Raw genomic sequence first — 144,179 nt, forward strand, 5'->3', positions numbered from 1 at the left:
TGTAGTGGTGGGGGAAAAATGTAGACAACTGTACTTGAACAACAATAAAAAAAGTCTTTGCAAAATTAAAATTATATGTCACTAACCTGCTTATTAAGCCATCAAATGAAAGCTCTTTCCAAATTAATTACATTGCCTGTCCACGTGTGAACTCCACACTGGTAGGGGAAAATGTGTATATCTTTTATTTAGTCTGCTTAGCCATAGAAACTAATTATCCACACAGAATAATTAATGAGAATATAATGTTGTATTTACAGGATCACTTCATACTTGTGATTTTTTTCTCCCTCATGCTTAAATTGTAACTCCATCCTGGAAAATTAAAACAAATACATACATCATTTCATATTGAGCTTTCTATTTAGTTTGTGTAACCAAAGATTTATCTAAGAAACAAATTTATGTGCAATTAATTGATTTACATTTAGGTTTTTACAACATCTCTTTATGTTCATGGGTATATGTGTATTCGTTTAAACCTGAGATTTACATAGTAATCTGGCAATACATATGGCTAAAAGAAACAATTGCCTGCTACTAAATATTCCATTAATTTCTATTGTCCTTTCCCTTCCCTGGAATAGTTCAGCCCTTGTACCAGAAAGATATGACGTGGACTCTTACTGTCACCAAGAACTTCACTTCCAAGAGCCTGCTTCCAGAGAGAAAGTGGCTTTACAACCTCCCATGACCCTAAGGCTTTTTAAATGTCGGCTTCAGGGAAATAAAGAGCATGGCAGAAGTCAAGCTCCTGTGTTTTCTGGGGTGTGGCAGCGGCAGCGGTGGGCGGGGCCTATAGAGTGGGCGGGGTGAGCAGCCTTGACCCCCACTGCTCCCGCCCTGCCCCACCTGGCTCCCCAGCCCTCGAGCAGGGGCAGGTACACCACCAACGGTCCTCGCTGTGGGGAGGCCCACCTGCCGCGCAATGCTCTTTTTCTTTTTGATTCTCTCAGGTCTGGGCCAGGTGACATCCGCAGGACCTTGTAAGTTGGGGACACTGGAGGGCTAGCAGGGACAGAGTTTCACCCTCCTTGCTCCAGAACCTGGACCAGGCAGGAGAACGCCCAGGTTGCTGTCACAGCCCGCCTAGTTTCACGGTCCAGCAGCGCCCAAGGGTCAGAGGACTTAGAGCGGGCCTGGGACAATTGTCCCGCACTTAGCTGATGCTGCACTGGCAGGAGAGAGTGCCCTGCTTCTGGGGTGGTGGGGACAGAGAGAGCCTGGATGGGGTCCAGGTCCAGCATTTCTTCACCTACGTGGGCTAGAGGTCAGAGAGTCCCAAGTGTCCTTTAACATGGAGAGGAGCCTCTTCCAGGAATCACAGAAAGTGTGTGTGTGTGTGTGTGTGTGTGTGTGTGTGTGTGTTAGGAATTCTCACCCATGTTTTCCTTCCTGCAGACTCTGAAATGTCACATGTGCAAGTTATAGTGCCACAGAAGCTTGGGACCAAGACCAATGAAGGCGATGCTCCAGAAACACATGTAATTAAGAAATCACTTTTTTAAAAAAATGAGTGTTTTATTTTTACTGGACTACATAACCCAAGTTAATTCATGAATATCCCTTTGTGAAATTTTGTGTTCTAGTAACTGTGTTTAAGAGTCATTTTTTCTTCTGAATGAGAGCAAGTATTTTCTTTTCATTTCTCATGTGATACATGCTCATTATGAAATTATAAAGATACTCAGTGATCTGAAAGCATTCCAAGGATTGGAACTCAGTAGCAGTGTCGCGAAGGAACAGCGAATGGCCAACCGGAAAGCTGTCCGACACTGAGGCAGGTTTTGTAGACTGCACGATCCATCTGACTGTCTCACATTATGGCACCAAACAAATCCAGTACTTATGCAGTTATAGAAGCCATTATGTGAAGACATAAATATCCACAAGTTAAAGTATTTAAGATAGTAACACATATCCTAGGAAGATATGAATGAAAAAAAACGTGGGTCCTCATAGTAATAGCAGAAAAAACCAGGAAGGATTTAGCTCCCTCTAACACACTCAACACACACAACATTGTGAGGGGCAAGCATTATTTCTTAAAATATTCAGTTCACTAGGAACATATGACAATTCTAAATTTGCATGAATTTCATGAAATGCCCTCAGCACATGTAAAATAAAAACCGACAGCACTAAAGGGAGAAATTTCAAATCCATTTTCATAGTGAATCTATGAAATGTTTTCTTCTTAGCATAGTACCCGCTAGGTCCATCCATGTGGTCACAAATGGTAAGATTTCATTCTCTTTTATGGCCAAGTAATATTCCATTGTATACACAGGGGTGGGCAAAAGTAGGCTGATTCTTATGAACTCATTATTATCAACTCAGAAGGATGTAACAGTGACACAGTGCTCTTAGGTACAATCTTCTAAGTGCTGAAATTGCTGGCCTTCATGGTTTACAAATTCTTGCAGTCTCCTGCCTATACTGAAGCACCTTCTGGCATGAGGTCTTTATAAACCCACTCTTGCTCATCCCTATAGTACCACATCATCTTTCTCCATTCCTCTATTAATGGAAACTTACATTGCTTTCATATCTCAGCTATTGTAAATAATGCTGCACGGATAAATACCACATGATTTCACTTACATGTGGAGTCTAAAGAGCAAAATCAATGAAGAAACAAATGAAGAAATGAATGAGGAAACAAAATAAGTGAAAACACAAAGAGACTCACAGATTCAGAGAATATGCTGATGGTTGCCAGATATGAGGAAGGCTGGAGGGAGGCTGGGTAAAACAGGTGAAGGGATTAAGAAGTACAAATTGGTAGTTACGACAAAGTCACAGGTATACAAAGACATAATCAACAGTATGGTGGTAACCAGAGGGAAGAGAAGTACAAGGGGTATAAGGGACAAAGGGGGGCAAATACATGGTGAGAGAAGATGGTTTGGCATTGGCTGGTGGGCACACAATGCAACATGAAGATCATGTATCATAGAAATGCTACATTTGAAACCTGTGTAGTCTTTTAATCCAATGTCAACCCAATACGTTTTTAAAAAGAAAGAAAACTGTTTATGATTATATCAGAATATACAAATGTGAAATTTTTTGTACTTCTAAACTCCCGTGTACCCTCACCCAGGTCAGAAAGTTCCCTTGTGCCTGTTTTGGCCATCATCTCCTACTTCACTATTTCGTAGCCTTGAACTTCACATAAAAGGAATCATCAGTAGTGTTTTTGTGTGTGCCTGGGATCTTTGCTTCAACATTCTGTCTTTGAGATTCATCCATGTAGATTCATATGTGATTTAGTTCCTAATTTTTAAAGCTATCTAGTATACTAAAAATTAAAATTTTAAACTGGTAGTGAGCATTGTTTCCAGTAACCATTATGAATAAATCTGCTCTAAAGAAAAAACATGTTTTGTTGACATATGCTTTCATGTGCATATTTTTAGGGGTGGAATGCTGATTTATATAGTAAGTGCTCATTTAAACTTATAGAAATCTGGTCAAGTGTTTACTTAAGTGGTTACAATATTTTTTATTTCCTCTAGCAGTGTATGAGAGTTGCAGTCGTTCCATATCCTCATCAACATTTGGCATCCTCCATCTTTGTTGTTGGCAGTTTTGTTCATTGTATTCCCCTTTCTCTATTTTGGTTTATTCGGCATCCCGTGAATAGTGATGATGAGTGACTTGTAGAATGTTGATAGGCCAATTGGATATGAATTGCAGATATCATTCTTTAGTCTGGCTTGCCCATTAACATTCTTAATAATGGCTTTAGATGAACACCAGTTTTTAGTTTTGATGGTGTCAAATTAATGAACTATTTATTTTATCACTATTCTTTCAATCTTCTATTTAATAATCATTGGCCAACACCAGGTCATAGGAATATACTCCTATGTTTTCATCCAGAAACTTCATAATATCAATTTTCATACTTATATCTGTGATCATTTGTAATTTTTTTATGATGTGCTAGGGCAGGGGTGTCAAACTCATTTTCACCAGGGGCCACCTCAGCCTAGCAGTTGCCTTCAAGGGCCGAATTATTCATGGTTTCTTTCTTTCTTTTTCTTTTCTTTTCTTTTTCTTTTCTTTTCTTTTCTCTTTTCTTTTCTTTTCTTTTCTTTTCTTTTCTTTTCTTTTCTTTTCTTTTCTTTATCTCTTCTTTTCTCTCCTTCCTTCCCTCCCTCCTTCCTTCCTTCCTTCCTTCCTTCCTCTCTTTTTTAAATCCTTCTTTTATTCAAGCAATTATTATTTATTTTTATTTATTTATATATATTTTTATGACACAACACTAACCAAGCAAATAAGGACTGTAGCAAAGGAATTATTTTGTTAGATAATTCCCATAGTCTTGTCAAATTACTTCTAGTTCCTTTTATAGTCCATCTGTGTATTTTGTTTCAAAAAGCATACTTTTGAATTTGAACAGAAGTTGCTCATTGTATTAAAAGTGGAGTTTCTACAATAAGCCTGAAGCCTACCATGTTTTAATACCACCTTTTACAGCTCTATCTGCAAAATTATTGCCTTTAGAACATTTGTTCCTCTGCGCTGTGTGAGCTCGATAATGAATTATTGATATCTGAGCAAGTGATTCTAAAGTGTTTAAGAGCAGCTATACATTTTTCATGAGCTCTTTTAATTATTTTCTAGTAGAATTTCCTATTTTTTTTGAAAGTGGGGAAGGGAGGTGAAAAAGAGGGACAGAACATCAATGAGAGAGAGAAGGATCAGTTGGTTGCCTGTCTGACCTGTCCCAAACTGGGACAGAACCCACGACCCAGGCAGGGTGTCCTGACTGGGATTTGAACCAAAGACCTCTCCCTTTGTGGGTAGATGCCCAATCAACTGAGACACACCAGTCAGGGTGAAACGCTCTATTTCAGCGGTCCCCAACCTTTTTTGGCACCAGGGACTGGTTTTGTGGAAGACAGTTTTTCCACGGATGGGTCAGGGGCATGGCAGGGGAAGGGAGGGGAGGGGAGAAAGGAGACAGGAGGCAGAGCTCAGGCGGAAATGCTACCCAAGATTTGCTCCCTAGCTGCTCCCCTCCTGCTGGGCTGCCAGGTTCCTAACAGGCCACAGACAGTTACCTTCTGCTGTCCCCCGGGTTGGGGATCCCTGTTCTATTTTAAAAACTTTTCTCTGTGGCATGACAGACAGTGAAGAGGCATCATATTTACACAATTGCAATATATATATACGTATATTAATATTACTGCAAAGTAGGAAAGTAGAAAAAAGGAAATAAAATTCAAGTTTATTCAGCATTTATAAATGTAATCATTTTAAATTAAAATTTAAATTAATGATGAAACTTAATAAATGCTAATGACTAACGCTCTTAATCTGAAATAGATTTAGACTGCTTGATTTTCTGTCATACATCCTGCAGTTAAAGAAACACTGCAATATACTTCCATATGTACATATAATTTTGAGATGTGTGATATAATCTGTTTATGAAAAAATACATTGAAAAAATTATGGCTTTTGACTTTTAAACATTTAAAATTTCCAATGATTACTTTGTCTCTGAATACTTTGTTGTAGGTCACCTATGCTATCACAATTGGTGGAGAAACATACACTCTTCATCTTGAAAAACAGTAAGTGGCCATTTTTTCCATACAGCTTTTAGTTTCTTAAATTGGTACAGTCACTACCCTATATTGAGACTAAGCAAAAGCATGAGTATTACGTGTATTTAACACGTTATATCCTCTTTGTGATTCATGTCAGACTGCAATTTCTGTCTTCATCTTGAGATTTGAAATCTAATGTTTAAGCCAAATTTTAATTTAATGATGTAAATATTAAGGTATGCTAGATAAAAGTTACTCTGTATGTCCTTAATGTAACCACAATTGCAACAACTACAGGGATAATTTTATTTGTCCATGTTTAGCTTTGTCTTCATCTTATTTCACATATTTATGTGATTTTAAGCATATTACTTGATATTCTACAATAATTTTTTCTCATTGTGCTATGGTAGTATTTTTAATGTCTTAAATATTCTGTTTTCTATCTTACTCTAGAAAAATCAATATTAATAACTTTGTGTCTATTTTTCTAATTTTCTATTAAAATTTTATATTTCCCTTAAATAAAACCTACGAAAATTTTTGCTTCTACAAAAATGGAAATAAGGTATTGCAATTGACAGATCATATTAACTAATGGTTCTTTTTTCTTGCTGTATATGTGTATTATAGCTCATTCTTTAATAGATAACATTGCATAGTATATAATAGTGGCAGGGAATGAGATTATTTCCAGGGATTGTCACTATTAAGTCCTACAATACACATTCTTGTATGTATAGTCTTATACAGTATAGATTTTGTTTAGTAACCTTGATATGAAGAAATAGGTTTCTGGATCAAGAAGTGTGAATACTAATGATAAATTGAAAATAATAATGAAACAATTAAAGTAACTAACATTTATTGAACACATACCATTTGCTGGGCATATTTCTAAGCAATTTCCATGTAATGACTAGTGTAATTGTCACAGAAACCTCTAAAGTACTCAGTCTTCATTACTCACATTTTATAGTATATGAAGTTTTTGAGAGACATTGCCGCTGTCTTTCTGAAAAGATGATTGCAATTTAGATTTCCAAAGTCTGCGTGATGTGTTGAAATATTCTATTGCATCTCAACATCAGTTTGTATTTCCCCCAAAATTACTCTAAACATTTATTGGCTATTTGCATTTACCTGAATAAGGCTTGCCTATTCATATAGTTTCTTTATTACTATTTTAATATTCTTTATTTTGTAGAGCAATTTTAGGTTTACAGCAAAATCAACTGGATGTACAGAGGTTTCCCATGTGCTTCCTACCTCACATATGCAGAGCCTCCCCTGTTATCTACATCCCCCATCAAAATGATAGTTGTTATAATTGTTTATCCCAAATTGATATATCATTATCATCCAAAGCCCATAGTTTGTATTAGTGCAATGTTTCTATACTGGCTTTTTCTTTTGAACGATATAAAATAAAATGGATAATTGTGAGAATAATTTAAACAATTAGTGACATACATGTGAGCATTGTGTCTACACTATGTTAAAAGAAGTGTGCATGGCCGATGCAGTGAAATCTGTTATTCCCGTACCCAGACCTATTCATTTCTCTCAATCCCCAGTGCTCATCTCGGTTATGATATTGACACATATTGTTTTGTCACATTTTTATCTTCATTCATCTATGTGCCCAGAGATGAATAACAATGTTTTGACTATTGGTTTATAGATGTAAAGACTCAATACTGTATATTCCATCATACCATTTATTTATCATAATATGGTGGAACGCAAAAGTGACCTCAATTCTTTACCTTTCCCTGTACCTTCATTCTTTGCCATCCTGGGGTGGGTACCAAAAAAACCCTGAATTTATAAAAAATTGTGTATTTATTTGTACATGTTTAACCTTTAATCACTTTTTTTTTAATTTTAAGATTTTATTTATTTTTAGAGGGGAAGGGAAGGAGAAACAGAGGGAGGGAAACATCAGTGTGTGGTTGCCTCACATGCACCCCCTAATGGGGATGTGGCCAGAAACCCAGGCATGTACTCTGACTGGGAATAGAGCCAGCAACTCTTTGATTTCTAGGCCCATGCTCAGTCCACTGAGCTATGCCAGCCAGGGCTAAAGTCCAAACTTTTTAATAACATGAGTCAGGACCCCCTTGTCTGGTTCCTTCATGCTTTTATAGCCTCTTCCCTTAACCCACTTTGACACTCAACACTGCATGTTCCAACCTCCTGAACTTGTAAGATTTTGTTTAAGGTACCATGCTTATTTTCTTTGGATTCTTTTTTAAAAAAAATAATTAATTTATTTTTATTCAGTTACAATTGTCTGCATTTTCTCCCCATCCCTCCACCCCACCCCAGCCAGTCCCACCTCCCTCTCCCACCTCTACCCTCCCCCTTGATTTTATCCTTGTGTCCTTTATAGTAGCTCCTATAGACCCCTCTCCCCACTGTCCCCTCCCCACTCCCCTCTGGCTATTGTTACAATGTTCTTAATTTCAATGTCTCTGGTTATATTTTGTTTGCTTTTTTCTTTTGTTGATTATGTTCCAGTTAAAGGTGAGATCATATGGTATTTGTCCCTCACTGCCTGGCTTATTTCACTTAGCATAATGCTCTCCAGTTCCATCCATGCCATGGCAAAGGAGCCATAAGCTCCTTCTTTCTCTCTGCTGCGTAGAATTCCATTGTGTAAATGTACCATAATTTTTTGATCCATTCATTTGCTGATGGGCACTTAGGTTGCTTCCAGTACTTGGCTATTATAAATTCTGCTTCTATGAACATTGGGGTGCATAGGTTCTTTTGGATGGGTGTTTCAGGGTTCTTAGGGTGTAATCCCAGCAGCGGAATTGATGGGTCAAAGGGCAGTTCCATTTTTAGTTTTCTGAGGAAATTCCATACTGTTTTCCACAGTGGCCTCACCAGTCTGCATTCCCACCAACAATGTACTAGGGTTCCCTTTTCTCCACATGCTCTCCAACATTTCTTTGTTGATTTGTTTATTTTGGCCACTCTGACTGGTGTGAGATGGTACCTCATTGTGGTTTTAATTTGCATCTCTCTGATGGCTAGTGATGCTAAGCATCTTTTCTGATGTCTCTGGGCCCTCTGTATGTCTTCCTTGGAGAAGTGTCTGTTCAAGTCCTTTGCCCATTGTTTAATCGGGTTGTTTGTCTTTCTGGAGTAGAGTCGTGTGAGTTCTTTATATATTTTGGAGATCCGGCCCTTGTCTGAGGTATCACTAGCAAATATGTTTTCCCATACTGTTGGTTCTCTTTGTAATTTGGTGCTGTTTTCTTTAGCCATGCAGAAGCTTTTTATTTTGATGAGGTCCCATTTGTTTATTCTTTCCTTTATGTCCCTTGCTTTAGGGGATGTGTCTGTGAGGATGTTGCTGCGTGGAATGTCTGAGACTTTCCTGCCAATGTTTTCCTCTAGGACTTTTATGGTGTTACAACTTATATTTAAGTCTTTTACCCATCTTGAATTTATTTTTGTGTATGGTGTAAGTTGGTGATCGAGTTTCATTTTTTTGCCCATAGCTGTCCAGATCTCCCAACACCATTTGTTGAAGAGGCTATTTTTGCTCCATTTTATGGTCCTGCCTCCTTTGTCAAATATTAATTGACCATAAAGACTTGGGTTTATTTCTGAGCTCTCTGTTCTGTTCCATTGGTCTATGTGCCTGTTTTTATGCCAGTACCAGGCTGTTTTGATTACAGGGGCCTTGTAATACAGTTTGATATCAGGTATTGTTATCCCTCCTGCTTTGTTCTTCTTTCTCAAAATTGCTGCAGCTATTCGGGGTCGTTTATGTTTCCATATAAATTTCTGAAATGTTTGTTCTATTTCTGTGAAATATGTCATAGGTACTTTAATAGGGATTGCATTGAATGTATAAATTGCTTTGGGTAGTATGGCCATTTTGATGATGTTAATTCTTCCAATCTATGAGCATGGTACATGCTTCCATTTGTTTGTGTCTTCCTTAATTTCTTTCTTCAGTGTTGTGTAGTTTTCTGCGTACAGGTCTTTGACCTCCTTGGTTAGGTTTATTCCTAGGTACTTTATTTTTCTTGTTGCTGTATCAAGTGGGATTTTTTTTCCTGATTTCTGTTTCTGATGTTTCATTGTTGGTGTACAGGAATACGTTTGATTTCTTAGTATTGACTTTGTATCCAGCTGTTTTGCCAAATTCATTTATTAGGTCAAGTGGTTTTTTGGTGGAGTCTATAGGATTTTCCATGTACACTATCATGTCATCTGCAAACAGTGACAGTTTCATTTCCTCCTTTCCAATTTGGATGCCTTTTATTGCTTTTTCTTGTCTGATTGCTGTGGCTAGGACTTCCAGTACTATGTAAACTTTAATCACTCTGAAAGTACTCTCCATTTGATGCAATAACTTATGGAGTCTTTTTTTCACTCCTCAAATCAGTTTTTGAACTTGTCAATTTTGATGCCTTTTAGTGCTTCTGCCATTTTGTGTTTCACCTCTTCCACAATGGCATTTTCCCTTCAGGACATTTTTCATCTGGGGAAACAAAAAAAAGTTCCCGGGGGTTAGATTGTGTGACTAGGGAGGGTGGGTAACAGGGGTCGTGCCCTCGAGACAATGAAATTGAAGGGGTGAAGGGCAGAGGGGGGATAAAGGGGGAAAAATTGGGACAACTGTAATAGCATATTCAATAAAGTATACTTAATAAAAGAAAAAACAAAAAAAAAGACAAAAAAAAATCTATAAAAAAACAAAAAAACCAAACAAACAGAAGAAAGGCTGTTTTTACCACAGCTTCACTTCATGAAAAGTAACAATAAAAGCACATATATTGTTGTCTTTATCAGTCAATGGCTACTTGTTAACAAGTATTAAGTAGCATACTTATGCTATTAAACTTATTGATGGCTACATCTAGAAGAAAACTTTGTTGTGGGGATTTGAAAGCTCTATTTTTTCCTACAGCTAAGGCGGCGTCATTACAGCTTCCATACTGGTATCTGGTTGCACTGGTTATTATTATTTCTTATCTACACAATATGCTCTGAGAAAGCAAGTTAAACAATGGAGAGACGAACCCATTTAATTCTTGGACATTTGAGCTTGTATAATTGAAAGTAAATTTTGTTTAATTTCATGATTCTGTAAATTACTTTCATTAATGAAATTATTACAATGAAGTGTCATTATCTTGGTTGAATCAGGTCATTTTTAGACCCTCGTTTCCTGGTATATTCATACAACAAATCAGGAACATTGTATCCAGATTCTTCATTTGTAAAGGTAAGTTTTTCTTTGTGTAGATTATATTTTTTATGTCGTCAAGGTACCATTGATGGGAAAAAAAGAATGTTTTGTATTGCACAGAATTATTGGGCAAACAGATCACAAATCCAAAAATAATGTGGCAATTATAATTAAATCATCTTCAATAGAATACATACTTTTCTTTTAATCCTGACCTGAGGATGTTTATTGATATTTGAGAGAGAGAGAATTGATCAGTTGCCTCCTGTATGACCCCTGACTGAGGATTGAACCTACAACCTTTTGGTGTATGGGATGATGCTCCAACTGAGCCACCTGGCCAGAGCCGGAAAAACTACTTTTTAAATTCAAAATTCAGGAATCACTTATCCAAGAAGGTCATTTAGACTACCTAGATGTGTTAGTAGGACTTTGACAGGAAACAAAACCAAAATGTGTGAAGGAGCTAAAAAGTCCTAAGCACACTGAGCAGTATAAACTGATGTATCATAGGATCTGAGTGGTGGAGGTAAAGGTGCCAATTGTAGAATGACCACTGACTGGGAATCTGAAGACACAAAAGCATACTGGGTACAGAAACTGAATGTGTTTACATGTGAAACACAGAAATTTGAACTGTATTCTAAAAAGCAAGGGAACAGCAGAAACAGGAAGGTCACCCTACTTTCCTGAAAGCAGGAGATAAATCTCCCATGTGGAAGGTACCTTCTTTACCAGAAGGAAGAGAGACATGCTTATACCAGAGAAGGATGGGAGGGGGAGAATTTAAGTAAACCTTGTTATTTCTCCACCTTTTAGTACCCATGGTCCAAACCTCTATGTCTTGTCAGTTCTTCACATAATTATTGTTCCTTTTTCTAAAAGACATTAAAGCTTGCTGCTCTGGTCACTCCTTGGGGTCTTCATTCTCTTGTGAAGGCCCTTATGTACATGAAAAAATTCAATAAAGTTCATATGCTTTTCTCCTGTTAAAAACATAAAATAAAACACAGGCAGGAGTCAATAAGTTTTTCAAAGTATGTGAGAAACTTAGCTTTAGTCTGTATGATTCTTATTTTCTCAGAACATATGATTTGGAAGAAACTAATGTTTGACAGGTGATTGGTGGATTCTATTTCTTTATTGCCATTGGGAGATTACAAATATGGTAACTGACACAGCATCTGTCCTACTCACCATCTATAAGTAGAAAGCACAACAAAATGTTGTACATGAGGTACCTGTTTTTAGATATTTGATGACAGGCAGATGAGGAATTTTCTGTTTGAGAGAGGATGCATAGAAGGTGAGTCTCACATTCAACTTGGCTCTCTGACTGGGAATAATATCTTAAGTATAGTGTTGCTGTTGGGTGATGAAGAACCCCTGAGATGGAGAGCACTTTCTGTGGCTGCTCTCCAGCCCCTGGATGTCAGAGTGCTTCTCATTTGATCTCTGCTGGTGTCTCTTTGTTAAGAAAGATCCTCACTGGGCCACTTTCCACTGCTTAGTGTTAGAGATGTTGGAAAATGTCTCATGAGGATAATTTCCTCTGACTGCATGCAAGGCGAGGACAGTTGAATTGCTGCCTGCTGCTGTGTAGGATTCAAGAAACCTAGTTTGTGAAGGGCTTGTGGCTACAATGGCTCTTGCCACTACTGCAAGTGGAGGTAGCTGTAGCTGTTGTTTGGTATGGAGCAGAGTGTGTTCCGCTTCTGTGGTTAAGCCTAGTATTGAGAAAATGCAAGTGGTTACTGATGGAGATGTATCTCTGGGAAATTAAAATGCATGAGCAAATTCATAGGAGAGAGTGTGATTATACTGAAGTTTCAATGGCACAGGGCTAAGAAAGGAACAGGACTGATTCTAGAAATCACTAGATTTTTAAGGGAATAGAAGGAAAGATTGACTGAAAGAGGATATCAGGGGAGAATCTGGGAAGATGTGTGATGAAAGTCCATGGGGATGAGAGTTTGAACTAAGGATGATCAATATGGTGAACTATGAAAGAGGAAAAACATGAGGAAATACCAATTAAGATATTTTTGAGTAACAGAAAAAACAAGTGAGATGTTCACAGTTGAAGTATAATTACTGTTAATTACATCAAGTTAGCAGTTATGGACCATCCATTCCAGAAATGCAGCTGAGAATGGAAAGATAAAAGAGCTTCTGTCAATATTATATGTATGTATGTATGTATGTATGTAGACTACTATTGCTATAAAGATTTGTGTGCATATTTTTGTTACAAAACCTGCTTTTAATTTTTGGATATGTGCTTAGAAATGAAATTTCTGAATCATATGGTAGTTCTCTGTTCAACTTTACGAGGAACCTCCAAACTGTTCTCCAAGCTGGTTGCAATATTTAACATTCCCATCAGCAGTGTACAGGAGTTCCAGTTGCTTCACATCCTCACTAATGCTTACTATTTTTGTATTTTTAACTGTTCATTCTTGTGCATGTGAAGTGGTAACTCACTTTGGCATTTCTTTGCATTTCCCTAATGACTGATGCTTAGCATGTTTTCAAGTGTTTTGGCCATTTGTATATATACTGTGGAGAAATGTCTACTTTGGTCTTTTGCATATTTTAATTATGTTATTTGGCTTTTTGATGTTGAGTTGTACACTAGAGCCTTATGAGTTAAATGATTTGCAAATATTTCCTCCATTTCATGAGTTGTCTCTTTCCAGATAATGTCCTTTGATATACAAATTTTTTTTTTAATTTTAAGGAACTCCAGCTTGTCTATTTTTCCCTTTGTTGCTTGTGCTTTAGGTGTCAGATCTAGAAACCATTGCCCATTGCCATATCCAAATTTATGAAGATTTTTCCCTATAATTTCTTGTAAGAGCTTTATAATTTCAGCTCTTATATTTGATTGTTTGATCCACTTGGGCTTAATGTTTATATATGCTGTAAAGTAATGATCTAATATTATCTTTTTCATGTGGGTACTCTGTTTTCCTGGCACAATTTGTTGAAGAGACTATGCTTTCCCCATTGAATAATCTTGGAAGTTTTTTAAAAAAAGTTTATTAACTATACATGTAAAAGTTTATTTCTAAACTTTGAATTCTATTGCATTTGTCTATATGTTTGTTATATTACAGCAACACCCTGTTCAGTTATTGTAGCCTTATAGTAAGCTTTTATTATCAAAAAGTCTTAGTCACTTTTAATTGGGTTAATATATCTTTTTATCACTGAGTTATAGCAGCTCTTTTTACATATTGGGCACAAGTTCTTTTTAAAAAAATGTAATGTACATAGATACAGAACAGACTGATGGTTGCCAGAGGAAGGGGTTTTGAGGACTGGATGGAAAAGGTGAAAGGATTAAAAAGTCGAAATTGCTAGTTACAATATAATCACAGGAATGTAGAATACAGCATAGAAAGTATAGTCCGTAATATTGTAAGAACTATGTATGGTGCCAGGTGGGTACTGAAAATATCAAAAAAACCACATTACAAATATAACTACTATTCTGTATACCTGATACTAATGTAAAATAATACTATTGTAAAATGTAATTAAAAAATAAAATTTTCAAATCAAAATCAAATGAGAATCCTTCCAGCCCAGATGGTAGCATAAGTAAATATGGCTCGCCTCCTCACACAAAACACATCAAAATTACAAGTAAACTATAGAACAGCCATCATTCAGATCATCAGATTGAGCTGAATAGAAGTCCTATAGCTACAGAATTACAGAAGAAGCCACATTGAGACTGGTAGAAGGGACAGAGATGCGGAATGGGCTGGTCCCACACCCAAGTGTGGCAGATTAAAATCAGGAAGGATATCTCAAGGGCTTGGGGTCCAAGCCCCACACCAGACTCCCCAACCCAGGGTTCCAGTGCCAAGTAGTTAAGTCTCCATAGCCTAGGGCTGTAAAACCCAGCTGGGATTGAAGCTGTAGAAGACAGAAATGTCTGGAATCCCAGGCAGTTCCTTTAAAAGGCCTGCACACAGATTTACTTGGAGTCACTCCTTCTGAGCTCCAGTGCTGGGGCAGCAAACTGAAAGGGATGAGAGACAAACAGGGAGAAACTGAATTGTCGGGCATCAGGATGAGAGCGTGGGTCAGATTTCTCTCAGACAGAAGTGCTGGCAGAGGTCCTTGTTCCCTTTCTGAGCCCTATCTTCACATAGCCAGTAGTCAGGTGCCATTTCTGAGATTCTGTCAACCTGGCTCACATGGTTTGCCCCACCTTGGTGATTCCCTTATGCCCTGACCCATCCAACTTTCAGGCCTACCCAAGCTGTTTCTAGTGGCTTTTCCATATGAATGGCTTGTCTTGGCTTATGCTTCAGATTTTTCTAAATTCTGTCAAACAAGCAACATCTGGCTTCAGCAGGCTCTATACTTCCATGTTGCCCCAGGTCCAGCTGTAGCAGCAACTGGCCTTGGTTCATAGCTTTGCCCCCTGGGGGTACCTCCCAGCCCAGCAGAAGTAGCAGCCATCTGTAGATTGCGTTGTAGCTAATGCTGTGTGACCCAGGCATAACACTGGTGGTGGCTGACCTTGGACGTGGCAATAGCAATCAAGGCTCAACTACAAGGTGAGGGTGTACATAGCCCCACACAGTGGGCACACCTTAAGTACCCAGCTAAGGTAATAGGGGAGGCTGTACCACTAGACTCTTCAGGACACCTACTATATTGAGCCACTCTGTCAAGACTGAGAGACATAGTAGCTCTATCTAATCCATAAAAGCAAACACAGGGAGGCTTCCAAAATGAGGAGACAAAGAAACATGGCCTAAATGAAAGAATAGAAGAAAGCTCCATAAAAAGAACTAAACAAAATGGAGAAAAGCAATCTATCACATGCAGAGTTCAAAACAATGGTTATAAGGATGCTCAAGGAACTTAGTGAGGACCTCAACAGCATAAGAAACAACAGGTCAGAAATGAAGGATACACTAATGGAAACAAAGAATAATTTATAGAGAATCAACAGTAGAGTGGATGGAGGCAAGAACCAGTCAGCCATGTTGGAACATGAGGAAACAGAAAACAACCAATTGGAACAAGAAGAAGAAAAAGGAATCCAAAAAATGAGGATAGCATAAAGAGCCTCTGGGACAACTTCAAGCATACCAACATTCATACCATGGAGTTTCCAGAAGGAAAAAGAGAAAGAGCAAGAAATTGGAAACCTCTTTGAAAGAATAATGAAAGAGAGCTTCCCTAACATGGTGAAGGAAATAGACATAGAAGTCCAGGAAGCACAGAGAGTCCCAAACATGGTGAACCCAAAGACGCCCACTCCAAGATGCATCATAATTAAAACACCAAATGTTAAATACAAAAAGAGAATCAATTTTTAAAAGCAGATCCATTTTTATTCTAGTTTTAAAAAAGATTTTATTTATTTTTAGAGAGAGGGGAAGGGAGGGAGAGGGAGAGAAACTTCAATGTGTGATGTCCTCTTGCACACCCCCTACTGAGGACCTGGCCTGAAACCCAGGCATGTGCCCTGATTGAGAATTAAACCATCTACCCTTTGGTTCACAGGCTGGCACTCAATCTACTACTGAGCTGCACCAGCCAGGGCCAAAGAGAGAATCTTAAAAGCAGCAAGAGAAACACAGTTACCTGCCTACAAGGGAGCCACCATAAGACTGTCAGTTGATTTCTCAAAAGAAACTTTGCAGGCCAGAAGGTATTGGCAAGACATACTCAAAGTGCTGAAAAGCAAGGGCCTACAACCAAGATCTCTCTGCCCAGCAAAGCAATCATTTAGAGTATGCAAACAGATGAAGAGCTTCCCAAACAAGAAAAAGCTTAAGGATTCATCATCACCAAACCAGTATTACAGGAAATGTGAAAAGACCTTCTTTAAGAAGAATAAGAAGAAGATCAAAACTATGAACAATAAAATGGCAATAAATACACGTCTGTCAATGACTGAACCTAAAAAATAAATAAACAAACAAGCAGAACAGAAACAGAATCAGATAAAAGAATATTTTGATGGTTGCTAGATGGGAAGCGGTTGGGGGGATAGATGATAAAGGTCAAGGGATTGAGAAGTACAAACTGGTACTTAAAAAAGAGTCATGGGGCTGTAAGTACAGCATGGGAAATAGAGTAGCCAAAGAACATAAACACAGGACCCATGGACATGGACAGTGGTGTGGGGATTGCCCGACAGAGTGGGAGGGTTGGGTGGAGAGGGCCAAAGGGGGAACATTTGGGACAACTGTAATAGTATAAACAAGAAAATATAATTAAAAAAGAGAAACAAAATTTAAATTAAAAAATAAATAAATGCAATAAAATATATGTACTCTATATTATTTCATATAATACATGGCTTGACTTTTTGCTTCCTCAATAATATCTTTAAAAAAATTAACAGACCTTATTTTTTTCAGGAGTTTGTCTTTAAGAACGATGAAGTGGAAAGTACAAAAAAGTTCCCCTACACCCTCCCAACCTCTTAGGTACTCTGTTATTAACATCTTGTATTAGTACGGTGTTTGGGTTATAATTTATGAGCCCATATTGATATATTACTATTAATTAAATCTTATAGCTTACACTAAGGTTTTTTCTTTTGTTTCTGTTTGCTTGTTCATTTGTTTTGCTTTTTAGCTTAAATTATTGATAGATATGTATTTATTGCCATTTTATTGTTTTATTTTTTATCATTTTTTTCTCCTTTAGTAGGACCCTACGTTTCATGTAATACTGGTTTTGGGGATACAAACTCTTTCAGCTTTTTCTTGTTTGGGAAACTATATGTCCTTTGATTATAACAGCTTCTGTCAAAATTATAGAAGTTAGAATTATAGCAAGGATTTTTTGGGGGGATTCATAGACAGAAGAGTGTTAAGAGGAAGACATTGTAGGTAGATAAAAAGGGAATGGAATAGCTGGTGAATAATAATCTGCACATTTCGTGTCTAGGAAGTGAGGATACAACTTTATTTACAAATCATTCTGGAACATGACTTTATTTATTCCCATTCAGGGCCATTGCTATTATCAAGGATATGCCGCAGAGATTCCAAAATCAGTCGTGACACTTAGCACCTGTTCTGGACTCAGGTAATGGCATATTCCAGAGATGTGCATGATGAACTATCTCGTGTAACCCTTTAATTTTTAGAAATCCCTTGAATAGCAGAGTGAATGCAAAGGAAATATAGGCTTTGATTGTGTTTCTTCTCACATATACATATTTTTCCTTGTCCTCCTCTCATCATTTTTCAATATATTTTTGTCTCTATCCTAGCTAGAGTGATAAAGTTTATTTACCAAAAGCCCACTAGTATACAGAATATTCACATTTATTAACCACCTAGAACCACAGTGACTCATAAATGCCACATAGACAGAAGGTGTAAGACTGGATTGAAGTTAATTTGGGTAAGATGGGACTATTCTCAGATTAAATTAGACCGTAAAGACCACTATAAAGTTTCTATAAAATGTTTTTCCTTATTTTTGATTTACAGTGGTCAGTGGAAATGTGTATTAATTACTAACATTTGTTTTTATTTGTTTAAATATTCAGAGGATTATTGCAGTTGAAGAATGTCAGTTATGGAATTGAACCATTGGAATCTGCAGCTATGTATGAGCACATACTTTATCAAATAAAGAATAATGAAATTGATATTTTTTCTTTGCAAGAAAATCATCCTACAATCCAAACCGCAAATCAGCCCTATAAGATTCTTGTGAAGTCAGAGGTAAGCAACCATTTTCTGAAATCTTCATTTTGCTGATTTTGATAAACTTACTCACAATGAAGTGTGTTATGTTTGGAAAACAAATTTAAACTGATACTGATTATGTTAAAACCTCTTGTAAGATATTTATTTTAAATATTATATGAATATATAAATAAAAATGTTTATTCCTATAAAATTTAGAGAATGTAATAGAAATAAACACACATACTTCAATGTGAACATTCTTCCATTTCCCTAATTGCATTTTTCTGCGTATGTACATAGTTGCATTGTTACTGAATTTGCATCCTACTAATAGAATGCTACCAAATTTGCTGATTATTGTTTTGTCAGTATTTTTTTGCCAATACATATTTTTTCTTTGTAAAAGAGTACTATTTTGTTGGAAAATTTGAAAGTAGAAAAACGTCAAGAAATTGTCCCAAATATCACTGTTCAGAGACAGTGCTCTTAGAATTTTGGAATGTCTGGTGCAATTCTTTTAATATATCTACTTATAAATGTGGATTTATGAATGTATAGATTTTTTAACAAAAAATAATTTAAACATGTTGAGAATGAACCATAATGCCATTGCCTAGAGGTAACTGCTGTTGTGCCATCCACTGCCATTGTTTTGAAGTATTCTCTTATATTTTCCACATATATTTATGCATAAACTTAAAGTTTATATATATATATTATAAAATGATGTAATATTTTACATAGCTATGATTTTACTTTAATTGAGAAATTAACTTCCTGAATATACCAACTTTTTGAGCAATCACTTTGGTTTAAATACATTCATCTAAGAGTAGGCATATATTCGAAGGTTTTTTGACTTAACTTACTTATCTTCCTCCTTAAGAATATTTATACAACTTTACATTTTACCATTAGTGGTTAAATAAATAAATCCCTGTCCATCTGTTCTTCTCAAGTTGGATATGCAATTAAAGAGAAGCCAAACAAATAGCAATGACTACAACTAGAATTTAGTGTATGATAAACTCTATCTCACTGTTGCTCTGATTTGCTTTTATTTATTTTGGCTACGAAGTTGGTTCCAATACAAATTCAAAAACTGCCTTTTCAGAAACCATAAAAATGGTAAAACATACTTGTATGTAGAGACAAAAATTTCATTTTTTGATGAAACTACAACAGGACCCCAACCTTCATGCCAGCTCTGGAAACCACCAACCTTTATAGCAATCCAGCAATGGCAATGGACACGATTGAAGACAATTTCTGCAAGTGAAGTAGATAGAACTCTATCGCATAAAGTAGATTGAAAATCTTTATGGGATTCCACGAATACTGTTCTGTGGCAGAGGGGAAACCTGAAGAGGGAACATGCTTTGGGAAAGACAAATAATACTGTCCTTGCAGCCAACCCCCTCCAAATAGTTAGCAATAAGAGAGGGAGTGGAAGAGAAAGAGATAACATACAGTGTGTGCTGCCTCAGTTTGAAATTCAAGTCTGTCAGTCTATAGCTACAAGAACTTGGGCGAGTAACAAAACCTTCCCATGTTTACATTGTCTCATCTGGAAAAAGTCAATAGTAAAAATAATACCCTACTATTACAATTATTTCGCAGGTCAAATATTTATAAATAAAAATTACGTAGTGATCAATAAATATCGCTCCTACTACTATTAGTATTTGTTCACCATGTTTTCCAATGTAGTGGAGCAATGTAATTGGAAGTAATTAGAAAATTTCAGATATAAAACCAAGTGCAATAATAAAATAAAATAGAAACAAAAGTTTTAGAACCTAGAAGAAACCAGGGTTATCACTGCAGGAATGGAGATAAGTGGATGTTGGTATGTGTTTTTGAATTCTTGACTTTCACAGGGAATGCGACAGTTGCTTTTCTCGATAGGCTTAAATCTATAGGTTTGATTAAGCATATTTTCACATGCACTAGTGTTTTAACTAGTACAAATATAGTGAACAAAGAAAAACAAAGCACATAAAATCTATAATTTAGGCACATGTCACATTTATGAAAGAGGACACAAACTTATAATCTGGGTGAACACCTTCATTGTAATCAGAATTGAAAAATAGAATATAAATCAAACAATATACAAGGAAGGTCTTATCTGTTAAAAACATATTGTACCCCTGCCCTTTCCTTAAACCCTGCCAAAGTAAAAAGGGATTGTTTGAAATGGCATAAACATATAAGCACAAACAGGAGAGAAGTAACAACACTGGGAATTAAAGAGCAGGCGTGGCTAGCTAATTCAGCCCCTAGAAAGTGGAATCCCAAACTGGCGACGGGGATAAGCGCTAGGACGCCTGGTAGGTGCAGCAGCACTACTCAGACCTTTCTGGAATTACACGTCCCAATACGCAAGGAAGTGATTTTAAAAGTGGACCAATGAAGAGAATTGGTTGAAAATGTGTTCTCTAAGTATTCAGAAATCCTGATGTCCTTCCCTGATAGATTGTCAATGTTGTAGACAGATAATTGAAGACTGTTTCCTCTGGTCTGTGAAATGGGACACCAGGAACAAATGTTCTACTGTGTGTCACAAATGTTCTATCACATGTGACAAATGTTCTATCACATGTCACAATAGAGGAGAAAAACCATACTGAAACTAATGTGACTAAGATAAACTTAGCACACTGGGACTTGGGACCCAGGCTGACACATTCTAACAAGTGTATCAAAGATGCCTTTCCAGGAGGGAATGACATCAGCCAAAATAATCTAAATTGACCACAGTGACAGCAGGTGTTTCCTAATAAACAACCCAGAGAAATTATTTTCTGTGAAGACAACAGCTCCTAAACTCCACATGTGGTCACAGATATTAAAATAAGCTGTTAAATGCCCAGTTCTTAGTTCAAAGGGGCAACAGATATAAGATGAAACAATGTGATATAAAATATAGATGTGTTAAAAAAATAAAAATTTTAAAGGTTAAGACACAAAAATGTAAAAGGTAAAGAAAACAAAATGACAATGTTTTTAGAGAGGTAAGAAAAGTATTTCACCTACAAAATAAGAGCAGAATGCTACTTGAAAAAATAACATTCAACAAATAACAGATAACAAATTACAAATACCAAATAATTCTTGGAAATTAAAAGCATAATAATAAAAATGTAAAAACACAACATAAAATTCACAAGATAAAATTCCAGAAGCACACAAAAAGTCGAAAGACAAATAAATAATGGGGACATTTGATAGATAGGAAATGAAATTAAAATATAAATATGGATGATACAATGGTAGTTCCAGTTATACTGGAGAAAATTGAGTTGAATAAGTCGGAGAAAATTCAGTTGAATAAATGTGAGAGCAATCCAAGAAAAACTCTAAACATTACTTGAGTTTCTTGACTTACATTTAAAAGGTCTGGTTTTTATACATATGGAAGACACAGGATGGCATAAAATTTCCCAGCAGCCACACTAAAAGCTGAAGGGCAATACCTACCCAATTCCTTAAAATGAGGCACAGTAATTGCCAGTCTACAATTCTGTACCCAGCCAGAACTACATAATTGAAATCTTTTGATTGAGACAATTCTTTTATTGCTAATGTGAACTGTCCTTCCTAATGTAGAAAACAAAGAAGCCACAGTTAAACAGAAACTAGAGACGCTAATCTGATCAGTAGCCAGCCACAATGACAACATATTCACGAGGAACACTTGTCAAATAGAGAGAAATTTCAACCAAGTGAGAAGATAGAACAACTGTGTAAACAGCTGTCCTCAGACTGTATTGTTCATGAGAATCATTGAAGGTCAAATGCCATTAAGTTTTTTAAATTTTTATTTTTATTGTTGACACTCTTACAGATATTCCCATTTTCCTCCCCTTTGCCCACCTGCACCCAGCCCCTGCACCCCCTTCCCTCTGGCCAGCACTACACTGTGGTCTGTGTCTATGAGTTATGCATACATGTTCTTTGGCTCATTCAATCACCATCTTTCATCTGGTTCCTCCCTTCCCCCCCACCCCCAGCATGGCAGCTATCAGTCTGTTCCATGTGTCCATGCCTCTGTTTCTGTTTTGCTTGTCAGTTTATTTTGTTCATTATATTCCACATATAAGTGAGATCATATGGTATTTGTCTTTCCACAACTAGCTTATTTCACTTAGCATAATGATCCATCCATGCCGTTGCAAAAGGGAAGAGTTCCTTCTTTTTTGTAGCCACATAGTATTGCATTGTGTAAATGTACCACTGCTTTTTCATCCACTCATGTACTGCATCTGCCGATGGGTATCTGGGCTGTTTCCAAATCTTGGCTATTGTAAACAACTCTGCCATAAGAATAAGGCGGCTATATGTTCTTTTGAATTGGTGTTTCAGGATTCTTAAGATGTATTCCCAGAAGTGGGAATCATTGGGTCAAAAGGCAGTTCCCCTTTTAAATTTTTTGAGGAAATACTTTTGTTTTCCACAGTGATTGCACCAGTCTGCAATCCCACCAAGAGTGCACTAGGGTCTCCTTTTATCCACATCCCAGTCAGCACTTGTTGTTTATGGATTTATTGATGGTAGCCATTCTGGTAGGTGGGAGGCAATGTCTCACTGTGGTTTTAATTTGCTCCCTATGATGATTAGTGACATTGAACTTTTTTTTTAATATATCTGTTGGCCATTGGTATGTCCTCTTTGGAGAAGTGTCTATTCAGTTCCTTTGCCTGTTTTTTTAATGGGATTGTCTTCTTGGTATTGAGCTGTATAAATTTTTTATATATTTTGAAATTAACCCCTTATCAGATGTATCATTGGCAAATATGTTATCCCATACACTAGGTTCCCTTTTTATTCTGATGAGGTTTTCCTTTGTTGTATGGAAGGTTTTTGTTTCCATTTATTTATGTTTTCTTTTGTTTTCCTTGCCCTAGGAGGCATACTGACAAAAGTATTATTTTGAGAGTTGTCTGAGATTTTACTGACTATGTTTTCTTCAAGAGGTTATGTGGTTTTGCAACTTACATTTAAGTCTTTTATCCATTTTGAGTTTATTCTTGTGTATGGAGTTAAGTTGGTGGTACTTTCACATATTTGCATGTGCCTGTTCAATATTCCCAACACCATTTATTAAAGAGACTGTCTACTCCATGTATGCTGTTGTGTTCTTTGTCAAATGTTAATTGATCATAAAGGTGTGGGTTGATTTCTGTGTTGTTCCATTGATCTATATGCCTGTTCTTTTTTTAAAAAAAATTTTATGGTTATTCAGTTACGGTTGTATGCCTTTTCTCCTCATCCCTCCACCCCACCCCAAGAGAAGAAACAAGCAAACAAAATATATGCCTGTTCTTATGCCATTACCAGGCTGTTTTGATTACAATGGTCTTGTAGTATGGTTTGATATCAGGTACTGTGATCTCTCCAACTTTGTTCTTCTTTCTCAAGTTTGCTGAGGCTATTCTGGGTCTTTTTTGGTTCCACATAAATTTCTAGGATATTTGTTCTATGTCGGTGAGATATGACATTTGTGTTATAATAAGAATTGCATTGGATATGTAGCTTGCCTTGGGTAGTGTGGGCATTTTAATGATGTTAATTCTTCAAATGCGCAAATGCAGTAAATTCTTCTACTTGTTTGTACTTTCCTCACTTTCTTTCTTCAATGTCTTATAATTTTCCAAGTACAGGTGTTTACCTCCTTGGTTAAATTTATTCCTAGGTACCTTATTTTGTTGTTGTTGTACAGTAAATGAGATTGTTTTCTTAGAATCTATTTCTGATAGTTTGTTATTATTGTATAGAAATACCATTAATTTCTGAATATTAATTTTGTACCTGCTACTGAATTAATTTAGTAGATCTAGTAGCTTTTTGGTGTAGTCTTTATGGTTTTCTATGTACAATCTCATGTCATCTGCAAACGATGACAGTTTTATTTCTTCCTTTCCAATTTGAATGCATTTTATTTTTTCTTCTTGTCTGATTGCTGTGGCTACGACTTCAGTCTTATTTTAACTAGGAGTAGTGAAAGCAGACATCCCTGTCTTTTTCCTCATCTTAAGGGAAATGTTTTTGCTTTTGCCCATTGAGTGTGACTGTTGGCTGGGGTTTGTCCTATATGGCCTTTATTACACTGAGGTATGTTCCCTGTATTCCCCCTTTGCTGAGAGTTTTTATCATATCTGGGTGCTGGATTTTGTCAAAGCTTTTTTGTATCTGCTGATTTGATTGTGTGGTTTTTTCCCTTCATTTTGTTTATGTGGTGTGTCATGTTTATTGATTTGTGGATATTGTACCAACCTTGCATCTCTGGAAAAAATTCTAGTCGATCATGCTTATGACAAATACCATTAAATTCTAAAGCAACAAAGGTAGCTCTCAGTGATATAACATAAGTCTTATGCAGAGTCTAAGGTGGGTGAAATTTTGGTTGATTCCCTTCCTGGCTTTGACTCAAGGTCCCTAAGAGTCCCTCCTTAGACTACATAAATGCAGTCAAGAGTAAAGGGAAAATGGTATGTCTCCCCATTGGTACAGGTGAGCTTGGACAGCTGCTTTTCATTGGTATCTCTTCTCTTGGAGAGGGGGCAATATCATTTTTGGATAATTGGCCTTTTCTTATACTATAACCCAAAGTATAATATGTCACTAATCTCCTCTTAGACTTGCAGGAACTGCATGTATTCTAAAATAAAAACAATGATCAGAAAGAAATAAACATGACCCATATGAATGAATATAAATATAGACAAGATAGGAAAATACAAAACTCAAAGTGAATGAAAAACAATATTGACATTATTGTATATTCATGTACAACCTTGGAAGGGGGTGATGGGAACATTCTTTGTCTTACTTATAGAAATGGTTACATGGCTGTATACATTAATACTAATGCATATTACTGTATATTTAAAATGGATACATTTTATTGAGTGTAAGCCACGATGAAGTCAACTAAATAATCTGAGGTATAAATAATGAGAAAATAAGAGGCAGTGTTTGGGGGAAGGTTAATGGGAGTTTGTTAGCCTGAAGGTTGGGGGAGGATCATAGAGGAAGGTTTTTAGAGGAAGGAAATATGGTTTCCCCAGCACTGCAGTAACTTTTTTCTAAGAGTATAAAGTAAAAGCTTCTGATTTGAATTTCTAAAATGTTTATTTGGAATCTCTCCTGTTCATTTATTCAGTCAACAGCCATCCTTTTATTTTCCTATACTCTGTATAACTTTATGTATCTATAGTGATCTATTCCTCTACCTATGCCTCTCTGTGTGTACACATATTACGTAGATAATTACAAACAACATAAGAATTTTAGATACATTTTATTTAATTCACCTTTTCTACTTCACAGAAAAAATCAGATGTTGTGCTATTGAAAAAAGCTCTGAAAATACAAATCATTATGGATAAAGCCTTGGTATGCATTATTATTATTACTTTTTGAAGTTCTGAAGGTCAGGTTTGTCTTTTTTTAAAAATATATTTATTGATTATGCTATTACAGTTGTCCCATTTCACCCCCAACTCCACTCCATCCTGCCCACCCCCTCCCTCCCACATCCCCCCCTATAGTTCATGTCCATGGGTCATACTTATAAGTTCTTTGGCTTCTACATTTCCTACACTATTTTTACCCTCCCGCTGTCTATTTTCCACCTATCATCTATGCTACTTATTCTCTGTACCTTTACCCCCCTCTCCCCCTCCCACTCCCCTATTGACAACCCTCATGTGATCTCCATCTCTATGGTTCTGTTCCTGTTCTAGTTGTTTGCCTAGTTTGCTTTTGTTTTTGTTTTGTGTGGTTGTTAATAACTGAGTTTGCTGTCATTTTTACTGTTCCTATTTTTGATCTTCTTTTTCTTAGGTAACTCCCTTTAACATTTCATATAATAAGGGCTTGGTGATGATGAACTTCTTTAACTTGACTTTATCTGAGAAGCACTTTATCTTCCCTTCCATTCTAAGTGATAGCTTTGCTGGATACAGTAATCTTGGATGTAGGTCCTTGCATTTAATCTTGGGTAATGTAATTATGATGTGCCTTGGTGTGTTCCTCCTTGGGTCCAGCTTCTTTGGGACTCTCTGAGCTTCCTGGACTTCTGGGAAGTCTATTTCCTTTGCTAGATTAGGGAAGTTCTCCTTCATTATTTGTTCAAATAAGTTTTCAATTTTTTGTTCTTCCTCTTCTCCTTCTGGCACCCCTATAATTTGGATGTTGGAACATTTCAAGATGTCCTGGAGGTTCCTAAGCCTCTCCTCATTTTTCTGAATTCTTGTTTCTTCATTCTTTTCTGGTTGGATGTTTCTTTGTTCCTTCTGGTCCACAGCGTTAATTTGAGTCCCAGTTTCCTTCTCATCACTATTGGTTTCCTGTACATTTTCCTTTGTTTCTCTTAGCATAGGCTTTATTTTTTCATCTGTTTTTTGAACGGATTCAACCAATTCTGTGAGCATCTTGATAACCAGTGTTTTGAACTGTGCGTCGGATAGGTTGGCTATCTCTTCCTCACTTAGTTGTATTTTTTCTGGAGCTTTGAAGTGTTCTGTCATTTGGGCCTTTTTTTTTTTTTTTTTGGGGGGCTGGGCGCGTCTGTTACTTTAAGGGGCGGAGCCTTAGGTGTTGGGGGGTAATGCTGGTGGCTGCACTGTGACGCTGTATGTGGGGGAGGGGCCAAGAGGGAGCAATGAAGCCCGCCTCACTCTCCTCCGGCTCAATCCTTCACTCCGCTACCCACAATCAAACTGGGCCCCTCTGGTGCTGGTTCCCGAGTGGGTGGGCCTGTGCACACTCTAGGCCCCTGTGGGTCTCTCCAACGACCTCTCCTGTGAGACTGGGAGTCTCTCCTGCTGCCGCCCCAACCCCCACGGGCGTTTTCAATCAGAGGTTTGAGGCTTTATTTCCCCGCGCTGGAGCCTTGGGTTGCGTGGTCTGCTTTGCTCCCCGCCATTCGTCAGGTTTATCTATGCACAAATGTGGTGCTGAGGGGTGCTACCCGCCACTCTGCCTGCCCCGTTCTCCGCCAGTCTGAGTCCAGCCCTCTGGGTTTATCTGTGCGAATGTGGGGCCGAAGGGTCTGCTAGTGCTCGGACTGCCTGCGTCGTTTGTCCCACACTCTGCCAGTCTCAGTCCCGCCACAGCCACTCGAGTCCTCTCCACCCCGGTGCCCGTCTCTGCCCCTCCTACCGGTCTGGATGAATGTTTATTTTTTATTTCTTTGGTGTCGGACCCCCTTGCTGTTCTGGTTGTGCGAGGAGGCGCAGTGTGTCTACCTACGCCGCCATCTTGGTTCCTCCGGTATGCATTATTGATGCATTTCATTATGTATTTATTTTGTGTTTAAATACAAAGGAATAAGAAAAGGAAACATACCTTTTTGTAATACAGATATAGATAGCTTTAAGCTTTTTTATATTAATGTAACTCATATTCATGTAGCTGTCACAATATATGATATCTGCTCTTTTTGTCTAGTAATGTCTTGATAAGTATTTTCATGCTATGGCTCTTAATATTTCTGTCCTCCTAGCGTAGGGGTTTTAAAATTTTCATTTGCATATAGTGGCTTTATTTAAACAGTCTTTGTCACTTGGGCTACTGATAATTAGTGATTATTGACACGTGAGCTCATTTCCATAACCATATTTTTTCTTTCTATTGTCTTACTTTTCCAAAGTTTAGGCTTACAATGGATCACCTTCACTCATACCACATATACGCTGCACTGTGTGAATATACAATGTGGTTTATTGGAAAAGGTCACATATAGAAAACTCTCAAAGTCTAAACAGTTTCTAAAGAACTAGGAAAATAGCATCTCTTTTGTCTGAATCAGAGAACTCTGTCCATTGCATTTCCTGTCAGTAATCTTCTGCAGACTTGCTGGAGATGGTTGAAAATCCCAAGATGCCACTTTGTATGCTTTCCACAGACAGAAATGTATGTGAACACACAACTAGAATCATTTCACAGAAAATTATGATTTTTGTTCCCAAATAAGAACATATTGTTTTTTCTTTATCCTCAGCTGAAGACACTTTTTTCCCCTTGCTTTTAGAGAGAAAGGGAGTTGGATCAGTGAGAGGGGCAGACTATACACACACACACACATACACACACACAGACATTGATTGGTTGCCTTCTCATCATGCCCCCACCAGGAATTGAACCTGCAACCCGGGTGTGTGCCCTGACCTGGAATTGAACCTGTGACCTTTGAGTCTGTGGGACAATGTTCCAACCAGTTGAGCCACACCAGCCAGGGCAGGACATATTCTAAAAATTGTTCACTGTTATGGTACTCAGACCTCTCTGTTAGACCAAAAGACTTGTTAGTTTAGTTACGGATTTGTGTTCTGGTTTTTACCCTTAGTATTTATACAATCTTGAAAACTTAACATTTAACCCTAATTTCTATATATGTAAACAGAAAGATAATCATAACCCTATCATTTCAATATGATTGATTAATACGTAAAGACCCTGGGCTTATGTCTAAAACATTAAAATTTGATAAATTTGAATTCTGCTTTTGTCTTTTCACCTAAGTTTTTATTGTAACATTTTTTATCTATTTAAAATGTGGTAATACATTCATTTTCACTGGTGATTAAGAAACAGAATTTGCCTTTCAGTATGATTATATGGGCTCTGAAGTGGCAGTGGCAGTGGAGAAAGTTTTCCATATCTTTGGTCTCATCAACACTGTAAGTGGTTGTGATTCATATTTTAAATAAGAAACATTCTTATTAATGCAATAACATTTCTATAAAAAGTATAGTCCTACCAATCAGCTTTATTCACCAATGGATGTTATCTCCAAATAACAGTAAATTGAATAGATTAGCATTATGTATAGAGATGTAATGTTATATGTGTGATTACCTAAACTATATATCATGTATCTCGCTTTTCAGATGTTTTCCCAGCTAAAAGTGACCTTTATGTTAACATCTTTAGAGCTGTGGTCAGATCAAAATAAGATTTTATCTGATGGGGATGCTAGTGAAGTACTGCAAAGATTTGTGTCATGGAAAGAAAAAGTTTTGTTTCAAAGGTCCCGTGATATGGCATTTTTATTAATGTAAGTACCTTATTTGCATTAATATGTGATTTATCGAATTATTTGATGTTAACTATCACAATTACATATAAAGTCTAATATGTATGATGACAAAAATAGTGTATGAGTACAGTGTTTGTAAAGTGCAAAATTAAAAAAATAAGATAACAAGGAAACATGATAAATCATTGTAGGCCATTATTCTCAGAGTGGACTATTTACCTATGAAAACTGAATGAACTGGAAAATGTAGAACGCCTTGGGATGAACCAAGGCCTCTGTGGTTTTAAAGATTTTCTTAGATGCAAATAATTTATACCATCATTTTAACATTAAAGAAAATACAAATAAGTACGTTTTTACTACTTCACAGGTTTGTCATGTGCAAATCATGGCAGTAAGCTGTGCTGACTTTTATGTCTTAGAATTGTGTCCATCCAGCATTCACAGTAGTGTTGATTAATGTATTTTTTAATACTCACCCAAAGACAGTTTTTCAATGCTTTTAGAGAGAGAGGAAGGGAAAGAAAGAGGGAGAGAGAAACATTGATGTGAGACAGAAGCATGAATTGGTTGCCTTCTTGTGTGCACCCTGACTGGGAACGAAACTTGAAACCTGGGCATGTGCCCTGACCAGGAATGGAACCTGTGACCTTTCAGTCTACAGGATGACACTCCAACCAACTGGGCCACACTGTCCAGGGCTGATTAATTTTCTGGATGGATTAGGTGCTGCTGGGTTCTGGGATATGTGTCAAGTATCCTTTAAAACCTAACTCTGTAGGATTTATGGGAGATTACCCAAACACAGAGTGATTAACTGCATTGGACAGGATATGCAATATTTACATTTTAAAGAAAACATAGCTCTATTGAAGTATCCAAGTCTTAAAAGGTCATTAACGTTAATAATTAAGAATGCATTCATCAGCACGGGCCAGTGTGGCCCAGTTGTTTGGAGCATTGTCCCACACACCAAAAGGCTGGGCATTCAGTTCATGGTCAGGGCACATACCTAGGTTGTTCCCTGTCTGGGGCTCATGTAGGAGGCAACCAATCGAGGTTTTTCTCTCACGTTGATGTTTCTCACTCTTTCTCTCCATTCCTCTCTCTCTAAAGTCAATACACATATTTTTAATAAATAAATAAGTAAATAAATAAAATAAGTAATTAATTTGATGCACAAGAGAGATTTTATTATTTAGTTACAGGAATTATTCTAACTATGTGGGAGCAACATATCATGGAATGGCATGCGATCCAAAACTTGCTGCAGGAATTGCTCTGGTATGCGTTTTATTCCCATGTCTTCAGTAGTTAGATACGATTTGAAAGCTAAAACCACTTCAAGGAAAGAAAGTTCGTATAAGTGTATCTACCATACTGTTTTGACAGATTTTTAGAAAATGCTTTTTTATAGAGTTTTAAACTGAAATGATACACTTTTAAAAGGATTTTTATTATGGTAGAATACATAAACGGGAATGGAGATATCACTTCAAAGTCAATTATTTGGCATATGTACTCACAAGTAGGTTCACTGTATCATATGGTTCTATTTTCAATATTCTGAGAAGTCATAATACTGCTTACATCATTTTATAATCCCCAAGTTCATATTGTATTCATGAAAACATCACCAATTCTTTTTTTCTGTGTTCTTTTTGAAATAGCTGTCATCCTAATTGGTATGAAGTGATATCTCATTGTGGTTTTAATTTGCATTCCCATGATTATTAGTGATACGAGCATATTCTCATGCACGTTGGCTTTTTGTATATCATTTCTGGAGAAATAGCTGCTCAAATTCTTAGTCCATATTTTATTTTATTTTTTAATTTATTTTTATCATTTTTAATTTTCAATCACTGTTGAAATACATTATTATATTAGTTTCACATGTACAGCCCAGTGATTAGACATTACATAGCTTAATATATGACCATCCCAATAAATCTCATCACCTGACACAATGCATAGTAATTGGACTATTACTGACTGTATTCCCTATGCTGTAGTTTATGTCCCTGTGACTATTCTGAAGCAACCAATTAGTACTTCTTAATCCCTTTACCTTTTGCACCCATCCACCTGACCCCTCTCCTCTCTGGTGACTGAGAAAACATGTTCTGTATCTACTTTTCTGTTTCTTTTATGCTGGATCTTTTGTGTTTTCTACAATCAAGATCATGGTGGCTGTGAACAGAGAGAATTTTACTTCTTCCTTTCCAGTTTAGAAGTCATTTATTGATTTCATTGCTTGATTGCTCTGGCTAGATCTTCCAACATTATGTTAAATAGAACTGGCGAGAGAAGGAACATCCTGTCTTATTTTTGATCTTAGAGGAAAATCTTTCAGGAATTCACTAGTGGGTATGTTAGTTGTGAGCTTTACATATGTTATTTTTTGTATTGAGGTAGTTTCCTCATATTCCCATTTTGTTGAGTGGTGTTTATTAAGACATGTGTTGAGTGTTGTAAAATGCATTTTCTGCATTAACTGAGATGATCATGTGGATTTTGCCCTTCATTCTGTAAAAATGGTATATTACACTGACATATGTTCCTATGTTCATTAATCTTTGTGTCCCAGGAAAAAAATCTCGGTTTTGGTGTATAATACTTTTAATGTGCTACTGAATTTGGTTTGCTTGTATTTTGTTGAGGATTTTATATTAATGTTCATCAGGTATATTAGTCTGTAATTTTTTGTTGTTGAGTGTTTTGGTATCAGGGTAATGCTGGCCTCATAGAATAATTTTGTGAGCATCCCCTCTTCAATTCTGTGGAAGAGTTTGAGGAGAATTGTCATTAAATCTTAGCTAAATATTTGGTAGAATTTGCCAGTGATTCAGATCCACCAAAGCCTGAATCACTAGTAAATTCTGATTTAAAAGCCTGATTCAAAGCCATCAGGTCCTGGGTTTTTGTTGCTGTTTTGTTGTTGCTGTTCTTGGAAGGTGTTTGATTACTGCTTCAATCTCCTTACTAGTTATTTGTCTCTTCAGATTTTCTTTTTCTTCATTATTCAGTCTTGGTGGGTTATATGTATCCTTTTTTTCTAGCTTATTAATAACCTGAATGTAGTAAGACGTTGAATCTTTGTCTCAAGTGTAATGAGTACAATCATGTACCATATAATGTTATTTAGGGCAACAATGGACCAGATCTTTGATGGGGGGGTCCTAGAAGATTATAATGGATCTGAAAAATTACTATCACCTAGTAAGGTTGTAGCCATCATAACTTCATAGTGCAACACATTGCTCATGTGATTCTGGGGATGTTGGTGTCAACACACCTGTTGCACTGCCAGTTATATAGAAGTAGTAATACAATCACACACAGTACGTAATACTTAATAATGCTAGCAAATGACTATGTTACTGGTTTATGCATTTACTATACTATACTATTTTTATTTCTTAATTATTTGTTATTGTTGTTCAGTTATAGTTGTACCACTCTTTTCCCCATTGCTCTCCCATGCACACTGTCCACCCCTCATCCATCCCCACAATCCACCCCCACCCTGTTGTCCAAGGGTACTTTATACATGTTCCTTAGCTTGCCCCTTCCTCTTCTTTCCATCAGTATCGCCCTCCCCAATTCCCTTTTGTCAGTGTCAATTTGTTCTTTATTTCCATGTCTCAAGTTCTATTTTGCTTGTTTGTTCTGTTGATTAAGCTCCACTAATAGGTGAGATCATATGGTATTTCTTGTTCACCACCTGGCTTTTTTCACTTATCATAATGCTCTCCAGTTCTGTCCATGCTGTGGCAAAGGGTAGGAGTTCCTTTCTTTTGGCTGCCTAATACTCCATTCTGTAAATGTACCACTGTTTTTGATCCACTTATTTACTGATGGGTACTTAAGCAGTTTCCAGCACGTGGCTATTGTGAATAATGCTGCTGTTAACATTGGGGTGTATAGCTTCTTTTGAATTGGTGTTTCAGGATTCTTAGGGTATAATCCCAGCAGTGGAATCACTGGATCAAAATGTAGTTCCATTTTAGGTTTTTAGAAAGTTCCATACTGTTTTCCACAGTGGCTGCACCAGTCTGCGTTCCCACCAACACTGTACTAGAGTTTCCTTCTCTCCACAACCTCATAAGCACTTGTTGTTTGTTGATTTGTTAATGATGGTCATACTTTTTACCATTATTTTAGAGTTTACTGTTTGACTAAGTACTAAAAGGAGGAAAGTCAGTGCATGCTTGCCAGCCAGGCATATTTTAATTCACCATGGCCATGATATCTCCCTCTCCCTCCCTCTCTCTCCATATATATATACACACACACACACACACACACACACACACATACATATGAGATATATCATATATATATGAGATATATATGAGATATATATCAGATTGTTATTCAAATTAGTTGTTTATCTAGAGTGACTGAAATAAAAAAGTTAATTGAGTCCCATCATAATCATGGAAATGGCTTTAAAGGAAAAGTGGTCAGATGAATATTATTGCTTCTTATTTTCAAGCAGTAAATAGCTGCCATTGATAAATAGATGGCCAACAGTCTGTCCAGAATGCTCAAGATATGGTACATAATGCAACATGCCTGTTCACATTGGAGGTCAAGGGGAGGGAAGACTAGGAAATAATTTATGTGAACTTCTTGACTCCATCATACAAGACAAGCACAAAAGCACCACCCATCCCTCTGACAACATGGGACCATGCACCCTTGAAAAGGCTTTGCCTACTTGATCACCAGCAATATTCCAGCAGTCGAGCGAGCCTGTGTACATGATATCAGTTCCTTTGTGCCCTGACTGCATCAGCACGCACTCACAAACAGTGTCAAATGGATAGTAAGCCAACCCAGGTGATGAAGATGTGAGCATTCTTGGGATCTGGAAGCATTCCATTTGCAGTGTCTCAGATATTGAAGTAGGCAGCTCGGTAGATGATAATACCCTGCACAGACACATTAAAGCCTTGGTACGGACCTCTAATCCAACCAGATCTGTAGATCTCAATGAAGCAGTCATTGAGGTCTTTGAATTCCCTTTCAGATGCAGCTTTGCCAATATCAGCGGCTAGACGAGTATGGGAAAAATCCAGAGTGTATATAAAAGAGAGTGAGGTGGCCCCAGTGGCACCACCTGATGCCAGATTCCCTGCAAAGAAGCACCAAAACTGTGTTCTCTCATGCACAGCACCCAGGAAGATCTGCTTGTATTTATCTTTAAAGGCAAAGTTGATAGCCTGGGAGGGGATGTAGCTGATGACATTGGCCAGGTTACCATACCAGAAGGACAGGATTCCCTTCTCCTTGGGGGTACACACCACATAGTCTGTAATGCTTGTATTGCTTATCTATGGTGATTTGCTTGCTGGCATGCTACACGTGCAGCAGCAGCTTGACCCACTTGATTGGCACGACCACTGTCTTGGTGATGGCCATGGCCAATCCACCTGCCAGGAAGTCCTTGGGGAAAGACCCCAAGACAGCAGCATCTGCCATGTTGAAAGGAAAGAAGGGGTGGGGTGACAGGGGACTGGGCTCATAACCAGCTGGAGCTCCAGAGCTATAGACAGCCACAGTCTTAAAGATCAAGAACAAAGTGTTGGAAGGACTGTTGAAGGACCTCTTCATTGAATGGAACAAAAGTAACAAATTCCAGAAGGGCCTATATTATACATGGAGAAGATTCTGATGACCTGCAATGAAGACCAGACAGAGGAGTGTATCTCCCTGCATCACAGTGATGATGGGCAAAGCAACACGTTTGTTTGTGATACTGAACAAAACTGGACCCAACCACAATGTTGAATTTACTGCCAGCTCTAGGTGGCTTAAACAATTCAAGAATCAGTGACCAGAGGGCAGAGGGGAGGGATTTTAGGGGAAAAGGGTGAAGGGTTTGCAGGAGCAATTATGGAGGACACATGGACAATAATGGGGGGGGGTGTTGGAAATGGGAGGGAGGTGGAGAGTGCTGGGGTGTTGGGCTGCGGTGGGGAGAAAAGGCAGAAAACTGTACTTGAACAACAACAACAACAATAATAATTTTAAAAAGCATATCATGAAACAAATTTCAACTCAAATTATAAAATTATAGAAGAAAAAAAACATATAAAAGGGGTTGCAAGATGGTCCTGGCATAGGAGGATCTTTTTCGTACTTCCTCCCAGAAACAAACTGGAAATAAAACTGAATTGGGGAACAGTCACCCTGAATTACCAAGTGAAGGCTATCTGCAAAGTAGACTTTTAACCTAGGATAGAGGGAAACCACCTTGAGACCAGTAGGAGGGATGAGGTGGCAAAACAGGGTGGCCCAGCTCCCACAGGTGGCAGCTGAAGTTGCGGAACAATAGCATTATGCAGAAGCTTCCTGCTGAGAGGAGAGATTCCTGGACCTCAGACTGGGCTTCCCAGCTGGGAGTGCCAAAGCTGGGATCAGCTGCCCATGTAGCATTCATTAGTGAAAGACGGTGGAGTTTCTATCCACTGGGAGAGATGGAACCCACTGAAGACAAAGCCATTTATTTAAAGGTCCAAAGCACCCTGGGTTCTGGCAAAGGGAGGGTGGTGCACACTGGAATCGCCTGAGGAGAGTGTGAAGTGGGGGGCATTGGGAAGAGACGTGGGGGAATGGTTGCTGGGATCCCTGTGCTGGGTCATCATGCAATATTGCAGCAGCCATTTTTTCTTGAGAAAAGCAAGGCCCTCCCAGGGAATCAGCCTGGGGAAAAACAATTATCCCACCCTTTGGGATACCTGCTCACCCTACCTGTTGAAATCTCACTCACTCCATCCTCTGGAATTTGATTTGCCCCAGCCTGCTTCTTAACTCCTGCTGTGGAGACAGCAGCATAGGCAGGCTCAGAGGGTGTCAGAGACTGGCTTTGGGTTGCAGCTTTCCCTACACTTCCATGGGAACTGGACTGGCACTTTCCCATCATGGGAGAGCTGATAGACACACCTCCTGGTTTTTGGCAGACCCAAACTCTGGGTTCTGCAGGCCATACCCACATGCCCGCTAGGGGCTCCACCCTGCAGAGTTCAGGGAAATAATCCAGGATAGACTCAGATGTGTGGCTCTGGACCAAGTAGGACTCCCACCATCTTCCCTGAAGTCTGAATGGCACCTCCCCTTCCTGGGAGATTCAGGGGCCCCACCTGCCACATTCTTCCAGAAGCCAGTTCAGAAACAGCTGTTTCAGGGACTGATTGACAGCCAGCTGGCAGGCAGAGACAGGTAGAAATGGATCTTGTGGTGCCTTGGGACTTTTGTTTACCCACCCCTGGACCCAGTGCTGATAAAAAGCCAGCTTTGTAGAGCAACTTGGCCCATCCTGGCTGTGGCCAAGCCAGGAGGAATCAGCCACAAACTCTGGATCACTTGTAGCATCACTTGTAGCCATGCAGAGGGCCAGATATGAACAGCATCTGACATTGTCTTACATCAGCTTCAGACAACATTGGAGCATTATCGAAAGGGAGATTGCAGCAGGCAGGTGCCACTTTGGTTTTTTCCCATTATTTTCTTGTTCATAGCTTTATTAATTTTTCCATGTTTGCTATTTTTCTTTTATATTTGCCATTTCATATTTCTTTCATATTATTTTCTTTAGTAATTTTACTCTCTCCTTTTCTTATTCTTTTTTTGTTATTTTAGTTTTTTTTAACGTTTTTCTTTCTTATTTTTTCTATTCCTTTTTTCCTCTGATATTCTTTTTATTTTCTTTTGTCTTCTCATATTCTTTTTTCTTTTAATATTCCTTTTTCCCTTATTCTTTTCTCTTTTGTTGTTATAATTGGGATTTTGCTTGTTTTTGTTTTGTTTTCATTTGATTTAACCAAATAGCATATGATTCCAAATACATGATATTATGGAAAAGGAGAAGCTATGCAGATAGTGAAAAGCTCATTGGTTGTCAGGGGTTTACGTCTTCCTGACATTACTACTTCTCAAATTTTATTTTTTAAGACAAAAGAAATGTTACTTTCAAGGTTTTATAGTATTCTGCCTTTAGAAAAAAATTAATTTCACTTACTATCCTAAACTATTTCTTAATTTTGTTAATTTTTGTTGTTGAAGTACAGTTGTCTCCATTTTATCCTGACTACTCTCCCCTGCCCCACCCACCCTCACCTCCCATATTCAGTCTTCACCCCAGTTGGCTTTGTCCATGGATCCTTCATACATGTTCCTTGGCTTGCCCCTTCCCCTTCTTTCCCCTGTTATCCCCCTCCCCACTTCCCTCTGTTAGTTTTTTCTTTATTTCCATGTCTCTGGTTCTATTTTACTCATTTGTTTGTTTTGTTGATTAGGTTCCACTAATAGGTGAGATCATATGGTATTTGTCTTTCACTGCCTGGCTTATTTCACTTAGCATAATGCTCCCCAGGTCCATCCATGCTCTTGTGAGGGTAGGATCCCCTTCTTTCTTTCTGGAGCATGGTATTCCATTGTGTAAATGTACCATAGTTTTCTGATCCACTCATTTACTGATGGGCACTTAGGCTGTTTCCATCACTTGGCTATTATAAATTGTGCTGCTATGAACATTGGGGTGCATAGGTTCCTATGAATCAGTGTTTCAGGGTCCTTAGGGTATAGTCCCAATAATAGAATTACTGGGTCAAAAGGCAGTTCCATTTTTAATTCTTTGAGGAAATTCCATACTGTTTTCCACAGTGGCTGCACCAGGCTGCACTCCCACAAACAGTACGCTAGGGTTCCCTTTGCTCCACATCCTTGCCAGCACCTATTATTTGTTGATTTATTGATGGCAGCTGTTTTGGTAGGTGTGAAGTGATATGTCCTTGTGGTTTTAATTTGTGTCTTTCTGATGGTTAGTGATGCTGAGCATCCTTTAACATGTATATGGCCCTCTGAATGTCCTCCTTGGAGAAGTGTCTGTTTAGGTCCTTTGTGGATTTTTAACTGCATTGTTTGTCTTCCTGGAGTGGAGTCATGTTAGTTCTTTACAAATTTTGGAGATCAAAGCCTTGTCCAAAGTATGGTTGGCAAATATGTTTTCCTATACAGTTGGTTCCCTTTCCACTTTGCTGATATTTTCTTTAGCGAATCAGAGGTTTTTAATTTGATGAAGTCCCATATGTATAATCTTTCCTTTGTGCCTTTTGCTCTAGAGGGTATATTGATGAAAATATTGCTGCGTGGAGTATCTGAATTTTCCTGCCTATGTTTCCCTCTAGGACTGTTATGGTGTTGTGACTTCATTTAAATTTTTGATCCATCCTGAGTTTATTTTGGTGTATGGTGTAAGTTTGTGGTTGAGTATCATTGTTTTGCATGTACTTATCTAGATCTCCCAACACCATTTGTTGAAAAGGCTATTTTTACTCCCTTTGATGCTCCTGCCCCCTTTGTTGAGTATTAATTGACCATAGAGACAGAAAAAAAATCCAAGAAGAGGGAAGACTCCTAAAAGTATTTCTGAAGTCAAAATTGATTTTCCATTCAAACCTTAAGAATTTGTATATTTTTTCCTACAGTTCACTGGGAAAAAAAATACAGTTACTAAAACAAAGCCTATTCTTCTAAAAATTTAAAGTTATTTGAATTTAAATCAGTAATATAATGAAAACATAAAATAGCATTATTTTATCTGTTAAATGCCAATGCCATTTAGATTTAAAATACCAGTTTTCAAAATTTACCCTTTTTTGTTTTTCATATTTCTAAGAAAATACTGGGCTTTGGAATACTATTTTCTTGCTCTTGTATTTGCATTTAGGTAGTATGCCCACAAATTACTTGTGTAAAGATCAAAGGGGTGAAGAAATAACTTAGGCTACATTTTTTTGTGCGTTCAGTACCCAAACAGGATAACTTCAGAGGCGTTTTCAGTTGTTATGGCACAGTTGCTTGGGATTAATCTGGGATTCACATACGACGACATCTATAATTGTTACTGCCCAGGAACTACATGCATTATGAACCCTCAAGCAATGTAAGGTGGTGTTGTGATTAAATCTGTGTCTTTTGGGGGGGAAATGTTTGTAGTAGTATTTGATGTATAAGCCTTTGCAATATAATTTGAGTAAGATGACTTTTTATTAAAAATATATATGCTAATTTAAAGCTTATGAAATAAATTGAGTATTGGCTATTGCAGAAAATGTGCCTAATATTTCCATATTCAATATTATAGTCTACAGAGAAAGTGTTTGTTGATAATGAGCTTTCTGGGGTTTACTAGAGTCTTGAGGCTAAATTTATTTATCATTATAAACATATGTCCCAAACACTGACTGTATGCAGGAAAGTGTGTGTCTGTCCCATGAACAGTTAACAAGATAGGTAAGTCCTACCTGTCTTATACTAGTGCATTAGAGACAGAAAAGTAAAAAGTGGCCATAGAATAAACAAAATATAAATATCTTATGATAGCTTTTTAAGAAGGAGATAAATAGGGCATAGATTGGGAGAGGAAACTTTCTAATAAAGTGGTCTAAGAAATAATTATGTTGGGACTTGGAAGTGAAAGAATGAATCTGGTCATGTAAAGAACCTGTTGAACCCTGGCTGGTGTGGCTCAGGGGACTGAGTGCCAGTCTCTGAACCAACGTGTTGCCGGTTTGATTCCCAGTCAGGGCACACGCCTGGGTTGCAAGCCAGGTCCCCAGATGGGGGTGTACGAGAGGCAACCACACATTGATGTTTTCTCTCTTTCTCTCGTTCTCCCTCCCTTCCCTCTAAAAATAAATAAATAACATCCTAAAAAAAACTTGTTGAATATTTTTCAGGGTAAGCAAGGGAGTGATGAGTCGATAGCAGGAAACTTGAGGAGTTCAAGTGACAGGAATAAGGAGACTGCAGGGGGAGAGGGATAAAAATGCCAAACAAAAGAAACAGCTGTGACTGTTAGGAAATATATAAAAGGCATAAGGGAAAGACAGTAGAGTACAATAAGGAAACAGAACAATGAGTGAGGGAAGGAAGTCCAGGAGGTGACTAATACAGGGTATGTAGGAAAGAGTCTGACCACATAATGATGACATGAGAGTTGGAACTTGATGGTCAAAGTAACAAAGTACATTTTAAATTGATTTATGCAGGATGGAGAATAAAAATGAACTTCAAATGAATGAATAATACATCGGAGGGAACAACAACATAGGAATATTTGGGAGATGAGTCTCATAATAATTACAGCAGTTTATTAAGACCAAGAGAAATGGAAATGGCTGGAATTATTTGTAGAGTTTTGAACATCACAGCTTTTAGCAGATATTGAAAGAGGCAAATATTTTTTTCTTGCAAAAGGAGAAGATGGGAAATATTGAGGTAGTTAGTATTTGTTATACTGGGGGCTCTGAGTCCTTCTTTAGCATTAAGTGCACAGTTACATAGGTCAGGATCTCCGAGGACAAGGGATCTAAAGTGTGCGAGCCATCAGCATATTGATGGGAATTAAAACCATGAACTGATGATTTAGAAGGAAGTTGAAAAGAGTGAAAGGAGGTGCCTTAAGTTGGAACTTTGCATACTTGTCATACAGAGGAAGAAGATATTAAAATAAGAACCAAGATAAGATGTATCCTTACCTAGGGAGGACTATGTTTTAAGAATAAGGGAGAGGCCCTGCTGGGGTGACTCAGTTGGTTGAACAGGGTCCTCTACACCAAAAGGTTGCAGGTTGCCTTCTGTGTCAGGGCACATGCCCAGGTTTTGGGTGCGACACAGGTTTCAGGTGCAGTCCTGGGCCAGGGCATGTACCGGAGGCAACTGATCCATGTTTCTCTTTCAGGTAGACATCTCTCTCTCCCTTTCTCTCTCTTCCCCACTTCCTCTCTTTCTAAAGTCAATAAACATATCCTCAGGTATGGATTAAAAAAAAGAATAAGGGAAATGATGAAAGTAAAATGGTAAAAGAATCAGTACGGTGTTTTAGTCCCCTCCAATTTTGTGATGAAATAACTAGTTAAAACTAGGAAAACAAACAAAGGAAAAGCATCTTCTCCACTTCCAGAACTGGAATGCACCAAAGATAGCAGCAGGTGGGGCCAATCTACTGACAAAATAACATCTACATGAGGTAAATAACTGTGTAGGAGGAAATGACATTAACACAGTGAGACCTTAAAACACCTGACAGACCTGGGAGCTCAGAAATCATTGAGTAATTCATATGCCAAAAAGTTGTTCCCCCCTGAGGCTGAAATATCAGTAAACTTGTGCCATTATAGGAGCCCAAATTTGTGGGGATATTGCAAATTGCAGGTGATAGCAAAGGGACTGACCATTTCTCAAGATGCTGGTGTGGCCGTTGTCTCTGTGCTTTATAAATCTAATCACTAACAGCTGCCAGAGGGGAGGGGGTGGAGTGGATGAAAGAAGATGAAGGAATTCACCAAAAACATATTTGCATAACCCATAGACTCAGACAACAATGTGGTGATGGCCAGAGGGAGGGGCATGGTGGGGACAGAGTAGAGGTGGGAAGGGGTTCGGGGGAATGGGGACATTTGTAAGTGTCAACAATAACAATAAAGAAAAAAAGAATTGGTCAGATATAATAATAATTGACTCTGAGTTTTACCATTTATTCCAAATGACATATCTAAAATATTTACAAGTAACATAGTATTTCTAGAAAAGTATGAATATTTTCAAGTGAAAGTTTTATTAAACAAATGTAATGTTTAAAAAAATCTAACAACAACGAGGACGTGTAGCACCCAGGTAATATCTTAAAATACTATTCTCCACTAGAACAACCTGGGGCACCGTGGAGAAATGATAGATTACAGGGCTAAGGCAGAGAAAGTACAAATGAGCCTTGAACAACTTGTGTGAATACAAGGTGCTGTGCAAAGAACTATGGAGATTTGTCAGGGGCTCAAAAGCCAGTTGGAAGGGGCTCCCTATAGTCAAGTATGTGACCATTTGAATGTCATAGATAATAAGGATAGTAATGTATTATAACCCATTTAATATAGTACTGTAGGAAAACATGATTCCACAATTATGTAAATACATGAATGAATAAATTGGAAAGTTAGAAATGGGATATTTACTTAAAACCAAAGTACCTCCCTACAAATAATTTTTACGTTTTTTAAGGAAAAAACGTAATTTTAGAATGAAGACTGGCAGACATACCTTTAATCAGCTAATCAAAGTAATTTCTGTCAGTACTATTACAAACCAAAATCACGTGCCTTTGTTAGGATGCTGTGAAATGAACTCAGCAACACTTGTGATAATGTTGCATCACCTCAGTCTAATCATGAGGAAGCATTTCATAAACCGAAATTGAGGGATATTTTACCAAAAAATTGACTGGTAATAATGAAACTGTTTTGGTCATGAAATCTAATAAAAAAGTAAGTAACTAGACTAAGGAGACAAGAGAACTAAAGGTGATGGTTGATTCCGAGCTTTATCCTTTTGCTATAAAAGTTACAATATTGTGCTGAAGGGAAATTCTGAATGAAATATTAGGATTAGGAATTAATGTGTCATTATAATGTGTCATTATTTCCTGGATTTAAAGTATCTGTTTTAGGAGAATTCATTTTCTATGTAAAAATTATACTTTAAAATATTTAGAGTTATCAAAATATTTTGATGACAACTTACAGTTAACTGTTTCAGGAAAAAAAATTATCTTTAGGGCTCTATTTGTATCATTTTTCTAAGTTTGAGATGGCTACAAAATTAAACAAAAATGCATTCAACTGCAATTTAAAAATATGCATTCATGCAATTTAAAAATAAACAATAATTTAAGGCATATACATTATACATACTTAATGTTGAGATATTTTAATTGATTGTTACCATGGAACAAATATTTCTGATTATTTCCCTAACACAGTCAACTACCTTTTATTCCTTTAGTTTGCCATGTAAATTTGCTAGTATATTTCATATTGTTAATGATGTCTGAGAGGGTGTTCCAACAAACTGGGTCACCTGACCAGGGCTTCAAATTCTTAATGATAATTAGTACTCTATAATAATGATTATAATTATGATGACAATAATAACAAAAATAATGAATAATGGGACATACTTAAATAGACCTTTTGTGTGGCAAGCACTGTTGTGTTTTAATATATTGTGACTCATGTCACCTTAAACTTCCTCTGCTTGCTAGATTTCCATGATATTAAATTACAGTATAAATGAGCCCATTCCTTCCATTTATGACTTGTATTAACAATAAAAGCTCTGTCTCATTCTTGGCTTTCCTGTAATTGAAGTTGTATGGAATGAACAGTGTTATATGGAACAGTGTTAATTTGATAGTGACTTTGCCCCACTTATCTGAAGAATATAATTTAATTTTAGACGCTCCAATGGTGTAAAGTTGTTTAGCAGTTGCAGTGTGGATGCATTTATACATAAAGTTGTACAACCAGAATTAAAATGTCTTCAGAATCAAACTGTTTCAAAACTGGTTGTCCAAGGAAGGCAATCAACGTGTGGCAATGGAATTATAGAAACCGGAGAGCAGTGTGATTGTGGCTTTCCTGAGGTGAGTGACAAACTTTGATAGTTTACATAAAGATTTGTTTTATTGTTTCTCATATTGTGCTATAAATATAGATGTGGTACTAAAGGGGGAGCTTTTTCTCAAATGCTGCACCGTTTTGTCAAATATCTAAGGTGCAGAGATAAGGGACATGGGAGGACTGACTCATCCTGAATTTGAAGCATTTGAAGGATTTAAGTATGGAGTAAGTGTAGCATGGGTTCAATGTGATTTTCTCCATTGTGTAACCATTGACAGTAATGCTCATCTTTTTGTATCATAAATATCTGTACCATTAATAAGGTGATCATCACTTAAGTTGTCTCCTGAATTGTCCCCAAGCGACTAGATTAGTTCCCTAAGTTATAAAATGTGTTGCTAACCTCTTCATCTCTTGATTTCAGTTCTGGCATTTGGGGAACTTCACTCACTTTAACATGGTTGCACTGAATTGAGTTAATCATAATCCATATTTTATTCTTGTTATATTTAGTTTTCTGCTATTATCATTTTTCAGTTGTGCTTGGCAAGATAACTAATCACTGAATTTTGTTGTGCCTGCTTTCCTATACTTGTGTATGGTGTTTTTTTGAATGATATGTATTTTCTAGAAAACATAAAATGCCTCTAATTATTAGGAACAAAATTCTTTATAACTTGATTGCATTATAATTGTGAGTGAATGACACAAATCCTCTGTATTTCTATTAATTTTGATAGACATCTCAGCACTTGAGAAATTATTTTTTAAAATTTTATTTAAATAGTTTTGACTTTTATCGTTGTTCAAGTACAGTTTTCTGTCTTTTCCCCCCACCACTCTCCACCACCCCAGCCTTCCCCTCCTTCCTCCCTTGTTTCTATCCCCACTTCTTATTGTGCATGTGTCCTTTATATTTGTTCCTGTAAAGCCCTCACCCTTTTCCCCTATTGTCCCCTCCCCTCTCCCTTCTGGTTACTGCCAGGTTGTTCCCAGTTTCAATGTCTTTGGTTATATTTTGTCTACTTGTTGGTTTTGTTGATTAGGTTCTAGTTAAACGTGAGATCATATGGTATTTGTCTTTCACAGTCTGGCTTATTTCACTTAGCACAATGCTCTCCAGTTCCATCCATGCTGTTGCAAAGGGTAGGAGCTCCTTCTTTCTCTCTGTTGCATAGTATTCCATTGTGTAAATGTATCATAGTGTTTTGATCCATTCATTTACTGATGGGCACTTAGGTTGCTTCCAGCACTTGGCTATTGTGAATTGTGCTGCTATGAACATTGGGGTGCATAGGTTCTTTTGGATTGGTGTTTCAGGGTTTTTAGGGTATAATCCTAGCAGTGAACTTGCTGGGTCAAAAGGCAGTTCCATTTTTAGTTTTCTGTGTAAATTCCATACTGTTTTCCATAGTGTCTGCACCAGTCTGCATTCCCACCAACAGTGCACTAGGGTTCCCTTTTCTCTACAGCTTCTCCAGCACTTGTTGTTTGTTGCTTTGTCTATGATGGCCATTCTGACTGGTGTGAAGTGATATCTCATTGTGGTTCTAATTTGCATCTCTCTGATGGCTAGCAATACTGATCATCTTTCCATATGTCTCTGTACCCTTTGTATATCCTCCTTGGAGGAGTGTCCTTTGAAATCCTTTGCCCATATTTTAATTGGGTTGCTTGTCTTCTCAGAGTGGAGTTGTTTGAGTTCTTTGTATATTTTGGAGATCAAACCCTTGTCTGAGGTAGCATTGGCAAATATGTTTTCCCACATATTTGGTTCTCTTTTCATTTTAATGCTGTTATTTTTAGCCATGCTGAAGTTTTTCCTTTTGACGAGATCCCATTTATTTATTCTTTCCTTTATGTCCCTTGCTCTAGGGGATATATCAGTGAAAGTATTGCTGTGTGGAATATCTGAGATTTTCCTGCCCATGTTCTCGTGAAGGACTTTTATGGTGTCGTGACTTATGAGAAATAATATTGATGCCTCCAAATCCAGCTGGATTTGACTAAGTCTCATTATAACTTACTCAATTCTTTCTTTATATTTTGAATCTGCTTTATATGGTACAAACTTATTTACAATTGTTATACCTGTCTAGAAATTTAACTTTTTACCTTCAAATAGTGAATCTTTTTATCTCTAATGTTGCTTTCTGTTTTAAAGTCTATTTAGTCTGATGTACCTACCTCTGTCTCCATCTCCCTCTCCCTCAATCTCTATCTTTGTCTCCACAGGTATCTCTACCTCTATCCCATTTCTATCTCCATCTCCATCTCATTTTCTGTGTACATCTCTATCTCTATCTATCTCTATCTCAATTCAATCTCCACCTCCATCTCCATGTCCATCTTCAGCCCTGTCTACATCTCTATCTCTATCCCATTTCTATCTCCATCTCCATCTCCATCTCCATCTCCATCCCTGTCTACATCTCTATCTCTACCTATCTCTATCTCTCCTATCTCTATCTCTATCCCATCTCTAACTCTATCCCCATCTCTATCTCTACCTCCATCCCTGTCTACATCTCTATCTCTAGCTCATCTCTATCTCTGTGCACACTCTAACCTTCTTTCATTTAGCATTTCACTGCAATTTCTCTATTTTCATTTATTTTTTCTATACTATTAAGTTCAATATCTACAATGTTTTAATTTATTATAATCTTTATTTGATTTATAATCTGTCATCTTAGACATTATTGTGATTAATATATTTGCATACTTTAAAATGAACTAAAGTCCCTAGTTTATTCAGATTTTCTCGGTTTTTACCTAATGGCTTCTTTCCAAGATACCTTATTATATTTAGTTGTTATGACTCCTTGCACTGCTCCTCAATAAACTTTTTATAAGTTTAATTATCCCAAATTTTTTATATTTTCTATGTTCATTTTGTGACACTTGTTTTCTAGTTGAATCTTAGCTTATTTCTTTTGACCTGTTTTGTTTTTCTCTTTTCCCTACTATTTCTTTCAGGGATTTAGTAGATTTGTATATTTTTCCCTTTACTGATTATCTTTTCATTTTTACCATGCTTATTTAAGGTTTAATTATGTCCGAGCTACCTTCTCCAAAATAACAGAGTCTGCCACTCAATTAGCTTACATACAACTTTTGTTCATATTTTATTTTTGTCACCTTTACATTTTACAGTAAAAAGTACATGAAGACTTTATTCAAGAAATACATGCTTTTTTGCCTACTATTTCCTTTGTGCTCTAGGATTTTTTGCATGTCAAAGATTGCTTCTAAAATAATTTACTTTTGAATTATATTTTTTTCTTAAAATATGTTTTAGGACAACAGTTTTCTTGATAAGACAGTCTTCTACCTATGCTTGTTTAGCAATAAGCATTTGTGATTCTCATCATTTCTTTCTAATATGTAATTCATGTGAAGTATATACATGAAACATGGATGAGGAGTGTAATACATAAGAAGCACCTGAGTAATTGTACTCAAGACAAAACAAATTTTACTTATGCCAAGAAAATTCTTTGTATGTCTTCTCTCAATAACATGCCCCTTCCTTCCAACCATCATTTAGAATTTAATGGTAATCACATTAGTGCTTTGCTATTCATCATAGTTTTACATCCCATTTTTTTGCATCCCTGTGCAATGTGATCTGGTTGATTGTTTTCTACCTTTGTATAACTTACAATCATATGGTTTAAATCATTTTGTAAACAGGTCTTTTAATCAATATGGTAATCGTAAAGTTCATCAGTTTTCAAGTGCAGATCTAGTCCAATTGTTTTTAGTATTACTTTTATAAATATTATAATTTATCCATTCTGTGTCAATGAAAATTTAAATTTAAATTTAACCATTAAAACTCATGCAGTTTTGACTCTTCTTGCACATTTCGGCCCCTGCACATGTTCCTGCCATAAGCGACTGTGCTCTGTCAAGAGTCATATATGCATATTAAACTTGGAATTGCAGATATCTTAGTGATTTAGGGGGTTTTATGCCTGAATGATCTTTTCATATCTTTTACACATTTTCATCAGTATTCACTGCTATGAAGTATCAGCAGCTTTTCATCAATATAGTAGAAGGCTAAGAGTTATGCTGTTTCTCCAGGAAACTAAGTTTTCTGGCATCAGACAAGTCTTGTAGGGAGGATCCCCAATGATCTTGTAGTTTAGGTAAGGCTGAAAGTGGGCTACTTCTGTTTCTTTTTTTAACAGATGCATAGCATCCTGAGTGTGGTGTTTACCAGTGTCAGAGGCCATTCTGTTTACACGAAACTTTTGAAGGGTTTCCCCATCCAATTTATTTGCATTGTTTTTTAAAGGACTTAACAGAACGGGAATATTGAAATCATAGCTTTTCTTCACTTAATCATGGGATAAAGTTTTTGGTTCAAAGTCCAAGCACAAGTGAATATTAACAGAAATTCAGGGCCAATGGATGATATCAGCGATGTAAGTGGACAGAGATGCCTGCAATTGCATGAGGTCCTAATCAGATACGGGGCCCAATGGTAGGGCCCCTTATCCTAGACCACTTTTAATGCTTTTTGATGTTGAACTCCACCAACTGTCATTGAAACTTAGCTAGTATTTTGGTAACAGTATAGTAGCACATGAAAATATTATAGCACAATATTATTGGGATGATAGAGTCTGTCTTTAGTTATATATGCTTAAAAGGCATGCAATAAGGTAATCAATGTTCTCAGCGCAGGCCATCATAGAAATATTGACTGTAGCACACCATCTGTACATTCAATAGTATTTTGCTTTTACAAGAATTCATATAGTTCAGAGATGACACATCACTGTGGGAGGCCAGGAGAAGAACAGTGGTGCTCTAAACCATGCCTGATGAACTTAAAATGAATTTTGTCAACTTCCCATAATTGTATAAGAAGGTACTAGCAGTACCTTGCATTATGTATCAAAGGCTATTAGGATGAATATTATTTTAATTATTTTTAGTTTGTCAGTCACTGTGGACAAATGGTTTAACTTCTTGTTTAAATATCAGTAGTATAATGCCAGACAGTAATCATTATTTTCTGGTATGCAACATTTTACAAACTCAAAATGCTTTGGGAGTGTAGTCAGTTCTTAGTGTATTCAATTATTGAAGGAACCACCAACACACATCATCTCTTAGAACAAGAACAAAGTTATCAGATGATGAAGAATAAGAGAACATATGAAAGGCATGAAAAACAAACTAATGGCTATATTAATACCAGTGTTTAATAAGCTTAAACATACACCTTTGCAGAACATATCACTGGGCCATAAAATCCCAAGACCTAAACAGAAGACCTGAAACAATAAATTACATAGAAGAAAACATAAGTACTAAACCTATGATCCTTGGTCTTAGAGAGGATTTTATAAATTTGACCCCAAGATAAGGAACGTAAAGGCCAAAATAAATGAATTGGACTATATCACAGGTGGCAAACACAAGGCCTGTGTGCCGAATCCAGTCCTCCACCTTGTGTTATCTGGCTCAGCACCTCGTTTCTACCCGGCAGCAGCACCAAGCTCTCGCTTAAATGTTAAGGACTAGTTACATTTTTACAGTCTTAAAATTACATTCAGCCCTTTGAAGGCAACCACGAGGCTGAAGTTCTGCAAATCAAAGAGTTCTGCACAGCAAAAGAGACCACCAGCAAAACAAAAAGGCAACCAATCAAATGGGAGAAGATACTTGCAAACAATAGCTCTGACAGGGGTGTAATATCCAAAATATATAAAGAACTCATACAACTCAACATCAGACAAACAATCCATTTAAAAATTTGGCAGCGGACCTGAACAGACATTTCTCCCAGTGAGGCATACAAATAGCCAACCTGACACCAGGGGTCAAGTGTGTCAAACTCTTGAGGCTATGGGGTTCGGGGAGCAGGGATTCCTGGCTTTGTTTCTCTGTCTGAAATGCCAGCTGCCCCACCACTGTGGACATAGTCCCCGGCTGTGTCCTTGCCCAGTTCCCTGGGCTCAGCCACAGCTCATACTGCTCACTCCTGCAGTAACACCCACCATATCTTTTTATTTCTTTAACTCTTAGATTTGTTTGTATTAGTGTAATGATTAGGCAGATCTGTGGAAAACAGGCACTTTGCAATTTCTTAATTATCTAAACATGTTTTTTTATTGTTCAATTGCAGTTGTCCCCATTTCCTCCCATTACTCTCCCCTACCTTACCCACCCCACCTCCCACATTCAATCCCCCCCCACAACCCTAGTGTCTTTGTCCATGGGTCCTTTCTACATGTTCCTTGATGACCCTTCCCTTTCCCATGTTTGCTTCTCCTGGCTGAGGTGAGGACTGGCCACAACTTGTTTCCTCCCTTCTCTGGCTGAGTCCCCAGTGAGCTCCCCACCACTGGGCTGTGTCCTCTCAGCCCTTCTCTTTTCTCGCCTCTCTTGTTTGCTTTCACTTGCCCACCTTTAGATGTTTCAATGTGCAGATCTCTGAGTCATGTTTGTGCGTTGAGCAGAGAATCCTTTGTTGAGTCCTTGCTATTTAAATTGGTGAAACTTCAAGGGCTGAGACCAAGGGGAACTGTCATGCCACCATTCCTCTAATGTCATTCCTTCATGTAAGTTATTTTTGTATATGCTAGAAGGATATCAACTTAAACAATCACAATTTATTTAAAGACTGGCCTTCCCTCACTGCTATGAATCAGTGTTGGTCATCGATCAAGTAAACATTTATGAGTTTTTCTGTTTTTTCTACTCTAATGCCACTATCTTCATTACTATAGATTTCTATTAACTCATGGAATATGATATTATATATCCTCCAGCATTATTGTGCCAGTCCATGATTATCTTGGGCAATTTTGGCCCTTTGCATTTTAGTAAGAACATCTGATCTGTTTTTTCAGTTTCTGTGAACAAAAAGAAAGAAGACATTGCATTGAATTTTTAGATAAAACTTGAGTTTAGATAAAATGGAGGTATTTGCTTCCATTTTGTATCTCTGTTAATTTCTCCCAAAAGTATTTCCTAGTGTTCAGCATAAAGGCCTCTCACTGGTAAACTTTTAAATTTTTATTGCTTTAAAAAAAAATTCTTTATGGTAGTTAAATCTTATACTTAAAAATTTGGTTTTATTACTCAGACTTTAAAATGCACTCGATATTTTTATTTTGACTTTTTTATAGCAATGTTGCTGAATTCAGTTATCAATTCCATTAGTGTTTCTTTAGATCAATGTTACCTATTAGAAATATAATATGAATCACATGCATACTTTATATTTTTAAGTAGCTACATTTGTAAAATAAGAAGAAAGAGGTGAGATTAATTTATACATTTTGAGATAATATATCCAATATAGTATTATTTCAACATGTAATCTATATAAAATTATTATTGAGTACTTTTATTTTTTATATTTATGTGTTTACATATGTATACACACATCTGTATTTATATTATATGAATAAGGTTAGAAAGGGAGAGACATCACAGGAATTGGTTCACACAGTAATGGAGTCTCTGTCATGGAGCTGAGCACACTCTCAGCAAACCCAGGAGTCAGGAAAACTGAAGGAAGATGCAGGATGAAGGAAGAGCAATTGCAGACCCTCTCCTCCTTCATTCCATTGAGACGAGTCAGGAGGTTGGCAACTTTAAGTTAATGCTGCGATGGGTTATGATTTTATGGATGTTGGGATGGAGTGCATGTACTTTGCTTAGGCGATGAATGTGATGAATCTTTGGCAATCAGGTGGTGAAATGTGCTAGAATAACCCCAAAGGTTCCCATGTCCTAATACTCATAACTTGTGAATATGTTACTTCACATGGCAAAAAGGACTTTGAAGATATGACCAATTTAAGGATCTTGAGAGGGTGAGATATCCTATAGTATCTGAGTGGGCCCAATGCAATCACAAGGGTCCTTAGAGGGAGGCAGGCAGGTTAGAGTCAAAGGCCATGTGACAGTGATATTTGAAGATGTCATTCTGTGGGTTTTGAAGATGGAGAAAGAATCCATGAGCTAAGGGATGCAGATGGTCTCTAGAAGCTGGAAAGTCAGGGATATGGACTTTCTTTGGAGCTTCCAGGAGAAATGAAGAACTTCCAAAATCTTCACTTTAGTCCAGTGCTCCCTGTCTGGGACTTTTGAGCACCAGAACTGTAAAATAATACAAGCCACTAAGTTTATGTTAATTTTTATAAGAAATAGATGAACTAATATAATACTGAATCAATTCTGAGTTCCTTGTGATGAACAAATTTCTTGAATAGATTTAAAGATTCCCTGCCAAAGAGACTGCAATTTTTCTGAAGAGAGCAATTTTGCCATCACAGCACATGTAGGTCCAATACATTGGCCATTTGGGCAAAATAATTTCCATGAAGACATTTGTAGCAACCTCAGCAGCATTTGGCTGACATGAGGTCAAGATCCAAGACTTAAAAGACTGAAAGTAGGGATTGTTAGTGTGAGAGAGACCAAGTACAGAACGGAACACTGTAGGAGAGAATCAATGTTCTGAAGGAATGTTCAGAGGAGCTAATGATTTTGAGCCAGTGAGTCAGTGATATGATAGATGTAGCAATCAGTAGAAACTATGAGCCTGAGGGAAGTTGGAAGCATATGATTGTTCAAAAGTTTATCTTGGGCCAAAGGTGTCTACCACCTCTAAAGCCAACAAGCCTCAGAGTAAGGTCTCCTGAGAGAATGAGTATCCAGTCCTTAGACTAAGGGGAGTGGTGATAATCTGGACCAAGTCACCAAAGCATTCTGAGTTATATTCATATATATTGTTTTTCCTCTGGAAAGCTGAGTTTTTGAATTGCATATTATTAACATACAAGTGCTTACAAATAAAGGGAATTGACAGAAGAATACCTCAACCAAAATATACATATGGACATATAAAATAAACCAGAATGTGCATACATGTTAAAATTTCAACTCATTATTAATAAAAATAATAAATTGAAATAGACATAAATGCTTGAGACTTGATAATATGGAAAAGTACTTGTGATGTAGTCAATGAAATATATAAGAATTCATTGTGCATGTTTGCAAAACCAAATAGGAAACAAATAAAGAAATTGCATTAAATTATTAACAGTTCAATTTCTTGAGCATGAAATCAGGAATGATTTATTACCATTGTTTTCTATACTGAAAATAAATTAAATTTAAATGAAGCCGTGTTACAAACAAATACAGATGTAAAAATTATGCTGTAATTGTAATTAACTGAGAGACGAACTTTAGTATATTTTGACAATTATTTATTTGATTAAAAATTCCTATTATTAACTTGATTGTATTTGCTTCTAGACATGCACCTTTAAAAAGTGCTGTGATCCTAGTACTTGTACACTGATTGGATTTGCAGAATGCGGCAGTGGACCATGCTGTGATAAAAAATCTTGTCTGGTAAACTTTCAAAATATACCATTATTTTGCAACATGGATTTCTTTGTGTTCTTATGCATTCATTGCATTCTAATTTTTAAAAAACTTGCTTTTACACATCTTTCAAATGTTTTATATGTACTCAATGCATACACAGTTGGTTTAGAATTTAGATGATGTCCTTAGGTCTTTTACTGCCTATTTTTCAACTCCATCAATCACTGTATCATTTCAATTTCTACTCAAGACCCATCCAGTTATTGCATCTAATACCAATTCCAGATTATTTGGGTACTATCAATTCTTGTTCAGGCCTGAATGAAGCTCTTCATCATGAAACTTGACAAAATTATAAATGAGCCACCAACACACATGTGACATGCAATGCTCAAATAAATGACAGCAATTTTTAAAAATCACATTTTGAAAATAACAGAAAAGGAATTCATGTGGAATAGTCAGCAATATGTAGCATGCAAAATAATGAAGTGTAGTTTGTCAAGCACTTCTAGCCTAGAAATGGATTGAATCTTTGACATTCCTTAGGGAGGTTTTTTTTTAAAATTATTTTATTGTTGTTCAATTACAGTTATCTGCATTTTCCTTCCACCCCTCCCTCCCACCCCAGCCAAACCCACCTCCCTCCCTTGCTTCCATCCTCCCCCTTGGCTTTGTCCATGTGTCCTTTAGAGTAGTTCCTGAAAACCCTTCCCCCCCACTGACTCCACCCCCCCTGTGGTTATTGTTAGATTGTTCTTAATTTCAATGTCTCTGGTTATATTTTGTTTGCTTTTTGGTTTTGTTGTTTATATTCCAGTTAAAGGTGAGATTATATGGTATTTGTCCCTCACAGCCTGGCTTATTTCACTTAGCATAAAGCATTAGGTAAGGTACAGCACCCATTTATGATAAAAAACACTTAGCACAGTGGGAATAGAAGGAGCATTCCCCAACATAATACAGGCCATGTATGAGACCTGCAACCAACAACTCAATGGGCAAAAACTTAGAGCTTTCCTACTAAGATCAGGAACAAGACAAGGATGCCTGCTTTCACCAATCTATTCAACATAGTATTGGATGTCATAGACACAGCAATGAGACAAAAAAAAAGAAAGAAAAAACATTCAAAAATAAACTAAGACGGATAAAAGACTTAAATATAAGTTGTAACACCATAAAAGTCCTAGAGGAAAACATTGGCAGGAAAGTCTCAGACATTCCACACAGCAACATCCTCACAGACATGTCCCCTAAAGCAAGGGACATAAAGGAAAGAATAAACAAATGGGACCCCATCAAAATAAAAAGCTTCTGCATGGCTAAAGAAAACAGCACTAACATAAAAAGAGAACCAACAGTATGGGAAAACATATTTGCCAATGATACCTCAGACAAGGGCCTGATCTCCAAAATATATAAAGAACTCACACGACTCCACTCCAGGAAGACAAACAACCCAATTAAAAAATGGGCAAAGGACTTGAACAGACACTTCTCCAAGGAAGACATACAGAGGGCCCAGAGACATATGAAAAGATGCTCAGCATCACTAGCCATCAGAGAGACGCAAATTAAAACCACAATGAGGTACCATCTCACACTGGTTAGAGTGGCCAAAATAAACAAATCAACAAACAAATGTTGGAGAGGATGTGGAGAAAAGGGAACCCTCGTGCACTGTTGGTGGGAATGCAGACTGGTGAGGCCACTGTGGAAAACAATATGGAATTTCCTCAGAAAACTAAAAATGGAACTGCCCTTTGACCCAGCAATTCCGCTGCTGGGATTATACCCTAAGAACCCTGAAACACCAATCCAAAAGAACCTGTGCACCCCAATGTTCATAGCAGTACAATTTACAATAGCCAAGTACTGGAAGCAACCTAAGTGCCCATCAGCAAATGAGTGGATCCAAAAACTATGGTATATTTACACAATGGAATTCTACACAGCAGGGAGAAAGAAGGAGCTCCTACCCTTTGCAACAGCATGGATGGAACTGGAGAGCATTATGGTAAGTGAAATAAGCCAGGCGGTGAGGGATAAATACCATATGATCTCACCTTTAACTGGAACATAATAAATAGATGAAAAAAGCAAACAAAATATACCAGAGACTTTGAAGTTAAGAAGAATCTAACAATGGTCAGGGGGGAGTGAGGAGGGGACAGTGAGGATAGGGGATTACAGGAACTACTATAAAGGACACATGGACAAAATCAAGGGGGAGGGTGGAGGTGGAGGAGGGAGGGGGGTTCAGGTGGGGTGGGATGGAGGCATGGGGAGAAAAAGCACACAACTGTAACTGAATAACAATAAAAATTAAAATTAAAAAAAAAGAAATAAAAATCATTCATATTGGAAAGGAGGCAAAACTGTCATTGTGTGCAGATGACATGATAGTGTACATAGAAAATTCTATAGACTCCACCAAAAAACTACTGGACCTAATAACTGAATTTGGCAAAACAGTGGGATACAAAGTCAATGTCCTTGGGGAGTTTTTCATTCAGTTTTCCCTATAGCCACACTTGAGAAGAGATTAGTTAGAATTTGTCTTCTGGGGATTGCATTATTATAGCACCTCATTTTGTGTCACTTTCAGAAGTCTATGACAAATGTAAAAGCTAATTAATGGGGCTGAGAACCAAGATGGTGGCGTAGGTAGACACACTGCGCTTCCTCTCACAACCAGAACTGACAGAAAATTGATGGCAAGGAAGTCCGACACCAAGGAAATAAAAAATAAACATTAATACAGACAGGTAGGAGGAGCAGAGATGGGCAGCCAGGAGGGATAGGACTCGCATGGCCACAGCAGGACCGAGACTGGCAGAGTGTGGGATGAGCGGGGCAGGCCGTCTGACCGCTAGCAGACCCTGTGTCCCCACATTCCCGCACAGATAAACCGGACAAACGGCGGGGATCGAAGCAGATTGTGTAACCCAGGGCTCCAGCGTGGGGAAGTAAAGCCTCAAACCTCTGATTGAAAATGCCCCTGGGGATTGGGGCGGCAGCAGGAGAGACTCCCAGCCTCACAGGACAGGTCGTTGGAGAGACCCACAGGGGCCTGGAGTGTCCACAAGCCCACCCACTCAGGAACCAGCACCAGAGGGGCCCAGTTTGATTGTGGGTAGCGGAGTGAAAGATTGAAATCCGGTGGAGAGTGGAGTGGGTGCCATTGCTCCCTCTGGGCCCCTCCCCCATGTACAGCATCACAGCGCAGCCACCAGTGTTGCCCCGCCCCAGTGAACATCTAAGGCTCCGCCCCTTAAAGTAACAGACATGCCAAGACAAAGAAAAACAAATGGCCCAAATGACAGAACACTTCAAAGCTCCAGAAAAAATACAACTAAGCGAGGAAGAGATAGCCAACTTAATGGATGCACAGTTCAAAACACTGGTTATTAAGACGCTCACAGAATTGGTTGAATCTCTTCGAAAACTAGATGAAAAAATGAAGCCTATGCTAAGAGAAACAAAGGAAAATGTACGGGGAACCAATAGTGATGTGAAGGAAACTGGGACTCAAATCAACGGTGTGGACCAGAAGGAAGAAATAAACATCCAACCAGAAAAGAATGAAGAAACAAGAATTCAGAAAAATGAGGAGAGGCTTAGGAACCTCCAGGACATCTTGAAACGTTGCAACATCCAAATTATAGGGGTGCCAGAAGGAGAAGAGGAAGAACAAAAAATTGAAAACTTATTTGAACAAATAATGAAGGAGAACTTCCCCAGTCTGGCAAAGGAAATAGACTTCCCAGAAGTCCAGGAAGCTCAGAGAGTCCCAAAGAAGCTGGACCCAAGGAGGAACACACCAAGGCACATCATAATTACATTACCCAAGATTAAACGCAAGGACCTACATCCAAGATTATTGTATCCAGCAAAGCTATCATTTAGAATGGAAGGGAAGATAAAGTGCTTCTCAGATAAGGTCAAGTTAAAGAAGCTCATCATCACCAAACCATTATTATATAAAATGTTAAAGGGAGTTACCTAAGAAAAAGAAGATCAAAAATAGGAACAGTAAAAATGACAGCAAACTCATAGTTATTAACAACCACTCCTAAAACAAAAACAAGAGCAATCTAGGGAAACAACTAGAACAGGAACAGAACCATAGAGATGGCGATCACATGGAGGGTTATAAATAGGGGAGTGGGAGGGGGAGAGGGGGGGAAAGGTACAGAGAATAAGTAGCATAGATGATAGGTGGAAAATAGACAGGGGGAGTGTAAGAATAGTGTAGGAAATGTAGAAGCCAAAGAACTTATAAGTATGACCCATGGACATGAACTATAGGGGGGGAATGTGGGAGGGAGTGGGTGGGCAGGATGGAGTGCAGTGGGGGGGGATGGGACAACTGTAATAGCATAATCAATAAATATATTTAAAAAAAGAAAAAAAAAGCTAATAAATGAGAGATTTTGCTTGTCAGATTTTTTTTTCTCTGTGTCAATGAACTCTCTCCCAACATTATTCTACTTTGTCCTGCATGTGTTCTTTATTACCTTATGGATTAGTAATTAGAGCCAATGGCCATTTGTCTTCAAGGCACATGAATGTAGAGGCCAGTGTAGTATTTCTACTTCTTAGCAATTAATCTCCTTGTGTTTTCCTTCTTCAGAGCCCTCATCTTAACCTTTGCCTCCAAATCAGTGGCATTGAGCAGTAAGACATTTGTAAACAGTACATTGTCCTTTATCTATATCCCAAAGGATAGTTTTTTAAACTGGTTCTTTAAAGTGATTATGTAATCACTGCATTTGGTTGACTGAACATTCACAGTAAAAGTTGCGAAGGAGGGCTTCTGGGCAACACCTAAGTGTACAATGTTAGTTCACATTAATTTTATTATGTGCTATAGCATAGAATTTGGCTTTTGATGTCATTTTGGACTGACAAGTGTCTTATACTCTGCTTTCTTTCATTATTGGCCATAAGCATAAAAGGCTTCCTGTTTTCTTCTCTGTCACTTCTAATTAGGCTAGTTTCCACTAATGCTTTTCCAAAGTTTAACAATTTGATCCAATATTTGAAAAATAACATTTCTATTTAGCAGATACAAATCCAAGTGCAAAGATATGGAAGACAATAGTTTAACCAGTGTTTTGCTGAAACAGAACTGAATAACTTGTTTCGAACTAGTATTCAGACATTCTACATGCACTTTAAGAAATTGTAATGGGGCCCTGGCTGGTGACTCAGTGGGCTGAGCACCTCCCTGTGAGCCAAGAGTTTGCTGATTCAATTCCCAGTCAAGGCACATGCCTGGGTTTCAGGCCATGACCCAATTGGGGGATGTGTGAGAGGCAACCCATCCATGTTTCTCCTGCTCATTGGTGTTTCTCTTTCTCCCTCCTTTCCCCTCTCTCTGAAAATAAATAAATAAATAAATAATTTAAAATATTGTAATTGGTACTGTATAATACAAATTCTGTATTGCTCAGTTGTGTCTTTTCTTGAGTTTGTGGAAAAATGATGTTTATTATGAATTTTTCATGCATATACTTTACTTATATGTAAAATATACGTAAAGATATGACAGTTCCCACTATATGTAGATTTTAGACTGAAGCCTACTAAAAATTTGAAGTAAAGCTAGTTCCCAATATTATTTTTATTTCACACCCTAGATACGCTATAATTTTAAAGTCATAGTGGAACAACAAAGGAGACAACTTCTACATATATAGCTTTTGTTATTAAAATGCCAAGTGACTGAAATATCATTTGACATTACATGACTTCACTTTTTAGAAGAATAAGTGGAAGTGTTCTTTTTTCTAAATAGTAGTTAAAAATTAAAATATCAAAACAGTCTGGAGTTGGCTGTATTAAGAAAATAAACCATAGGTCATACTTACCCCTTCAGTCTTTATTTTATTTGTATTACTTTTCTCAGCCACAGTTTACATCAGTACTATTCCACCCTACTTTCAGATGTACAGGAAGCAGCCAGACAACCATCCATTCTAATGAGTGTTCACCCTGCTGCCGCAAGCACCCATCTGGCTCCATACCCAGTTATCTTGACACTGTTGACTATATTCCCCATGCCGCAAACCGCTTTTCTGTGGCTATTCTGCAACTACCAATTTGCACTGCTTAATCCCTTCACCTTTTTCACCCTATGCTCTAGACCCTCTCCTGACAGCTGTCAATCTGTTCTCTGTATTCATGAGTCTCTTTCTATCTTCCCTTTTACAATTTGTTTATTAGATTCAATGCAGAAGTGAAATCATACAGTATTTGTCTTTCTCTGACTGGCTTATTTTACTTAGCATAATACTCTCTAGGGTCATTTGTGATGTTGTAAGACATTGTATCTTGATAATGGCCAAGTAACGGGAGATAAACACTTATGAAGCTCAAGTAAAACATGAGTCTAACTTCATGCTCAGGTGAATCTACATTTAAAAAAGAAAAAAAGAGAATTCTTATTCTATACATCTACTGAGTATCCTTGCATTTTTGTTGACAGGTCTTATACAACCTTCCTCTATTGTAATACAGATAGCTCATTGCACTTCCTGGCTTTTCTGGTCCATAGAACAATACTTCAAAAGAGTAGAGAGATCATTTCTTTCCCAGCAGCTGCCTCAATGCTCAGTGCTGCAGGAAGCCATGACTGATCTGGCTAAGTTAAATTCCCCACCACTGTTCCAGTCACTGTGTCTAGGGAGAAGTGTTCTGATGGTCATCCTGAGTCAGAAGCAGATTCCTGATTTATAACCCCGTCATGGTGGAGGTGGAGTAGGCCCTGAAAGAAAAGTTACTTGAAATGAAAAAGATGTGCATTAAGCAATATTTTACAAATATGATAAATACTAGCACCTGAGTTAGTACTGTGTTTCAGGAGTGCAATTTGTCCCCAAGAAATGACAGTTGAAAAAGAAATATGCATTGCTTGATGTAGATGTTTTGTTTTTATCTTGAAATGAGTATGTGATATAACCATAGCATAACAACGAGAGCTTTCATGAGAGCCTTTTTTAAAAAATGAGGTAAAAATCACATAAGGTAAAATGAACTATTTTTAAGTGAACAATTCAGTGACATCTAGCACATTCACAATGCTGTGCAGCTCCCACCTCTATCTAGTTCCAGAACAAGCTCATCGTCCAAACAGAAAACCCCTAACCCAGTAAGCATTTGCTATCCTTTCCTCCTTCCTGTCAGTCTCTGGCAACCACCAACCTGCATTCTGTCTTTATGGGTTTACTTATTCTGGATATTTCATATAAGTAGAACCATGCGATATGTGACATTTGGTGTCAGGCTTTATTTAATGTAGCATTTTCAAAGTTTATTCACCTTTAGCATGTATCAGTCTTGCATTCCTATATATGGATGGAAATATTTCATTGCATGCATATACCACAGTTTATCTATTCATTCATTGATGGACATTTGGGTTCTTTCCAATCTACTTCTCTAGAACTTTTAAGTAAATTTAAAATTATCTTTAAGTAGTTAAAATGTAATAGAATCCAAATGATGATTACCAACACAATGCTCTTATGTAATCATTTTACATTTTTGGTTTACTTCTTTAAAAAATATTTGTTTCAGAAAGATCAAAAAGGAAATCAATAGTGTCCTTTGTCTCAAACAGTTAGGTGCAATCATGAAATCGGAGCAACAGCCTTTTGAAAAGGCTTCATCCTAGAACCTCTACCTGGGTAACAGTGCCCACTTACTCTATCAATGCAAACCAATTTGTTTCCTATTGTTCTCACATTGGAAGTTCCTAGAACAATGAGAGAGCTCAACAGTATTTTAAAGGCACTGCAACATTTTCTGATAAAGAAAAGATGGGGGCAGTGAGGCTAGGGCATTACAGGAACTACTATAAAGGACACATGGACAAAATCAAGGGGGAGGGTGGAGGTGAGGGAGGGAGGAGGGTTCAGCTGGGGTGGGGTAGAGGGATGGGGAGAAAAGGCATACAACTGTAATTGAATAACAATAAAAATTTTAAAAAAGAAAAGAAAAGATGCTAAGTTATGTGTTTAACATTTCCCCATCTTTCAGAACATTACATACACACTTGCTTGTGAATTTCATGTTGGGTATGAGTCCATGATCTGATGCCATTTTGTTCATGTCCACTTAAATTTCATAATAGGTCAGCATAAAGTAAATTATTTCAAAAGAAGGGTGCTATGCTCAGTGGATAACATGCACAGTGGCTCTGCTTAATGTTAATGGCATCAGCCAGGAATTTGAGTTATACCACTCCTGTACTGAACTAATATGTGATCTTTGACTAGTCATTTAATATCTCATCACTCTTACCTCCAATGACAGTTTATCTAAATTATAACAGCAGATAATAATATGTTGCTTGGAGTAGTGTGCTAAGACTTCATTGTAGTGTGAAGCACTTTAAGGTCTTTGGATAAAATGTCTTACAAAAATATATATTTGTCGCTCCTTTTCTCACAGATTACTGCGAGAGGAAAAATATGTCGGATGAGCACAGATCCATGTGATTTTACAGAATATTGCAGTGGATTATCTGAGTTTTGTGCGCCAGATATGAAAGCTGCTGACTTAGAACCATGTAGTAATAAGACCACCTATTGCTTTGAGGGAAAATGCCAAGATCCAGACAGACAGTGTATGGAGTTATTTGGAAAATGTAATAGCTGTATGTTTTTCCTGGGGCTTGTTTTTAAACTGTATTTCTAAAGTCAGTAATCCACCCTGTAAGCCACAATGAAAGGCATTATTTATTCAAATCCAAATTTGAAAATAAAATTGCAAATGAAAGCCTTTGAATTATGTTGAGGCAAAATAGGCTTAATAATTATAGGATAAAGAGAATAGAACATTAGTAAAATTTCAGGTGATAGGTGTAAAAGAAATAGATTATTAGAATTGTAGATAAAAGAGCAAATGACTTTGATTTCTTTACCATTCTACAGAATACCAATTTTTCTCTTCTGAAGTTGGTAGTTTTTAAGGAGTGTTTCTCCTTCTCAAATGGACATTAGATGACATCAAAAATTTGTAGTCGATGGTACTGACTGGGCAATGCTGCTGTCTAGATATCTCTGTATTAATTTACCACACTTTTAGTTTTAAGTTTTTTTTAAGATGAGTAATTGGAACTATATTTTCAGTTGCTAAAGGTGCTGATTATCTATGTTTACAAGAAGTGAATGTTCATGGAGATTCGTTTGGAAACTGTCGAGGGCGATGTGCATATAGGTATGTATTTAGAAAAGTATCCATTTTCTGGATGCTTGTCTATTTTTTGTGTCTGTGTTTTCTGCAATGAGTCACTAAATTCAAATGAGAGGTGAATATAATACATACAGATGAATTTATATGTTGCACCTCATGAAATGGTGTATGTTCTGAATAGCTTTACTGTTATGGTCTGAGTAACATTTTGAGTTATCCTCATATTTTGAATTGTTATTTACCTAATACATTGTGTCCTGAATTGACATATGGGAAATTTTCTCTGCTTTACATTGCCAGAAATACCCTTTGTGGAAAGCTAGTTTGTCACTGGATGCATACACGTATAGCAGTACCATTGGAAGCTTACGATGTGCAATATACTTACTTTGGAGGCCATGTATGTATATCAGCAAATATGAGAGATCCTACTCCTGAAAAGAGAACCTATGTAGGTGATGGCACTGCATGTGGTTTTCAAAGGGTAAATATAAATTTTACTTGATTCTATTTAGTTTGTGTGTCTGTGTGTGTGCGTGAGAGAGTCAAAAGTCAAGATTTCTGTTAGTCAAAGGAACACTTGCTTTCCTATCAGTTTTATTATAAACTTTGCTATAGATATTTAAATTTGGTTCCTCACACTTGAGAATCTAAGCCTCTTCATTAGGCTAGGATTTGGTCTGCTATGATTTGTGTAAAGAAAAAAAGAAAAAAATCAAATAGCACACTGAAAAAGTAGAATAGAACAACCTGAATAGTAAGAACAACAACAACACATGAACAAAAACAAAACCCCCAAATCCCCAAGTGTTGAGTTTTGTAGTAATTGATGAGAACTAATCAGCCTATTCTCATTCTTTCTCCAAAAGCATGATATAGTTGTTAAAAGTTTGACCCTCTTACAAAGAATTATAATAAAACAGAGTTTAAGTTTTGCTTAATTTCTTTTTATAAATTTGAGTAATTTGTACAAATGATTTTTTTAAATTTTAATTATATTTTATTGATTATGCTATTAAAGTTTTCCCAATTTTCCCACTTTGCCAACCCCCCCCAAGCAACCCCACTTCCTCAGGCATTCCCCTCCCCTTTGCTCATGTCCATGGGTCATGTGTATAAGTTCCTGTACTGAACTTTACATCCCCATGGCTATTCTGAGACTACCAATTTGTACTTTAAAAAAAAAAATTGTTGTTCAATTACAGTTGTCTGCATTTTCTCCCCGCCTCTCCACTCCACCCCAGTCAAGCCCACCACCCTCCCCCATCTCCACCCTCCCCCTTGGTTTTGTCCACGTGTCCTTTATAGTACTTCCTGAAAACCCTTCTCCCCACTATCCCCATTCCAATCCCCTCTGGCTATTGTTAGAGTGCTCTTAACTTCAATGTCTCTGGTTATATTTTGTTTGCTTTTTTCTTTTGTTGATTATGTTCCAGTTAAAGGTGAAATCATACGGTAATTGTCCCTCACTGCCTGGCTTATTTCACTTAACATAATGCTCTCCAGTTCCATCCATGCTGTTGCAAAGGGTATAAGCTCCTTCTTTCTCTCTGCTGCATAGAATTCCATTGTGTAAATATACCATAGTTTTTGGATCCACTCATTTGCTGATGGACACTTAGGTTGTTTCCAGTTCTTGGCTATTGTAAATTGTGTTGCTATGAACATTGGGGGCACAGGTTCTTTTGGATTGGTGTTTCAGGGTTCTTAGGGTATAATCCCAGTAATGGAATTGCTGGGTCAAAGGGCAGTTCCATTTTTAGTTTTCTGAGGAAGTTCCATACTGTTTTCAACAGTGGCCGCACCAGTTTGCATTCCCACCAACAATGTACTAGGGTTCTCTTTTCTCCACATCCTCTCCAACATTTGTTTGTTGATTTGTTTATGTTGGCCACTCTGACTGGTGTGAGATGGTACCTCATTGTGGTTTTAATTTGCATCTCTCTGATGGCTAGTGATGCTGAGCATCTTTTCATATGTCTCTGGGCCCTCTGTATGTCTTCCTTGGAGAAGTGTCTGTTCAAGTCCTTTGCCCATTTTTTAATTGGGTTGTTTGTCTTCCTGGAGTGGAGTCGTGTGAGTTCTTTATATATTTTGGAGATCAGGCCCTTGTCTGAGGTATCATTGGCAAATATGTTTTCCCATACTGTTGGTTCTCTTTGTATGTTAGTGCTGTTTTCTTTAGCCATGCAGAAGCTTTTTATTTTGATGAGGTCCCATTTGTTTATTCTTTCCTTTATGTCCCTTGCTTTAGGGGACATGTCTGTGAGGATGTTGCTGCATGGAATATCTGAGACTTTCCTGCCAATGTTTTCCTCTAGGACTTTTATGGTGTTATGACTTATATTTAAGTCTTTTATCCACCTTGAGTTTATTTTTGTGTATGGCGTAAGTTGGTGATCGAGTTTCATTTTTTTGCACGTAGCTGTCCAGATCTCCCAACACCATCTGTTAAAGAGGCTATTTTTGCTCCATTTTATCCTCCTGCCTCCTTTGTCAAATATTAATTGACCGTATAGACTTGAGTTTATTTCTGGGCTCTCTGTTCTGTTCCATTGGTCTATGTGCCTGTTTTTATGCCAGTACCAGGCTGTTTTGATTGCAGTGGCCTTGTAATACAGTTTGATATCGGGTATTATGGTCTCTCCTACCTTGTTCTTCTTTCTCAAAATTGCTGCAGCTATTTAGGTTCATTTATGTTTCTATATAAATTTCCAAAGTTTTTGTTCTATAGCTGTGAAATATGTTATAGGTACTTTAATAGGGATTGCATTGAATGTATAAATCGCTTTGGGTAGTATGGCCATTTTGTTGGTGAAAATTCTTCCAATCCATGAGCATGGTACATGCTTCCATTTGTTTGTGTCTTCCTTAGTTTCCTTCTTCAGTGTTCTGTAGTTTTCTGAGTACGCATCTTTTATCTACTTGGTTAGGTTTATTCCTAGGTACTCTATTTTTCTTGTTGCTATATCAAATGGGATTTTTTTCCCTGATTTCTGTTTCTGATGTTTCATTGTTGGTGTACAAGAATGCCTTTGATTTCTGAGTATTGAGTTTGTACTGAGTATTGATTTAGCTGTTTTGCCAAATTCACTTATTAGGTCGAGTAGTTTTTTGGTGGATTCTATAGGATTTTCCATGTACACTATCATGTCATCTGCAAACAATGACAGTTTTTATTCCTCCTCTCCAATTCAGATGCCTTTAATTTCTTTTTTTGTCTGATTGCTGTGGCTAGGACTTCCAGTACTATGTTGAATAGGAGTGGAGAGAGAGGGCATCCTTGTCTTGTTCCTGATCTTAGTGGGAAAGCTCTAAGTTTTTGTCCATTGAGTCTGATGTTGGCTTTAGGTCTCTCATTATGGCCTTTATTATATTGAGGAATGCTCCCTCTATTCCCACTTTGCTGAGTGTTTTTATCATAAATGGGTGCTGTATCTTATAAATGCTTTTTCCACATCTGTTGATATGATCATGTGATTTTTGTCTTTGTTCTTGTTTATGTTATGTGTTATGTTTATGATTTGTAGATGTTGTACCATCCTTGTATCCCTAGGATGAATCCCTCTTGATCATGGTGTATGATCTTTATAATGTATTCCTGGATGTGGTTTGCCAATATTTTGTTGAGGATTTTAGCATCTATGTTCTTCAGCAATAGTGGCCTGAAGTTTTCTTTCTTTGTTATGTCTTCATCTGGTTTTGGGATTAGGATGATGTTGACTTCATAAAATGAGTTGGGAGTCTTCCATCATCCTGAATGTTTTGAAATAATCTGTGGAGCATGGGGGTTATCTCTCCCGTAAATGCTCTGTAGAATTCTCCTGTGAAACCATCTGGTCCAGGGCTTTTGTTTGTCAGTAGCTTTTTGATTACTGTTTCAATTTTATCACATGTTATTGGTCTGTTCAGGCTTTCTGCTTCTTCTTCTTTGAGTTTTGGAAGGTTATATTTTTCTAGAAATTTGGCCATTTCATCTAGGTTTTCACATTTCTTGTCATATAGTTCTTCATAGTAATTTCTTACAATCCTTTGTATGTTGGTGGTATCAGTTGTAGTCTCTCCTCTTTCATTTCTGATTGTGCTTATTTGGGTCCTCTCTCTTTTTTTCTTGATGAGCCTACTTAAAGCTTGTCAATTTTGTTTATCTTTTCAAAGAACCAGCTCCTGGGTTCTTTGATCCTTACAATTGTGCTTTTAGTCTCTAGTCATTTAATTCTGCACTGATCTTGGTTATTTCCTTCCTTGTACTTGCTCTGGGTTGTCTTTGTTGTTGTTACTTGAGTTCTTGTAGGTGTACGGTTAGGTTGTTTATTTGAAATGTTTCTATTCTTTTTATGTAGGCCTGTGTTGCTATGAATTTCCATCTCAGGACTGCCTTTGCTGTTTCCATAGGTTTTGGATTGTTGTGAGTTCATTTTCATTTGTCTCCATAATGTTTTTGATTTCTTCCCTAATGTCATTCTTCACCCATTCATTGTTTAATAGCATGGTATTCAATCTCCATGTTTTTTAGTGTTTTGGGTTTTTTCCTTTGGGGTTGGTTTCTAGTTTCAGTCCCTTGTGGTCAGAGAAAATGCTTGATATGATTTCAATTTTCTTGTCTTGTTGAGGCTTGTTTTGTGTCCTGTCATGTGGTCTACCTTTGAAAAAGTTCCATGTGCATTTGAAAAGAATGTGTATTTTGCTTCTTTGGGATGAAAGGCTCTATGTATATCAGTGAAGACCATTTCATCTAGGGCATTGTTCAATGCCACAATATCTTTGTTGATATTTTGTTTGGAAGATCTGTCCATCTTTGGCAGTGGGGTGTTAGAATCCCCTACTATAATTGAGTTGCTGTCAATGTCTTTCTTGAAGTCCTCCAAGATTTTCTTTATGTATTTGGGTGCTTCTGTGTTGGGAGAATTTGTGTTTACAATGTTTATGTGTTCTTGTTGTATTCTTCCTTTGAGTATTATGAAGTGATGTTCTGGTTCTCTCTTTATGGCCCTTTTTTGAAGTCTATTTTTCTGATATGAGTATTGCTACCCCTGTTTTTTTTTCCTGTCCATTTGCTTGGAAAATTTGTTCCCAGCCCTTCACTTTTAAGTCTGTGTAGGTCTTCTGTCCTGAGGTGGGTCTCTTGTAGGCAGCATATGTGTGGGTCATGCTTTCTTATCCATTCAGCTATGTAGGTCTTCTGTCCTGAGGTGCGTCTCTTGTAGGCAGCATATGTGTGGGTCATGCTTTCTTATCCATTCAGCTATTCTATGTCTTTTTTTTTCATTTTTATTGTTATTCAGTTACAGTTGTATGCCTTTTCTCCCCATTCCTCCACCCCACCCCAGCCGAACTACCCTCTCTCCCCCACCTCCACCCTCCCCCTTGATTTTGTCCATGTGTCCTTTATAGTAGTTCCTGTAACCTCCTCTCATAACTATCCCCTCCTGACTCCCCCCAGGCTATTGTTAGATTATCGTATGTCTTTTGATTGGAGCATTTAATCCATTTGCATTGAAGGTTATTACTGATAGGTACTTATTCATTGCTGATTTTTCATGCATGTGTTCCTCTCTCTCTCTCTCTCTCTTATCCTTCGTTTCCTTATACCAATCCCTTTAGCATCTCTTACAGAGCTGGTTTAGTGGAGGTGTATTCTTGTAGACTTCTTTTTTTCTGTGAAACTCCTTATTTGGCCTTCTATCTTGATTGAGAGCCTTGCTGGGTAAAGAAGTCTTGGTCGCAGACCTCTGGTTCTCATTACTTGGAATATTTTTTGCCATTCTCTTCTGGCTTAGAGTGTTCCATGGAGAAGTCAGCTGCTAGCCTTATCAGGGCTCCCTTGTATGTTACTTCTTGTTTGTCCCTTGCTGCCTTTAAGATTCTCTCTTTGTCTTGGAATTTTGCCATATTAATTATGATGTGTCTTGCAGTGGGCCTCTTTGGGTTCCTCTTGCTTGGGACTCTCTGTGATTCCTGGATTTGTGTGACTTTTTCACTAATCAATTTAGGGAAATGTTCTATGATTACTTTTTCAAACGGGTTTTCTATCCCTTTCTCTTCCTCATCTCCTTCTGGTATTCCTATTATAAGGATATTATTACGTTTCATGTTGTCCTGCATTTCCCTTAACCCCTCTTCATTCTTTCTGAGCCTCCTTTCCTTTTCTTCCTCATTCTGGGCGATTTTTCTACCTTGTCCTCCAGTTCACTGATCGGATACTCTGCTTTATCGAGCCTGCTTTTGATTCCTTCTACTGTGTTCTTCAGTTCAGAAATTGCATTCTTCATTTCCTCTTGACCCTTGTTGATAGTTTCTATTTCCTTTTTCATGTTGATACAGTTTGCAGTGAGTTCATTATAGTTTCCATGTAGTTTTTGGTAGTTCTGTGTGAGCTCATTAAGCTTCCTTGTAACCAATTCTTTGAACTAAATATCTGATAGTTGACTTGCCTCTTTTTCATTTAGCATTGTTGCTGAGAGTTCCTCCTTTCATTTAGGGATTATTTCTTTGTCTTCCCATTGTTTGCGAGACTCTTCCTGTTAGCCTCTGCTTCTTATGTTGCTCTGTTCTGATCCCCTGGGTTTATGGTGTAAACTTCTGTGGTAGAATACCTGTGAGATTCAGTGGTACAGTCTTCTTGATCTCCCGATCTTACTGATCTTGAGCTGTGGTTTATGTTGGCTCTGTGTATGTCTTTGTCTTTTTGTTCTAGTTGGGTCTTTCTTTGGTGGGTCTTTCCCACCAGCTGGTTGTCTGAGGGTCAGTCTGTCCCCCACCTCTTGTTTTCTGTTGTGCAGGTGTGGGCAGGTTGTGTTGGAGCTGGTTCTTCTGTGTGTACAAGGTTTTGAGGCTTTTCTCTTGCTCTTGTTCAGTTCTTATGCACTATTTAGTTGTATTTCCAGATAGGTCCTGGGTTGAGTTAATGTGACTTCCACTCCCTCCTTCACCGTCTTCTGTTCTTAGCTGTTGGTGTTTCCTGTGTTGGTGGTTTTCCTCTTTCCAGAGGTATCCTGGTGTTCACAGCTTCTACCTACTCTTTATTATGGTAGGTTGTAGGGGGAAGGTGAAATGGCTTAAGAGAGCAGGAGTGTATTATATGATATTTAAAGTACCAGCCCTTAGAGAAGAGATAGGAGATCCTTTGGATATATATAGTGTTAACCGTGATAATTCACCCACCTAGCCACTTTTTAGAAAGATTGAAAAGAATATAAGACTCTTATTGTGGGGGGGAAGGATTGTGAGTTGGATCTAGAAAACTGAGCTTGCGGGACATCAGATTATGAGGTAAAGTGAGAGTAAAGCATAGAAAATAAGTGTAACATGTGACAGAATAGATTTAACCACATCAGTAATAAAGTTCAGGAAACAGTGAAGTGGGCTGAGATCTGGGAGGGATTCTGTGTAGTATTTACAAATGTATGGAACAGCTATTATTTACAATAGTAATGGAGCAACACTCATATGACAGAATTTGTGTGATCTGGATAACGAGAAGCAGAGTATAGGTCCTAGAGTAGTGTGCTAATGGAACACAAGTGAAGTGAAAGGCAGTTAATTAACAATACATGTGAAAGAGAGAACAAGGGGAAACCAGTCAAACAATGCAAATTAACCAGTCAAGTGAAGAAGACTAAACAGAAAGAAGAGAGATACAAAAATACTAATAAAATGAGTGATGTAAGAATAATGAAAAAAATAATACAAATATACAATATCTTGCAAGTTCTCTGGAGTAGCAAAGTGAAATTTGTTTCACTGTCTCAGCTATTGGGAAGCCCCCTCATTGGGTCCAACTTTGGTCTTTTCACAGTTCCAGGTTTTATTGTCTCATTTGTGGGGATTAATATATATATAAAAAAAAGACGGAAGGAAGAAGAGATATAAGGGAAGAAAGAAGGAGTAGAACAAGAAAGAAGGAAAGAGGAAGAATGTGTTAAAAGAAAGAAAAAATAATGAAAAAATAATAAAGAAATAATAATAAAGAATTACTTTAGAAAAAAATTAAGCAAACATACAAACAAATGAAAAAACCAAGGCTGCTGGCTTCAAATTGGCCAAGCCAGTTTTGCTGGTCTTTTATCTTCAGCCAACTCAGGCAGTCTATCCCAGGTCTTCTCTGTCCCAACCAGCACTGGAGCAGCCTCCAGCCCAGCTCTCCAGTGGTCCCCAGACCCACAGGTTCAGGCACTCACCCTTCTCTGGGCTATGGGTGTGCGAGCAGGGCCTTCCTTGATTCGCAGTCTCCCTGGTGCCTCTGGTCTTAGGTCCTTCCGAGGTGAGGCAGGCACACTCCACTGTCGATGCCTGTAGTCTCACCCCCACCCCCACCGCCCAGGTGTGTACTCTCCCCCTGGTGCTTCAGATTTGGGCTCCATACCCGCCACAGCCCCGCAGGAACACCAAGCAGCTGGGTGGAGAGGAGACTGGAGCTGTTGCTGCAGGAGAGTTCCTCAAACTGCCCTGGAGGGTCTTTTTGTTTTTGAGAAAATCCTCCTGTTCAATCCTGCTGCTCCATACATGGAAGCGCCTGTCCTCTCGCTCAGCCCATCTCTCCTGCTAGACCAGGAATGTCCGGGTCAGGGCCCCACATGGCCCAGCTCTCAACTCTCCCCCACCGGTGTTCTGCGTCAGTGGTCTTCGTGGGTTAACCACTTGTCCTTATTCCCCTCACTGCGACTTCAAGCAACCAGGTCTCTCTCTGGATGCTGCTCAACCCCTGTTTGGCAGGGGAGGGGACTGTTACCTCCACTCTCCCAGGAGTCCTGCTGCAGGCCCTGCGGCATGGGCTTGGGGCTACAGTTGCCGCGGGCCCCACACTGGTCTCCACACTGGTCTCCGTACTGGTCCCAGGAACTTTTTGTCCTGAAGCAATCCCATTACCGTCTGTTTTTCCAGTGTCCTCTATACTTTTTGGTCTCCTATCTTCTTAAGCGCTGGGGCACTGTTGGCTGTTCCTCTCCAAGTTTATAACACCCACTGTACAGACTTTCCCTGAGCTTGTCAGGTTTAGTGTGTGGCCCCCCCATTTTTTGCCCTCAGCATTATAAAGTAACATATCTTCCCTTCCAAAATCATTTAAAACAAAGTGAAAGTTGTTTACAACAAATATGGCAGAGTAAGGACAAAAAATTATTAACTAATTTAATTGTTCATTAATTAGAGAAAAGCAGTAAAATGGTATATAAACACATATATACATGTACATACATCTATTTGTATACATACATATATGTACAGACATATATGAAAGAGCATATATGTGTATATGCACATATATATATTTTGGTAATATAATAGTTATCATATATATTATGATTATGTTTGGTATTATACTCTCTCTATATAGTATACTACCAAAAATAATTTGGGCTTCGTCTGTTGTTCTGGCATAGAGCTCCCAAAGCCCTTGGAATTTCCTGAGTCATAACAGTATTTTTTGTTATTCATCCCCTCCCAACCAAACCAATGAAATGGTATTTCATCAGGCCTCTACTTAGTTTCAGGGTAGGGCTGGTCATCAGAGAGACCAAATGATTAGAGGATTGGAACTTTTAACCCCACCTTCCAAGCCTCACAGAACAGAACTCCATGGTGGAGAGTGGTATGGCTGAAGAGTGAACTCTACAGAGACTTGCAAACAGTGAGATTCAGAGAGTTTCTAAGTTGATGTACTCATTGACTTGCTGTGCTGATAATGTACCTGGAAAGGACATGGGAGCTAATGCCTTCACCCCCCCCCCAATACCTTGCCTTATACATTTCTTCCATTTGGATGTGCCTGAGTTGTACTCTTTGTAATAATCTAATAACCATAACTAAAGTATTTTCTAGAGTTGTGTGAGAAAATGAACAAATGTGAGAAGTCAAATATCATACTTTTTATGCATTTCTAATGTACTAATGTGAAATTAATTTTCAGCTATTCAGAAATATACATTGGTATAGGAGAATTATGATGTAAGTTATAACAGGAAAACATCAAGACCTGTGAAATGATGATAATAGGTTGGTCAGATAAATTACAGTATATCCAACTCTACATCTCTTTCTCAAATAATATTTGTAAATAATTTTAATGACATGGAAGTATATTTGCAAAATTATGGCAGTGAGACATCAGGGCAAAACATGCATTTCTGATATTTGGATCGCACATAGAAATTCTTTGGGATGCGTTTTTTACAAAAGCACAAATCATATCTTTGGCTTAAGATCTTGCTGGTCATCTCTAAGTCAAGATTGTGGCAACCCTGTGACTTTATGTCTTAGTTATTATAGCTTTATAATAGGTAAAAAAAGTAAAGGTTTTAGAAGAAGCTCTAGCATCCAGGCAGCATTCAAAGGCATTTGAAGCCGAGGATGATCTAATAAAAAATATGCAAGATAACCTCTACACCGAAAACTGCAAAACATTATTAGAGAACCAAAGAAGGTCTACATTAACCAATGAATATTTATGCTGTCAAACATCCTAAAAATATCCTAAAATATAAGTGAATATTTATGCTATCAAACATCCAAATCCCAGAAGGTATCCTTTTTTTGGAGGGGGAGGCAATGTGTTGCTGGGGGAAATTGAAAGACTGATTTAAAGGTTTATATGGAAATGCAAAAGGCTACAGATACAAAATAGCAAATGTCATTGTAAAGAAGGAAATGGAAAGTGGACATTTACACTAGTAAATATAAAACTAAAGTAATTAAGACAATGCAGTATTGGTACAAGGATGTATGAACTGACCTATAGACTAAAATAGAGAATATTATTTTGGAGGAATTGGAAATTAAAATGTTTTAATAAAGTCCTCAGAGAAAAATGAGGTGTTGTGTCTGGCACAATTAATGGTTTCTTAAATGAAATACATGAATAATATATAAAGGAAAACATAAGTGTATTACATTATGCTTAAAAACTACTAAATAGAGATTTAAGGTTATAGAAGGACAGACTAGATATGCTTTTCCCTTTTCCTTCTACTATATATAGTTTAAAAACCTGAATGTTATCTTAAAAGCAACCTAAGAATACTTTGAAAGCTGGAAAGAGAAAGGCAGACCAGCTAGGGACCTCATATATCCTAAACTGGGTGCTAGAGAAGTCTGAATCTCAGAAATACCGACTGGCATAGACAAAAGGAAGCCCTCAGGGTAAGCCTGACTTCTTTAGCCAAAAGAATAACCTAGCAAAGCAGTACACTCCTAGACAATAAGTACTCTATTTCTGCCAAACAACACAGAACAAAACGTGACCACACTTCTACTCTCACCAGAATGGTATGAGCAGAAGGTTGGTAGACAGGCTGTTCCCTCCTGATCCTTACAGTAACTGGGAACCTTTGCATTGCAGGTGTGAGTGGATCCTGTATTTCTAACCTTACCTGGAAATAGTAAGGCAGTGTCCCTTTCCCCTGCTCCAGAGCTCTGAGGAGAACTGGTAAAAGTCAAAGCTTAAGCAGGATTCAAAGTCTCATAACATAATATTCAAAATATACAGGTATTAATAAAAGTCACTCTTAATCCCAAGGACCAGCAAAGATCTCAACTTAAAAGAGAAAAAAAAATCAACTAACACTAAAACCAAGATGACACTGATGTTCAAAACACCCCTCCAAGAATCTAAAGCGGCCACAACTCTGTAAACATGCCTACTTGTGCCCCACCCGGTATATAAAACTCAGTGAAGGTCCCAGGAGCAGAATGATGGGGACAAGAGAAGAAATTAGTGAAGCTGAAGACAGAACCCCCCAAAATACTCAATTGAGCAATAGAATGAAAATTAAATAGAGCTTCAAGGACATGTGGAGTTATAAGAAAACATATAATATCCTTGGTATTGCTATCCTAGGTAACAGAAGAAAGAATTTAAGGATGGAAAAGGATTTGAGGAAATAATGCCTGAAGAGTTTGCAAATTTGTCAAAAGGAATGAACCTACAGATGAAAGAAGTTGAAAGAACATCATATAGGATGAACCTGGTGAAATCCATAGTAGGATACAGCATAATAAAATTTTTGAAAATTAAAGACAAAGAAAAAGGATCTTAAAAGTAGTGAGAGTGAAATTATACATTGTGTACAAGAGAAACAGTTACAATAATGGAAATAAAACCATATGGGAACTAGACTACAAAAGATTGCCATGCTAGTTAACAAGTCTTCTATCACCTTACATAATAATGGGATTCACCTAATGTTCTGTGGGAAATGAGCCATGCATTTGAAAGTCCCCTGGTGTGTCATGCCAGCCCTGTATGGCTTTACATACTACTCATTTATCCAGCAGTGATTCTCTACCTGGGAAAGTCTTGATCATTAGCCCATGCTCAACTGGGTAATGTCCCCATGGAGGGAAAAGAAGGAAAGAGAGAGAAACGGAAACATAAAGGAAGGGAAGGGAAGGAAGGGAGAAAGAGAGAGAGGGAGGAAGACTGACTTTTCCTGCTTAGTTCAGTAGGAGCTTTAAGCTGCCATGATTTTCCACTCCCACACCATTTTTAATTAAACATACCTAATTGGAAGCTTTCCCTGTGTGACTGGGGTGTGTCACATGACAGTCTTCATTCTGGAAGCTGAATTTTAGGCTGTGGTACTTACGATACTTTAGTTGGATAGTTCCTATTCTATGGCAGATCACTTGAGAAGCCCAAATTCTGTAGGTACCTTTATTTCAATTGCCTCAGAAAACAAAATATCTTTCTAAATTTTGTCTCAGGGGATAAAAATGTTGTGCTGACTACATTCTGTCATTGAGAGAAAGAAGTGAATATTGAAAGTGAACTAATTCTGTGGTTTTGTGGATAGACTTCCATTGATAATTGCACATTTTCCCCACCCTCTCCAATCCTGCCTTTTCAGCTCTTCTTCCTCTATTTTCTTTATGATGCTGAGGCTGCAGCTCCTCTACAGCACTGTGAGGCTGATGAACTAGGCTCTCTTCTTTGCCATTGTACTGGATGTTGTTGCTTTCTCCATTTTATCCATCAATGGTCTTCATTCCATTTCTTAAATCTCTCATCTTCTAATTGCCTCTTTCTGATTCCCCTTTACCCTCATTTATTGGGGGAAAGGAGGCTATTGTGTGTATCAAATCTGTCAACCTAAATTGGAATTATACTGAGGATATTTTAAATCAAGATTATATTCCATTTGTTTTCCTGAATTATTCAGTTGATTTTGGAGAGGATGGAAGTTAATGCTTCTTTACCTCACTCTCATTTAATGTGGGTCCTTTGTAAAAGTTATCAGTCTACTGATCTATTAATTGATGTATCTGTGTATCTGGATCAAAAAGAGAGAGAAGTTACTTCTTATTTATAAATATGAAGAAATGTCTATCTTCCTATTACATGATAATAATTCTAAAAAACTCTTATAAATTTCATATTTTGATACTAAGTGAACAATATACTACATGAAGATAGGCATTATTCCAACAATGCAAGTTTGCTAGATGTTGTTTGTGATAGAGTCTTTGAATTTTTTATTTATAGGGCTTAGAACAGGAGAATAGTTTATCAAAAACATACAAATATATGGAGATGAATAACATGTTTTTAAATAATGAATGGGTCTACAATGAGGTCAAGGAAAAAATCAAAAAGTATGTAAAAAAATGAAAATAAACAACAAACCAAAACCTATAGGACACAGCAAAAGGCAGTACAGAGAGAGAAGTTCAGAGGAATATAGGTCTATCTAAAGGAAATAGAAAAATCTCAAATAAACAACCTAATCCTACTTCTACATGAACTAAAGGAACAAGAAACAATGCCCAGAGTGAGTAGAAGGAAGGAAATGGGCAAGATCAGAGAAGAATTAAATGACATAGAGACTAAAAGAACAATTCAAAGAATTGAAAAGTCTGGGAGCTGGTTCTTTGAATTGACAAATCTTTAACCAGACTCATCAAGAAAAAAAGAGGGAGGATGCCCATAAATAAAATCAGAAATGAAAGAGGAGAAGTTACAACTGAAACCATAGATATACAAACGATTGTAAGAAATTACTATGAACAACTATATGTCAAGAAATTGCACAACCTGGTTGAAATTAACACATTTCTAGAAACATGCGATCTGCCAAAACTGAATTAAGAAGAAGCAAAATGCCTGAATAGACCAATAACAACTAGTGAAATTGAAACAATAATCAAAAAACTCCTGGCACACAAAAGCCCTGGACCACATGGATTCACAGGTGAATTTTACCAAATATTTAAGGAACAACTAACTCCTATCCTTGTCAAACCATTCCAAAAATTTCCAGAAGAGGAAAGACTCCCCAACTGTCTGTATGAGGCCAGAATCATTCTAATCCCCAAACCAGACAAAGACACAAGAGAGAAGAAAACTATAGGGCAATAAGACTGATGAATATAGATATTAAAATTATCAATAAAATACAGTCAGGATTCAGAAACACATTAAAAAGACGATACACCATGATCAAGTGGGATTCATCCCAGGGATACAAGGATGATACAATATTTGCAAATCAATAAATGTTATACATCACATAAACAAAAGGAAAGACAAAAACTACATGATCATATAAGTAGATGTGGAAAAAGCATTTGATAAGGCATAGCACCCATTTATGATCAAAACACTCAGCAAAGTGGGAGTAGAGGGAGCATTTCTCAACGTAATAAAGGCCATATATGAGAGACCTACAGCCAACCTCATACTCAATACGCAAAAACTGAAAGCTTTCCTACTAAGATCAGGGATATGACAAGGGTGTCCACTTTCATCACTTCTATTCAACATAGTATTGGAAGTTTTAACCACAGTGATCAGACAGGAAAAATAAATAAATGGCATCCAAATTGGAAAGGAGGAAGTAAATCTGTCATTGTTTGCAGATGATAGGGTAGTGTACATAGGAAACCCAGTAGAGTCCACCAAAAATCAACTTGACCTGATAAGTGAATTTGGAAAAGCAGCAGTATACAGAGTCGATATTCAGAAATAGAAGGCGTTTTTGTACACCAACAATGAAATATCAGAAACATAATAAATTAGGGAGTCAGTGCCATTTACTATAGCAAGAGGAAAAAGAAAATTCCTAGGAATAAACCTGAGCAAGGAAGTAAAAGACCTGTACTCAGAAACTACACAACACTGAAGAAAGAAATTAAGGAAGACACAAATAAATGGAAGCATATAGCATGTCAATGGATTGGTAGAATTAACATCATTAAAACGTCCATCCTACCCAAAGCAATTTATAGCTTTAATGCAATCCCTACTAAAATACAGTGACATATTTCACAGATAGAGAACAAACACTTCAAAAATTTATGTGGAACCATAAATGACCCTTAATTTCCTGGCCATTTTTATGTCATTTTATTTTATTTTATTATTTTTTATTTTTTAAAAGATTTTATTTATTTATTTTTCAGACAGAGGGGAAGGGAGGGAGAGAGGGAAATGTCAATGTGTGGTTGCTTCTTGCACACCATCTACTGGGGACCTGGCTCACAACCTAGGCATGTGTCCTAGATTGGAAATCAAACTAGTGACCCTTTGGTTCACAGGGTGACACTAAATACGCTGAGCCACAGCAGTGAGGGCTCCTAGCCATTTTTAGAAAGAAGAACAATGTAGGAGGTATCACAATACCTGGTATCAAACTATATTACAAGGCCACTGTAATCAAAAGCGTCTGGTACTGGCATAAAGAGACACATAAATCAAAGGACAGAATAGAGAGCCCAGAAATAATCCCATGTCTCTCCGGTCAATTAATATTTGACAGAGGGGACAGGAGCATAAAATGGATCTCTTCAACAAATGGTGTTGGGAGATCTTGACAGCTACATGCAAAAATATGAAACTGGATCACCAACTTACAACATACAACAAAGTAAACTTATAAAAGACTTAAATATAAGTCATGACACCATAAAAGTCCTAGAGGAAAACATAGGCAGGAAAATTTCAGTTATCCCCTGCAGCAATATTTTCAGTGATCCATCCCCTAGAGCAAGGAATATAAAGGAAAGAATAAACAAATGGGACTTCATCAAATTAAAACGCTACTGCATGGCTAAAGAAAACATCAGGAAAATGAAAAGGGAACCAACGGTATGGAAAAATATATCTCCCAATGATACTTTGGACAAGGGTTTGATCTTCAAAATATATAAGGAACTCACATGACTCCACAGCAGGAAGACAAACAATCCAATTGAAAAATGGGCAAAGGACCTGAACAGACACTTCTCCAAGGAGAACATACAGAGGGCCCAGAGACATATGAAAGGATGCTGTGCATCAGTAGGCATCAGAGAGATGCAAATTAAAACCGGAATGGGATACCACTTCACACTGGTCAGAGTGGATATTGTGAATAAATCAACAAACAATAAGTGCTGGTGAGGCTGTGGAGAAAAGGGACCCTAGGACACTGTTGGTGGGAATGCAGACTGGTGTGGCCACTGTGGAAAACAGTATGGAATTTCCTCAGAAAACTAAAAATGGAACTGCCTTTTGACCCAGCGATTCTACTGCTGGGACTATATCTTAATAAACCTGAATCACCAATTCAAAAGAACCTATGCACCCCAATTTTTAGAGCAGTACAATTTACAATAGCCAAGTGGTGTAAGCATCCTAAGTGCCCATCAGTAAGAGAGTGGATCAAAAAAGAGTGTTACATGTACACTATGGAGTACTATGCAGCATAAAGAAAGAAGGAATTTCTATCTTTTCTGACATCATGGATGGCACTGGAGAGCATTATGCTAAGTGAAATAAGCCAGGCCGTTTAAGACAAATACCATATGATCTCACATATAAGAGGAATCTAATGAACAAAATAAGCTAATGAACAAGATAGAACCACAGGCAAGGAAACATGGAAGAGAGTGAAAGTGACCAGAGGGGAGTTAGGGGTAAGGGGACTAATGGGGAAAAGAAGGGGAAGGGACTAGACTTGGAACATTTATGAATGGACAACAGTGTGGCCATTGACTGTGGGAGGGGGCTTGAGTGTGAGATGGGCAGGGGAGGGCAAAGGGGGAAAATTGGGACAATTGTAATAGAATAGCAATCAAAATGATTTAATAAGAAAGAAAATTAGGTTAAACGAATAAATAAAGTAAATCTTGTATTTAGTGAGCACTTAGTCTGCATCAAACATTGCTTTTGTTTCTTCATGTGTAACAAGTTATTTCATCCTTATAAAATACATGTATCCTTTTTAATCATGTGTGTGTGATTACTATTTCAAATTCCAAGATGGATAAACTGAGGAATGGGGGAATAAATAACTTGCTCAAAGTCACATTGCTGAAGTAAAACATTGGAGGTATTGTTACTAAAGTTTGAAAAAATGTAAAAATTACAGAAATGCTAGAATTTAGTGTTGATTGTTAGGTTCTGTGAGCAAAATAGCTCTTGCACTGAATATGGGCCCGGTTAATAAGTCATTGTGTGGCTTTAGGTGCATAAAGTTAATTCTTAAGAAATATACATAAGGATAAAAACATCTCTTTCACAGGGTCATTATGAATATACAAGTATATTGTAAAATGTATAGAAAGTGTAAGATACATCGTAGCAAATGATCAGTACAGGTTGTCTGTTTTTGTTTTAATGCCAGTTAGTATCAATTAAGCCACAGTCTGCTCCCTCAAAGAAAAAATAGTATCTGATTTTTCAGTATTTCATAGTTGGTAATGTAAGTTGTTTTCTTGATTGAATAGATGTCATAAAATCCAGATTCATCTGTTTTATATACACAGGGGTAGGCAAAAGTAAGTTTACAGTTGTGAGTAAGGGAAACAGAGTAAACTACAAGAATGTAAATCATGTAAATAATCCCAACCTGCAGGTCTTTTTCCATACAAACTTCTGTAAACCTACTTTTGCCAACCCCCTGTACCTACAAAGTGTGAACCTCTGTTTTGTACTAAGAACAATTGCTCACTCTTCATATTTCATGTGTTTTGTTGTTGCTTGTTTTTAAAATTATAGTTTTGTCATGGAACAAGTTGCAAACTCACCAGTGAATACAACAATCCAGTAACCTGTAATTCAACAGAGAAATGCCTTGGACATGGCGTATGTAATGGTTACTCTATTTTTGTGTATAGTTTTAAAAAGAATTCACTTCAGTAACATTTCCAAGATAATAAGGGTCAGAATTATTTATTCGTTTCTTAAAATTTATTTATTTGCTTTTATTCAGTTACAATTATCGGCATTTTCTCCCCATCCCTCCACCCCACCCCAGCCAGTCCCACCTCCCTCCCCCGCCTCTACCCTCCCCCTTGATTTTGTCCTTGTGTCCTTTATAGTAGCTCCTATAGACCCCTCTCCCCACTATCCCCTCCCCACTCCCCTCTGGCTATTGTTACAATGTTCTTAATTTCAATGTCTCTGGTTATATTTTGTTTGCTTTTTTCTTTTGTTGATTATGTTCCAGTTAACGGTGAGATCATATGGTATTTGTCCCTCACCACCTGGCTTATTTCAACTTAGCATAATGCTCTCCAGTTCCATCCAAGAAACACCAATCCAAAAGAACCTATGCACCCCAATGTTCATAGCAGCACAATTTACAATAGCCAAGTACGGAAGCAACCTAAGTGCCCATCAGCCAATGAGTGGATCAAAAAATTATGGTACATTTACACAATGGAATTCTATGCAGCAGAGAGAAAGAAGGAGCTTATACCCTTTGCAGTGTCATGGGTCAGAATTATTTAATGTGGAAATTTCTTATGGAAAGTTGCTGTCAAATAAGGAAAGCAGTTCCCATTATTTTTACACATGCACATGAATTATGTGTTCAACAGGATCATTATAGGCCCTATTAGTTATGAGCTTTGAACTTTGTGCAAAATGCCATATAAAAACTTTGTATAAAATGCAATACAAATTGTTATAACATTAGATCAAGATTGTGAAATTTTGGGAATAGATTTATTAAAGATTATACATATACACTTTTACATAAATATAAACATTATGATTGAGTATATGTTTACTGTCATGTATTTGAATATGCAGAATATATTTAATTACTTATATTACTTATAGTGTACTATTCTGTGAGCACAGACTTTCTTGTCTATTCTGATCTGTTTCACCGTTCAGTGGCTTCAGTTTGTAGCCTGTATGTCTGTTCCACACAGTATTTGAAGTCATTCACTAATGGACTATGGTATAATATTAATTTTTACTTACCTATTATACATAGTGGTGCAATGGACATTGTTGTGAACTCATCTTTTCATATTTATCTGATTTCTTAATTTGTTAGCTATTAAATCTGTTGGACCAAATGTATGCACCCTTAAAATATTTGGTTATGTTATGTTGTCAAGAAACAATATACCAGATTTTACTTCCACTTATCATGCATGAAAAGGAGCATTTCTTCAAACTCTGGCCTGACTAGTTTGTCAGTTTTTTAATCTCTTCTAATGTGCTAAATCCATTTTTAATTTGCATTGATTGAATAATTAATGATACACTTCTTCGATATGTATGTATGGTAATATTTGCCATTTGCACTTCTATTTGTCCATCCATTGTGAAATTATCTATGAGGTTATGGAAATGTTGTAAACTTGGAAGATTTTCAAGCATGCCTTTGGCTTTAAATTTGTAGCTGGTGTCTTCTGCCATATTGATGCTTCATATACTATATTGTGATCCAGGAAAAGAGTGATGTGTCTTTATGTCTTGATTCAAAATTTTCTCCCACATCACTAAAATGTTCTATTATTTACAGTTACTTTCTGTTTCTTTCCTTCTTTTTTAATTTCTTATTGCATGAACCTATTTCTAGGTTCTCTATTCTGCTTCTGATCCTTCTTTTAATTCACCTACCATATCACATTTTTAAGTACTTTTTAAAATTATTATTATTTCTTCAACCTCACAGGAGGAATTTTTTTTGTCATTTCTTATAGAGAGAGAGGAAGGGATCTAGAGAAACCTTGCTGTGAGAGAGAAATTTTGATTGGCTGATATCCATTTATGCTCTGACTGGGGATTGAACCCTCAACCTAAGAATGTGACCTGACTAGGAATCAAACCCACAACCTTTTGGTTATGGGATGATGCTCCAACCCACTGAGCCACACCAGCCAGGGAACATATGTAGTTATTTTATAGGCTTCTTATTTTCCACCAAAATATATTTTGCTATCTGTGTCTGTTTTAGCAAGTCCTTCCTTTAGTTGCTCACCCACATTTTTTTTGTAAAGGTTGACTCTTGTCATAGCTAGCTTTTTTTATCTAGCACAACTCATAATAAATTTGAACTCCCACAGTTTTATAATTTCTGGCCTCATAATTCCTATGCCTTTCTAGAATAAGGTATTTCAATTGTATCAACAATGTTATCTACTATTATTTAACAATACAAGAGACAACAGGAAATCCCTGTGACATTTGAAGAGATATTGCATGGACATGTATTCTATCAAATTTTATTTTAAGAATTATATTCTGCATTAACGTAAAGACTACCTATAACATACTAAATTCTAATACTTTAATAATGTGCATTGACTAACAATGACAAATAGTGCATTTGATTTTTATATTGCATATATAATGTTCTCATTTTCCATTTGGTTTTGGTTTAAGATTTGTAACAGTAGAGGCAATTGTCAGTGTGATGTTGGATATGCCCCTCCTTCTTGTGAAGAATCACTGTCATCCCCAGGAGGAAGTGTTGATGATGGGTTTTGGATTTTGGCTGAAGGTTAGTATCTAGATCAGTGCACTCCATTAGGACTTTCCACTTCTAGAAATATTCTACATCTCCACTTTTTTTTTTTTTAAGAGACTATACATTTATTGGATTCAGTGTTTTCCAGTTAGTATTACATACTCTTTTTTCCCTTTTTTTGGATATATTTATTGATTATGCTATTACAGTTGTCCCATTTCCCCCCTCCCCACTCCACTCCATCCTGCACACCCCCTCCCTCCCACATTCCCCCCCTGTAGTTCATGTCCATGGGTCATACATATAAGTTCTTTGGCTTCTACATTTCCTATACTATTCTTTCCCTCCCCCTGTCTATTTTCCACCTATCATTTATGCTACTTATTCTCTGTACCTTTCCCCCCACTCTCCCCCTTTTTCTCCCCTATTGATAACCCTCCATGTGATGTCCATTTCTCTGGTTCTGTTCCTGTTCTAGTTCTTTGCTTTGCTTGCTTTTGTTTTTGTTTTAGGAGTGGTTGTTAATAACTGTGAGTTTGCTGTCATTTTTACTGTTCATATTTTTTATCTTCTTTTTCTTAGGTAACTAACTCCCTTTAACATTTCATATAATAAGGGCTTGGTGATGATGAGCTTCTTTAACTTGACCTTATCTGAGAAGCACTTTATCTTCCCTTCCATTCTAAATGATAGCTTTGCTGGATAGAGCAATCGTGGGTGTAGGTCTTTGCCTTTCATGACTTGGAATACTCCTTGCCAGCCCCTTCTTGTGTGTAAGGTCTCTTTGGAGAAATCAGCTGACAGTCTTATGGGAACTCCTTTGTTGGTAACTGTGTTCTTTTCTCCTTCTGGTTCTAAGATTCTCTCCTTCTGTGTAATCTTGGCTAATGTAATTATGATGTGCCTTGGTGTGTTCCTCCTTGGGTCCAGCTTCTTTGGGACTCTCTGAGCTTCCTGGACTTCCTGGAAGTCTATTTCCTTTGCCAGACTGGGGAAGTGGTCCTTCATTATTTGTTCAAATAAGTTTTCAATTTTTTGTTCTTCCTCTTCTCCTTCTGGCACCCCTATAATTCGGATGTTGGAACGTTTCAAGATGTCCTGAAGGTTCCTAAGCCTCTCCTCATTTTTCTGAATTCTTGTTTCTTCATTCTTTTCTGGTTGGATGTTTCTTTCTTCCTTCTGGTCCACACCGTTGATTTGAGTCCCAGTTTCCTTCGCATCACTATTGGTTCCCTGTACATTTTCCTTTGTTTCTCTTAGCATAGACTTCATTTTTTCATCTAGTTTTTGAACAAATTCAACCCATTCTGTGAGCGTCCTTATTACCAGCATTTTGAACTGTGCATCCGATAGGTTGGCTATCTGCTCGCTGCTTAGTTGAATTATTTCTGGAGCTTTGAAGTGTTCTGTCATTTGGGCCATTTTTTTTTCTTGGGGAGTCTGTTACGTGACGGGGCGGAGCCTTAGGTGTTCCTTGGGGCAGAGTAATGCTGGTAGCTGTGCTGTGATGCTGTAGTGGGAGAGGGGCTGAGAAGGAGCAATGGCGCCTGCTCCACTCTCCACGGGATTTCAGTCATCCCCTTCGCTACCCACAATCAAATTGGGCCCCTCTGGTGCTGGTTTCCAAGTGTGTGGGCTTGTGCACGCCCTAGGCCCCTGTGGGTCTCTCCAACGACCTCTCCCGTGAGGCTGGGAGTTTCTCCTGCTGTCACTCCAACCCCCACGGTTGTTCTCAATCAGAGGTTTGAGGCTTCATTTCCCCGGCGCTGAGCCCCTGGATTACGTGGTCTGCTTTGCTCCCCGCTGTTCGTCCTGGTTTATCTGTGCACGAATGTGGGTCTGCTCTGCCTGCCCCGTTCTCCGCCACTCAGAGTCCAGCCCTCTCAGTTTATCTGTGTGTGAATGTAGGGCCGCGTGGTCTGCTATTGGTCAGACTGCCTGCCCTGTTCGTCCCACACTCCTCCAGTCTTGGTCCCGCCACGGCAACCTGAGTCCTCTCCGCCCCGGCTGCCCGTCTCCGCCCCTCCTACCAGTCTGGATGTATGTTTCTTTTTTATCTACTTGGTGTTGGACTTCCCTGCCCTTCGATTTTCTGTCAGTTCTGGTTGCGCGAGGAGGCTCAGTGTGTCTACCTACGCCGCCATCTTGGTTCTCCATAAATTTCTGATATATGTGTTCTACATCTATGAAATGTGTCATTGGTGTTTTGGTAGGGATTGCTTTGAATCCATAGATTGCTTTGGGTAGTGTGGACGTTTTGATGATGTTCATTCTCCCAATCCACGAACATGGCATGTGCTCCCATTTATTTGTGTCTTCCTTAATTTCTTCCTTCAGTGTTATGTAGTTTCTGAGTACAAGACATTTACCTCCTTGGTTAAGTTTATTCCTAAGTATTTAATTTTTCTTGTTGCTGTATTAAATGGGACCATTTCCTAATTTCTGTTTCTGATATTTCATTGTTGGTGTACAAAACTGCCTTCGATTTCTGAATGTTGAATTTGTATCCCACTGTCTTGCCAAATTCATTTATTAGGTCAAGTAGTGTTTTGGTGGAGTCTATAGTGTTTTCTATGTACACTATCATGTAATCTGCAACAGTGACTGCTTTACTTCCTTCTTTCCAATAAAAATGAGCAGTTTAAATAAATACACTGACACACAAATATAAAAATAGCTCATAAGCCCATGAGATTGTGCTCAACATTTTAAGAGAATGTTAATCAAAACAACATGAGATACTAGTTCAGTGTTTGTAGGTTGATTTTAATAAAAAAATTTACAGGCAACATGTGATTACTGATGATGTAGGGAAACTGGGATCTTATTGGTGCTCTTTTTCCAGCACTGCTCAAACTATTGTATCTCCTTTTGTTCTCTTTCTTAAGTATATTTTATTGTTTATGCTGTCCCAATTTTCCCCTCTTTATGCCCCCTCCGCCCTACACCCCCCAACCCTCCAGCATTACCCCACCCCCTTAATTTATGTCCATGTGTTGTACATATTTGTTCTTTGAGTTCTCTGTTTGCTATACCATTTTTGACCTCTCCCGTCTATGTTATGCCTACCAATTATGCTTCTTCTTCCCTGTACATTTCTCCCCCTATTTTCCCTCCATCCTCCCCACTGATAACCCTCCATGTGATGTCCATTTCTCTGATTCTGTTCCTGTTCTAGTTGTTTGCTGAGTTTTTGTGTTTGTTGTTTTTCTTTCTTTCTTTTTAGGTTCATTTTTTGATAGTCGTGAGTTCGTTGTCATTTTACTGTTCATATTTTTGATCTTATTTTTCTTAGATAATCCCTTTAACATTTCATATAATAAGGGCTTGGTGATGATGAACTCCTTTAACTTGACCTTATCTGAGAAGCACATTATCTGCCCTTCCATTCTAAATGATAGCTTTGCTGGATACAGTAATCTTGGATGTAGGTCCTTGCCTTTCATGACTTGGAATAGTTCTTTCCAGCCCCTTCTTGCCTGCAAGGTTTCTTTTGAGTAATCAGCTGATAGTCTTATGCGCACTCCTTTGTAGGTAACTGTGTTCTTTTCTCTTGCTGCTTGTAAGATTCTCTCCTTCTGTGTAATCTTGGGTAACTTAATGATGATGGCCTTGTTGTGTTCCTCTTTGGGTCCAGCCTCTTTGGGACTTTCTGGACCTCCTGGACTTCTGGGAAATCTATTTCCTTCACCAGATTGGGGAAGTTTTCCTTCATTATTTGTTCAAATAAGTTTTCAATTTCTTACTTTTTTTCTTCTCCTTCTAGCACCCCTATAATTTGGATGTTGGAATGTTTCAAGTTGTTCCAGATGTTTCTAAGCCTCTCTTCATTTTGAATTCTTGTTTCCGCATTCTGTGCTGTTTGGATGTTTATTTCTTCTTTTTGTTCCAAGTCATTGATTTGAGTCCTGGTTTCCTTCCTGTTAATGTTGGTTCTGTGAGTATTTTGCTTTATTTCATTTTGGGTATCTTTCATTTGTTCTTTCATTTTTTGACCAAGCTCAGTCAGTCCTGTGAGCATTCTGATTATCAGGGCTTTAAATTCTCCATCAGACAGGTTGGCTATCTCCTCATCACTTAGCTCTCTGTCTGAAGTTTTGCTCTGTTCTTTCATTTTAGCCATATTTCTTTCTCTCCGGGCACCTGTTAAGTTGTAAGGGGGCAGGTCCTTAGGGTATTCACAGGAAGGACAACTCTTTTTGCTGCATCGCGGGGCCGCCTTTTGGGGAGCAGCCAGAGAGGGAACAATGCAGCTTACCTGCTTGAGTGTAGCCCCACTTTCCACGAACCTTCATGTGAGACTGGGAGTTTCTCCCACCGCAGCAACCGCAGTAGTCCACAGTGAGTTCTGAGTCTCAGTTTACCATTGTGTCAACCCTGCCTGCACATTCTGGTGCCTAATGCAACCAGCCCCACCCACACCATGCACTTCCTCACCAGACAAGAGTTATGTTGGTGGTAATTCTGATTGCTTAATTTAGTTTTTTGTATTTTGGTTGTCTGGATTATTTCTTTCATTTAATTAGACCAAGCTTCCATAGATTTTTAAATTTTTCTGTACTATCTTCAAACACATGGAAGAATATATATTATTCTAATTAATATAATCAAAATTAGGACAATGTCACTTTATAAAGATAATTGGAAACTTAACCTATTTTGCTATCATCAATGGTGCTTTACAATTAACCTTCCAATATGTCAATAATTTTTCATTAAATAATTTTTTGAAACAGTTCTTTTGTTTGCTCTATATTTTAAATGGAAGAACTTATTAGATAGTAATATCAATTTAATCTGTTGTAAGCAGCAATTAACAGATGGGAATATGATAAAATACATTAGAATATAGCACATAAAGATTACACATAAAATGATTTAAAATAAAGTATGACAATGATATTGATATATATTGAGTGACAGAAATAAATAATACACTTTGTGGCATAGTCACAGAATATTGGAAACACAAATTTAATTTTATTCATTCGATGATCATACTATCTGAAGCCCATATTTTTATAAATCAAAATTCTAATATACTTCGAATGTCATTTTTGAAAAAATAATGAAAGGTACTCTCATGTTTTCAGTAAAACTTGGAAACTTGCCAAAAAGAAGGACACGTGCTACTCCTCAAAACAATGGCTTCTTGATCAGTTTTTGCATTTTTCTATCTTTCCTTATTTTAATTGCCTTCATTGCTCTTAAACGGAATCAGAAAAAATCTTGGGTAAGAGACGAAACAAGTGAAGGGTAAGTAAACTTGTTATTTCTTATATTTATATTAAAATGCATTATGGGAAGAATCCAAACGTAATTCTGTATATTACAAGTAGGAATTCTCAGATGGATTGGGTTAGTGTATAAAAATATTGAGTCTTCGTATATGATTTTTTTTCTAGATTTCAAGCAGCTAGGTATCCTTCATGTGCATATAGGCCCACGAAAATGTGAAGCTAAATTGTTGCCACCAAATGTAACTAAATGTAGCTGACAGACATAGAAGCTTCACTGGGAACTCATTAATGAAAGTGAAACAGTTACTTACATAGTTTTTGATAGAAATATCATAACTGTACAGATGATAATTTAAGAATTTGACTATTTTCATGTAAACTACCTTTTCAACTTTGCAGGAGCATTATCATAGATATATTAATATACATCTGGTTTTCCTTGTAGAGAAGATAGGAGAAAAATAATAAATTGGTTTTTAGTTTGAAATTTATGTATGATTAATATACTTAGTAGAGGGACCAAATATTCAATATAGGATCACTGAGTGGAATATAGGAAGCAAAGTGGATCTTGATATATATTATTTGAGTAATGAGTACAGGTACAGCTTTATTAGTTTTCTTGATTTTGCTTAAGATTACAATGTTTCCCAAACCTAAAACTAATGTTATTTCTTTGATACAGATCCGTATCAGATGAAAGCAGTAGTGACAGCAAGTCATACACAGAGTTAAAGGTAAATCGAAGGGATTAAACTATTGACAAAATATCGTTTCCGAAATATATTTATTTATTTAAATATACTTTATTGATTATGGTATTACAGTTGTCCCATTTCCCCCCCTACACTCCACTCCATCCTGCACACCCCCTCCCTCCCACATTCTCCCCCTATAGTTCATGTCCATGGGTCATACATATAAGTTCTCTGGCTTCTACATTTCCTATATTATTCCTACCCTCCCCCTGTCTATTTTCTACCTACCATTTATGCTACTTATTCTCTGTACCTTTCCCCCCTCTCTCCCCTTCCCACTCCCCTGTTGATAACCCTCCATGTGATCTCCATTTCTGTGGTTCTGTTCCTGTTCTAGTTGTTTGCTTAGCTTGCTTTTGTTTTTGTTTTACGTGTGGTTGTTAATAACTGAGTTTGCTGTCATTTTTACTGTTCACATTTTTTATCTTCTTTTTCTTAGATAAGTCCCTTTAACATTTCATATATTAAGGGCTTGGTGATGATGAACTCCTTGAACTTGACCTTATCTGGGAAGCACTTTATCTGCCCTTCCATTCTAAATGATAGCTTTGCTGGATATAGTAATCTTGGTTGTAGGTGCTTGCCTTTCATGACTTGCAACACTTCTTGCCAGCCCCTTCTTGTCTGTAAGGTCTCTTTGGAGAAATCAGCTGACAGTCTTATGGGAACTCCTTTGTAGGTAACTGTGTCCTTTTCTCTTGCTCCTTCTAAGATTCTCTCCTTCTGTGTAATCTTGGCTAATGTAATGATGATGTGCCTTGGTGTGTTCCTCCTCGGGTCCAGCTTTTTGGGACTCTCTGAGCTTCCTGAACTTCCTGGAAGTCTATTTCCTTTGCCAGACTGGGGAAGTGGTCCTTCATTATTTGTTCAAATAAGTTTTCAATTTTTTGTTCTTCCTCTTCTCCTTCTGGCACCCCTATAATTCGGATGTTGGAATGTTTCAAGATGTCCTGGAGGTTCCCAAGCCTCTCTTCATTTTTTTGAATTCTTGTTTCTTCATTCTTTTCTGGTTGGATGTTTCTCTCTTCCTTCTGGTCCACACCATTGATTTGATTCCCAGTTTCCTTCCCATTACTATTGGTTCCCTGTGCATTTTTCTTTGTTTCTCTTAGCATAGGCTTCATTTTTTCATCTAATTTGTGACCAAATTCAACCAATTGTGTGAGCTTCCTGATTACCAGTGTTTTGAACTGTGCATCTGATAGGTTGGCTATCTCTTCGTTGCTTAGTTGTATTTTTTCTGGAGCTTTGATCTGTTCTTTCATTTGGGTCATGTTTTTTTTTTTTTGTCTTGGTGCAACAGTTACATAGAGGGGTGGAGCCTTAGGTGTCCACCAGGGTGGGGCAACGCTGGTAGCTGCACTGTGATGCTGTATGTGGGGGAGTGGTCCAATAAGGAGCAAGGAGGCTTGCTCCACTCTCTGTCAATCACTCCGCTACCCACAATCAAATTGTGCCCCTGTGGTGCTGATTTCTAAGTGGGTGGGCTTGTGCATGCTCTAGGCACCTGTGGGCCTCTCAATGAACTCTCCTGTGAGGCTGGGAGTTTCTCCTGCTGCTGCCTCAAACCTCCTCCCCCGGGTGTTTTCAATCAGAGGTTTCAGGCTTTATTTCCTCGTGCTAGAGCCCTGGGTTGTGGGGTCTGCTTCACTCCCCCACCATTCCTCCTGGTTTGTCTATGCGCGAATGTGGGGCAGTAGGGTCTGCCAGCCACCACCTTGTGCGTTCTGCCAGCTGCAGCCTGGCCTGCCCTGTTCCACAATACTACACCTCGCTGGGTCCCTCAGCCACCACCTTGCCACGAGTCCCCTCTGTCCTAGCTGTCTGTCTCTGCCCCTCCTTCTGGTCTGGGTGAATGTTTCTTTTTTATCTCCTTGGTAGTCGGACTTCCATACAGTTCGATTTTCTGTCGGTTCTGGTTGTGTTTGGTTTTTATATTGTTGTTGTCCTTCTTTTGGTTGCAAGTAGGCACAGCGTGTCTCCCTATGCCTGCATCTTGGCCGGAACCCTGAAATATACTTAAAAAAAATCTTTAACCTCAGTATAAGAGACCTATTATTTCCATGTTTTATCATCATCACTCCTATTTTTCAATATCATACTAAAAAAACCGAATTCAAATTTTGTTTGGTACTCTTTAGAGATACTTAATGTTAACCCGTATTAGAGACTTATCAACCTTTATAAAACAGTAGTGACTTTGAAGAGGTTTAAATGCATTCTTATAATAGTTGTGAGTTATCATACATCTTGCTTACTCATTTAAGGTTCTAATTGATAGACTTATATGGTTTCCAAACATTTACATTTCTTCCTCACTAAGATTCCACAGTTATTGTTATTCTTAGTCTATAAATGAGAGAACATATGTAAGAATTTAAGTAATTCTCCATGAGTTTATAAGTTTAGTAAATTTGAGGGTTGGTGTTTAAGACAATCAGATCTAGGGTTTAAACTCCAAGTAACCCCACAGTTTTGACACAGGTAGAGTGAAATGTAGCTAGGGATGGAAAATAAAATTTACATTTATTGAAGACATATTAGATGCCAAGAGAAATGCTAAGTGTACTGTCCCTCCAAAGCAGAAAGATGATGATTTAGTATAAGATGGAATAAAGTAGGCATCTGTATATATTTTTCAAATTTTTAACTCATACATGTAAAGAAATCATGATATTTGACATATTAGACCTATCATTCGGACTAAATGGAAAAATGCAAAAATTCAACCAGGATTGAGGTCAGAGTTCATCCAATAACTTAGTTGCCATTCCCCCATCTCTGACATTGAGTCAAAATTAAGTCAGTGGACTTGTTTCCTTATCTGCTGCCAGAGAACACACAACTTCCTGACTGTAAATTAGTCTTATTTCATACTAGAACAATCTCCACTGCTTCTCTGACTACTCTATTAGAATCCACATCATAAGTGAGGATTTTGGCATTTGTTATCTTCCTCTCATGTCCTTCAATAATAGTCTCATACTCATGGTTAGTTATCTTTACCCAAACTCTTCACCGCCTCCCTCCTTCAGTCATTTTTTCCTAGAACAATGTAGTTATCTTGCTATTTCTCTGATTTCTTCTAACTTAAGTCACAAATTCAATATCTTGCTTTGTTTTACATTTTTTTCATAGCCTTCTCCTGCCACCAGTACTTATGGTTACATTAAGATATTGCCTCTAGAATTTGAAATAGTGGATCAGGCAGTCAGGCCATAAGCAATAAACTTTCTTTCTTCCTTTCTTCCTTTCTTCGTTCCTTCCTTCCTTCCTTCCTTCCTTCCTTCCTTCCTTCCTTCCTTCCTTCCTTCCTTCCTTCCTTCCTTATTCCTTTTTCTTTTATTCAGTTACAATTGTCTGCATTTTCTCCCCATCCCTCCACCCCACCCCAGCCAGTCCCACCACCCTCCCCCATGTCTACCCTCCCCCTTGATTTTGTCCATGTGTCATTTATAGTAGCTCCTATAGACCCCTCTCCCCACTATCCCCTCCCCACTCCCCTCTGGCTCTTGTTACTATGTTCTTAATTTCAATGTCTCTGGTTATATTTTGTTTGCTTTTTTCTTTTGTTGATTATGTTCCAGTTAAAGGTGAGATCATATGGTATTTGTCCCTCACTGCCTGGCTTATTTCACTTAGCACAATGCTCTCCAGTTCCATCCATGCTGTTGCAAAGGGTATAAGCTCCTTCTTTCTCTCTGCTGTGTAGAATTCCATTGTGCAAATGTACCATAATTTTTGGATCCACTCATTTACTGATGGGCACTTAGGTTGCTTCCAGTACTTGGCTATTGTAAATTGTGCTGCTATGAACATTAGGGTGCATAGGTTCTTTTGGATTGGTGTTTCAGGGTTCTTAGGGTATAATCCCAGTAATGGAATTGCTGGGGCAAATGGCAGTTCCATTTTTAGTTTTCTGAGGAAATTCCATACTGTTTTACACAGTGGCCTCACCGTCTGCATTCCCACCAACAGTGCACTAGGGTTCCCTTTTCTCCGCATCCTCTCCAACATTTGTTTGTGGATTTGTTTATGTTGGCCACTCTGACTGGTGTGAGGTGGTATCTCATTGTGGTTTTAATTTGCATTTATCTGATGGTGAGTGATGCATCCTTTCATATGTCTCTGGGCCCTCTGTATGTCTTCCTTGGAGAAGTGTCTGTTTGGGTCCTTTGCCCATTTTTTAATTGGATTTTTGTCTTCCTGTTGTGGAGTTCTGTGAGTTCTTTATGTGTTTTGAAGATCAAACTCTTGTCCAAAGTACCACTGGCAAATATATTTTCTCTTATGTTTGGTTCCCTTTTCATTTTCCTGATGTTTTCTTTAGTCATGCAGAAACTTTTCAATTTGATGTAGTCCCATTTTTTTTATTTACATATGTTTGTTATTTTCCTCTCTGATTCCTTGTTGGTGATTTTTTTTTATTCATGTGAGGCACACTGTAAATGAGACACTTATAAATACCAATTTATAATATTTCCTTTTATTCTGGCTATCACAAAGGATTCAGGAAAAAGAAATCAGTTTTCAAATTTTGTGGAGCACCAGCATAGATTGTGGCAGTATAACCAGTATCTTATTATACCAATTAAATGCTACACTTGTACTTCCATAGTAAAATTAGACAGTTTTCATTAAAGTTTACATTTGTATTTTCCATATTTCTTTTACAACAGTGACTAAACAATAATGTCAAAAAAGCCATAAATTGGAGAAAGGATATTACCAAGAAACACCATTAACTGGCCTGATGGAAGAGTGAAAAAAATCTGCTTTTCTCTCCTTTTGTCATGGCTCAAGCTTTCAATTTCACAAACCAAAATAAATCCTGTGAACGAAGGTGTGTAGACTTGTCTGTTTATCTTCAGCCTGCTTGGTCCTTTAGTAGAAAATAAGCACTTTAGCCTCTTTTGAACCCAGGAGGCTGTTCCAGCTCAAGGTGAAAACTTTCCATTTTCCACTGTGCACACCCTCAGTTGCCCAAACTCAGATGCCTGTGGCCAGGCTAACTGCTTCCATCTCAGGAGAGGACACCAGGGTACACACTTCTCCATAGCTGGTGATTCCCCTCCCTGTGCATGTCAGGCTTTTGATTTGGAAGTGTTCCTAGGTCAGGCCAGTATCTAGCCCCCAGAGAGTTGCTATTGTCTATTCTATCTTTAGGAAATTGCTCAAACTGAGTTTGTGGTCATAGAAAACTGTTCTTTCTTCAGGCAATACTTCTGTAGCCTCATGTAATTTGAGATCTAGGATGTATGTTTGCCCTTTGGGGGGTCTTGGACTTGCTGCTCTTCTTCACTTGACGGTGATCTGTTCCCAGAGAATATTTTCTTGCTTTAATGTCCCCTCTCCCTATGTTGCTCGTACTGAGATAGATGCACTTCTGTAACTGAGCAAACAGGCTCAGCCACGTGGTCCCTTGATACATGACCCAAGGATTACTGTTGAAGAAAATGGGTTTTCATTTACAGGGTGCCCACCTCAGGGGGGCTAAGAGCACTCCTGCTCAGATCCCTGTTCTCCCATGAAACCTAGCAGTTCCCTTGCTCCCCAAAAGTTTATAAGCCAAAACCACGCCCAGAGCCCCCCCATCCGTTTATCTGTTCTTAGGCTGGCTGTGCACACAGGTCTCATTTCTCTCTGGAATGTGCACTTGTGGGTTGCAAAGTCACCGTCCTCTCTTAGGAGCTCTGTCCTTCAGGATCTGGGGTATGATGTTCTCAGCCTCCATGTAATAGTTCAAGAAAACATGTGCCATGTTGCACTGGATCATGGTGTAGTCCATGGAAGCACATGACCCAAGAGAGTGGTTTTTCCATATGTCCTTCAGAGAAGCAAGAGCAGCTCAGCATTCTCGGTCACATTTCAGCTTCAGGCATCTGCCATGACCCGTGCTTGGTTAGGCAAGTCCCTGTACACCTCCATCAGCTAATCTGCCAACTTCTTTAGACAGGTTGGCCAGTGGGTCTCCCCTCCTACACCAGACCTTGTAGTGGACTATTTTCTCTACATGCCAAACCTCATGACAGACCAGGACCCCATCCTACGCCCTTTCAGACTGTGTGGCTTCTTCTTGTGGTCTCTCTCTCTCTTTCAGCCTGCCTCCATCTTAATGCCCCCAGAATAATGCCTTATTAAGAAGTCTCTTCAAATCTATGAAGGTTCAGAGAGGTGAGGGAAGTGCAGAGAAACATCTGAAGCTAGCACAGGTTGGTTCATGAGGTTTAAGGAAAGAAGCCATCTCCATAATGTAAAAGTACAAGGTGAAGCAGCAAGTGCTGATGTCGAAGCAACAGCAAGATACCCATAAGATCTAGCTAAGATAATGATGGTGGCTACACCAAACAACAGATTTTCAGTGTAAGCAAAACAGCCTGATAGTGGAAGAAGATGACATCTAGGATGTTCATAACTTAGAGAAGTCAATGCTTCATTTCAAAGCTTCAAAAACCAGGCTGACTCAGGTTCTGGGAATAGATGGAGGATGTTTGAGTACCAACTCTGGCACCTGTTAGTGGGTAGCCCCCGGGAAAGTCTCTGGACAGTTGTGAACCTGCTTTGCTCTTTTGCAAAGTAGAGAAAATAGAGTTTCCCAGGATAAACTGCTTTTTGGATTTAGATGATAATCTATATGAGATATACATGTGTGCTCCCTGGGAAGAATAATTCAGTATTTGCTAATCAGTGCTGTGGGCCTTAAGTGGGCACAGCTACCAGAGCTACCACACGCACCAAATGTATGGTATTAGTATGATCTCATTTATATAAGAATGAGTATTTTACCAATATTTTACAGCTAAGGAGTCAGTGGTCATTTTCCTCCCCGAATGTGTAATTTTTAGAATATCCAAAATAGCTTATATTGCATATTACATGGAAAATCAATATCAAAACACCTGCTGTGATACAGACAAAATGACTCTTTAACAAAGTAAATTGAACACAAACATACTTAAAAAATGGATATCTATGACTTGATTTGGGTCATGTAGTCCAGTTAAGAATATCCATAAAATAATTTCTTAATTGGAAGTAGTTCTGAAGCATCGCCATCATTGGTGTTGGTCCCAAGCTTCTGTGGCACTGTAATTTGCAGATGTGACATTTCAGAGTCTGCAGTAAGGAAAACATGGGTGAGCATTCCTAACACACACACACACACACACACACACACACACACACACTTTCTGTGATTCCTGGAAGAGGCTCCTCTCCATATGAAAGGACACTTGGGATTCGCTGACCTCTACCCCACCTAGGTGAAGAAGTGCTGGACCTGGACCCCATCCAGGCTCTCTCTGTCCCCACCGCTCCAGAAGCAGGGCACTCTCTCCTGCCAGTGCAGAGTTAAGTATGTGAGGGATAACTGTCCCAGTTCAGCTCTGAGCTCTCTGACCTCTGGGGGCCCCTGGACCGTGAAACTCGGCGGGCTGTGACAGTAACCTGGGAGATCCCCATCCTGGTCTGGGTTCTGGAGCAAGGAGGGCAATACTCACCACGCCCAGGGACTCTGCCCTCCCCACCCCCAATGGCCCTCCTATGGCACCAGTTCCCCCACTTACAATGGCCTGCAGATGTCAGTTGGCCCAGACCTGAGAGGATCAGCCAGAGAAAGAGCATTGCAAGGCAAGTGGGCCTCTCCACAGCAAGGATGTTGTGGTGGGTAGCGCACCTCCACTGTCTCTAGGGCTGGGAGGCCAGGGTGAGGGGGAGTGAGGAGAGGAACAGGAGCAAGAAGGTGGTGGCAGGTGGACGGATTAGCTACTAGGTCCCTCCCACAGTAGAGGCCCTGCCCACTGTAGGCAGCTCCCACACTCCAGAGCCTACCTTCTGCCACATGCTTCATTTCCAGAATCTGACATTTCAAGGCCTTCAAGGTCACATAAGGTTATGAAGCCACTTTCTCCTTTGGAAGCAGACCATTGAGGATGAAGTTCTTGACAACATTAAGAGTCCTTGTCATACCTTTTCTGGTACAATGGTTGAATTACTGCAGTGAAGGACGAAGAAAATAGAAACTCATGATATGTTTAGTAACAGACAGTTGTCTATGTTAACTATGTCTGGTGCCAGAATTCTACTTAAGTCTTGGGTCAAAACACACACAAGCACAAAACCAAAACAATAAAAAAATCAGTATTATTACAGATAAATTTTTCTTCTTAGAAAACTAAGGAGTCCTAATAACTATTATGAATATCAAATGTGTATTTGCATTTTATTACTTTAGTATTGATCTATAACTGAAGTAGGAAGCAAAAAAAATCACAACTAAAATGCCTATGATCTCACCTTTAACTGGAACATAATCAGCAAAAGAAAAGAGCAAACAAAATATAACCAGAGACATTGAAGTTAAGAACAATCTAACAATAGCCAGAGGGGAGTGGGGAGGGGATAGTGGGGAGAGGGGTATACAGGAACTACTATAAAGGACACATGGACAAAATCACGGGGAAGGGTGGAGACAGGGGATGGAGGTGGGTTTGGCTGGGGTGGGTTGGAAGGATGGGGAGAAAATGCAGACAACTGTAATTGAATAACAATAAAAAATGGTAAAAAATAAAATAAAATAAAATGCTTCTGAAACACAAGGACATTCCGGAGGGTAAAATGGTGGCCAAGTAGGTGGAAGCTGAGCCCACTTGCTTGTGTCCCCAGCACAGATTTTCGGCTGATCTTCCCACAAGTGACCTGATCAATCAATGGAATCTCAGCTGACAAGAATTTTGAAGCCTAGTACAGAGAATGCTTTGAATTGCCCAGTAAGACATTTTATAAATTGAGCAGCAAAAGCCCTGTGTGAGATGCCTGCAGCAGAGGAGAGATCAGAGAGAAAATGCAGCTTAGTGGCTCCCTCCCCCTCCCAGAGTGGGGCCCCTGGTGCTATACAGAAAACCACTAACCCTAATCGGGAGAGACTTGGAATGACTTACAAAGTGTGGGAGACTTCGGCTACACACACACAGTGAGCAGCATGTACATAGCTGCAGCCCCAACCGGGAGAGTTCCAGAGAGAAACTTTACGTACTAAAGCTGTTGGAGGCACTGGCAGGCTGTGGACAACTCTGACTGAGAGAGACTATGCTTTTTGGGGAGGTGGAGAGTGCAGAGAACTGACCCAGGGCTTGGTGCTGCTGTGTGAGTGCCACATACACATGCTCTTAAAAGGGGAGCTGATATGACCCTGGGTATGGGTCCCCTACTCATGTACGCATGCATGCACACAGCTACTCTGCCAACAAAGAAACCAGAGTGAAACAGCAGTTCAGTCTCACTGAGTCCAGCTTCAAGGGAAGAACAGAAAATGACACTGCAAAGGTATTATGGGACCTGGTCCAGCACAGCTGACAAGCAGGGGGCTACATAGAGTGGGAGTTTGGGCCTGAGTCTCTTGAGATAGCAGCAGGCTGGGGACTAGATGGCCAGGGGCTGAATGCCTGAGATTTAGGTCATTTAGCCATGCAAGTTCCCTAATAGGCAGGTGTGCCCAACCACTACCTGCAGGATTGCAGACTTTGCAGATCAGTGAGGCCAGGCTCAGGATGACCCTGTTGGTGCATCTCTGCAGGGGAAAGAAGGAGAAGCTCTAAAAGCACCCTTTCTGAACTTTTGTCAGATACTACAAGCCACGTTGGTTCCTTGGGCCCTGATCCACTGAAACCAGCAGAGCAGTGAGATTAGACACAGGTGCAACAAGGGGTGTTTAGGGCCCTGCCCAGCCTTGGCTCTTGTACAGAGCTGCCATCAACACCAGGCAAGAAAGAGCTGCCCCTTTTCACAGATTGGCCTCTCACAGGAAATGGACAGCTAATTCATTAGAAACTATACATTATTGGAAATAATCTGGGACAGACCAAGATGTGTGAATGAGGGGTGGGGGCGTGGGCTGGGAAACATTCCCACTATCTTCCCTGAAGACTGAACAGCACCTCCTGAGGGTGACTCAGGGATTCCACCCTCCAGATCACACCACAGGCCCCATCTGAAGGCAAGTGGAGGTGGTACTGGCAGTGTTCTTGGACATTAAATACACCTCTCTTGGGCCTCGTGCTGATGGAAAGCAGGCAGAGAAGAACACTGGGGACCAGCCAAGCCTGCAGGAGACACCACAGACTGTGAATTGCTTGTAGACTCAAGCAAACTGCCTAGGGCTAGACTAGAACCATCTCACATTACCAGGGGCAGATCCAGAAGAGAAGGATGTGGCAAATGTTAGATTCTGCTGAGACAAATTGCACTGAGGTTTTCTTTATTATTTGTCTAATTTTTTCTCCTGCATAGCTTTGTAAACATTTTGTCTTTTCTTCAAGTTTCTTCCTATTATTCCACTGTTTCTTGCTTTAGTTTATTTCAAATCTCATATTTTACTCCACCCTTCTCTTACTCCATTTACCCTCTTCCTTTTATTTTTGTTTTAAAATTCATTTTTTCCCTTTCTACACCTTGTTTCTATTCTGCACTCTTGCTATTCTCCTCCCTCCAGCCTCTCAAAACCATTTTTCTTGTCATTAGTCATCTCACATTATTTTTCACTTTCTTACAATATCTTTATTCTCCTCCCATCTTTATAAACTTTTGCTTATTGGTTGTTGATATGGTGGTGGTTGTTGCACTTCTTTAATTTTATTCCAAGAGGCTCACTATTTTTGTATTTTAAATCTCAAATTTTACTGTTCCCCTCTCCTACTCCATTTTACCTTCCTCCTGCCTTTCCCTTTTTCATTAAAAAAATTTTTTTTCCTCTCTTAGGCTGGCCTTCATTCCTCACTCATCATTTCTCCTCCCTCTATGCTCTCAAAATCACTTTTGTTTCATTTACATCTTAACATCTTTTTTCTTTCTTATTCCCTTTCCACTTTTATTAATCTTTGCTCATTTGTCATTGATATTGTTGTGGTGGATGTTTTTCTTCAATTTTGTCCCTATTTTTTCACTATTTTTTTTAGTTTTTTAACCTCGTATTAAACTCTTCCCTTTCCTTACTCCTTTTTCCTTCTTCCCTCCCTTTTTTTATTTATGATGTAAATTTTCTTTCTTTTCGTGGTTTCTCTTCCATCTACTCTCTAAAAATTATTTTTATTTACATTAGTCATCTCATATTCATTTTTCATTTCATGTAATAGTCTACATCTCTTTCCAATTTTATTAATATTTGCTCATTTGTTGTTGACAGTGTGGTTGTGGTTAGGGGTTATTTTTACAGGTGTGGGTTTTGTTTCCTGCATTTTTTTGTTTTGTTCTGTGAGCACCTGTACAACAGCATATGAGATGTGGTGGATGGTGCGACTCTTGGCCAGCAGGAGGGAAGAACACACCAAAGAATGACCCGACAACAACCAAAACCCAATTACTACAAGACAGACTACACAAATGGCATTTAGGGCATCCCAAGACCATCCAGCTCAGGAGATTAAGCACACTGCACCACTGAGTCCCATAGGTATGCTACCACAGAAGTCCAGCCCATGAAGACAGGGAGTAGGAAGACATGAAGACTGAGTAGCTGCTCAGTAGGAACTACAAGGAACTTAGTGGGAACTACAGCAGCATTAAAAAGGACAAAGAAACCATGAATAGGAGCTAAGGGGAAATGGAGAATACAATATCTGAAATGAAGAATACACTAGAAGAAATTAAAAGCAGGGTAGAAGCAGCAGGGATCAAATCAGTGAGCTGGAAAACAAGGTAGAAAAAAACACCCAGACAGAACAACAAAATGAAAAAAATACTGAAAAAGAACAAAGATAGTCTAAGGGAGCTACAGGACAAGATGAAGCCTAATAATATTTGCATTATAGGGATACCAGAAGGAGAAGAAAAGGAGCAAAGAATAGAAAACCTGTTTGAAAAAGTAATGACAAAAAACTTCCTTAACTTGGTGAGGGAAAAAGTCACACAAGTCCAAGAAGCACAGATAGTCCCAGTCAAGATGAATCAAAGAGGCCCACTCCAAGACACATCATAATTAAAATGGTTTATTTAAAGACAAAGGAGAATCTTAAAGGCAGCAAAGGAGAAATAGCTAGTAACAAACAAGGGAGCTTCAATAAGGGTATAAGCTGATTCCTCAACAGAAAACTAAAATCTAGAAGGGAACTGAATAAAATATTCCAAGTAATGAAGAGCAAAGGCCTGCAACTAAGGCTACTCTAAACATCAAGGCTTTCATTCAAAATCGAAGGAAAAATAAGGAGCTTCCCAGACAAAAGAAGGCTAAAAGAATACTTCTTCACCAAGTCACCATTGCAGAGATGCTAAATGGACTGCTTTGAGAAGACGAAGAAGGAGAGAGAGGGTGAGGGGAGGGAGAGGAAGATAGATACAAAGGGAAAAAAAGGCAATGAACAAGTACTTATCAAAAATAAACCTTAAATGCAAATTGATTAAATGATCCAATCAAAAGACATAAGATAGCTTAATGGATAAAAAAATACAACCCATATATATGCTGTCTACAAGAGACTCACCTCAGTACAACAGATCTACACAGGCTAAAAGTAAAGGGATGGAAAAAAATATTCCAAGCAAACAGACATGAAAACAAAAACCTGGGGTGGCAATACTTCTACCAGACAAAATAGACTTTAAAACATAGGCCATAACAAGAGACAAAAAAGGTCACTACATAATACCTAAGGGAGTAGTCCAACAAAAGGATATAACTCTGGTAAACATATATGCACCCAACATAGGAGCAACTAAATATATAAGGAAAATCTTGGAGGACTTTAAGGAAAAGATCACAATAGCAACATGGTCATATTAGGGGATTTTACCTCCCCACAGTCAACAATTTGTAGATTTCCAAAGCAAGGATCGACAAGGATATTGTGGCATGAATGACACTCTAGATCAAATGGTATTAATTGATATTTACAGCGCATTTCACTCCAAAGAGGCAAAATATATATTCTATTCAAATGCACATGGAACGGGTTCAAAGATAGACCACATATTATGACAGAAAATGGCAATGAATAAGTACCTATCAATAATAACCTTAAATGTAAATGGATTAAATGCTCCAGTCAAAAGACATAGAATAGCTCAATGGATAAGAAATCATGGCCCACACATATGCTGCCTACAAGAGACCCACCTCAGAACAAAAGACCTATAGAGAGTGAAAGTGAAGGGCTGGAAAAAAATATATTCCAACCAAATGGACAGGAAAAAAAAAAGCCAGAGTAGCCATACTCATATTGGACAAAACAGATGTCAAAACCATCAAGAAGACATAAACATTGTAAATATATATGCACCCAACATAGGAGCACACAAATATATAAGGGAAATCTTGGAAGACTTCAAGAAAGATATTGACAGCAACACAATTATAGTAGGGGATTTTAACACCCCACTGTCAAAAAGGGATAGGTCTTCCAAAGAAAATATCAACAAAGATATTGCGGCATTGAACAATGTCCTACATCAAATAGATTTAATAGATATATATAGAGCCTTTCATTCCAAACAAGCAAAATACACATTTTTTCCAAATGCACAGGGAACATTTTCAAAGATAGACCACATGATAGGACACACAACAAGCCTCAACAAATTTAAGGAAACTGAAATTCTCTCAAGCATTTTCTCTGATCACAAGGGACTGAAACTAGAAATCAACCTCAAGGAAAAACCTCAAAAACATTCAAACTCATTATTGAATAGCATGCTATTCAACAATGAATGGGTCAAGATTGAGGTCAAGGAAGAAATCAAAATGTTTCTGGAAACAAATGAAAATGAACTCACTACAATCCAAAACTTCTGGGAGACCGCAAAGGCAGTCCTGAGAGATGGTTCATAGTGATACAGGCCTACGCAAAAGTGATAGAAACATTTCAAACAAACAACCTAACCCCATGCCTACAAGAACTCGAAGAACAACAACAAAGACAGCCCAGAGCAAGTAGAATGAAGGAAATAACCAAGATCAGAGCAGAATTAAATGACAAAGAGACTAAAGGCACAATTCTAAGGATCAATAAATCCAGGAGCTGGTTCTTTGAAAAGATAACAAAATCAACCAGACTTTAACCAGATTCATCAAGAAAAAAAGGGAGAGGACAGAAATAAACACAATCGGAAATGAAAGAGGAGAGACTACAACTGATACCGTAGAAATACAAAGGAGTGTAAGAAATTACTACAAAGAACTGTATGCCAAGAAATGTGAAAACTAGGGGAAATGGAGAAAGTTTTAGAAAAAAATCATCTTCCAAAACTGAATGAAGTAGAAGCAGAAAGCCTGAACAGATCAATAATAGCTGACAAAATCGAGCAGCAATAAAAAAAAAAAAAAACTCCTGACACCCAAAAGCCCTGGACTGGACAGTTTCTCAGGAGAATTTTACAAAGCACTTAAGGAAGAGCTAACCCCTATCCTTCACAGATTATTCCAAAAAGTCCAAGAAGATGAAAGATTCCAAAATTCTTCTTATGAAGCCAGCATCGTCCTAATCCCAAAACCAGATAAAGACCCAGCAAAGAAAGAACACTTCGGGTCAATATTGCTTGAGAATATAGACACTAAAATCCTCAACAAAATATTGGGAAACTGTACCCAGCAATACATTAAAAAGATCACACACCATGATCAAGTGGGATTCATGCTCAGGGATACAAGGATGATACAATATTAGCATATCAATAAATGTAATAGATTACATAAACAAAAGCAAAGACAAAAATCACATGATCATATCAATAGATGCAGAAAAAGCATTTGATTAGGTACAGTACCAATTTATGATCAAAATACTCAGCAAAATGGGAATAAAGGGAGCATTAATCAATGTAATAAAGGCCACATATGAGAGATCTACAGCCAACATCGGACTCAATGGGCAAAAACTAAAAGTCTTCCCACTAAGATCAGGAACAAGACAAGGATGCCTGCTTTCACCACTCCTATTCAACATAGTATTGGAATTTCTAGGCATGACAATAGACAAGAAAAATAAATAAAAGGCATCCAAATTGGAAAGGAGGAAGCAAAAGTGTCAGTGCTTCCACATGACCTGATAGTGTACATGGAAAATCCTATAGACTCTATGAAAAAACTGCTTGACCTGATAAGTGAATTTGGCAAAATAATGGGATACAAAGTCAACATTCAGAAATCAAAGACATTTTTGCACATAAACAATGAAATATCAGAAACAGAAATTGGGGAAAAAATCCCATATGATATAGCAACATGAAAATTAAAATACCTAGGAATAAATTTAACAAAGGAGGTAAAAGACCTGTACTTGGAAAACTACAGAACACTGAAGAAAGAAATTAAGGAAGACACAAGCAAATGGAAGCATCTGCCATGTTCATGGATTGGAAGAATTACAATCATCAAAATGTCCCAAAACAACTTATAGATTTAACACAATCCCTATTAAAGTACCCATGACAATTTTCACAGATATAGAGCAAACATTTCAAAAATTTATATGGAACCATAAACAACCCTGGATAGCTGTGAGAAAGCAATTTTGAGAAAGAAGATCAAAGTAGGAGGGATCACAATACATGATACCAAACTGTATTACAAGGCCATTGTAATCAAAACAGGCTGGTACAGGCATAAGGACAGACACATAGACCAATGGAACAGAACAGAGAGCCCAGAAATAAACTCAAGTCTCTACAGTCAATTAATATTTGACAAGGGGGGCAGAAGCAGAAAATGGATTAAAAATAGCCTCTTCGACAAATGGTGTTGGGAGAGCTGGACAGCTACATGCAAAATTGAAACTCAATCACCAACTTCCACCATACACAAAAATAAATTCAAGGTGGATAAAAGACTTAAATATAAGTCGTAACACCATAAAAGTCCTAGAGGAAAACATAGGGAGGAAAGTCTCAGATATTCTGTGCAGTAATATTTTCACCGATATGTCCCCTAGTGCAAGGGACATAAAGGATTGAAGTGGGACCTCATCAAAATAAAAAGCTGCTCCACAACTAAAGAAAACAGCATTCAAATGAAAAGAGAAGCAACTGTATGGGAAAACATATTGGCAAATGATACTTCGGAAAATGGTTTGATCTCTAACACATATGAAGAACTCAAAGGAGTCCACTGCAGGAAGACAAACAATGTCAGCCAAAAATGGGCAAATTACAAAATGGGCAAAGAGCTGCACACACACTTTTCCAAGGAAGACATACAGAGGGCCCAGAGACATATGAAAAGATTCTCAGTATCACTAGCCATCAGAGAGATGCAAATTAAAACCACAATGAGATACCGCTTCACACTGTGAGAATGGCCATCATAAACAAATCAACAAACAAGTGTTGGAGAGGTGTGGAGAAAAGGGAACCCTAGTGCACTGTTGGTGGGAATGCAGACTGGTGCAGCCAGTGTGGAAAACAGTATGGAATTTCCTCAGAAGACTAAAACTGGAATGGCCTTTGACCCAGCAATTCCCCTGCTGGGATTATACCCTAAGAATCTTGAAAAACCAAATCAAAAGAACCTATGCACCCCAATGTTCATAGCAGCACAATTTACAATAGCCAAGTGCTGGAAGAAACCTAAATGCCCATCAGTAAGTGAATGGATTAAGTAACTATGATACATTTATATGACGGAATACTACACAGCAGAAGACACAAAGAGCTCCTACCTTTTGCCACAGCATGGATGGAACTGGAGAATATAATGCTAAGTGAAATAAGTCAGGTGGTGAAAGACAAATACGATATGATCTCACCTTTAAGTGGAACCTAATCAATACAACAAACAAGCAAGCAAAATATAACCAGAGACATTGAAATGAAGAACAGTCTGACAGTAACGGAGGGGATATGGGAGGGGATAATGGGGCGATAGGGGGCAAGGGATTTCAGGAAGAGCTCTAAAGGACACATGGACATAAACAACGTTGGGGGGGTGTGGTGGAGCAGGGGAGGGAAGTGGGGATGGCTGGGTTGGGGTGTAGTGGTGGGGGAAAAATGTAGACAACTGTACTTGAACAACAATAAAAAAAGTCATTGCAAAATTAAAATTATACGTCACTAACCTGCTTATTAAGTCATCAAATGAGAGCTCTTTCCAAGTTAATTACATTGCCTGTCCACGTGTGAACTCCACACTGGTAGGGGAAAATGTGTATATCTTTTATTTAGTCTGCTTAGCCACAGAAACTAATTATCCACACAGAATAATTAATGAGAATATAACGTTGTATTTACAGGATCACTTCATACTTGTGATTTTTTTCTCCCTGATACTTAAGTTGCATCTCCATACTGGGAGATTAAAACAAATAAATTCATCATTTCATATTTAGCTTTCTATTTAGTTTGTGTAACCAAAGATTTATCTAAGAAACAAATTTATGTGCAATTAATTGATTTACATTTAGGTTTTTACAACATCTCTTTATGTTCATGGGTATATGTGTATTCGTTTAAACCTGAGATTTACATAGTAATCTGGCAATACATATGGCTAAAAGAAACAATTGCCTGCTACTAAATATTCCATTAATTTCTATTGTCCTTTCCCTTCCCTGGAATAGTTCAGCCCTTGTACCAGAAAGATATGACGTGGACTCTTACTGTCACCAAGAACTTCACTTCCAAGTGCCTGCTTCCAGAGAGAAAGTGGCTTTACAACCTCCCTTGACCCTAAGGCTTTTTAAATGTCAGCTTCAGGGAAATAAAGAGCATGGCAGAAGTCAAGCTCCTGTATTTTCTGGGGTGTGGCAGCGGCAGCAGTGGGCGGGGCCTATAGAGTGGGCGGGGTGAGCAGCCTTGACCCCCACTGCTCCCACCCTGCCCCACGTGGCTCCCCAGCCCTCGAGCAGGGGCAGGTACACCACCAACGGTCCTCGGTCCTCGCTGTGGGGAGGCCCACCTGCCTCGCAATGCTCTTTCTCTTTTTGATTCTCTCAGGTCTGGGCCAGGTGACATCCGCAGGACCTTGTAAGTTGGGGACACTGGAGGGCTGGCAAGGACAGAGTTTGGCCCTCCTTGCTCCAGAACCCAGAGCAGGCAGGGGATCTCCCAGGTTGCTACAACCCACCTAGTTTCACCGTCCAGTGGCGCCCAAGGGTCAGAGGACTTAGAGCGGGCCTGGGACAATTGTCCCGCACTTAGCTGATGCTGCACTGGCAGGAGAGAGTGCCCTGCTTCTGGGGTGGTGGGGACAGAGAGAGCCTGGATGGGGTCCAGGTTCAGCACTTTTTCACCTAGGTGGTATAGAGGTCAGAGAGTCCCCAGTGTCCTTTCACATGCAGAGGAGCCTCTTCCTGGAATCACAGAAAGTGTGTGTGTGTGTATATGTGTGTGTGTGTGTGTGAGGAATGCTCACCCATGTTCTCCTTCCTGCAGACTCTGAAATGTCACATGTGCAAGTTATAGTGCCACAGAAGCTTGGGACCAACACCAATGATGGCGATGCTCCAGAAACACATGTAATTACGAAATCACTTAAAAAAAAATGAGTGTTTGTTTTTACTGGACTACATAACCCAAGTTAATTCATGAATATCCCTTTGTGAAATTTTGTGTTCTAGTAACTGTGTTTAAGAGTCATTTTTTTTCTGAATGAGAGCAAGTGTTTTGATTGTTTTCATTTCTCATGTGATACATGCTCATTATGAAATTATAAAGATACTCAGTGATTTGAAAGCATTCCAAGGATTGGAACCTCAGTAGCAAGGTCATGAAGGAACAGCGAATTGCCAACCGGAAAGCTGTCCGACACTGAGGCAGGTTTTATAGACTGCACGATCCATCTGACTGTCTCATGTTACGGCACCAAACAAATCCAGTACTTATGCAGTTATAGAAGCCATTATGTGAAGAACATAAATATCCACAAGTTAAAGTATTTACGATAGTAACACATATCCTGGGAAGATGTGAATGAAAAAAAACGTGGGTCCTCATAGTAATAGCAGAAAAAACCAGGAAGGATTTAGCTCCCTCTAACACACTCAACACACACAACCTTGTGAGGGGCAAGCATTATTTCTTAAAATATTCAGTTCACTAGGAACATATAACAATTCTAAATTTGCATGAATTTCATGAAATGCCCTCAGCACATGTAAAATAAAAACCGACAGCACTAAAGGGAGAAATTTCAAATCCATTTTCGTAGTGAATCTATGAAATGCTTTCTTCTTAGCATAGTACCTGCTAGGTCCATCCATGTGGTCACAAATGGTAAGATTTCATTCTCTTTTACGGCCAAGTAATATTCCATTGTATACACAGGGGTGGGCAAAAGTAGGCTGATTATTATGAACTCATTATGATCAACTCAGAAGGATGTCACAGTGACACAGAGCTCTTAGGTACAATCTTCTAAGTGCTGAAATTGCTGGCCTTCATGGTTTACAAATTCTTGCAGTCTCCTGCCTATACTGAAGCACCTTCTGGCATGAGGTCTTTATAAACCCACTCTTGCCTATCCCTATAGTACCACATCATCTTTCTCCATTCCTCTATTAATGGAAACTTACGTTGCTTTCATATCTCGGCTATTGTAAATAATGCTGCACGGATAAATACCACATGATTTCACTTACATGTGGAGTCTAAAGAGCAAAATCAATGAAGAAACAAATGAAGAAATAAATGAGGAAACAAAATAAGTGAAAACACAAAGAGACTCACAGATTCAGAGAATATGCTGATGGTTGCCAGATATGAGGAAGGCTGGAGGGAGGCTGGGTAAAACAGGTGAAGGGATTAAGAAGTACAAATTGGTAGTTACGACAAAGTCACAGGTATACAAAGACATAATCAACAGTATGGTGGTAACCAGAGGGAAGAGAAGTGCAAGGGGTATAAGGGACAAAGGGGGGCAAATACATGGTGAGAGAAGATGGTTTGACATTGGCTGGTGGGCACACAATGCAACATGAAGATCATGTATCATAGAAATGCTACATTTGAAACCTGTGTAGTCTTTTAATCCAATGTCAACCCAATAAGTTTTTAAAAAGAAAGAAAACTGTTTATGATTATATCAGAATATACAAATGTGAAATTTTTTGTACTTCTAAACTCCCGTGTACCCTCACCCAGGTCAGAAAGTTCCCTTGTGCCTGTTTTGGCCATCATCTCCTACTTCACTATTTCGTAGCCTTGAACTTCACATAAAAGGAATCATCAGTAGTGTTTTTGTGTGTGCCTGGGATCTTTTTTTTTTTTTTTATTGTTATTCAATTACAGTTGTATGCCTTTTCTCCCCATCCCTCCACCCCACCCCAGGGGAAACCACCTGCCTCCCCCCTCTCCACCCTCCCCCTTGGTTTTGTCCATATGTCCTTTATAGTAGTTCCTGTAATCCCCTCTACCCACTGTCCCTGCCCCCACCCCCCACCCCCGCCCTGGCTATTGTTAGATTGTTGTTAACTTCAATGTCTCTGGTTATATTTTGTTTGCTTTTTTCTTCTATTGCTTATGTTCCAGTTAAAGGTGAGATCATATGGTATTTGTCCCTCACTTCCTGGCTTATTTCACTTAGCATAATGCTCTCCAGTTTCATCCATGCTGTTGCAAAGGGTATAAGCTCCTTCTTTCTCTCTGCTGTGTAGAATTCCATTGTGTAAATATACCATAGTTTTTGGATCCACTTGTTTGCTGATGGGCACTTAGGTTGCTTCCAGTACTTGGCTATTGTAAATTGTGCTGCTATGAACATTGGGGTGCACACATTCTTTTGGATTGGTGTTTCAGTGTTCTTAGGGTATAATCCCAGCAGCAGAATTACTGGGTCAAAGGGCAGTTCCATTTTTAGTTTTCTGAGGAAATTCCATATTGTTTTCCACAGTGGCCTCACCAGTCTGCATTCCCACCAACAGTGCACGAGGGTTCCCTTTTCTCCACATCCTCTCCAACATTTGTTTGTGGATTTGTTTATGTTGGCCATTCTGACTGGTGTGAGATGATACCTCATTGTGGTTTTAATTTGCATCTCTCTGATGGCTAGTGATGCTAAGCATCTTTTCTGATGTCTCTGGGCCCTCTGTATGTCTTCGTTGGAGAATTGTCTGTTCAAGTCCTTTGCCCATTTTTTAATTGGGTTGTTTGTCTTCCTGGAGTGGAGTCGTGTGAGTTCTTTATATATTTTGGAGATCAGGCCCTTGTCTGAGGTATCATTGGCAAATATGTTTTCCCATACTGTTGGTTCTTTTTGTAATTTGGTGCTGTTTTCTTTAGCCATGCAGAAGCTTTTTATTTTGATGAGGTCCCATTTGTTTATTCTTTCCTTTATGTCCCTTGCTTTAGGGGATGTGTCTATGAGGATGTTGCTGCGTGGAATGTCTGAGATTTTCCTGCCAATGTTTTCCTCAAGGACTTTGATGGTGTTACGGCTTATATTTAAGTCTTTTATCCATCTTGAGTTTATTTTTGTGTATGGCGTAAGTTGGTGATCGAGTTTCATTTTTTTGCACGTAGCTGTCCAGATCTCCCAACACCATCTGTTGAAGAGGCTGTTTTTGCTCCATTTTATGCTCCTGCCTCTTTGTCAAATATTAATTGATGGTATAGACTTGAGTTTATTTCTGGGCTCTCTATTCTGTTCCATTGGTCTATGTGCCTGTTTTAATGCCAGTACCAGGCTGTTTTGATTACAGTGGCCTTGTAATACAGTTTGATATCAGGTATTGTGATCCCTCCTGCTTTGTTCTTCTTTCTCAAAATTGCTGCAGCTATTCGAGGTCGTTTATGGTTCCATATGAATTTCTGCAATGTTTGTTCTATATCTGTGAAATATGTCATGGGTACTCTAATAGGGATTGCATTGAATCTATAAATTGCTTTTGGTAGTATGGCCATTTTGATGATGTTAATTCTTCCAATCCATGAACATGGTACATGCTTCCATTTGTTTGTGTCTTCCTTAATTTCTTTCTTCAGTGTTGTGTAGTTTTCTGAGTACAGGTCTTTTACCTCCTTGGTTAGGTTTATTCCTACGTACTTTATTTTTCTTGTTGCTATATTGAATGCGATTTTTTTCCTGAGTTCTCTTTCTGCAGTTTCGTTGCTGGTGTACAGGAATGCCTTTGATTTCTGGGTATTGACTCTGTATCCAGCTGTTTTGCCAAATTCATTTATTAGGTCGAGTAGTTTTTGAGTGGAGTCTATAGGGTTTTCCATGTACACTATCATGTCGTCTGCAAACAGTGACAGTTTCATTTCCTCCTTTCCAATTTGGATGCCTTTTATTGCTTTTTCTTGTCTGATTGCTGAGGCTAGGACTTCCAATACTATGTTGAATAGGAGTGGTGAGAGAGGGCATCCTTGTCTTGTTCCTGATCTTAGTGGGAAAGCTCTAAGTTTTTGTCCATTGAGTGTGATGTTGGCTGTAGGTCTCTCATATAAGGCCTTAATTATGCTGAGGACTGCTCCCTTTATTCCCACTTTGCTGAGTGTTTTTATCAGAAATGGGTGCTGTATCTTATCGAACGCTTTTTCCGCATCCAGTGATATGATCATGTGATTTTTGTCTTTGCTGTTGTTGATGTGATGTATTATGTTTATTGATTTGCGAATATTGTACCATCCTTGCATCCCTGGGATGAATCCCACTTGGTCATGGTGGATGATCTTTTTAATATATTGCTGGATGCGGTTTGCTAATATTTTGTTGAGAATTTTAGCGTCTATGTTGATCAGCGATATTGGCCTGAAGTTTTCTTTCTTCGTTGTGTCTTTATCTGGTTTTGGGATTAGGATGATGTTGGCTTCATAAAAAGAGTTTGGGAGTCTTCCATCAGTTTGGATTTTTTCGAATAGTCTGTGAAGGATAGGGGTTAGTTCTTCCTTAAATGCTTTGTAGAAATCTCCTGTGAAACCATCCGGTCCAGGGCTTTTGTGTGATGGGAGTTTCTTGATGACTGCTTCAATTTCCTTTGCTGATATTGGTCTGTTCAGGTTTTCTGCTTCTTCTTCATTCAGTTTTGGAAGATTATATTTTTCTAGAAATGTGTCCATTTCATCTAGGTTTTCAAATTTCTTAGCATACAGGTCTTCATCGTAATTTCTTACGATCCTTTGTATTTCTGTGGTATCAGTTGTAATCTCTCCACTTTCATTTCTAATTCTGTTTATTTGGATCCTCTCTCTTTTTTTCTTGATGAGCCTACTTAAAGGCTTGTCGATTTTGTTTATCTTTTCAAAGAACCAGCTCCTGGATTCATTGATCCTTACAATTGTGCTTTTAGTCTCTATGTCATTTAGTTCTGCTCTGATCTTGGTTATTTCCTTCCTTCTGCTTGCTCTGGGCTGTCTTTGTTGTTGTTCCTCCAGTTCTTGTAGGCATAGGGTTAGGTTGTTTTTTTGAACTGTTTCTAACTTCTTAAGGTAGGCCTGTATTGCTATGAACTTACCTCTCAGGACTGCCTTTGCTGTGTCCCATAGGTTTTGGGTTGTTGTGAGTTCGTTTTCATTTGTTTCCAGGAAGTTTTCGATTTCTTCCCTAATCTCGTTCTTGACCCATTCATTGTTTAATAGCATGCTATTCAGTCTCCATGTTTTTGAGTGTTTTGGGTTTTTACCCTTGGGGTTGGTTTCTAGTTTCAGACCCTTGTGGTCAGAGAAGATGGTTGATATGATTTCAATTTTCTTGAATTTGTTGAGGCTTGCTTTGTGTCCTATCATGTTGTCTATCTTTGAAAAAGTTCCATGGACACTTGAAAAGAATGTGTATTTTTTTTCTTTGGGATGAAAAGCTCTGTATATATCAGTTAAGTCCATTTCCTCTAGGGTATTGTTAAGTGACACAATATCTTTGTTGATCTTTTGTTTGGAAGACCTGTCCATTTTTGATAGTGGGGTGTTAAAATCCCCTACTATAATTGTGTTGCTGTCAATATCTTTCTTGAAATCCTCCAAGATTTTCTTTATGTATTTGGGTGCTCCTATGTTGGGTGCATATATATTTACAATGTTTATGTCTTCTTGGTGGATTCTTCCTTTGAGTATTATGAAGTGACCTTCTGGGTCTCTCTTTATGGCCCTTCTTTGGAAGTCTATTTTGTCTGATATGAGTATTGCTACCCCTGCTTTTTTTTCCTGTCCGTTTGCTTGGAAAATTTGTTTCCAGCCCTTCACTTTCAGTCTGTGTAAGTCTTTTGTCCTGAGATGGGTCTCTTGTAGGCAGCATATGTGAGGGTCGTGTTTTCTTATCCATTCAGCTGTTCTATGTCTTTTGATTGGAGCATTTAATCCATTTACGTTTAAGGTTATTATCGATAGGTAGTTATTCATTGCCATTATTTCCTACCTGTGTTCCTCTGACTTTCTCTTTTCCTTCCTTTCCTTAAAGCAGTCCCTTTAGCATCTCTTGCAGAGCTGGTTTGGTGGAGCTGTATTCTTTTAGACTTCTTTTGTCTGGGAAACTCTTTATTTGGTCTTCTATCTTGATTGAGAGCCTTGCTGGGTAAAGTAGTCTTGGTTGCAGGCCTCTGGTTCTCATAACTTGGAATATTTTTTGCCATTCTCTTCTGGCTTGGAGCGTTTCCATTGAGAAGTCAGTTGCTAACCTTATTGGGGCTCCCTTGTATGTTACTTCCTTTTTCTCCCTTGCTGCCTTTAAGATCCTCTCTTTGTCTTGGAAATTTGCCATTTTAATTATGATGTGTCTTGCAGTGGGTCTCTTTGGGTTCCTCTTGCTTGGGACTCTCTGTGATTCCTGGATTTGGGTGACTTTTTCTCTCCTCAGATTCGGGAAATTTTCCATCATTACTTTTTCAAACAGGTTTTCTATCCCTTGCTCTTCTTCTTCTCCTTCTGGTATTCCTATTATGCGGATATTGTTATGTTTCATGTTGTCCTGCATTTCCCTTATTGCCTCTTCATTCTTTCTGAGCCTCTTTTCCTTTTCTTGCTCTTTCTGGGTGTTTTTTTCTACTTTGTCCTCCAGCTCGCTGATCCGATCCTCTGCTTCATCAAGTCTGCTTTTAATTCCTTCTACTGTGTTCTTCAATTCAGAAATTGTATTCTTCATTTCCTCTTGGCTCTTGTTGATATTTTCTATTTCCTTTTTCATGTTGATATAGTTTGCAGTGAGTTCATTGTAGTTTCCTTGTAGTTTCTGGTAGTTCTCTTTGAGCTCAGAGAGCTCAGTGAGCTTCCTGATGACCATTGCTTTGAACTCAGTATCTGATAGTTGACTTGCCTCTTTTTCGGTTAGTATTTTTTCTGAGACTTCCTCCTTTCCTTTCATTTGGGAATTGTTTCTTTGTCTTCCCATTGTTTGTGAGGCTCTTCTTGTTGGCCTCTGCTTCTTAAATTGCTCTGTTCTGACTCCCTGGGTTTATGATATGAACTTCTATGGTAGAATGCCAATGGGATTCGGTGGTGCTGTCTCCTTACTCTCCTGTGCTCACTGGTCTTGAGCTGACATTTATGTGTTTAACACAGTCTAACTCTAGTCTTTTCAGCACTCCCGGTTTTGTTGTCTCACCTGTGGGAAAAAGAGAAAGGGGGGGAGAAAGAAAAGAAAAGAAAAAAAAAACAAAAACAAAACAAAGATGGGAAGGAGGGAACAAGGAAATAGGAAAGGAGGAAAGGAAGGAAGGAGGGAAGAAGGAATAAAGAAAGATCGGAGGCAAGATAAGAAGGAATTTTAACAAAAATTAAAACATAGAAATAGATAAAAGAAGGCAGGAAGAAGACATAAAAATGGTAAAGGATGGGAGGAAGAAGGAATGAGAGAAAAAAAAAAGAGAGAGGAAGAAGGAATTCAGGGGGAAAGGAAAGGAAAAAAAAAAAAAATCTTCTGCTGGCTTTAAACCGGTCAGGTTAGTTCTGCTGGTGTCCAGTCTGTGCAACGGGAGGGGGTGGTTGGAGGGATTGGTTTCACTTTTCTCCCTTCCTGGGTCACACTCTTCGCTGTTGTTCAGCCTGCAGACTCTCCTCTCACTGCAGCTCACCTCTACTGGGTGTTCTGCCTTTGTCCTAGAGAGCTAGTAGGCCCTGCCGGGTGCGCACTTGTTAGGTAGGCATTGTAAGTGTGGTCCCTGGCAGGCAATCAGGCCGTTGATCAGCCAATCCTGCAGCTTTGTTCTTGGGACACGCAGGCGGCGGCTCCAGCCGCTTTGGCTTGGGACGCATGCACGCACAGCAGGGTAATCCAGCCGCTTTGGGTTTGTGATGCTCTCAAGCGGCTTTGTGTTCTGAGCTTGCAGCCAGCCGATTGAGCCGCCTGGGCTTGGGACACTGGCACGCAGGCGGCGGATTCAGCCGCCTTGGGGTTAGGACACTTGCCAGCAGCTTTGTGCTTGGAAAACGCGCATCCAGCCCACCCTGCGCTGGGTGAGCGCGCAGCCCGCCGAGCCAGAGGCTCTGTGCTTGGGGGCCCGATCCAGCCTCCGTGGGCTTGAGTCTCTCCGGCGGGCGGGGCCGCCCTGGGACTGAATCACGGGGCACTCGGTTCCGAGGTTTTGGGCCTGTGGGTGGAGCAGCTAGTCTCTGCTCCAAATGATCTCAGAGGTTTCAGGTGTGGGCGCCCCTCCGGGGTTTCATGTATGGGCCCCGTTCGCTAATCTGCGCGCGCGACCGGACCTCAGGTGAGCGCCGCGACTCCGGTGCTGCTTATCCCGCGCTCGCAGTCCAGGGGCGGAGGAGGGAGGGGCGCCAGGGGCCTCGGCTACTACTGAGAGTTCTCTAACTAGCCCCTGAGTGTCTCTATTTTCTTTTTCTTTTTGAGAAATTCCTCCTTTTCAAGCCCCCCTGGTCCAATCAAGCACCTGGCTGCTCACAGCGCAGCCTGGCCCTCTCCCAAGACTCCTGCAGCAGCCCCTGCACCAGGGCTGGCGCTTCTGCCACCCTTGTACCGCACGGTCCCGGGTCCTGGGGACCTTATTGTCCTTGAGCACTCTTCTTACCGTCAGATCTTTCAATGTCCTCTATCTTTGGTCTCTGATCTTCGTATATGCTGGAATACTGTTGGCTGTTCGCTCTGCTCCTCAGATCAGCTAGGTATTTCCCTGGCGTTGAGGGGAAGTGGACTCCGCTCCCACCTATGTTGCCGCCATCTTCCTGACTCTGCCTGGGATCTTTGCTTCAACATTCTGTCTTTGAGATTCATCCATGTAGATTCATATGTGATTTAGTTCCTAATTTTTTAAGGTATCTAGTATACTAAAAATTAAAATTTTAAACTGGTAGTGAGCATTGTTTCCAGTAACCATTATGAATAAATCTGCTCTAAAGAAAAAACATGTTTTGTTGACATATGCTTTCATGTGCATATTTTTAGGGGTGGAATGCTGATTTATGTAGTAAGTGCTCATTTAAACTTATAGAAATCTGGTCAAGTGTTTACTTAAGTGGTTACAATATTTTTTATTTCCTCTAGCAGTGTATGAGAGTTGCAGTCGTTCCATATCCTCATCAACATTTGGCATCCTCCATCTTTGTTGTTGTCAGTTTTGTTCATTGTATTCCCCTTTCTCTATTTTGGTTTATTCGGCATCCCGTGAATAGTGATGATGAGTGACTTGTAGAATGTTGATAGGCCAATTGGGTATGAATTGCAGATATCATTCTTTAGTCTGGCTTGCCCATTAACATTCTTAATAATGGCTTTAGATGAACACCAGTTTTTAGTTTTGATGGTGTCAAATTAATGAACTATTTATTTTATCACTATTCTTTCAATCTTCTATTTAATAATCATTGGCCAACACCAGGTCATAGGAATATACTCCTATGTTTTCATCCAGAAACTTCATAATATCAATTTTCACACTTATATCTGTGATCATTTGTAATTTTTTTATGATGTGCTAGGGCAGGGGTGTCAAACTCATTTTCACCAGGGGCCACATCAGCCTAGCAGTTGCCTTCAAGGGCCGAATTATTCATGGTTTCTTTCTTTCTTTTTCTTTTCTTTTCTTTTCTTTTCTTTTCTTTTCTTCTTCTTTTTTCTTTTCTTTTCCCTCCCTTCCTTTCTTCCTTCCTTCCTTCCTTCCTCTCTCTTTTTTTAAAATCCTTCTTTTATTCAAGCAATTATTATTTATTTTTATTTATTTTTATTTTTTTATGACACAACACTAACCAAGCAAATAAGGACTGTAGCAAAGGAATTATTTTGTTAGATAATTCCCATAGTCTTGTCAAATTACTTCTAGTTCCTTTTATAGTCCATCTGTGTATTTTGTTTCAAAAAGCATACTTTTGAATTTGAACAGAAGTTGCTCATTGTATTAAAAGTGGAGTTTCTACAATAAGCCTGAAGCCTACCATGTTTTAATACCACCTTTTACAGCTCTATCTGCAAAATTATTGCCTTTAGAACATTTGTTCCTCTGCGCTGTGTGAGCTCAATAATGAATTATTGATATCTGAGCAAGTGATTCTAAAGTGTTTAAGAGCAGCTATACATTTTTCATGAGCTCTTTTAATTATTTTCTAGTAGAATTTCCTATTTTTTTGAAAGTGGGGAAGGGAGGTGAAAAAGAGGGACAGAACATCAATGAGAGAGAGAAGGATCAGTTGGTTGCCTGTCTGACCTGTCCCAAACTGGGACAGAACCCACGACCCAGGCAGGGTGTCCTGACTGGGATTTGAACCAAAGACCTCTCCCTTTGTGGGTAGATGCCCAATCAACTGAGACACACCAGTCAGGGTGAAACACTCTATTTCAGCGGTCGCCAACCTTTTTTGGCACCAGGGACTGGTTTTGTGGAAGACAGTTTTTCCACGGATGGGTCAGGGGCATGGCAGGGGAAGGGAGGGGAGGGGAGAAAGGAGACAGGAGGCAGAGCTCAGGCGGAAATGCTACCCAAGATTTGCTCCCTAGCTGCTCCCCTCCTGCTGGGCTGCCAGGTTCCTAACAGGCCACAGACAGTTACCTTCTGCTGTCCCCCGGGTTGGGGATCCCTGTTCTATTTTAAAAACTTTTCTCTGTGGCATGACAGACAGTGAAGAGGCATCATATTTACACAATTGCAATATATATATACGTATATTAATATTACTGCAAAGTAGGAAAGTAGAAAAAAGGAAATAAAATTCAAGTTTATTCAGCATTTATAAATGTAATCATTTTAAATTAAAATTTAAATTAATGATGAAACTTAATAAATGCTAATGACTAACGCTCTTAATCTGAAATAGATTTAGACTGCTTGATTTTCTGTCATACATCCTGCAGTTAAAGAAACACTGCAATATACTTCCATATGTACATATAATTTTGAGATGTGTGATATAATCTGTTTATGAAAAAATACATTGAAAAAATTATGGCTTTTGACTTTTAAACATTTAAAATTTCCAGTGATTACTTTGTCTCTGAATACTTTGTTGTAGGTCACCTATGCTATCAAAATTGGTGGAGAAACATACACTCTTCATCTTGAAAAACAGTAAGTGGCCATTTTTTCCATACAGCTTTTAGTTTCTTAAATTGGTACAGTCACTACCCTATATTGAGACTAAGCAAAAGCATGACTATTATGTGTATTTAACACGTTATATCCTCTTTGTGATTCATGTCAGACTGCAATTTCTGTCTTCATCTTGAGATTTGAAATCTAATGTTTAAGCCAAATTTTAATTTAATGATGCAAATATTAAGGTAAGTTAGATAAAAGTTACTCTGTATGTCCTTAATGTAACCACAATTGCAACAACTAAAAGAATATTGTTATTTGTCCATCTTTAGCTTTGTGTATCTTCATCTTATTTCACATATTTATGTGATTTTAAGCATATTACTTCATATTCTACACTAATTTTTTCTCGTGTTATGGTAGTATTTTTATTGTCTTCAATATTCTGATCTCTATCTTACTCTAGAAAATCAATATTAATAACTTTGTGTCTATTTTTCCAATTTTCTATTAAAATTTTATATTTCCCTTAAATAAAACCTACCAAAATTTTTGTTTCTACAAGAATGGAAATAGAGTATTGCAAATGACAGATCATGTTACATAATGGTGCTTTTTTCTTGATGTATGTGTGTATTATAACTCATTCTTTAATACATAGCATTACATAGTATATAGCAGTGGTAGGGAATGAGGTTATTTCCAGGGGTTGTCACTTTTAAGTCCTTCAATACACATTCTTATATGTATAGTTTTATATAATATAGATTTTGTTTAGTAGCCTTGATATCAAGAAATAGGTCTCTGGATCAAGAAGTATGAGTACTAATGATAATATTGAAAATAATAACGATAAAATTAAAGTAACTAACATTTATTGAACACATACCATTTGCTGGGCCTATTTCTAAGCAATTTGCATGTAGTGACTGGTGTAATTGTCACAGAAACCTCTAAAGTACTCAGTCTTCATTACTGACATTTTATAATATATGAAGTTTTAGAGAGACATTGCCACTGTCTTTCTGAAAAAATGATTGCAATTCAGATTTCCAAAGTCTGCGTGATGTGTTGAAATATTCTATTGCATCTCAACATCAGTTTGTATTTCCCTAAAAATTACTCTAAACATTTATTGGATATTTGCATTTACCTGAATAAGGCTTGCCTACTCATATAGTTTCCTTATTACTATTTTAATATTCTTTATTTTGTAGAGCAATTTTAGGTTTACAGCAAAATCAACTGGATGTACAGAGGTTTCCCATGTGCTTCCTACCTCACATATGCAGAGCCTCCCCTGTTATCTACATCCCCCATCAAAATGATAGTTGTTATAATTGTTTATCCCAAACTGACATATCATTATCATCCAAAACCTATAGTTCGTTTTAGTGTAATGTTTTTATACTGGCTTTTTCTTCTGAACGATATAAAATAAAATGGATAATTGTGAGAATAATTTAAACAATTAGTGACATACATGTGAGCATTGTGTCTACACTATGTTAAAAGAAGTGTGCATGGCCGATGCAGTGAAATCTGTTATTCCCGTGCCCAGACCTATTCATTTCTCTCAATCCCCAGTGCTCATCTCGGTTATGATATTGACACATATTGTTTTGTCACATTTTTATCTTCATTCATCTATGTGCCCAGAGATGAATAACAATGTTTTGACTATTGGTTTATAGATGTAAAGACTCAATACTGTATATTCCATCATACCATTTATTTATCATAATATGGTGGAACGCAAAAGTGACCCCAATTCTTTACCTTTCCCTGTACCTTCATTCTTTGCCATACTAGGGGGGACCAAAAAACCCCTGAATTTATAAAATATCGTGTATTTATTCATACATGTTTAAACTTCAGTCACTATCAAAATACTCTCTATTTGATGCAATACACTGATGGAGACTTTTTTTCACTGCTCAAATCAGTTTTTGAACTTGTCAATTTTGATGCCTTTTAGTGCTGCTTCCATTTTTTGTTTCACCTCTTCCACAATGGCATTTTCCCTTCAGGACTTCTTTCATCAGGGGAAACAAGAAAAAGTTCCCGGGGGTGAGATTGTGTGACTAGGGAGGGTGGGTAACAGGGGTCATGCCCTTGAGACAATGAAAAGACAGGCTGTTTTTACCACAGCTTCACTTCATGAAAAGTAACAATAAAAGCATATATATTTTTGACTTTATCAGTCAATGGCTACTTGTTAACAAGTATTAAGTAGCATATTTATGCTATTAAACTTGATGGCTAAATCTAGAAGAAAACTTTGTTGTGGGGATTTGAAAGCTCTGTTTTTTACTACAGCTAAAGTGGCGTCATTACAGCATCCATACTGGTATCTGGTTGCACTGGTTATTATTATTTCTTATCTACACAATATGCTCTGAGAAAGCAAGTTAAACAATGGAGAGACGAACCCATTTAATTCTTGGACATTTGAGCTTGTATAATTGAAAGTAAATTTTGTTTAATTTCATGATTCTGTAAATTACTTTCATTAATGAAATTATTACAATGAAGTGTCATTATCTTGATTGAATTAGGTCATTTTTAGACCCTCGTTTCCTGGTATATTCATACAGCAAATCAGGAACATTGTATCCAGATTCTTCATTTGTAAAGGTAAGGTTTTCTTTGTGTAGATTATATTTTTTATGTTGTCAAGGTACCATTGGTGGGGATAAAAGAATGTTTTGTATTGCACAGAATTATTGGGCAAACAGATCACAAATCCAAATACAATGTGGCAATTATAATTAAATCATCTTCAATAGAATACATACTTTTTAAAAAAACTGACCTGAGGATATTTATTGATTTTTGAAAGAGAGAGAATTGACCAGTTTCCTCCTGTATGGCCCCTGACTGAGGATTGAACCTACAACCTTTTGGTGTATGGGATGATGCTCCAACTGAGCCACCTGGCCAGAGCCAGAAAAACTACTTTTTAAATTCAAAATTCAGGAATCACTTATCCAAGAAGGTCATTTAAACTACCTAGATGTATTAGAAGGACTTTGACAGGAAACAAAACCAAAATGTGTGAAGGAGCTACAAAGTCCTAAGCACACTGAGCAGTATAAACTGATGTATCATAGGATCTGAGTGGTGGAGGTAAAGGTGCCAATTGTAGAATGACCACTGGCTGGGAATCTGGAGACACAAAAGCATATTCGGTACAGAGACTGAATGTGTTTACATGTGAAACACAGAAATTTGAACTGTATTCTAAAAAGCAAGGAAACAGCAGAGACAGGAAGGTCACCCTACTTTCCTGAAAGCAGGAGATAAATCTCCCATGTGGAAGGTACCTTCTTTACCAGAAGGAAGAGAGACATCCTTATACCAGAGAAGGATGGGAGGGGGAGAATTTAAGTAAACCTTGTTATTTCTCTACCTCTTTGTACCCATGGTCCAAACCTCTTTGTCTTGTCAGTTCTTCACATATTTATTGTTCCTTTTTCTAAAAGATATTAAAGCTTGCTGCTCTGGTCACTCCTTGGGGTCTTCATTCTCTTGTGAAGGCCCTTATGTACATGAAAAAATTCAATAAAGTTCATATGCTTTTCTCCTGTTAAAAACATAAAAGAAAACACAGGCAGGAGTCAATAAGTTTTTCAAAGTATGTGAGAAACTTAGCTTTAGTCTGTATGATTCTTATTTTCTCAGAACATATGATTTGGAAGAAACTAATGTTTGACAGGTGATTGGTGGATTCTATTTCTTTATTGCCATTGGGAGATTACAAATATGGTAACTGACACAGCATCTGTCGTACTCACCATCTATAAGTAGAAAGCATAACAAAATGTTGTACATGAGGTACCTGTTTTTAGACATTTGACGACAGGCAGATGAGGAATTTTCTGTTTGAGAGAGGATGCATAGAAGGTGAGTCTCACATTCAACTTGGCTCTCTGACTGGGAATAATATCTTAAGTATAGTGTTGCTGTTGGGTGATGAAGAACCCCTGAGATGGAGAGCACTTTCTGTGGCTGCTGTCCAGCCACTGGATGTCAGAGTGCTTCTCATTTGATCTCTGCTGGTGTCTCTTGGTTAAGAAAGATCCTCACTGGGCCACTTTGCACTGCTTAGAGTTAGAGATGTTGGAAAATCTTTCATGAAGATAATTTCCTCTGACTGCATGCAAGGCGAGGACAGTTGAATTTCTGTTTGCTGCTGTGTAGGATTCAAGAAACCTAGTTTGTGAAGGGCTTGTGGCTACAATGGCTCTTGCCACCACTGCAAGTGGAGGTAGCTGTAGCTGTTGTTTGGTATGGAGCAGAGTGTGTTCCGCTTCTGTGGTTAAGCCTAGTATTGAGAAAATGCAAGTGGTTACTGATGGAGATGTATCTCTGGGAACTTAAAATGCATGAGCAAATTCATAGAAGAGGATGTGATTATACTGAAGTTTCAATGGCACAGGACTAAGAAAGGAACAGGACTGATTCTAGAAATCACTAGATTTTTAAGGGAATAGAAGGAAAGATTGACTGAAAGAGGATATCAGGGGAGAATCTGGGAAGATGTTGATGAAAGTCCATGGGGATGAGAGTTTGAACTAAGGATGATCAATATAGTGAACTATGAAGGAGGAAAAACATGAGGAAATACCAATTAAGATATTTTTGAGTAACAGAAAAAACAAGTGAGATGTTCACAGTTGAAGTATAATTACTGTTAATTACATCAAGTTAGCAGTTATGGACCATCCATTCCAGAAATGCAGCTGAGAATGGAAAGATAAAAGAGCTTCTGTCAATATTATATGTATGTATGTATGTATGTATGTAGACTACTATTGTTATAAAGATTTGTGTGCATATTTTTGTTACAAAACCTGCTTTTAATTTTTGGATATGTGCTTAGAAATGAAATTTCTGAATCATATGGTAGTTCTCTGTTCAACTTTACGAGGAACCTCCAAACTCTTTTCCAAGCTGGTTGCAATATTTAACATTCCCATCAGCAGTGTACAGGAGTTCCAGTTGCTTCACATCCTCACTAATGCTTACTATTTTTGTATTTTTAACTGTTCATTCTTGTGCATGTGAAGTGGTAACTCACTTTGGCTTTTATTTGCATTTCCCTAATGACTGATGCTTAGCATGTTTTCAAGTGTTTTGGCCATTTGTATATATACTGTGGAGAAATGTGTACTTAAGTCTTTTGCATATTTTAATTATCTTATTTGGCTTTTTGATGTTGAGTTGTACACTAGAGCCTTATCAGTTATATGATTTGCAAATATTTCCTCCATTTCATGAGTTGTCTCTTTCCAGATAATGTCCTTTGATATACAAAATTTTTTAATTTTAAGGAACTCCAGTTTGTCTATTTTTTCCTTTGTTGCTTGTGCTTTAGGTGTCAGATCTAAGAAACCATTGCCCATTGCCATATCCAACTTTTTATGAAGATTTTTCCCTATAATTTCTTGTAAAAGCTTTACAATTTCAGCTCTTATATTTGATTGTTTGATCCATTTGGGCTTAATGTTTATATATGCTGTAAAGTAATGATCTAATATTATCTTTTTCATGTGGGTACTCAGTTTTCCTGGCACAACTTGTTGAAGAGACTATGTTTTCCCCATTGAATAATCTTGGTAGTTTTTTAAAAAAGTTTATTAACTATACATGTAAAAGTTTATTTCTAAACTTTGAATTCTATTGCATTTATCTAAATGTTTGTTATATTACAGCAACATCCTATTTGGTTATTGTAGCCTTATAGTAAGCTTTTATTATCAAAAAGTCTTAGTCACTTTTAATTGGGTTAATATATCTTTTTATCACTGAGTTATAGCAGCTCTTTTTACATATTGGGCGCAAGTTCTTTTTAAAATATATGTAATGTACATAGATAAAGAACAGACTGATGGTTGCCAGAGGAAGGGGTTTTGAGGACTGGATGGAAGATGTGAAAGGATTACAAAGTAGAAATTGCTAGTTACAATATAATCACAGGAATGTAGAATACAGCATAGAAAGTATAGTCCGTAATATTGTAATAACTATGTATGGTGCCAGGTGGGTACTGAAAATATCAAGAAAAACACATTACAAATATAACTACTATTCTGTATATCTGATACTAATGTAAAATAATACTATTGTAAAATGTAATTAAAAAATAAAATTTTCAAATCAAAATCAAATGAGAAGCCTTCCAGCCAAGATGGCAGCCTAAGTAAATATAGCTCGCCTCCACACACAAAACACATCAAAATTATAAGTAAACTATAGAACAGCCATCATTCAGATCATCAGATTGAGCTGAATAGAAGTCCTATAGCTACAGAATTACAGAAGAAGCCACATTGAGACTGGTAGAAGGGACAGAGATGCGGAATGGGCTGGTCCCACACCCAAGTGTGGCAGATTAAAATCAGGAAGGATATCTCAAGGGCTTGGGGTCCAAGCCCCACACCAGACTCCCCAACCCAGGGTTCCAGTGCCAGGTAATTAAGTCTCCATAGCCTAGGGCTGTAAAAACCAGCTGGGATTGAAGCTGTAGAAGACAGAAATGTCTGGAATCCCAGGCAGTTCCTTTAAAAGGCCTGCACACAGATTTACTTGGACTCACCCCTTCTGAGCTCCAGTGCTGGGGCAGCAGACTGAAAGGGATGAGAGACAAACAGGGAGAAACTGAATTGTCAGGCATCAGGATGAGAGCGTGGGTCAGATTTCTCTCAGACAGAAGTGCTGGCAGAGGTCCTTGTTCCCTTTCTGAGCCCTATCTTCACATAGCCAGTAGTCAGGTGCCATTTCTGAGATTCTGTCAACCTGGCTCACACTGTTTGCCCCACCTTGGTGATTCCCTTATGCCCTGACCCACCCAACTTTCAGGCCTACCCAAGCTGTTTCTAGTGGCTTTTCCATATGAATGGCTTGTTTTGGCTTATGCTTCAGATTTTTCTAAATTCTGTCAAACAAGCAACATCTGGCTTCAGCAGGCTCCATACTTCTTGCTATGTTGCCCCAGGTCCAGCTGTAGCAGCAACTGGCCTTGGTTCATAGGTTTGCCCCCTGGGGGTACCTCCCAGCCCAGCAGAAGTAGCAGCCATCTGTAGATTGCATGTAGCTAATGCTGTGTGACCCAGGCATAACACTGGTGGTGGCTGACCTTGGATGTGGCAATAGCAATCAAGGCTCAACTACAAGGTGAGGGTGTACATAGCCCCACACAGTGGGCACACCTTAAGTACCCAGCTAAGGTAATAGGGGAGGCTGTACCACTAGACTCTTCAGGACACCTACTATATTGAGCCACTCTGTCAAGACTGAGAGACATAGTAGCTCTATCTAATCCATAAAAGCAAACACAGGGAGGCTTCCAAAATGAGGAGACAAAGAAACATGGCCTAAATGAAAGAATAGAAGAAAGCTCCATAAAAAGAACTAAACAAAATGGAGAAAAGCAATCTATCACATGCAGAGTTCAAAACAATGGTTATAAGGATGCTCAAGGAACTTAGTGAGGACCTCAACAGCATAAGAAACAACAGGTCAGAAATGAAGGATACACTAATGGAAACAAAGAATAATTTATAGAGAATCAACAGTAGAGTGGATGGAGGCAAGAACCAGTCAGCCATGTTGGAACATGAGGAAACAGAAAACAACCAATTGGAACAAGAAGAAGAAAAAGGAATCCAAAAAATGAGGACAGCATAAAGAGCCTTTGGGATAATTTCAAGCATACCAACATTCATACCATGGAGTTTCCAGAAGGAAAAAGAGAAAGAGCAAGAAATTGGAAACCTCTTTGAAAGAATAATGAAAGAGAGCTTCCCTAACATGGTGAAGGAAATAGACATAGAAGTCCAGGAAGCACAGAGAGTCCCAAATATGGTGAACCTAAAGAAGTCCACTCCAAGACACGTCATAATTAAAACACCAAATGTTAAATACAAAAAGAGAATCAATTTTTAAAGGCAGATCCATTTTTATTCTATTTTTTAAAAAGATTTTATTTATTTATTTATTTTTAGAGAGAGGGGAAGGGAGGGAGAGGGAGAGAAACTTCAATGTGTGATGCCCTCTTGCACACCCCCTACTGATGACCTGGCCTGAAACCCAGGCATGTGCCCTGACTGGGAATTGAACCATCTACCCTTTGGTTCACAGGCTGGCACTCAATCTACTACTGAGCTGCACCAGCCAGGGCCAAAGAGAGAATCTTAAAAGCAGCAAGAGAAACACAGTTACCTGCCTACAAGGGAGCCACCATAAGACTGTCAGTTGATTTCTCAAAAGAAACTTTGCAGGCCAGAAGGTATTGGCAAGACATACTCAAAGTGCTGAAAAGCAAGTACCTACAACCAAGATATCTCTGCCCAGCAAAGCAATCATTTAGAATATGCAGACAGATGAAGAGCTTCCCAGACAAGAAAAAGCTTAAGGAGTTCATCATCACCAAATCAGTATTACAGGAAAGGTGAAAAGACCTCCTTTAAGAAGAAGAATAACAAGATCAAAACTATGAACAATAAAATGGCAATAAATACATCACAAAACTAAATAAAGATGCAGAACAGAAACAGAATCAGATAAAAGAATATTTTGATGGTTTCCAGAAGGGAGGGGGTTGGAGGGATAGGTGAAAAAGGTCAAGGGATTGAGAAGTACAAACTGGTACTTAAAGAAGAGTCATGGGGCTGTAAGTACAGTGTAGGAAATAGAGTAGCCAAAGAACATAAACACAGGACCCATGGACATGGACAGTGGTGTGGGGATTGCCCAACAGAGTGGGAGGGTTGGGTGGAGAGGGCCAAAGGGGGAACATTTGGGACAACTGTAATAGTATAAACAATAAAATATAATTAAAAAAGAGAAAGAAAATTTAAATTAAAAAATAAATGCAATAAAAATATATATACTCTGTATTATTTCACATAGTACATGGCTTGAAGTTTTGCTTCCTCAATAATATCTTTAAAAAAATTAATCGACCTTATTTTTTTCAGGAGTTTGTCTTTAAGAAAGATGAAGTGGAAAGTACAAAAAAGTTCCCCTACACCCTCCTAACCTCTTAGGTACTCTGTTATTAACATCTTGTATTAGTATGGTGTTTGGGTTATAATTTATGAGCCCCATAGATATATTACTATTAATGAAATCTTATAGCTTACAGTAAAGTTTTTTCTTCTGTTTCTGTTCTGCTTGTTCATTTATTTTGTGTTTTAGATTAAATTATTGATAGATATGTATTTATTGCCATTTTAGTTTTATTTTTTAATTTTTTTTCTCCTTTAGTAGGACCTTACATTTCATGTAATACTGGTTTTGTGGTTACAAGCTGCTTTAGCTTCTTTTCTTAAAAAATATATTTATTGATTATGCTATTACAGTTGTCTCATTTCCCCCCTTCACTCCACTCCATCCTGCACACCCCCTCCCTCCCATATTCCCCCCTATAGTTCATGTCCTTGGGTCATACATATAAGTTCTTTGGCTTCTACATTTCCTATACTATTCCTACCCTCCTCCTGTCTATTTTCTACCTACTATTTATGCTACTTATTCTCTGTAGCTTTCTTCCCTCTTTCCCCCTCCCACTCCCCTGTTGATAACCCTTCATGTGATCTCCATTTCTGTGGTTCTTTTCCTGTTCTAGTTGTTTGCTTAGTTTTCTTTCGTTTTGGTTTTAGGTGTGTTTGTTAATAACTGTGAGTTTGCTGTCATTTTTACTGTTCATAATCTTTATCTTCTTTTTCTTAGATAAATCCTTTTAACATTTCATGTAATAAGGGCTTGGTGATGATGAACTCCTTGAACTTGACCTTATCTGAGAAGCACTTTATCTTCCCTTCCATTCTAAATGATAGCTTTGCTGGATACAGTAATCTTGGATATAGGTCCTTGCCTTTCATGACTTGGAATACTTCTTCCCAGCCCCTTCTTGCCTGTAAGGTCTCTTTTGAGAAGTCAGCTGACAGTCTTATGGGAACTCCTTTGTTGGTAACTGTGTTCTTTTCTCCTTCTGGTTCTAAGATTCTCTCCTTCTGTGTAATCTTGGCTAATGTAATTATGATGTGCCTTGGTGTGTTCCTCCTTGGGTCCAGCTTCTTTGGGACTCTCTGAGCTTCCTGGACTTCCTGGAAGTCTATTTCCTTTGCCAGACTGGGGAAGTGGTCCTTCATTATTTGTTCAAATAAGTTTTCAATTTTTTGTTCTTCCTCTTCTCCTTCTGGCACTCCTATAATTCAGATGTTGGAACATTTCAAGATGTCCTGAAGGTTCCTAAGCCTCTCCTCATTTTTTTGAACTCTTGTTTCTTCATTCTTTTCTGGTTGGATGTTTCTTTCTTCCTTCTGGTCCACACCATTGATTTGATTCCCAGTTTCCTTCTGATCACTATGGGTTCCCTGTACATTTTCCTTTGTTTCTCTTAACATAGACTTCATTTTTTCATCTAATTTGCGACCAAATTCAACCAATTCTGTGAGCTTCGTGATTACCAGTGTTTTGAAGTGTGCATCTGACAGGTTGGCTCTCACTTCGTTGCTTAGTTGTATTTTTTCTGGGGTTTGATCTGTTCTTTCATTTGGACCATGTTTTTTTTTTGTCTTGGCGCACCTCTTATGTAGAGGGGTGGAGCCTTAGGTGTCCACCAGGGCTGGGTAACGGTGGTAGCTGTGCTGTGATGCTGTAAGTGAGGGAGGGGCTGAGAGGGAGCAATGGCATCTGCTCCAGTCTCTGCCAGATTTCAGTCTCTCCCTGCGTTACCCGCAATCATATTGGACCTTTCTGGTGCTGCTTCCTGGGTAGGTGGGTTTGTGTACATTCTAGGACCCTGTGGGTGCCTCCAACAAACTCTCCTGTGAGGCTGGGAGTTTCTCCAGCTGCTGCCTCAACCCCTACGGGCGTTTTCAATCAGAGGTTTGAGGCTCTATTTCCTCGTGCTGGAGCCCTGGGCTGCATGGTCTGTTTTGCTCCCCTTCCGTTCCTCCTGGTTTATCCATGCTCCAATGTGGGGCCATAGGGTCCGCCAGCCACCACCTTATGGGGTCTGCTAGCTGCAGCCTGGCCTGCCCCATTCCACAATCTGCCACATCACTGGGTGTGCCAGCCCCCACCTTGGCAGGAGTCTTCTCCACCCCAGGTGCCTGTCTGCACCCTTACTACTGGTCTGGATGAATGTTTCTTCATTATCTCCTTGGTTGTTGGACTTTCTTGCAGTTCAATTTTCTGTCAGTTCTGGTTGTTTTTTGTTTTTAAATTGTTGTCCTTCTTTTGGTTGTGCGAGGAGGCGCAGTGTGTCTACCTACGCCTCCATCTTGGCCAGAAGCCCTTTAGCTTCTTCTTGTTTCAGAAACTATATGTCCTTTGATTATAACAGCTTCTGTCAACATTTAGAAGTTAGGGGGGATTCACAGGCAGAAGAGAATTAAGAGGAAGACATTGTAGGTAGATAAAAAGGGAATGGAATAACTGGTGAATAATATTGGTTAGTGGCTAAATCTGCACATTTCACGTCTAGGAAGTGAAGATAAAACTTTATTTACAAATCTTCATGAACATGACTTTATTTACTCCCATCTAGGGCCATTGCTATTATCAAGGATATGCCGCAGAGATTCCAAAATCAGTCGTGACACTTAGCACCTGTTCTGGACTCAGGTAATGGCATATTCCAGAGATGTGCATGATGAACTATCTCGTGTAACACTTTAATTTTTAGAAATCCCTTGAATGGTAGAGTGAATGCAAAGGAAATATAGGCTTTGATTGTGTTTCTTCTCATATATATATATTTTTTTTTCCTTGTCCTCCTCTCATCATTTTTCAATATATTTTTGTCTCTATCCTAGCTAGAGTGATAAAGTTTATTTACCAAAAGCCCACTAGTATACAGAATATTCACATTTATTAACCACCTAGAACCACAGTGACTCATAAATGCCACATAGACAGAAGGTGTAAGACTGGATTGAAGTTAATTTGAGTAAGACGGTACTATTCTCAGATTAAATTAGACCGTAAAGACCACTATAAAGTTTCTATAAAATATTTTCCTTATTTTTGATTTACGGTGGTCAGTGGAAATGTGTATTAATTACTAACATTTGTTTTTATTTGTTTAAATATTCAGAGGATTATTGCAGTTGAAAAATGTCAGTTATGGAATTGAACCATTGGAATCTGCAGCTATGTATGAGCACATACTTTATCAAATAAAGAATAATGAAATTGATATTTTTTCTTTGCAAGAAAATCATCCTACAATCCAAACTGCAAATCAGCCCTATAAGATTCTTGTGAAGTCAGAGGTAAGCAACCATTTTCTGAAATCTTCATTTTGCCAATTTTGATAAACCAACTCACACTGAAATGTGTTATGTTTGGAAAACAAATTAAACTGATACTGATTATGTTAAAACCTCTTGTAAGGTATTTATTTTAAATATTATATGAATATATAAATAAAAATATTTATTCCTATAAAATTTAGAGAATGTAATAGAAATAAACACACATACTTCAAAGTGAACATTCTTCCATTTCCCTAATTGCATTTTTCTGCATATGTACATAGTTGCATTATTACTGAATTTGCATCCTACTAATAGAATGCTACCAAATTTGCTGATTATTGTTTTGTCAGTATTTTTTTGCCAATACATATTTTTTCTTTGTAAAAGAGTACTATTTTGTTGGAAAATTTGAAAGTAGAAAAATGTCAAGAAATTGTCCCAAATATCATTGTTCAGAGTCAGTGCTCTTAGAATTTTGGAATATCTGGTGCAATTCTTTTAATATATCTACTTATAAATGTGGATTTATGAATGTATAGATTTTTTAACAAAAAATAATTTAAACATGTTGAGAATGAACCATAATGCCATTGCCTAGAGGTAACTGCTGTTGTGCAATCCACTGCCATTGTTTTGAAGTATTCTCTTTTATATTTTTCACAAGTATTTATGCATACTTAAAATTTATATATATATTATAAAATGATGTCATATTTTACATAGCTATGATTTCACTTTAATTGAGAAATTAACTTCCTGAATATACCAACTTTTTGAGCAATCACTTTACTTTAAATACTTGCATCTAAGAGTAGACATATTTTCGAAGGTTTTTTGAATTAACCTACTTATCTTCCTCCTTAAGAATATTTATACAACTTTACATTTTACCATTAGTGGTTAAATAAATAAATCCCTGTCCATCTGTTCTTCTCAAGTTGGATATGCAATTAAAGAGAAGCCAAACAAATAGCAATGACTACAACTAGAATTTAGTGTATGATAAACTCTATCTCACTGTTGCTCTGATTTGCTTTTATTTATTTTGGCTACGATGTTGGTTCCAATACAAATTCATAAAACTGCCTTTCCAGAAACCATAAAAATGGTAAAACATACTTGTATGTAGAGACAAAAATTTCATTTTTTGATGAAACTACAACAGGACCCCAACCTTCATGCCAGCTCTGGAAACCACCAACCTTTATAGCAATCCAGCAACAGACACGATTGAAGACAATTTCTGCAAGTGAAGTAGATAGAACTCTATCGCATAAAGTAGATTGAAAACCTTTACGGGATTCCACGAACACTGTTCTGTGGCAGAGGGGAAACCTGAAGAGGGAACATGCTTTGGGAAAGACAAATAATACTGTCCTTGCAGCCAACCCCCTCCAAATAGTTAGCAATAAGAGAGGGAGTGGAAGAGAAAGAGATAACATACAGTGTGTGCTGCCTCAGTTTGAAATTCAAGTCTGTCAGTCTATAGCTACAAGAACTTGGGCGAGTAACAAAACCTTCCTGTGTTTACATTGTCTCATCTGGAAAAAGTCAATAGTAAAAATAATACCCTACTATTACAATTATTTCGCAGGTCAAATATTTATAAATAAAAATTACGTAGTGATCAATAAATATCGCTCCTACTACTATTAGTATTTGTTCACCATGTTTTCCAATGTAGTGGAGCAATGTAATTGGAAGTAATTAGAAAATTTCAGATATAAAACCAAGTGCAATAATAAAATAAAATAGAAACAAAAGTTTTAGAACCTAGAAGAAACCAGGGTTATCACTGCAGGAATGGAGATAAGTGGATGTTGGTATGTTTTTGAATTCTTGTCTTTCACAGGGAATGTGACAGTTGCTTTTCTCGATAGGCTTAAATCTATAGGTTTGATTAAGCATATTTTCACATGCACTAGTGTTTTAACTAGCACAAATAAAGTGAACAAAGAAAAGAAACAAAGCACATAAAATCTATATTTTAGGCACATGTCACATTTATGAAAGAGGACACAAACTTATAATCAGGGTGAACACCTTCATTGTAATCCAAATTGAAAAATAGAATATAAATCAAATGATATGCAAGGAAGGTCTTATCTGTTAAAAACATATTGTACCCCTGCCCTTTCCTTAAACCCTGCCAAAGTAAAAAGGGATTGTTTGAAATGGCATAAACATATAAGCACAAACAGGAGAGAAGTAACAACACTGGGAATTAAAGAGCAGGCGTGGCTAGCTAATTCAGCCCCTAGAAAGTGGAATCCCAAACTGGCGACGGGGATAAGCGCTAGGACGCCTGGTAGGTGCAGCAGCACTACTCAGACCTTTCTGGAATTACATGTCCCAGTACGCAAGGAAGTGATTTTAAAAGTGGACCAATGAAGAGAATTGGTTGAAAATGTGTTCTCTAAGTATTCAGAAATCCTGATGTCCTTCCCTGATAGATTGTCAATGTTGTAGACAGATAATTGAAGACTGTTTCCTCTGGTCTGTGAAATGGGACACCAGGAACAAATGTTCTACTGTGTGTCACAAATGTTCTATCACATGTCACAAATGTTCTATCACATGTCACAATAGAGGAGAAAAACCATACTGAAACGAATGTGACTAAGATAAACTTAGCACACTGGGACTTGGGACCCAGGCTGACACATTCTAACAAGTGTATCAAAGATGCCTTTCCAGGAGGGAATGACATCAGCCAAAATAATCTAAATTGACCACAGTGACAGCAGGTGTTTCCTAATAAACAACCCAGAGAAATTATTTTCTGTGAAGACAACAGCTCCTAAACTCCACATGTGGTCACAGATATTAAAATAAGTTGTTAAATGCCCAATTCTTAGTTCAAAGGAGCAACAGATATAAGATGAAACAATTTGATATAAAAGATAGATGTGTTAAAAAAATAAAAATTTTAAAGGTTAAGACACAAAAATGTAAAAGGTAAAGAAAACAAAATGACAATGTTTTTAGAGAGGTAAGATAAAATATTTCACCTACAAAATAAGAAGAGAAAGCTACTTGAAAAAATAACATTCAACAATTAATAGTTCTTGGAAATTAAAAGCATAATAAAAATGTGAAAACACAACATAAAATTCACAAGATAAAATTCCAGAAGCAAACAAAAACTTGAAAGACAAATAAATGATGGGGACATTTGATAGATAAGAAATTAAATTGAAATATAAATATAGATGATACAATAGGAGTTCCAGTTATACTGGAGAAAATTGAGTTGAATAAATTGGAGAAAATTGAGTTGAATAAATGAGAGAACAATCCAAGAAAAACTCTAAACATTACTTGAGTTTCTTGTCTTACATTTAAAAGGTCTGGTTTTTATACATATGGAAGACACAGGATGGCTAAAATTTCCCAGCAGTCACACTAAAAGCTGAAAGACAATACCTACCCAGTTCCTTAAGGTGAGGCACAGTAATTGCCAGTCTACAATTCTGTACCCAGCCAGAACTACATAATTGAAATCTTTTGATCGAGAGAATTCTTTTATCCCTAATGAGAAATGTCCTTCTTAATGTAGAAAACAAAGAAGCCACAGTTAAACAGAAACTAGAGACGCTAATCTGATCAGTAGCCAGCCACAATGACAACATATTCACGAGGAACACTTGCCAAATAGAGTGAAATTTCAACCAAGTGAGAAGATAGAACAACTGTGTAAACAACTGTCCTCAGACTGTATTGCTCATGAGAATCATTGTTAGGTCAAATGCCACTAAGTTTTTTAAATTTTTATTTTTATTGTTGACGCTCTTACAGATATTCCCATTTTCCTCCCCTTTGCCCACCTGCACCCAGCCCCTGCACCCCCTTCCCTCTGGCCAGCACTACACTGTGGTCTGTGTCTATGAGTTATGCATACATGTTCTTTGGCTCATTCAGTCACCTTCTTTCATCTGGTTCCTCCCTTCCCCCCCACCCCCAGCGTGGCAGCTATCAGTCTGTTCCATGTGTCCATGCCTCTGTTTCTGTTTTGCTTGTCAGTTTATTTTGTTCATTATATTCCCCATATAAGTGAGATCATATGGTATTTGTCTTCCCACAACTAGCTTATTTCACTTAGCATAATGATCCATCCATGCCGTTGCAAAAGGGAAGAGTTCCTTCTTTTTTGTAGCCACATAGTATTGCATTGTGTAAATGTACCACTGCTTTTCATCCACTCATGTACTGCATCTGCCGATGGGTATCTGGGCTGTTTCCAAATCTTGGCTATTGTAAACGACTCTGCCATAAGAATAAGGGGGCCATATGTTCTTTTGAATTGGTGTTTCAGGATTCGTAGAATGTATTCCCAGAAGTGGGAATCATTGGGTCAAAAGGCAGTTCCACTTTTAAATTTTTTGAGTAAATTCTTTTGTTTTCCACAGTGATTGTACCAGTCTGCAATCCCACCAACAGTACACTAGGGTTTCCTTTTCTCCACATCCCAGTCAGCACTTGTTGTTTATGGATTTATTGATGGTAGCCATTCTGGTAGGTGGGAGGCAATGTCTCATTGTGGTTTTAATATGCATCCTCTGATGATTAGTGACATTGAACTTTTTTTTTTTTAATATATGTGTTGGCCATTTGTATGTCCTCTTTGGAGAAGTGTCTATTCAGTTCCTTTGCCTGTTTTTTTAATGGGATTGTCTTCTTGGTATTGAGCTGTATAAATTCTTTATATATTTTGAAATTAACCCCTTATCAGATGTATCATTGGCAAATATGTTATCCCATACACTGGGTTCCCTTTTTATTCTGATGAGGTTTTCCTTTGTCATATGGAAGGTTTTTGTTTTGATGTAGTCCCATTTATTTATGTTTTTTTTGTTTTCCTTGCCCTAGGAGACATACTGACAAAAGTATTATTCCGAGAGTTGTCTGAGATTTTATTGCCTATGTTTTCTTCAAGAGGTTATGTGGTTTTGTAACTTAAGTCTTTTATCCATTTTGAGTTTATTCTTGTGTATGGGGTTAAGTTGGTGGTACTTTCACATATTTGCATGTGCCTGTTCAATATTCCCAACACCATTTATTAAAGAGACTGTCTACTCCATTGTATGCTGTTGTGTTCTTTGTCAAATGTTAATTGATCATAAAGGTGTGGGTTGATTTCTCTGTGTTGTTCCATTGATCTACATGCCTGTTCTTATGCCATTACCAGGCTGTTTTGATTACAATGGTCTTGTAGTATGGTTTGATATCAGGTATCGTGATCCCTCCAACTTTGTTCTTTCTCAAGTTTGCTGAGGCTATTCTGGGTCTTTTTTGGTTCCACATAAATTTCTAGGATATTTGTTCTATGTCGGTGAGATATGACATTTGTGTTGTAATAAGAATTGCACTGGATATGTAGCTTGCCTTGGGTAGTGTGGGCATTTTAATGATGTTAATTCTTCAAATGCGCAAACGCAGTAAATTCTTCTACTTGTTTGTACTTTCCTCACTTTCTTTTTTCAATGTCTTATAATTTTCCAAGTACAGGTGTTTACCTCCTTGGTTAAATCTATTCCTAGGTACCTTATTTTGTTGTTGTTGTACAGTAAATGAGATTGTTTTCTTAGATTCTATTTCTGATAGTTTGTTATTATTGTATAGAAATACCATTAATTTCTGAATATTAATTTTGTACCTGCTACTGAATTAATTTAGTAGATCTAGTAGCTTTTTGATGTAGTCTTTATGGTTTTCTATGTACAATCTCATGTCATCTGCAAACGATGACAGTTTTACTTCTTCCTTTCCAATTTGAATGCATTTTATTTTTTCTTCTTGTTTGCTTGCTGTGGCTAGGACTTCAGTCCTATGTTAACTAGGAGTAGTGAAAGCAGACATCCCTGTCTTTTTCCTCATCTTAAGGGAAATGCTTTTGCTTTTGCCCATTGAGTGACACTATTGGCTGGGGTTTGTCCTATATGGCCTTTATTACACTGAGGTATGTTCCCTGTATTCCCCCTTTGCTGAGAGTTTTTATCATATCTGGGTGCTGGATTTTGTCTAAAGCTTTTTTGCATCTGCTGATTTGATCGTGTGGTTTTTGTCCTTCATTTTGTTTATGTGGTGTGTCATGTTTATTGATTTGTGGATATTGTACCAACCTTGCATCTCTGGAAAAAATTCTAGTCAATCATGCTTATGACAAATACCATTAAATTCTAAAGCAACAAAGGTAGCTCTCAGTGATATAACATAAGTCTTATGCAGAGTCTAAGGTGGGTGGAATTTTGGTTGATTCCCTTCCTGGCTTTGACTCAAGGTCCCTAAGAGTCCCTCCTTAGACTACATAAATGTAGTCAAGAGTAAAGGGAAAATGGTATGTCTCCCCATTGGTACAGGTGAGCTTGGACAGCTGCTTTTCATTGGTATCTCTTCTCTTGGAGAGGGGGCAATATCATTTTTGGATAATTGGCCTTTTTTTATACTATAACCCAAAGTATAATGTGTCCCTAATCTCCTCTTAGACTTGCAGGAACTGCATGTATTCTATAATAAAAACAATGATCAGAAAGAAATAAACATGACCCATATGAATGAATATAAATATAGACAAGATAGGAAAATACAAAACTCAAAGTGAATGAAAAACAATATTGACATTATTATATATTCATGTACAACCTTGGAAAGGGGTGATGGGAACATTCTTTGTCTTACTTATGGAAATGGTTACATGGCTGTATACATTAATACTAATGCATATTACTGTATATTTAAAATGGATGCATTTTATTGAGTGTAAGCCACGATGAAGTCAACTAAATAATCTGAGGTATAAATATGAGAAAATAAAAGGCAGTGTTTGGGGGAAGGTTGATGGGAGTTTGTTAGCCTGAAGGTTGGAGGAGGATCATAGAAGAAGGTTTTTAGAGGAAGGAAATATGGTTTCCCCAGCACTGCAGTAACTTTTTTCTAAGAGTATAAAGTAAAAGCTTCTGATTTGAATTTCTAAAATGTTTATTTGGAATCTCTCCTGTTCATTTATTCAGTCAACAGCCATCCTTTTATTTTCCTATACTCTGTATAACTTTATGTATCTATAGTGATCTATTCCTCTACCTATGCCTCTCTGTGTACACATATTATGTAGATAATCACAAACAATATAAGAATTTTAGATACATTTTATTTAATTCACCTTTTCTATTTCACAGAAAAAATCAGATGTTGTGCTATTGAAAAAAACTCTGAAAATACAAATCATTATGGATAAAGCCTTGGTATGCATTATTGATGCATTTCATTATATATTTATTTTGTGTTTAAATACAAAGGAATAAGAAAAGGAAACATACCTTTTTGTAATACAGATGTAGATAGCTTTAAGCTTTTTTATATTAATGTAACTCATATTAATGTAGCTATCACAATATATGACATTTGCTTTTTGTCTAGTAATGTCTTGATAAGTATTTTCATGCTATGACTCTTAATATTTCTGTCCTCCTAGCATAGGGTTTTTAAAATTTTCATTTGCATATAGTGGCTTTATTTAAACAGTCTTTGTCACTTGGGCTATTGATAATTAGTGATTATTGACACATGTGAGCTCATTTCCATAACCATATTTTTTCTTTCTTTTGTCTTACTTTTCCAATGTTTAGGCTTACAATGGATCACCTTCACTCATACCACATACATGCTGCACTGTGTGAATATACAATGTGGTTTATTGGAAAAGGTCACATACAGAAAACTAGCAAAGTCTAAACAGTTTCTAAAGAACTAGGAAAATAGCATCTCTTTTGTCTGAATCAGAGAACTCTGTCCATTGCATTTCCTGTCAGTAATCTTCTGCAGACTTGCTGGAGATGGTTGAAAATCCCAAGATGCCACTTTGTATGCTTTCCACAGACAGAAATGTATGTGAACACACAACTAGAATCATTTCACAGAAAATTATGATTTTTATTCCCAAAATAAGGACATATTCTTTTTTCTTTATCCTCACCTCAGCTGAAGACATTTTTTCCCATTGCTTTTAGAGAGAAAGGGAGTTGGATCAGTGAGAGGGAGAGACTATACACACACACACACACACACACACAGAGAGAGAGAGAGAGAGAGAGAGAGAGAGAGAGACATTGATTGGTTGCCTTCTCATCATGCCCCCACCAGGAATTGAACCTGCAACCTGGGTGTGTGCCCTGACCTGGAATTGAACCTATGACCTTTGAGTCTATGGGACAATGCTCCAACCAGTTGAGCCACACCAGCCAGGGCAGGACATATTCTAAAAATTGTTCACTGTTATGGTACTCAGACCTCTCTGTTAGACCAAAAGACTTGTTAGTTTAGTTACGGATTTGCGTTCTGGTTTTTACCCTTAGTATTTATACAATCTTGGAAACTTAACATTTAACCCTAATTTCTATATATGTAAACAGAAAGATAATCATAACCCTATCATTTCAATATGATTGATTAATATGTAAAGACCCTGGGCTTATGTCTAAAACATTAAAATTTGATAAATTTGAATTCTGCTTTTGTCTTTTCACCTAAGTTTTTATTGTAACATTTTTTATCTATTTAAAATGTGGTAATACATTCTTTTTCACCGGTGATTAAGAAACAGAATTTGCCTTTCAGTATGATTATATGGGCTCTGAAGTGGCAGTGGCAGTGGAGAAAGTTTTCCATATCTTTGGTCTCATCAACACTGTAAGTGGTTGTGATTCATATTTTAAATAAGAAACATTCTTATTAATGCAATAACATTTCTATAAAAAGTATAGTCCTACCAATCAGCTTTATTCACCAATGGATGTTATCTCCAAATAACAGTAAATTGCATAGATTAGCAATATGTATAGAGATGTAATGTTATATGTGTGATTACCTAAACTATATATCATGCATCTCGCTTTTCAGATGTTTTCCCAGCTAAAAGTGACCTTTATGTTAACATCTTTGGAGATGTGGTCAGATCAAAATAAGATTTTATCTGATGGGGATGCTAGTGAAGTACTGCAAAGATTTGTGTCATGGAAAGAAAAAGTTTTGTTTCAAAGGTCCCGTGATATGGCATTTTTATTAATGTAAGTACCTTATTTGCATTAATATGTGATTTATCGAATTATTTGATGTTACTATCACAATTACGTATAAAGTCTAATATGTATGATGACAAAAATAGTGTATGAGTACAGTGTTTGTAAAATGCAAAATTAAAAAAATAAGATAACAAGGAAACATGATAAATCATTGTAGGCCATTATTCTCAGAGTGGACTATTTACCTATGAAAACTGAATGAACTGGAAATTATAGAACGCCTTGGGATGAACCAAGGCCTCTGTGGTTTTAAAGATTTTCTTAGATGCAAATAATTTATACCATCATTTTAACATTAAAGAAAATACAAATAAGTACGTTTTTACTACTTCACAGGTTTGTCATGTGCAAATCATGGCAGTAAGCTGTGCTGACTTTTATGTCTTAGAATTGTGTCCATCCAGCATTCACAGTCGTGTTGATTAATGTATTTTTTAATTCTCACCCAAAGACAGTTTTTCAATGCTTTTAGAGAGAGAGGAAGGGAAAGAAAGAGGGAGAGAGAAACATTGATGTGAGACAGAAGCATGAATTGGCTGCCTTCTTGTGGGCATCCCGACTGGGAACGAAACTTGCAACCTGGGTATGTGCCCTGACCAGGAATGGAACCTGTGACCTTTCAGTCTACAGGATGACACTCCAACCCACTGAGCCACACTGTCCAGGGCTGATTAATTTTCTGGATGGCTTAGGTGCTGCTAGGTTCTGGGATATGTGTCAAGTATCCTTTAAAACCTAACTCTGACTCCATATGATCTCACCTTTAACTGGAACATAAGCAATAGAAGAAAAAAACAAACAAAATATAACCAGAGACATTGAAGTTAAGAACAATCTAACAATAGCCAGGGCGGGGGTGGGGGGTGGGGTCGGGGACAGTGGATAGAGGGGATTACAGGAACTACTATAAAGGACACAGGGACAAAACCAAGGGGGAGGGTGGAGAGGGGGGAGGGAGGTGGGTTCACCTGGGGTGGGGTGGAGGGATGGGGAGAAAAGGCATACAACTGTAATTGAATAACAATAAAAAAAAAAACAACCTAACTCTGTAGGATTTATGGGAGATTACCCAAACACAGAGTGATTAAATGCATTGGACAGGATATGCAATATTTACATTTTAAAGAAAACATAGCTCTATTGAAGTATCCAAGTCTTAATTATTAAAACGTTAATAATTAAGAATGCATTTATCAGCACGGGCCAGTGTGGCCCAGTTGTTTGGAGCATTGTCCCACACACCAAAAGGCTGGGCATTCAGTTCATGGTCAGGGCACATACCTAGGTTGTTCCCTGTCTGGGGCTCATGTAGGAGGCAACCAATCGAGGTTTCTCTCTCACGTTGATGTTTCTCACTCTTTCTCTCCATTCCTCTCTCTCTAAAGTCAATACACATATTTTTAATAAATAAATAAGTAAATAAATAAAATAAGTAATTAATTTGATGCACAAGAGAGATTTTATTATTTAGTTACAGGAATTATTCTAACTATGTGGGAGCAACATATCATGGAATGGCATGCGATCCAAAACTTGCTGCAGGAATTGCTCTGGTATGCGTTTTATTCCCATGTCTTCAGTAGTTAGATACCATTTGAAAGTTAAAACCACTTGAAGGAAAGAAAGTTCGTATAAGTGTATCTACCATACTGTTTTGACAGATTTTTAGAAAATGCTTTTTTATAGAGTTTTAAACTGAAATGATACACTTTTAAAAGGATTTTTATTATGGTAGAATACATAAACGGGAATGGAGATATCACTTCAAAGTCAATTATTTGGCATATGTACTCACAAGTAGGTTCACTGTATCATATGGTTCTATTTTCAATATTCTGAGAAGTCATCATACTGCTTACATCATTTTATAATCCCCAAGTTCATATTGTATTCATGAAAACATCACCAATTCTTTTTTTCTGTGTTCTTTTTGAAATAGCTGTCATCCTAATTGGTATGAAGTGATATCTCATAGTGGTTTTGATTTGCATTCCCATGATTATTAGTGATACTGAGCATCTTCTCATGCACGTTGGCTTTTTGTATATCATTTCTGGAGAAATAGCTGCTCAAATTCTTAGTCCATATTTTATTTTATTTTTTAATTTATTTTTATCATTTTTAATTTTCAATCACTGTTGAAATACATTATTATATTAGTTTCACATGTACAGCCCAGTGATTAGACATTACATAGCTTAATATATGATCATCCCAATAAATCTCATCACCTGACACAATGCATAGTAATTGGACTATTACTGACTGTATTCCCTATGCTGTAGTTTATGTCCCTGTGACTATTCTGAAGCAACCAATTAGTACTTCTTAATTCCTTTACCTTTTGCACCCATCCACCTGACCCCTCTCCTCTCTGGTGACTGAGAAAACATGTTCTGTATCTACTTTTCTGTTTCTTTTATGCTGGATCTTTTGTGTTTTCTACAATCAAGATCATGGCGGCTGTGAACAGAGAGAATTTTACTTCTTCCTTTCCAGTTTAGAAGTCATTTATTGATTTTATTGCTTGATTGCTCTGGCTAGATCTTCCAACATTATGTTAAATAGAACTGGTGAGAGAGGGAACATCCTGTCTTATTCTTGATCTTAGAGGAAAATCTTTCAGGAATTCACTAGTGGGTATGATGTTAGTTGTGAGCTTTACATATGTTATTTATTGTATTGAGGTAGTTTCCTCATATTCCCATTTTGTTGAGTGGTGTTTATTAAGACATGTGTTGAGTGTTGTAAAATGCATTTTCTGCATTAACTGAGATGATCATGTGGATTTTGCCCTTCATTCTGTAAAAATGGTATATTACACTGACAGATGTTCCTATGTCCAGTAATCTTTGTGTTCCAGGAAAAAAATCTCGGTTTTGGTGTATAGTACTTTTAATGTGCTACTGAATTTGGTTTGCTTGTATTTTGTTGAGGATTTTATATTAATGTTCATCAGGTATATTAGTCTGTAATTTTTTGTTGTTGTTGAGTGTTTTGGTATCAGGGTAATGCTGGCCTCATAGAATAATTTTGTGAGCATCCCCTCTTCAGTTCTGTGGAAGAGTTTGAGGAGAATTGTCATTAAATCTTAGCTAAATATTTGGTAGAATTTGCCAGTGATTCAGATCCACCAAAGCCTGAATCACTAGTAAATTCTGATTTAAAAGCCTGATTCAAAGCCATCAGGTCCTGGGTTTTTGTTGCTGTTTTGTTGTTGCTGTTCTTGGAAGGTGTTTGATTACTGCTTCAATCTCCTTACTAGTTATTTGTCTCTTCAGATTTTCTTTTTCTTCATTATTCAGTCTTGGTGGGTTATATGTATCCTTTTTTTGTGGCTTATTAATAACCTGAATGTAGTAAGACGTTGAATCTTTGTCTCAAGTGTAATGAGTACAATCATGTACCATATAATGTTATTTAGGGCAACAATGGACCAGATCTTTGATGGGGGGGTCCTAGAAGATTATAATGGACCTGAAAAATTACTATCACCTAGTAAGTTTGTAGCCATCATAACTTCATAGTGCAACACATTGCTCATGTGATTCTGGGGATGTTGGTGTCAACACACCTGTTGCACTGCCAGTTATATAGAAGTAGTAATACAATCACACACAGTACATAATACTTGATAATGCTAGCAAATGACTATGTTACTGGTTTATGTATTTACTATACTATTTTTATTTCTTAATTATTTGTTATTGTTGTTCAATTATAGTTGTATCACTCTTTTCCCCATTGCTCTCCCATGCACCGTCCAACCCCCATCCATCCCCACAATCAACCCCCACCCTGTTGTCCATGGGTACTTTATACATGTTCCTTAGCTTGCCCCTTCCCCTTCTTTCCATCAGTATCGCCCTCCCAATTCCCTTTTGTTAGTGTCAATTTATTCTTTATTTCCATGTCTCAAGTTCTGTTTTGCTTGTTTGTTCTGTTGATTAGGCTCTTCTAATAGGTGAGATCATATGGTATTTGTTGTTTACCACCTGGCCTTTTTCACTTATAATGTTCTCCAGTTCCATCCATGCTGTGGCAAAGGGTAGGAGTTCCTTTCTTTTGGCTGTGTAATATTCCATTGTGTAAATGTACCACAGTTTTTTAATCCACTCATTTACTGATGGGCACTTTGGCAGTTTCCAGCACTTGTCTATTGTGAATAATGCTGCTGTGAACATTGGGTGTATAGATGCATTTGAATTGGTCTTTCAGGATTCTGAGGGTATAGTCCCAGCAATGGAA

General features: G+C 37.9%; 1 protein-coding gene and 1 pseudogene across 1 annotated transcript; one reads left to right on the forward strand and one right to left on the reverse strand.

The window, feature by feature from the left end:
• The first annotated feature begins 928 nt into the window (after positions 1-928).
• Positions 929-89,252, forward strand: LOC139440490 (A disintegrin and metallopeptidase domain 3-like). Its single transcript, XM_071220145.1, has 21 exons — positions 929-986; positions 1,402-1,484; positions 5,536-5,591; positions 10,743-10,821; positions 17,783-17,859; positions 18,329-18,506; positions 25,809-25,874; positions 29,093-29,164; positions 29,375-29,541; positions 30,726-30,807; positions 39,342-39,478; positions 43,828-44,014; positions 53,292-53,390; positions 61,830-62,025; positions 62,510-62,597; positions 62,874-63,057; positions 80,545-80,631; positions 83,173-83,283; positions 87,495-87,523; positions 88,376-88,513; positions 89,183-89,252. The coding sequence occupies exons 1-21, from the start codon at positions 929-931 to the stop codon at positions 89,250-89,252; spliced, it is 2,244 nt and encodes a 747-aa protein (XP_071076246.1).
• On the reverse strand, positions 34,149-35,013 carry LOC128779843 (ADP/ATP translocase 2 pseudogene; annotated as a pseudogene).
• Positions 89,253-144,179: the final 54,927 nt, after the last annotated feature.

This window comes from Desmodus rotundus, chromosome 13 (genome assembly GCF_022682495.2).
Source record: "Desmodus rotundus isolate HL8 chromosome 13, HLdesRot8A.1, whole genome shotgun sequence".
Classification (NCBI taxonomy): domain Eukaryota; kingdom Metazoa; phylum Chordata; class Mammalia; order Chiroptera; family Phyllostomidae; genus Desmodus; species Desmodus rotundus.

What these genes read in the sequence shown, in the direction of transcription:
- LOC139440490 (XM_071220145.1), top strand. Translation starts at nt 929, where the DNA reads ATGCTCTTTTTCTTTTTGATTCTCTCAGGTCTGGGCCAGGTGACATCC. An exon ending in AGAAATGCCTTGGACATGGC is followed by an intron (nt 80,632 to 83,172) that starts GTATGTAATGGT and finishes TTTTGGTTTAAG; the next exon opens with ATTTGTAACAGTAGAGGCAA. An exon ending in AATGCAGCTTACCTGCTTGA is followed by an intron (nt 87,524 to 88,375) that starts GTGTAGCCCCAC and finishes CTTGCCAAAAAG; the next exon opens with AAGGACACGTGCTACTCCTC.